This window comes from Tinamus guttatus, unplaced genomic scaffold, assembly GCF_059628265.1.
Source record: "Tinamus guttatus ecotype Peru unplaced genomic scaffold, ASM5962826v1 Tinamus_guttatus_pri_ptg000004l, whole genome shotgun sequence".
In the NCBI taxonomy this organism is placed as follows: Eukaryota; Metazoa; Chordata; class Aves; order Tinamiformes; family Tinamidae; genus Tinamus; species Tinamus guttatus.
In genome coordinates, this window is record NW_028288538.1 from 8,879,042 (window position 1) to 9,000,937 (window position 121,896).

A 121,896-nucleotide genomic window follows, 5' to 3' on the forward strand; every position below is an offset into this window, starting at 1 on the left:
CTGCGGAGATGATCTCCCTGCGGGCCATGGCCACATCTTCCTTTCTCCCCGTCACAACAAAGAGCGGCTCCTCCCCGCGAACCGGGGTCTTGATGTAGGTGTTGGTCTTTGCCCGCAGAGCTTTGATTTTACAACCTGGGAAAGAGATGCAGGAGATGGAGGGCAGAGGAGAGGGGAAGCAGGGAAGAGAACCGGTTACAACCCATTATTTGGGTGCAGCTAGGGATGGGGGGGGGAGAAACACACCCACCCAAAACATGTTGCCCCCTACCCCAGGTGATCGCTAGCATCTGGTCCAGGAGCCCCAGTGTACAGTAATGTCAGCCCACAGCCCTGGCACACGCCCAAAGGCATCGCAAGTGGCCAGCGACACATCTGCGATGCAACTGACCCAAAACTACCAACGTGCAGCTCTGAGGAACGACAACAGAAAAAAAAAAAAAGGCATACTGTAAAACCGGACAACCAGAAAAATAAAATAAAATGCGGCAGCCCGTACAAAACAGCACACTCGCCAATCCACATTCCTGTTCAGAGCTTTCCTTTCGGAAAAATAAAATCAGTTCTTAAGAAGGTGAGAAACGGCGGCTGCACTCAATGAGCCACATTCCCCAGTGCGGATGCTTTATTCCAATCCCATTGTTCCACTTCCCCACTCCATTTCTCTTCCTTAAAAATCATCCTCGATTTCTAACTTTAAGGAGAAAAAAAAACACCGAAGCTCTCGTTTTTTTCCTCCAATTCCTCTTGCAAATCTAACTTATCGGCGGAGAAAAGCAGCGATTTTTTATTATTTCGCTCATCGCCTCCGCGGGAGCTGGAAGCGCATCCGAGCCTCACGCCCGCTGCGCTCTCTTTGTCTGGGCAGCCCGCGCTGGCGCGCGCGGCTGCGGCGCTCCGGGCCGGCCGGTGCCGCGGCGGAGCCGGGCGGCCGGCAGCGCGGCGCGGAGACGCGCACCCGCGCACACTCGCATGCAGCACCCACCTTGTCTCCCCACTATCTCCGCGACATGCTCCGAGCTTGGCACTGGCACGCATTCGGTCATGTTCACGCTCTTTTTCCGCGGCTCGCTGTCGTAAATGGAGCCCGTCTCGTCGTTGTCCAGCCCCAGCAGGGAGAGCTGATCCAGGGCGATCTGAAGGGCTCTTTGGTCATCCAGGGTCTCTCCCCCTCCACCACCACCACCGCCGCCGCCGCCGCCGCTCCCGTTCCTCTCCATGTCTGCAAAAAGCGAGCTGGGCATAGTCCCCGTGTGTGGTGCACCCTCCTCCTGCACTCGGCTCAGTAGTAAAGGCTCAGACACAAAGGAAAACGCGAGGCAGATGGCCAGCAGGAGAGAAGGAAAAGGGAGGGTGGGCGACTGCTGGAGACCGGGGATCTGTTGCCTTTTGCTTGTATATTTTGTATCTTTTTTTTTCTCCTCTCAGTGCAATCCGGTTTATAAGATGTTTGCAGGACCCCCCCACGGCTCCCCCCCCAAGGCTTTTTCTTTTTTTCTTTTTTTTTTTTTTTTGCTGGGGGTGGGGTGGGGGGGTGGGAAGAGCAGAGCGAGAGGAGCTCCGATGGCTTCCCCCCCTTGGGTTCCTCGCCGGCCACAATGCCAAGCGACGGCAGCGTTTCTTTAAGGAGCCCCTCCCAGGCTCCACTCCACTCACTCAGCGTTTTTTCCTCCTCTCCCCTCCTCTGTCTGAGGCACCGCTGCAGCCAGACGGCTCTGGAGAGGCGGGCGGGGAGGGAGGCAGGGAGGGAGGGGGCGCGCCGGGAGCCGCAGCGTAAGCGGCGGCCGCGCAAAGCGAGCGCTACCGCCGGGGCCGCGCGCGCCCATTGGCCGCGCCCCGCGCCGAGGGGCCGGCGCTGCCGGGCCGGGCTGGGCCGGGCCGCCCCGCGCGCCGCCCGCCCCGCGCCGCGCCGCGCCCCGCGCTTTGTTGTCCGGCGCCCAACAATGAAGAATCGAGACACTTGTTCGCGAGGCGGCGGCCGCGGCGCCGGGCCCCTCGGGGCCGCTGCGTGTGCTCGGGGCAGCGCCGGCGCCGCACGCGCCCGCGCGGAGCCCCGCGTGCTAGAGCCGCCGCCCGCTTCCCGGCGGCGCCGCGCTGCTCCTGTTGTTCACTGCCGGCGGAGGGGCGTGCCGCGGTGCTGCCGCCTTTGTGCGCCGTGGTCCGCCAGAGGAGCGAGGAGGCCGCGCAGGCGGCAGCAGGGCCACAGCCACGGCAGGCAGCGGCACCGCGCGGGGAGCCAGCGCCGCGGAGTGTGCGCGGAGCAGGGGCGAGGCGGGCGCGTCGACCCCGGGCCCCAGGGCCGCAGCTTCGCGTCGCCGCTCGGGGCTGGCGACACCGAGGCAGCCTGGCCCCTCCCCGGGCCGAGCAGCGGGGCCCGCCGCGACCCCGGCGCCCCGCCCCTCGGCGCGGCCATGCGCACTGCGCCCCGCGGCGGGCAGCGCGGAGCCGTGCCCGCCCCCGCGGGGTGTCTCGCGCCGTGCGCCGCGCCGGGCCCTGCGGCGGGACGGAGCCGCTGCCCCGCCGGGCCCCGTGCGCCAGCAGCCCCTGCAGGGCGGCCAGGCGGCGCCGGGGCCCTCCGCAGCGTTCCCACGCGCCGCGTGCAGCAGGCCGGAGGTCATGGGGATTGCCCAAGTGCTGCGGGGCTCAGGCTGCGCAGGGCCTCCAGCCAGGCCTTCCTCCCCGGCCAGCCTTCTGACGGCGGGGCGGGCTCCGGGATCAAACAAAAGTGGCACCTTTCCCTTACAGGCTGCAGCGCGACTGGCACACACTGCGCTCCGGAGCTTCCTGCGCAGCTCCAGCCGATCTGCTTCACACAAGGCAGAATAGGAAGAACACTCGGCAGACAACTAGTATATTTTTACCAACATCTTAACAGTCATTCGGCTCAGTCAAAATATCGCATGTGCTGGCTTTGGTAGTCTGCACAGCACCCCTTTCTCTGGCCCCAAAGTGCCTCTCAGCCAGTCATTTAAACTGCTTTTTCACCAAACACACTATGGCAAAAATCCTAACTTTCCCTTTAATGTCACAGAATCACAGAATGCTTATGGTTGGAAGGGACCTCTAGAGATCATCTAGCCCAACGCGCCCTGCTCCAGCAGGGACACCTAGAGCATGTGGCACAGAGTGGCTTCCAGGCAGGTTTTGAAGATCTCCAGAGAAGGAGACTACACAATGTCTCTGGCCAGCCTGTTCCAGGGTTGTCACCGTCACACTGTCCATTCACCAAAGTGTCCTTACCATTCATAAATAAATGCCATCACGACTGACTTAATTCTTCATCTTCTCTTCATATTTTTGTAAACACCCATATTTGTCTTGCCAGCTGTCATGTACAGAGCACTGACTTTTTCTTACTTCAGAGAAATCAACTACCAAGTTAATTGTTTCCCAGTATCAGGTGTGATGGAGACAGACATTTACAAGTGCATGCGGGTCTGTTCAGCCAGCTGCCTGTACAAACAAGTGTAACAAGTCACAGGTAATTGTTTACACAGAGTGTTTATTGCAAATTACTGTCACTTCCTCTGGATGTTAGCTTGTTCTGTAACAAAGCTCCAGTGGATTGTTTTCTATCTTACACTGATGATGCGCTTTGCTGTCCCATCAGCAGGTTCATTAAGGAAATTCTGCAGTTTCATACTTAAAGGATAACTTATTTTATAAGTCTACGCTTCCGTAGACAGAGGTGATGGTTTCCATAGAGGATAAACAGAGACTACTTAACAAGGACTCAAAGATCATTATGGCTCTTAAGCCATTTTAAGCATTGCACATCTTTTTTAAAACCGAAAAAAAAAACCCCACAGATGGACACAATCTTTGACAGCAACAAAAATAATGTTGTGTTCTTATTAAATAAAATAAAAGGAAAACAAACAAAAAAAATCTGCTTCTTTGCAGTCATCTTCACTCAAGGACTCCAAAATGGGGGAGTGGAAAATAACTGTACCCATTTCCTAGCTAGGGGCAGGGCAGGACAGAGCTGAAGGGGACTGTATGCATGAGGAAAAGATCACTCACTATTTCCACTGTTGGTGGAGAAGTTCAACAAGGCATGAACCTGGAATGCAAAAAGATAGGAGGACAATGGTTGGGATATGCTTGGATTTTACCAGTTCTTTGTTACCTTTTTTTTTTTTTTTCCTGTCCCTGTCTTATAGCATCACCTTCCTTCTCTCCCCCACCACTTACCTACACTCTGACTGCGTTTTGATCCAGGATGAGGAGATAAATGCCATACCACTGAACATCCATGTACTGGCTAATGAGGAAAAGGGAAACAAGTTATCTTCAGGCTCATGTTCCTCTACAGGGAAAATACCGCTCTCAAAGCGAGATTCTGTATGGATCTCATTTTTTTAATGTTAGCCTAGAAACTCTAATTAAAACTGTTAAAAATGCACTTCAGCCCTCTCTATAGAATCAGCTTGATGCTTCTTGGGGAGAGGGAGGGAGATGCATTTCTGGGAGACTACGGGTAGGCTGGTGCTTCCAGGCTCCCATGAATCCTGGGGAATGGTCCCGCATCTTGATGGCTATTGCTTTTTTTTACTATTCTAGAAAACATTTAAAAACAAACTACGGGGAATAATAATAACAATAAAAAGTTATACTGACGTATCTTAAAGCATGCATGCACTCAGAGCGCAGGGCTCCTGGGAACGCAGAGCCCATGCACAGCACGGTCATACAGCAAACAGCAACGCACGCACGGTTCTAGGAATCTACTTTCTCTGCAGAAACATTCCTTCAAAATAGCTTAATGAGATCTATAGTGTTTTCTATCTCTATAACTCCTTTCATCCCATAAAACCTTGAAACATATGCAGAATTACAGTAAACTGTCCCTCTCTGGGGAAAAGACCAACTATCTACCAATTTACAGCAACCTAACAAAAGCAGGAAGGGAGGATGTATTGCAGGCAAATACAGGGCTCACTGCAGAAGTGCAATTCTCAGTCCTTTTAGTTTCTCTCTGTTACCATTTCCCACTTGGGAAAGAGAGGTAATAAAACTTCCTTCCTTCAACCTTTATCTAACTGAAGTGTAGGCTCTTTGGGGCAGTGAGCTTATTCTGTGTATATATACAGTATCTAATGCAAAAAGGTCATAAATCAATCTGTGTCCCTTAAAAGTACTCTAAATACAAAGCATTATCAAAAAAAAAAAAAAAAGAATAGGATATAATTTTCATTTGGAATAGATGGGATCTCTGCTTTCAAAGTATTACCACAAATTAAATGCATCTCGGAGAACAGCTAAATTAAGGATCAAAGACCAAGGTTTCATACTTACAAGACCCCTATATACTGTTGCATACTGTTATTGCATTTACTGTAAAATCCTTATTACTTGCCACTATCTTACAAAATATTGTCCCGAGTCCCACAGGCCAGTTTACCAATCAGATTAGAAGCCTGGTTTGTTCTGAGTTAGTGTATGTGATTACTGTGATAACATATCCAAATAAACCTTTTGCATGTGCAATAAACTGCAATTAGCAATCTGCAGACAAATGGCAAGTTCCATCGTTTCTGTAATATGTAGCAATACACAAGCCAGATTTCCTATTGAATCCCATATTAACCTACATTCAGCGGCAGTGAAATCATGGAGCACTGTGTCAGAATTTATCATCTTTCAAAGATTTTAGCTCCACCTCTCGACAGTACTAGATGGGTTGTTTATAAACAACTCACCCAGAATCTGAACAACTACAGCTAAAAATGTTTAATATTTTTCAGCAGTCATTCCAACTTTTTTGGATACTTTACACCATGGGCTGGGCAGAGCTCAGAACTGTATGGTTGTATTAGTAAACTGCAAGAAATAGTATGGTGATGGAGTAGTTAGTAGCTTTGTGAAATCTCCCAGGGATGAAAGGAGCCAGATGCAGAAATGCCTCTTTCCCATGTGATGTTTCATGAAAAACAAAGGGAGGAGGGAAGAGGGAGAGGGGAGGAGAATTATGATATATTCTTCTACATTCATTTCAAACCTGTTAATTCCACACTTCTCCATATTATAGAATTAATTTACAATATATTTTTAAACAATATATTTTATTTTAAAAATAAAAATATATTTTTAAAACAAAAAATATCTAGGACAACTTGTGAAAAGCAGTCTGTTCCCAAAACAAAAAAATCCGTAGACCTTTAACAGTCACAGTCTCCACAAATATTGATATATATTAATGCAAATGATTCTACTTGCTAATGGCTCCACTAAGTTCCTTGGTTCCAATTTATTAAGATGGAAGGTTTTTGTAATAGTCATCACATATTGTACTTTCTTCACATGCATTTGCTATTAGTTTGGCATCAGTGATTAGTGTGTGCATGCATCCAGAGCATTAACTGCCTTATAAGAATGCAGTTTTGTTTAAAATGACTGATGGAAGGTAATTCAAAAAGCATAAAGATGCCTTTATAATAAATCAGAACTAACCAGCCAGATTACCTGCCCACTTTAAAACTCTCCATCTGGATTCTAAGTGGCCTCCTTTATTTATTGCCCCTTCTGGTTCTTGCTTAAGAACAAAGGTTATCACACAGTCTATCTGAATGAAGTGGTGTTTAATAATCACGTCAGCACCAGAGGTTAAAATCGAAAATCGGTTTCCTCTGCTTCCCCGTTGTGTGTTCGGAGCGTGGCCTTCCCCCCGCGTGCCGCTCCGCCGCGGCGCTCGTCCCGTCGTGCTGCGGCGCACGGTTCTCAAGACTCCAAAACACCTATCACCCTTGTGGGCATCATATGTTAAATAGGGACTAGATTTTTATTTTTTTAAAGATTTACATCTGCATGTTTAATCTAAGCTAGATAATTTACAGATCTGTGAGATAACTTGAAACTCTGAGCTTTTTTTCATTGATTTTAATCTCTGAAATAGCAAATTATAATTATGGTCACATCACTTGTACAACCTTTGCTTCCTCCTTCCTTCATCCCTTCCTTAAACTCCTAGTGCTATTGAAAGGAACAAAAGGAACTAATTGTCGTTCTAGTCTAGCTGTGTATTAACTCCTTTGTACAGAGACTGTATCTCTATACAATGTTTAGGCAAAATCTATACACCAATGCAATACACTTATCAGTTCATATTATATCCCTGACCATAATTCCAGTGTTCTCCAATAGAATATAATTCTTGCCACAGAAGTGCCTTGTAGGTTGAAGTTCAGCACATATATACATACAGGAGAATTAGATTTTAATTGGTATGCTTTAATCATCATTCATTTCTGTCTCTACAAGCACACTGTTAAAATATCTAGTTAATACACTGTATAATGGGTAACCTTGAGGCAGAAGCTCTTGCATGTGTCTGTCCAAGCCTCTGGTGCAGCAAGATACCCTGATGTTTCAGTGGAGTTCCTTCAGCTGCAAAACTGACTCACTCCAGTGAAATCCATCCTAACCCAGGTCTGGTTCTGAAACTAGAGATGGGCCCAGATGAAAAATCTTTATCTGTGCACACTTGTATTTAGGAATGTTTGAAATCTGGTCTAGGTCAGAATGCTGTGTTCATAGTGCATCGCAGTTCTAAACAAATGAATTTATGTACTACTCTCACTGCAACCACAAAGCATTAGCGCTCACAAGAGCATCATTGAAGATATTCTGGCTGCTCACTGAGAATGGTGCCATTAATGATTAATACTGTGGTAAGAGAAAATGTAGCAGTATTTCTTGGCAGCTGAAATGTGGCAGCCTGTCCTACATGGAAAAGGCTGCTAATACCTTTAGCTCTGCTTGCATCAGATGGTTCCTACTAACTTTGAAGGAAGAGGAAAAAAAACCATCACCAAAACAAGAGGAAACAGAGGGAGATTTTTCACATCTAAAACTGGACATATACAATACATCCCTTTCTGATTGACCAGCAGATGCAGAGTGCCTTTATGTATCACAGACATTACTGTCCCAGCAGATGCTGCAAAGTTGTCAATGACACAGACACTCACTGTCCCCACAGATCTGTATTTTGGGAGAGAATTTTCGTACCACAGTCACTACTGTCCCTACAGAACCACATCTGCTGGGAGTTATTGTTGCACACACTCTGCAGCCTCCAGCAGATGTGGGAGACTGCCAGGGCGACAGGCATTTCTGTCACAGCAAATCTCCATCTGCAGGGAGTTAAACTGCAGCTCACCCCACTGTTCTTCCAGAGCCCTTAGTATGGACAGACTGACAGGGAGGAAACAAACCAGGGAAAATGTAGTGCTAGACACCTAGAACATCATTATTAACTCTGTCTGAATGCAGCGCTCAGCAGTGCTGGGGTTGGAGATGTTTCAGGAGGACAAAAGGAATGACTTCCTCTCTGCTACGCCCCTTAACAAATATTATAATCAAGAAATATGGAGAAGAACAAATGTCTGAAGCCCTTTTTATATCACAGTTACAACATGCGCAAGTCATTCACAACAACTAAGTGGACAAATTTAACTCTGTGCTGCAGGAACCAAGTCTGTGTGTGCTAGTTCATTTTCAGCTTTCATTTGAACAGATGCAGACAGTTTTGCGGGAGATAGTTCATATGAAAAATGCTGGCGTTTCCAAATTATTAGCATCAGGTTTCATCCCCAGTTCTAGAGGCCCAAGAGAGCAGAAATAGAGAGGAGTTACTTTTGTTGTTTTTGTTGTTTGTTTTGTTTTGTTTTATATTGGGCCTTAATCTCTTGAGGCTCTGTAACATCTCTCTGATTTGGGGTTCCACAAGGGCAGCTGTGGGCATGGGAGGCTTGGTCTGGGAAGCCTCTGTCAAGGAACTCGAGAGAAGCACAGCTCTGGTATGGAGGTCAAAGGGGCTGCTGTCTGCTCAGCTTCAGCAGATCTCCTCAGAACCGCTCTTATCTCTACGGAATGAAGAGACTGTTCACGCTTGTCAAATCCCATGACCCACACGCCACACGCTGGTGCATGGCCTGACTGGGTTCAAATCACTTGCGCTCTGCTGAGAAAAAGGTGAGATTGCAAAAGCTGCTCCTCGTTGTAGCGCACTTCGCCAGGCCTCACCTTCCCAAACATGAAGAAGAAAAGCTTGGGCTTGTGCTAAAACATGACTACAGTTAGACTTCCCCTCTGAAGAAAACTCAGCCTAAGGCCCATACCAGAGCATGTACTTACATACAAATAATATGTATGGTATGTGAGCCTGGGCTTGAGAGCAGTCCTGGACCTTTGTTTGTCCAGCTCAGTAGATGTACCCTTTATGACTTGCCACGGGAGAGAGAAAACCTCCCCTGGTAATTCTGCAATAATGTAAACTCTACTTGAAGAAACACCATCAAACTTTGGAATTTCCCTTTGGGGAATCTGGGCATTTATCTAAAGCATCAAGAGCTATCCATTGGCAAAAGCAGGACACACAAATCCCCAGAGTAACAATCTGATACAGCACAGCAAAACCTATATCCTTTGGAGCAGATTGTGGGAAAGCAGCAAGACTTTGGTTATTCTGCCAAAGCAAACAAGATGTCTCAAGCCCCATCATCTGCTCTCCAGTTCGCACCCTTCCTGTGCTATCTTTTTCAGATGCCATGCCACACTGGTTAGTGGCAATGATGTTGTCATGTGTGATTCATTCTATTTTACTGGAAATTAGAAAACCACATGCTGCACTGAAGAAGTGCTTATTTATGGAGTCATATCATCCCAGAGAGCACTCACCCTGACATTATTTGTACACAGATTCTTTCATCTAGAATTTTGGAAATACTGCTCTGCAGCAGAGTTCATTCAGAGGACAGATTAATCAATAACACATTGCTCTTTCCAGTGCCCTGGAAAGGACTGAGCCCTCAATAGTTTCCACTGACACCCTGAAAAAGCAAATGGCATTTGAGAAGACCACTACAGGGTGTGTGGGATGCAAAATAGAACAGACAGCAGTGGAATTGGGGTGGTGTTAAGCAAAGCATCTGTCACACAGTTATTTGAGCTTTGGGCAGGTGAACTTCACCCACAGAGAAAAATGTAAGCTACTTTCGTCTGTTTTGTTTTTTTTCTGGAGAGCCTAGTCAAGTATTTCCTGAACAGATCATAAGGCTACATTTACCATCGTGATTAATATTCAGTACGAGTGAAGAACTGGCATATTCAGGACAACAAAGCAAATGCTGTTTTGGATGTCAGTATGTTTGCATGTCAACAGTGCATTTTTTCTGTGGATTAAGAACAGCTACATAAAAACATTAATAGTTTAAAATCATATTTTATGGTGACAAAAAATAAAGCTGACTAAGCTTTGCTTCTACCTCTGAAGCACAGGTTGGGAATCGTGCCTGCTTTAACGGACTTCCTTTTCTTGATCATGTGAGCTTTTCTAGCCTTTAAAAAAATAATGTTACTAAAGCAGTACACTAGGACCAAAGTATAGATTTGACTGTGTGTGGACAGGCAAAATATGACCTGTACAAATTCCTATGCATTACCCTCTACAGATAGTTAAACCCAGTCTTATCTTTAGATGAAGAAAGTATTAGGAAGGTTTGGACACTGCACACCAACAAAAGACAACAGGAATGTGAATTCTTCTTAAAAGGTTAGCACAATTTAAGCTTAATTCTTGAAAATACTTACTGCTGTACTAGAGCTACTGAAATATGGCATTCCAGGATTCAGTCTTTTATATTCTCAGCAATCTTGTTGAGTTCAGATGGTTCACCTGGCTGCCATGGAAAGGAAAACTTGGACAGCAAGAAAAGAAAGAGACACAAAGCAGTTTAGGACCATTTGGAAAAACTGAGGGATTTGTTTTCAGTGGTACTGACTATCCCTCAAGACCCAGCTTAGAGATGTTATATTTTAAAGCCCTGCTTCAGAGCTTGCTGGAAGTGTCAGACAGTATGAATAGATATCCATTTTAATTTCCAACCTAGCAATATGGAACAGCTGCCATAACTTTGTGCAACGTAGCAAATTCAACCTCCTCATTCCTCAGATGGCAATCACTGAGTTGAGCCTCTGAAAAAAGGCATAATATGCTTCTATTTTTACTGCCTTTTAGTAACTCCTCAACCTAGCTGTCCTTCAGATAAGTGTGAAGATCCCAAACCCTTAATCGTACTTTACAGCTTAAACTGCCTGTATCAGGAAGAGAAACTGTTCAATCAAAGGTCCTTCTACTTATTAGAATTATCTGTTCTATTTACTACCACCCAGTGACCTGAAGGTGTTTACATGTTTTCTGGCTTCTGCAGCACTATCAATGCTAACGGCTCGCAGCCAGAGCTGAGATCAGACACACTGGTAAAAGGGAATGGAAGAGCCCCCAGCTCAGCCCCACCAAATCAGCCTGTTAAAGATTCCCGGGTTCTGCAGTCCTGTCAGCACAAGGGACAGTATGGACCGAAGTGGGTCACCCTTGGACCTTTTCTGCTTCATACTGTAAAACCTGCTAAATTTGTAGGCAGGTAACCTGGTGTTAATAAAGGAAAACCAGCACTTCAGAAAAACTTACTGAGAGACCAAAAGTACAAAGGTCTTTCTCCCACAGATTAGCACAGAGAATGTGCTTTTAACATTAGACAGAAAGAAAACGTTGAAAGGAGGATGGAAAGAATAGTTATGATGTTCTTCATTTTTGTATTTCAGACCATTTTAGTTTAAAAGGAAAACTGATCACAGAGGAAAAGCACTTAGGGCTCAGATAAAAAAACGCTAGTATGGTGCCTCTGTTCTGGACTGTTCTAGACAAGGATAAAGGCAGCAGCCATATTCAAAGGAATTTGTAAGGAACAGGTAAGTGTATATGAGATGGGGGAACATTTCTATAGAACCCCATTTTACACCTAGTTCCACAAGGAATATACTTTTAGAAGTGCTGTAATGCTGATGAGTAGGTTCTGTTACAGCAATAATGTCCTAACTGGCTCATATTTTACATTCATTCACAGATTATATACAGTGTGTATTGGTAAAACCACCTCCCACTCCTCTCCTTAATTCCGAATAGAGAACTGAATAGAAGTGTAGAGTCCTGTCACCACACAGCACAGAGTCACCATGCACTGAATGAGAAGAACAAACAGAAACATCCAGCAGAGGTACTGTTGCTCCAGGATGGACCATTTATTTCTATACAGATAATGCACAATTAAAAAGCCTCAGGCCTTAGTACCTTCAATTGCTTAATTAACACCTCTGTTCTTATTTTATTGTAATGCATCTCTACTACTGAGTTCAGGGCTTCTTTCCTTCCACATGACACAACTAGCAGTCAACACCCCAAGACCCTCCCTTCACTATTCTACATTTCTCATGAAAGTCAACCTCCTGGCATGAAACCTGCTCTCACTAATCTGTTTTCTGTTATTGTTATAGTAATGGCTACATTCATATAGTGGGAGGAACACACCAGGGTAACATAGATGTTTCTCACTTGAATTTACCTCTAAGTTACTACTTCAGACAAAGAAAGTAGAACAGAAATCTTACAGTGGGTGTTTTCCAAATGGACTCCAAATTTGGATGTCTAATTTGATACATTTTCAGTGAGCAATAATTATTTCTTAGCAAAATCCAATTCCTTCCCGCTTTCTAGCGCATAGTCAATTTGCATCCCAAGGGGCCTGGCTGAAAACAATGCGGAACACAGGAAGGCAAGCAGGGAACATCAACTCCAGCTGACCTCTGCTCCAGCGCCGCGGGACCCGGGACTGGAAGCAGGCTGCAAGCTGACGTGCTCACCTCCAACACCTATTTATATCACATTGCACTTTATTTCATTAATGGAGGGCATAAGTATCACTCTGAGACAAAAAATGTTATGCAAAGATGCAAATATCAATTAAACTGCCATGAAGAGCAGCCAGGACTCACCACTGAAGATGGAAGATGGCAGCCGCCTGTTTTGGTAACAGCCTCGCCGGTATGGCCAAGCCCTCCACACGCGGCAGGACCACGCAGCTCCCGGGAACCTGCTCAGCCCGAAGCAGCCGCTCATCTCCCCTGCACAGCCCGTCCGGCTCCGCTGGGAAAGCTCCTCACTCCTCCCGGCCTTCCTCTCACTGCACCTCTTGCCATGGCGGCTTGTGGCCACTGGCACAAATACAGCCGCTTCACCTGGCACCGAGTGCTTTTCCCTCAGCCTGACCGTGTGCCAAGAAGGGCCTAATCTGCCTGAGAAATTAGAGTGGTGCAGCTCTTTGCCCTGAAACCCCTGCAGAACCCCCTCCCCCGCTTCCTTCTCCGCCTGCTCACTTGAACATCGGCAGGCACAAGTGAAAGGAAAAACAATGAGAAAGGAAACTGGGGAGGGACAGATCGGAAGCAGAAGGAAAAAGCAAAAGGTCTGACTCTGCAGACCACGCTCACCATGAAAAGCATTTGCACAAATAACCCGACTGCGTTCAGCGGGGCTGCCAGGCTGCTCACAAACGTGAGCAACAATTGCAGATGCAGGAAACAAAGTAGGAAAAGAAAGAAAACGGAAGCCCCACGCGACAGACACCTGCACGAGGGGAGCAGTCTCCCACAGCCCAAGAAAACAGATCAACTAAAACACTAACTGCATTTGCGTTATTGCAGCAGTATTTAGAGAGCCTTTCCCAACCTCTGCCTCGCTTCCTGGCAGTCACCGCCACAGCAAGAATCGTTACCACTGGCATCCCCGGCTCCCGCCGCACAGGAACGGGCGCCCTTCCAGGGGCGCAGCAGCGGCGCCGAGACACCGGCCGGGCCCGGGAAGGCACCAGGCTCGCGGGCCTGCTCACGGGAAGAGCGCGCGGCCCTTCCTGCGGCGTGAGCAGGGAAACGGCGTTAACTCCATGCAGGCTGCTGCCATAGGGGCCAACGAAGCGACCGCTGCCACCAGGAGCCCTTGTCTTCTCCAGGCGCTCACTTCCCTCGCTCTGCAAGGAGCGCTGAGGTGCACAACGGTCCAATGACTGTGTTGCTCCTTCTCCCAAGAACTCTTCCAGGAATTCTCAAAACAGCTTCTGTGACAGCGTGAGTCTAAGTTTATAAATCAGTAAAGTAATGCATTTATTTATCAAAAGCTCAACTCCTGCAAAGAAACACTAGAGAGCATCCAATCAGTCTAATGAATATATGCATTGCAATTCTCAGGACTCATGCAAATTGGCACTGATCAAAATGGTTCCAGTTAGGTTTGTCCATGAGCTTGAAAAGGAGAATCAAACACACCTCGCAGTGATGGGCTGATGTTTGTGAAACAGAACCATTAACTCAGTGAGCTCAAGAACTGAATTCAAAGCCACGATGTTTTGAGATCATACACTAAAGATGACAGGATCTTTCTAATTCACCTCAAACATTAAACATTTACCATACTAAGTTACAAACTTCTCTGAAAACACACACACTACCACCTACTGGCAATTATTCATATATGTTATTTACATACTGGTAGACGTCAACAATATGTGCACATTTGATGTGTGTGATGTGTGGTAGGGCAGAGATCAGGTTTCAGTTTTACAATAATTAGACTTGTATTTGAAGAAAAAAATGTATTCCCATGCACACAGTTCCACAGTGTAATCATTTTATTTTCTTCTTTTCAGTAAGAACCGAAGGAATTATAATTGTTCATTTAAATATTCCTCACTTAAGATTATTGCTGTTGTTAGTGAACCCCTTTACAGAAGAGTTAAATGTGAGATTAATTTTGCTGTTCAGCAGGAGAAGGCTGGTAGCAGGATATCACCAGACCTTGTCATTTTATACCTACTGTTTGGAAAACCAGGCATAAATTATGACGGTGTGTAGGGCTGGGGAGGAGAAAGTGACCTTTCTTCTGCAAGCGGCACACAGAAGCATCCGAAATACAGGCCATGGCTGGAGAGAGGAGATAGCACCAGGGATTAATCACACCCAGACATCTCCTCAGATGTTTCACCTAGGCCTTGCTTTTTGCCGCAGCTCTCACCTCCTTGCCCTAAGGGCCACAACGATGCCATAGAAATAACTTGAAGGTAAAAGGTTTGTGCTGTGTGTGCAGAGTGATTCAAAGGGCCACACGCGAATATCCCAGACCGTCTTTGCTGCACTGGGGTGACATTTTTCAGTCTATGCACTGCACCTCTGGAGACCTTTGCCAGCTGGCCCAAGGAGCTGCTCTAGTGATTAAATGAAGATGTGGATGATGGTGTTGAACTACACAGGACTTACCAACAGTCAAAATACAGGCTCGATGCTAGGGCTATGCCAACATGACTTGCGGCCTGTCTGAGTCCTCCCCTGCAAAAGGAAATGTGGCAGGAGAGCTGAGGCTGATAGCACCGAATTGCTGTGAGGCCTACAACTCAGGGAGATCTGCCCACACGCGAGGGGAGTCTCACAGCCACGTTAAAGGTTAAACCTAAGAGAAAAAAAAATTAAACGCATTGTTTTCTGCTGGCAAGTACTAGACCAGCTTGGGACAGGCCTTTAGATGTGCTGTGCTAATGGCTGACACTTCAGGAACAGACACTTTGCGCTCTCTTCGATACGTGCATCACAAGTAATATTTTAATTAGGTTCCCAATTCAGAAGGCTGGATTGAGGCTTGTGAGTCATTTTACAAGTTGACTCATGCTGCAAAACTGAAGAATTAGGCAGGAAAATACAAGGTGGATTTGTGCACAATAGCATCCCTGGGAAAAGAGGGGGGATTTGTCCCTGGTGCCCAGCTATGGTAGCAGAGTAGGTTCAGTCAGGGTTTTATTTAGGCAAGGCTGTTTTTATCTGTAACCATTAGAAGAAAGGAAATCCTTGGAAGGTTGTGGTTTCGGGAGAGGTAGATTATATAGAACACCTGAATTTTGAGCTTCTTTTCCTTTCTGAAATGAGACCAAATCTAGCATCAGAAGATGCCACGTTTCAGTACATTTCAGTGATTGCATTTCACAACCAGTTAACACACCAAAAACAGGAAGAGGTATCTCCTCCCTCTTAGGTGCCAACCCTGTAGACTGAAGCTCAAACTAGAGACTGAGAGTCAGATTAAGCTCCCTTTCCGTGAACATCACCACTGAGGAAATGCCTGACAGCTCCTGGGAAACCCTGTCGTGTCTCTATTGCACTTCTGCATTGTTTGTGTAACCTCCGAGCTTCAGACCCCTTGCAGGGGTGCAAGAAATGGGAACTTAGTCAGAACAGAACAAGTGGAATCAAATCTATCTTTTTGTGATGTCAGTGTCAAACGTAAAAATCGCATTTGCTTATCAAAGCAAGTAAGTGTGAACTGCAATACGCAGGAAGAGCAGGTACACTGTGTAAAGAGCTTCTGTGCACTATCCTTTTTTCCTGGTGTAACTGTATTTTAACATTTCCTGTCTGTATCCTTAGAGGAATCCATACAATATACAAATGAAAGGCAGATTCAGTGAAGGCAGAAAACGCCAGGGTGTTTTTCATTGTCCCGAGGACAAATGCCAGAGCCCTTCTGGGACATTCAGAACATCTAGTCACTGTATCTTATTCAAGGGAAAAAGCCATCTGTCAACAAACTAATCACTGGACAGATTCAGAGACAACTGAAAATAAAAAGCCAATAGAAACGTGCAGATGAGGTTGCAGTCAGCAGCTAGCCATTGAAAACAAACAAATCAAATCCACAGAGCATGGCCTTTGGGACTAGCTTTTCTCACTGCAGTCAAAGGCAGAGGACCGATAACGCAAAGTGATCTTCAGACTTGAACCTTCCCATTAATCAATACAACTATGGGAAGACGGGCACGAACTAGACCTGGATCCAGACCACATCTACATAGGCGAGCAGCAGAGCAGAACTAAGAATGAACAACACAACTGAGCCACACATTACTAGTGGCACTAAAAACCTTACTTCTTTTTATTTAAGCATTGAATATTACAGGACAAATTGATGCTCAGCCCATGGCTGAAAGTGGCCTTAATTTTTGATTAGAAACGCGCTACGCCAAGGGAAATACTCCAAGTGACTAATGTTGGTAGTGGCCAGGATTCTATCACCAATGAAAAGTGAAGCATCTGCCCCGCGTGCGGGCCCAACTCTCATATTTTTTCATGAGTAACTTGCACGACGAAGCCTTCGATTTCTGGACTGAGAGACCTTTTCCAATCCTTCTCTTGAAAAAAGAAAGCCCTCTCCTGGGTCACCACAAGTGCACCTTCCTCAGGCACAAAGCCACAAGGGAGAACACGCTGCAAACGAGTTCCTAAACAAAGAGGCTCTGCAGCTGCTTCATTTTCTAACCCTCACTTTTGCATGTGCCTGCAAATGCAAAGGGACTTCAATCATTTTGATTCTGCATCAAATGTACTTTCCTACTGGTGAAAAAAAATTGAATGACACAGAGGAAAATCAGGGTATTTCAGAACATTGAAGTGTGCTATGTTAAATACACAATAGTGTCTCTTTCAGCAGCATGGAATACAGAAATTGTTCAGTTTAGTACTAATTGAAATCAACCCGAAGGAGTCAGAACTTCTGAGAACGAAAATCATAATTGCTTCCTTAAAGGCATCACTTGTATAAAATTAAATGCATTTCTCCAAAAGCTTCACTAACATAGCAACTGATTGGCCCTGGAGGATTCCTATAGATACTTGTCATTCAGCATGAAATCAGGTCAGCAGCTAAAATTAAACACCCACCTCTCCCCTGCACCACATGTGGAGTCATGGCTTTTAGTATTGCTCAGCCTCTGCCTCCCAAAACGAGTTCATTCTTACCATAAGCTTAAAGGCTGCCTTATCAAGGAGCACTGATGGATACAGTCATTCCTGTCTGAGATGAAACTGTTGGGAATCAGACTCGCAGTCCGTTTGACTCCATCTGCATTGATTAGTCCCTGGGCAGCCTGCCAAGCTGTGCTGCCTCTTACCCCAGCCACTGTTAATCTGCCTAAGCGAGGCCTGCAAGCCCTACATAAACTGCAATTTCTCTTCATTAGTGTGATTCTGCCTGCATGAATCTGATAACATATGGGATATTATCGCGGAACAGCCTATTTCACCAATTCATTTGCTCCTTTATGAAGATTATGAATGTACTGCAAGTGCATTGGGCAGAATAAAACAGAAGATTCTACTGTACAGTTTATCTTTGATTTCATTTCTAAATAGCCTTCCTTTCAAGTTCATATTTTCTCAATAATCCCGTGCTAAGATATTATAAAAACTGCTGACTCTCTCTGCCCTTGATTTCCTTTAGTTGATTATGGGTCTGCTCCATAATACAAGTCACTTGCTTAGATTGAGACTTGAACGATGAGCAGAGCTAGCAGATGCTTCAAAAATGGAATGGAAAAGCAATGGAAAAAAAAATGAGAGGTACAGTAACTGTTTAGTCAACCCTAATCATTGCCACAGTCTGACTAAGCATGAACATGAAATATGATCGCACTTGGACTACAGATTATGTAATTCCAAACATGTGCTTTATGCCCCCTCACTTCCTGCCTGTTTTAGATAATTCGAGGCTGTTGGCAGCGGCAGCTTCTGCAGTTGAATGAGCACTTTGTCTGGGAGCCCTGCAGATGCAGGTAGACTCTTACCTACGCCTGAGGTTTATTAATTAGCACATTTAATGAAGTCTGCATGCCCTCTGCTGGTCCACGCACGCATTTCCAGGAACAGCAGCACTCCTGCACAGAGCAGCTGCAGGCTCCTAGGACAAATGTATCCTCATCCTCGCAGTCTTTCCACTGCAGTATAAAAAAAACTTACTTTAAGAGTCTGCTCATTCTAAACTTCAGAGCTGTTTTGCCTTTATATATTGTTAGGTTGCTTTCATGTGTCTTAGGTCATGGTTCTGAGGGTATTTCCTGTTAAAAGGTATGTTACAACTGTCCACTGCCTGTCCCTTTCAGAGGAAATTTTTTAATGCAGGTAAAAGGAAGTTGCGGATGACACAGACATACAAGCCTGCAGTAACCACTGACTCTTTGTCTGACCTAATCCCAAATCTGTGTTCAGCTGCAGCAATATTTCGGGGAAAAACAAACAAACAAACAATGTTTAGCATTCCAGGATTCTAGGATTAATCTATCATCAAGGGCTTCACTAACTCGAAGCTAATCTGTATCAATTACTGATTGCAGACACACGCAGTAGAGGTCATTTTAATACACACCTTACTCCTTAAGTTTCTTCCGCTGCCAGATCAAGTCAGGATGGCCAGGGATCGCAACCAAGGGATCCTTGGCTTTACCTGTGTGACAGCCTTTGTGCATACTCCTCCAACTATTCACTCTGTCAAACAGCAATAGCAAAACTAGATGAGGAAAAGCAAAACATAGCCCAAATCACAGGGTAGGCAGGGCAAAAGGGGCATCAAATTAAGATAAATGTGCCTATAGTCTAGCAGCTGCTGCCACTGGCCAGAAAGAGCAGCTAACGGTTCCCTGCAGGTAGATGGTTCCCAGTAGGAAGGGGAAATGCCCAAGTGCTAGTGATATGTTGTAGCATATTTCAGGAGAAACATTTTGTCCCTTAGACTGTGATAAATCTCATCAAAACCTGTTAGAAAGAGAATACCATCAAGCCTTGCTAATAACATTTTAAACACCAGCAACAGAAAGGCTCAGCTGAGAGCGTGGGGCTGACTCCCCGCTTTGGGCAGCGAGTTGGCAGAGCTGATCGACTCCTGGCAAATTTCAAATAGTTTTTCAGAAACCAAAATAAGAGTTATATTCCATCCTGCCTGGATGAAAGTTTAAGAAAAATGACCTATAGTGCCATCTTCTCTATGATTCTACTTCATTATTAAATTTAATGTAGTCCTGTCCAGCTTAGAAGAGGTTCTATCCAAACACATTAGCAAATGAAGTGTTAAACACAGCATTATGCCCAGCTATTTCAACTCTGATCCCCCTCGGGGAAGGAAGGGGAGTCCAAACAGGTGAAGACAGATATGTTTTCCAGAAATGCTAAAAAGCAGGAGTTTTAAAGCAAAGCCCGGCTGGAAAGGGGCTTCACTAACCAACACTTAACTGACGCATTGAGAACATAGCCCATGTTACAGAAGTAACATGTCTGCACCGTGTTTCTAATGGTGCCTGTGGTAGCTCTAAGAGGCACTGCACACTGCTGTTCCAGGAACTAGAAACTGTACACCCCGGTGAGCGTGCAAGCAGCACAGACACAGTCTCTTGCAATATATACGCAAATATGTTTGGCACACACACACACACCCCTTTATTTTTTCAGTTCCAGCTACAAGCTTATTCATTTTTACTTCAGAAATGCACACACTGGACTGGAGATACATTCACAGTAACAAGTTCCTATCTTACTCTTTCTGGCTGGTGATGCATTCCCGTTAAGGGATGTAACAGCCAGTGCCAGTGGTTCCCCCAACCAGTCCACGTTAATTCCCAACCTGCAACAACCCAAGTGGATTCTTGTTAAATTGTCTATGTCCAAAAGTTTTCATTCTGGTTGGACTTCCTCTTAGTTTTACAAGTATTTGTGAAGAGACTGGCTGCATAGTGGGATCATTTAGACCTCTGCTCAGAAGGAGGCTGCAAGAGCAGAGTAAATTTTTGGTGTTGACGTGGCTCAGGAATGCTAGCAGAGGAGAATCTGCCCACACTTGCTTTATTGGTACATATGCTTTTAAACTATGGGTCTTTATCCTGGCTGGACTAGGCTGCCCTTTGGGCTGCCGGGGCAGGAGGGATGAGGGAGTCTCCTCGAGCCTGGGTTCTCGCAGCCAACGGTGCCTTGCCCGCCGGGTGGTAGCCCTGCAGCTGCCACACCAGGTTTCTGAACCAACCATGGGAACTTCCGGCGTCAGATATGAATTTTCTCATCTGTTCAGGATTAGCAAGGTGAATTTCCTGATTTCCTCCTAGCATCCTAGATGCTGAGTGTAAAACAGGAAAAAAAAAAAAAAGAGGAAGGAAAAGAAATAGCAGCTTTAGAAATATGAGGGTTAGGTAATAAATATCAGAAATATTGTTACAAACTCTAGCTGTTAAATACCTTAATGAAAGTCTTCAAGGAATACGATTCTGAGGTGCAGAAAAGGGAAGTCCAATGCACCTCGGTGGTTTGTGGGTCATGTCAGCTTCTCCTTAGCAATTCTCCATCCTGCTTTGGATGGGTGAGTAGTAAGAATATGGATAATGGAATCAACAGCGGTTCAGTTTTAAGAAAGGAATATTTATCACTTTCTTGGATCCAGTTAATGTCTGGATATTTGGCTCTTAAAATTAATGTCTACAAGGTTGTCTGCCAGGTCTGTCTTCGCTTCTCCTGAATATCCTGATCAAGCAACATAGAATTATATAAGATTGTATTTTATTCTTCTAGTCAAAACAAGCATAGAAAAGATCATTTCCTGTAAGCAGATCTGACTCACTTCAGATCTTCTCAAGCTTTAATCCTAAACTTACTGTGAACTTAATGCTTAGCATTTACTATTGCATGTACCTTCTCCACTAACAACCAGCAGCAACGGCAACATTCCCTGCAGAATCAAAGCAAGTCAAACTTTTCTCTCATCAACATTTTGAAGATCTAAGCAGTCCATTTCAAGATTTTAAGAGCAATTCCTGTACTCAGAAAGATCATACAGCTTAAGTGAACTGAGAGTACCATTAACAGTGACCCATTGATAAACCTAGAGAATGAAGTCCTGTTTCTATCAGATAGCCTGAGCAGTACAAGTTCGCCCATTTTCACCTCAATCTCGTTCTGACGCAATGTCTAGCAATGAGAAAGTTGCTTAGTCTCCATGTCCATTCAATCATACTATTCTTAGAATTAGACTTGTGCCTTCAGGCCTCAACCAATTCAAGACTCAGTTGTATGAAGCATTCATAACACTAGACAGTCCCTGCCCCAAAGAGCTTGCCATATAAATAGCACTTTCTAAAAGCAAAGATTACACAGCCAGGCTTTGCATTTCTGCATCAGACCAACCATAAGGATGTTAATTATTGCTGGGATAACTACAGTTTTATGATATGAAAATCTTGTCTATTGGGAATCAAATCTCATATCCAGCAAAGCAGCCATCAGATGATGGTAACTATTTTTAGGCTACTTCTGACCCTTTAGAGAGTAAGGACTGTTCAAAGGATGATTAAAATACTAAGTAAATTATGCAGAGAGATGAATAGTCTGAAGAAAATGTAACTTCATTTAGTCTTGCATAATGTCTTTGGTAATACGGTTAGATTCTTTTGGCCCACAATAGTCAAATTTTCCACTGTAGTATTAGGATGTAAGTTGGAAGGGTGATTGAGTAATAGAAAGGGCTTTCTTGTTTGTGCAAACTTCTTAACCTTCAAAAGAACAAAGATTAATCAACAACATTGAAGAGGCTGTTGTCATGAGATCCAGTCATAAGATTTGTAGGGACTCCTCAGGGGTTGCAATCCTTAAAATTGGTCTGGAATAAAATCTGAGAAATGGGAGCAAACAGAGAAAATATTTTTAAAATAAAATCCAACACAGTTATTAATACTGGGATAAAGGAAGTTCTACCACTGCAGTAAAGAAACTCAGAGAACAAAGGCCAGTTCCAGGGCCTGAGCTAGACATGGTGAAAGAGGAAAGATACTAGAAGAGTACAGGAAGAGGAAGGAATATTAGAAGAGTACAGACAAGGCTACCTGGTGAAGAATTTGGTATTTAGAGCACCCAACTGGTTTCAAGACCAAAGCTCCTCATTTTGAAAATCATCACTTCACACTTTGAAAATCATTACACTCACTTCTGAAATCATTTACAGCATAGCTTTAAACTATGGAAGTGATACAGCGAGAAGGCTCTACGACTTAAAGTGATGTACGCAGTGGCAGAGCACAAACACACATCTACACGTAGCTGCGCAGCCCGTGTGCTTCCAGGAAACCGGGGAGTGTTTCAGATTGCTGATCTCACCCTGCTCAACAGCAGAATTCCCACAGATCTAGGCAGATGCTGAGGAAGGTCACAAAAATGTCCTCATCAGAAACATGGTAATATTTGAAAAGGGTTGGGTGGCTACATGTTGTCCCTACCTTCAGCCCTACTGATGTGCTTGTGACAGTTGCACTAAACAATGAATAAGTGCCAACACACCAGCATTACAGATGGACCAGTGACCTAGTTAAGTTTTTTAACTGGGAATGAAGCCTCCTCTCCAGGCTTGTCACAAAAGGCAGCCCATGACAGATGGGCCCAGTTTGTCACCTCACCTTTCTCTGAGCTGCTAAGTGTCTTGCATTGTGGTTTAAAAGCAAGTGTCTAGTGCCACCTGGGAGCTGCTACACCGCTCACCAAGTTGAGGAGCAGAAGTGCAAAGCCATGACTGTTGTCTCCTTAACTCTTTCAAATTCTCTACTTACCTACTCAGCAAATAAAAATCTGGGTATAAAAACAAGAGAGGCTGTGCCCTCATATTTCTGAAAAGAGGGGAGGAAAGGAGCAAGTAGCTAGCAGGGAACTCAGCCAACCCTCAAAGACGAAGGATCTCAGTTTAGAGAGAGGAATTAGCTGTCTGCAGAACTTTGGGGAGAAAAAGAATTAGGAAAAGCTGGAAGCAGTTGGCTTGCCCAGCTGACTGGAAGTCTGGAGCTTGATAGAAAAAAGTGGAAATAGTCAGAAGGCTAAAGGGCTGGGCTGCACCCACAACAGTCTGTGTTCCAGCTGATTCTTCTGTGATAAGAGCAGGTGGGCCCAAATCTACATGTTATGTCTGAAAGTACCAGAGGCAGACAAGCCCTAAAGGCCCTGTTTTCTCAGCTGCTCCATGTAAAACTGAGTGTGGCACAGGCAAGGATGCCCAAGGCAAGCAGGCGCTCCGCACGGGATGTTTTGCCGAGTTTTCCATGGGCTGTCAGCAGCTCCTTAAACACTTCAGGGCAGCCAGAGGGAAGGGGAAAAAAAACAAAAGCAAAAACCCAAAGGCCAAACTGAAGGCAAAGCAGCAAGGGCTGAGCACGACGGCCTGCAAAGGGTGCCCGTGAGCAGCCGCAAGCGGCGCAGCCGGGTGTCTGAGGAACCAGGACTCACCCGTGCAGGACGCAGGGCCACCAAGGCGCCGCGCCGGGAGGAAACTGCAGAGCTCTGACAAGCACGGGCATCAGGAGAGGGGCGGAGGGACCAGGCCGATAAAACAACCGGCCCCAAACTCCCTTTGCAAAACCTTGATTAGCTTTGTGTTTTTAAAATATCCAGTGCTCTCTCCTCCTACCACTTCCTATAGATTTTTTTTTTTCCAAAAAGCTTCCTCATTTTGGCTGGAAAAGGCATAGAAAGTGCCAGAATATTGCTAAGAAATCTGTTCTCACAGTATCTCTGGCCCAATCAGGAGTAGGAGAGAGTTGGACTCTCCAGAGAGAATCTGTTTCCATTTAATTTCCAGGCCAGTTTTGCAGACTTGCAAGGTCAGGGTAAGGTGCCAGACTTCTGGGTGCTGCTGGAAAAATAAAGTAAAATAAAGTAAAATAAAATAAAGTAAAATAAAATAAAGTAAAATAAAATAAAGTAAAATAAAATAAAGTAAAATGCCACTGGAAGCTTGTTCCTTCTCAACAGTCAGGAGAAACAGCGTAATACAAAAGGAAGAGACCATAGCATCTTTGGAGGCTACTGACATGCCACTAGGAAATGGGGAGGGTTAGAGCTCTCCAAGCCACCTTCCTTTACAAATCCCTTTTCCTTCTTCCCAAGACCAGGTCTCCAATTCGTAACAGAGCCCTAAGTTTATCTCTAGTATTAAATCAGGGACAGCCCCTGGCCAAGTTGGATGATACCGACCAAGCACTAAATATGATTTTTTTTTTTTCTCCCCTCTTACAGCTTAAAAAATACCGGGACAACACTTGTCCTTGCAAGTTGGGTGATGCAGGCAATGTCTGGTTAAAATGCAGGAAGACCCTGGAGGGTTTGCTAAGCGAGGGGCCCTTGCAGCTTACGTGCTCGTTGCCAAAATTCCTCGGTGTAGATGAGGGAGGACAGAGGCTGTGGACTGCTCAGGGCTGGTTATTGAAAAGCTGGGAGATCCTCAATGAGAGCAAGCAGAAGGAAAAGCAGAGCCTCGTGGGCAGTGCCAGCTTGGGCACAACACGCTGGGGGCTTAGGTTTGCTCTACAGATACCTTCTGACTTAAAGCTCCTGTCATGGCACTACTGTGTTTGCCTGTCTCATTTCCACAGACCAGTCCTGACAAGATCTTAAAGAACTTTGTTATGACTCTAAGTATCATTAAAGTAAATGGGGAAGCTGTGCTGAAGCTGTCACTCAAAAGCTTTATGGAATCTGTTCAAGTATTTATCTAGCTCTTCTTTAGCACTTCCCTAGGGTTAATGCTCAGCCCTTTCAAATATATTCATTTTCTTTCCACATACCAAAGAAACCAGCCATTTAAAAGTATTTGCTTTTAAAAACTCAACTCATCCATAATCAGAGATAAATCATATTTTCTGGAATTCAGGGGAGGGAAGAAGCCGCAATCCAAAGCTCAGATTCTGGAAGAAGCAGTTGCCTTACTTTGCAGTGTGATTCAGGCCTCCACTATTTTCAGACTTTTATCCTCTACTGGAAGCAAGTCACTTCAGCCCAACTCTCTCCACGCTGCCAGCACAACTTTCAGAGCCCAAAGGAAGCAACACCTATCCCAGCTCTGTTTATACAACTGCATGTCCAAAGCACCCTGGCTCTGGAAGCAGCCCTGTACCAGGCACATAGCTAGCAAGAGACAGAGAAATAGGATACAAAAGCAGCTGCTTGACTAAGGTAAGTGACGACAACATATGACACACAACAAATGAATGTTAGTAACTTCAAGTTACTTCTGAATAGAAGTAAATCCACAATGAGGATGTATTAATAGGAGCTCACATGGAGCTCACCAAAAGATACTTGATAGGAATAGTATCTTTCCCAATTGACAATTTATTTGTGAATCTACCTGCACATTTCAGAGACCTTCCAAGATTTGAGAAGTCTGCGTAAACTTCTCTATAAACTTCTCTATAGTGTGATTATGCCTAACTGAAGCTCACATTTATACTCACTTTCTCCCCCCATATGCACCATTTCTGTTTAGTGTTTCTTTTTTAAGTGAAATCCTTGAGGGATAAGTACGATTGATGTGTAAGAAGATCTTCTGTAGTTAACAGATCTTAGAAGGCCTCTCTAGAGAAATCTCCCTTTCTGAAAAATTTTGGCAGGTGTGCGACCACAAGGAGCTGTCTGGACACAGAACCAGGGAGAAATGACGACATTTTATCCACAGTGAACGTTTTTCAGCCTCCTGTCCTCTGGTGATTTGCCTCAGCACAATCCTGTGCTCATTTCCCCTGGTTTGCCTGCCCTAATAAGCAGCGATGTCGTCCCTTTTCCTGTCTACAGTTGCATCACACAGATGAACCCTGAGATCAACTTTGCAACAACTCCTCTTCCCATAGAAGAGTCAAAAAAGAATCTCCATTTAGACTCGGCAACTGAAGCAAACATGGCTGGAGTTTTGCCAGCCAAGACATTTAGAGGTATCTCAAGGGAAACTGCTGGGAAACAAACTTTGAAAAGTCAGTGACAAAAAGGCTACTTGGAATACTGACCTTCAGTTCCTTGACCAAGTTTTGACTTGGGTTCCTAGACTATGTATCATATTTAAAGCCTTTTTGAAGAAGCTGGGAAAGATATTAGAATCACTGTGCGATACTAGCTGCAATCTTAACTGTGAGACATCTACAGGACTGTCAGTTGCCAGCTATGCCAGAGGATCTCTCCAAAAATGTTTTAAAGGGCACAAAGGAAAACTATAGGTTCTATGATAAAGTAGCAAGCATTGTACGTTATCTGCTTTACCTGTAAAATGTTTAGAGCCAGAAACAAAGGAAGAGGGAAAGTTAAGCATTCCTAGGTGTTACAAGTAAAGGAAAACTGGGCTATTAGTTTTCAGGTCTGCACAGATGGTAAGAGACAGGGGCAAAAATGGATATTAAAAAAAAAAATCAAAAAAAAAATTGCAAGACATTGGATTTTCTAACTCCAAGCCTAATGAACATGTGGAATTACATTCCAGGCATGTTAGTTAAGATAGTCATGATATGCATGAATACTAAAGGAGGCCAAAGACTAGGAGAGAAACTGAGGATAAACGATCTGAAAGTGTTCATTGTATTAGGTATTATACACCAAGTCAGAAGAAACTATTAAAAAAAATCTGAAGATACAGAGCATTTTCTAATACTAAGCAGTGTTCGCAACTTAATGTTCTGAATGCAATTTGGTCACTCTAAAATTCTTTAGGAGTGCAGGAGAGCAACAGCTTTTGCAATACACTGAGCCTCTAGTGATCCTTCATGAGTGGGGTTTGCATTTGTAGACACTGAACTTGATGTCTTCGAATGAAACCCATAAGGCAAATATATAATGCATCAAACAATTCACTGGTGAACAGGATAAAACCAGTAATACTTTGGCCAGCCATGTAGCTTTAGACTTCAGAAGATGTGAGAAAATTCCCTAATTATTAAACCACAGCTCTCCCTGGTAACTTTAAATCAGACTGAACAAACATTTTGGCTAGTTCAATAACAACTTATACCAGTCTAGGAGAGGAAGAGTTAATGGCCCCAGCAGATGATTGGATTTCACCAACCTTCCTGGACTACCGCGGCTGGTTGGCCTTCCCCAGCAGCAGCTGCAGGCTCGCGCCCAGCCTGCTCCCAGCTCAGCTGTCACTTCACATCCTGGGAGACGAGGAAACTCTCTTGGCCCAGCAGCTGCCTTCCTTCGTGGATTGCCCAGTTCACTGCTTCCAGACAGCATCAATTTCTCCCTGCTCAAATCTTCTTTGCACACTTCAGTGTGGTTTCTAGTTCAAACCTGCCCTGGGGATACAAAAATGGTCAAATTCCAGACTACCTTTGCACAGGCGAGAAAAATGACGCTTTTTTTTTCCCTGGCATTCAGATTGGAAACCAGATAATCCTATAAGTGAGCTGAACTGGTCACGGTTTGAGGCTTTCAGAGAAAGCAGATGAAATTCCAAAACAGACTTCAAAATAAAAATAGTAAATGTGCCTAAGTCAACTGCGACTAAGGGAAAGGATACTACAGATAGCAATCTTCTTAAGCATATTTTTGCTTCCTTTAGTGGAACCAAAGTGCTATGGATGAGTGCTCAGACATGTCTCTACGTGAACTACTATTCAAGAGTGAGGCTCTTATCTTTGTAATCTTCTTGCTGTGATAGGAGTGGGGTAGGCAAAGCCAAGGTTAGATACTGTTCTGGCTAACAATAGACCCATGTGGTGCCTTTCAGAGCATGAATGCCAGCTTTTTTACTGCAGATGCTCTTGTGGTGTGGCCACAAGAGGAAAGCAATAACTGACATCCTTTTCTATTGAATTTACAGTCAAAAGAGTTTGTAATTTAGTAGTTGACTAGCTGAAGCTTGGCCCATATGGGCTGTTGTTTGGCAAAGGAAAAAAAGTAAAGTACTTAATCCAGACAGAGCAGGCAGTCTGTGCATCACGATGGTCTAAGCTTCAAGGGAGTTCTGGCCCCCTTTCATTCATATTTAAATGTAGGTGTTCACACCGGGGATGGGGACACTATGCCGCATTTCCTAGTATTGCAAAATATTGCTTTCCTTTAGCTCTTGTGTGTTATATGAAGAAGAAAAGTGAATGCAGATTTGCATCAGTACTCCATGAGGAATGGTAAAGGTTTAAAGCAAATCCAGCTGAAAAACGCAAAGAGCTGAACACAAGCTACACTTCGGTTCTTTTTCCAAAATATTTATCTCCTATTTGCTTGGGAGCTCTAAAAAGCTCGCAAGTCACTGCCCACATCACTTAATTCTGCACATAAATAAAACAAACTGCACAGATCACTTAAACATATCTCTGGGGAAAATTTAATTCTAAATGGAAATGTCTGCACTTATGAGAAAAATCTCATTGGTTTTTTTCTTTACCATCTTTTAAGGAAAAGATGGGCTATCATAGGCATCTCTTCTAAAGCATTAAAAAGGCAATTAAAATGGCAAATACCTCCCATGGACTGTTTTAAGTAGAAAACTTCAAACAAGTATTGAAAACAATGACACTAGAATGAAAAGGGTAGAAGAATGACTTCAGGTTTGGTTTTAGCTTGTGGGGAGCGCTGCAAAATAAACCAATATATATTGATCAATACAGTACATGCTGGCTGGTTGCAAAGAACATGCAATTTTGCTACTCTGACTTATGCTCTACATTTGGAGATTCCCTAGAAAATAAAGGAATAAAGGAAAACTGGCAAAGAGAAAAAGACAAGCTCAAAATGAGGAATACAGGAAGGCAAAAAGCTGATCTATTTATAGTTGGATTTCACTGCTGTCTACTCCACAAACAGCAAGTTAAGCTTTTTAAAAGACATTTATGGAATCACTGAACCTGGACCTGATATGTGACTTGAAAGGAACTTGAAATAGTTATTTCAATTGTAATTAACTCTGGACATAAATGCAGGGCTTCCGAAATAACGTTTTTCCTGGGCTAGCAGTGCAAACTGCTTCCAGAGACAAGAGCTACAGAGAAATTGTATTTGCCCATCACTGTACACATGGACAGCTCTTGCAAAGCAACTTCCATTTTGTCCACTTCCCCTTTAGTTCAGGGCAGGGTGCAGATTGTCTTAATAAGCCAAAAATGACACAGGCCAGCCTGAAAGGAAGTTCATCAAAAAAGGTCGAAATTAATTTCTATGGTCTTCCACCTGCCCTCAAGTTGCTCCACATGGGTACCTCACAATCTTATCTTTTTAGGAAAAGTTTCTCTCCTGTTGCCTGTGCAACAGTGGCATGCTTGGTTGGCTTAAATGTGATTAGATGAAGAGCTAGTTAGGCACTAACTGCTGGTTCTGAAGTTCAGAACCGCTAACATAAAAGAAGAATATAGCCAAAAAGGCAAAAATTTAATAAAGACTAATAAATGAAAAGGTCAACAAAGAAAAAAAAGGCTTTCTTGTTTCAAAACACTAATATTCTGTGGCAAGAAAATTCTTTTTTTTCTGCAAATCTTATTTAGCTCCTTATCACTTGAAGTTATCCAGATGGCAACATGAAGATATGTCTCTAAATTAATAGATGAGGAGTATTTTGAAACAACTATTTTCAAGAAGTTCCACTAAAAACATGTTGTGTTAAATGGGGAAATTATGTTTGTTAGTTCATGCAAAATTCTACCTTTATATAAATGAAAATTTTGCCATTTGCTCTAAGTGGGCTTACACATTTTGATTCCTTGCTATGTTTCCTGAACTTACAAGTTAGTCATTGTGGAGAAGAGTTGCTCTCTGCTTTTGTGTTTCAGATTCATTAGAAAGCCTTCTAGATCACAGAAATAAAAGAAAACGCCTAAGTTACACCTCAGCTAGTTGTGCATATCATATGGGTGAGTATACGATGAACATGTTAGGAGTATGAAATGAGGCTATGGGCACCCCGCTTACTATTTTAAAAAAAAATAGCCAACATCATTGTCTTCAGTAGCTAAGAATAAGTTGCACCTCTACCAATATTAACATAAGCATGTTGTATTACCTACTATATCCCTGCAGGTTTTGTTAGCAAGGCCAGGAGTCAACATTAGTGATTAACAGTCTGTAAAAAGATGATGTCATTGAAATGCGAAGAAGGTCAGAATCCCCAAAGACAAATTACCTTCACAATGGAATGAGCTCATTCCATCTACTTGTCTGCTCCAAGGGGCAATAATTGAGCAGACCTACATGTAAAGACTGTGCTGAGCATTAGATAAAAGCTACAAAGGCAGCACTTATTTCTAACGTAATACAGTAGAGTGCTGTAGATTTTGTTCTGAGCTGCCCTCATGGAAAAGCTAACTCTGCAGGGGCCCCAATGCATTTATTATTTTTGCTAAAAACTTTTTTTTATGAAGAGAACGTTATAAACATATGTAAGCCTGAATAGGAGATCTTGTTTCATTTCAAATAGAAGCACTGATACTTTACTTGGAACGATATAACGGGGCTCAGTGGAAAAGGAGAGCTTGCCTTTGAACCTTCCTATAGGATTTAATACAAATCTTTTTCCTGCAATAAAATTCTACAGGCTGGTTAAGATCCAAAACTGTGTAAAGAATAAAACCCTCTATTGATTTTCGTAGTCCTCAGCCAGTATGAATCAGTTTAGGTTCATTTATTTAAAGGAGTTCCAACATTAGTTAACTAACATTAGCTACCAGGACTTCAAAAGAATTACTTAAGTTTACAGTAGCTGAAGAAAGACCCATGTTTGCTCTTACTGCTTGAGTAATTTCTACAGAATTGTTTGCTGTAGCTCCATTCCCTCCTGCAACATTCTCCTACGGCTATGGGTCGACATTGCTGGTATTATGATAAAAAGGAAAACTCTCCGTACAGAACAAGGAGTAATGCCAATCACCTGCAAAAGGAAAGAGTAACTACTCACACTATTAACGCATCAACAATTAAGACAACGCTTAAAAATGAGTTAAATTGTAACACAAGGTCTCTCCTGTTTAGAAATGGAGAATCTTGAATTATTACCTCACCTCTTTCATTTTGGACAAACATGAATTGCTGAAGTTCAGGTGCTTCTGAAGTGAAAGGTAATTGCTACATAGTTTGTTTAATAATTGCAATTGTGCCCCTGCTTGAGCGAAAATAGCTTCCTGGATGTGGGTGTTTCATTACAACTTTTAAGAGGACATCAACACACATTCATATGAATATAGATCATTGCTTCCGCTGGGGGATTTCAATGCATCTTACAGCTGTGGGGAAGGATTTTCTCACTTTTCAAAATACCCTTCTTTAGAAAAGTAATTATTGACTTATTGCTCTCTATATGCACAACAGTAAAGCTAAGCTCATTTCTGAGCTGCCATCTTCTCTTAGCAGCAGCCCTTATCCTCCTTCCATTTGCTCTGTACCCAAAATTCTAGCAGTTTTGGCTAAGTGACAAACATTTTGTGGTACATCCCGACTTGACAGTGAATGCTTCTCCAGGTGGTAGGAGTCTTCACAGCTATTCCCACCTGATGCCATCATAATACCTATGTCTACAGAAATTCCCAAATCAGATCTTTTCATTACTAAGTAAAACCTCTTGCTAGAGACCAACTATCATGAGGAAAAACTTCTCTATGAAATAAGTTGTCTCTGCGAATTCCTTGCAGAAGGCCAAGAGAGTCTTTTAAACAAACAAAAAATGATTCCTTTAGCAGAAGTGCTGGGAGTGGAAACTCAGTTTTGGACTTGTCTCACAAGACAGTGAAGTGTTTGCTCACCTTGCAGACCGCCTGTGTGGGTGAAGGTGAATGAGGCAGCCCTATCAGCCAATCTTGGAAACGCAGCCCATGGAGGAACCATCCTGCCCTGAGGGACACAACAGGATCTATGTATGGAAGGCTGTATGAGTTAATGCTGCATAAACTGGTAATGACTTCTGATTAGACATTATAATACATCCCTGAGCAATCAGCACAGGAAAAACACCTCAGATTTTGCCATCACTTGCCTCCTCTGCTGCATAAATCCACAATCATTCATTTCCTACAAGTGTGCCCTTAGCTTTTTAAAAACATTATACAGCAAATTACACAGTGTTCAGAAAGACATTTGTCAGGGATAAAGGAAAGGGGAAAGCATATTTTTTTGATAACCAGATGAGTTCCTGGGATGTTCTCCTGTTTTTATATCTCAAAGGCAAGGCAGCATAGTCTTTGGGAGTATCACTGTAAGCAAGTGGTAAATACCATTGCTGAGAGGTTTAATTTAGAAGCATAGGAAGAGGAAATTCAGCATAACAGGGGTAGTCCCAAGTTTTGGCATGAAACACTGAAAAGACATCTGTGATTCGAAATATATATATTTTTTTAATTTCCAGAAGAAGAGGGACAGAAAACAATCCCCTTACTTTGCTCTAATCCTAAAAAAAAGTCTTCTAGAGGATAATAATACAAAACCAACGTAAATCAAGTCATAGTCAGGTTATCATTTGGACATTTGAAAGAGTTCCAATATTGCAATGTCTAAGTAACAAAAAATCATTATTTCCACACACCTCCCCTAAACAACTCCATCAACCTTTCCAAAATAATATTTGCTGTAGTGAAAAAGCCTTTGAATCTACCAAATTCGTATTTTCTCTTCTGTGCAATCTTATGACTTACGTTGTTACTTTTGGTTGCACAACTTTCTAAACTAAAGTTTCCCTGCTTATCCAGTAACGATCTCTTTCTTCTGGTCCTGACTAACGCTGCATTCACAACGGCATTTTTCGCCAAGAAAAGCACAGTGAAAAGCACACAGAGATTTTTTCGCCCTTTTCTTATTATTGAGGGTGATTAAAACTCATCTGAAATATTTGCTTTCAAATTGATTTTTACATCTAAAATATCAAACATGCCAATTTGTCACTTCTGTCCCTTTTTGTTGAAATGCTGGATAATGATGTTGTGCAAGAATGAAGCATTAAGTGTCTCTACCCACTGAGCAAAGAAGAAAGGCTGATTCATAAGAACCAACAAAAGAAGGAAAGCTCTAGTTCAGTTTGCAGTCTCATTTTATATCACTTGCCCAGTCTCCCAAAGATTTAGCCTAAGCACTCCCACTGACAGAAGTGAAGGCTGGAGACTTCTCTAAGAAATAACACAGACTTACCTGTTTGCTCTACAGCAAGCTGGCACAGGAGGGCTGTATTCTGAGAAAGTCTTTATGAAATAAAATGCAAGAATTTTATTTATAAATGGTATAGTTATATAAATATATAAAGCACATACACACATATATATGCTTATTTCTTAAATTACTCTATGATCGTTTACTCTGATACAAAGCAGGAATAACTCCAGCATACATCCAGCAGGAGGGAAGAATCACAACTAATATTTCTCCCACAGGAGCTCAATGTTGTAGCAGATTTACTGCCAGCCTCCAGCCCTTCTGCTTTGCATCATCCAGACTCAGATCAAGAATTATATCTAGAGAAAAAGGCATCTGTTCAGGGACTATTAGCAGCTCTTTGTTTTATAAAGTGACCAATGTTTCCAAAGGATTCAGCATCATTTCTTTTTAAATAAGAATTTTGCAAGAAGCTTATCTGCACTGGAAATAAATGGGGAGACTTTAAAAGTATTACAAAAGTCATTCTTACAGTTACAGTAAAAGACCACAACACAGACATTAAGAGTCTGTCCTTCAAAACCACAGGCTTTTCATTTGGTGGTTTGGGATTTTTTGTTTGTTGCTTTTAAAGCAAAACACTATATTTTAGGGTTCTTGTATGCATTTGTTTTTTTCTACCTTTTTCTATTTGTTTTTCATGTTTTTCCTCTAATTTGATGCCAATGTCAAGCTGGAAGCTTTTTATTATGATTTTATAATGAAAACAGAGATTCTGATGAAATACAAGACCTTTTTTTGGGGAAAACAAAATATCACAAGATTTGTCATAAAAATATGGAACTGGCAACAGTGACAGTCTCCTTTTGCACAGTAGCTTGCTATTTATAGGATTGCTCACAAGCATGCAGATATATTTCTACTCTCCAGTAACCTACCCGTGAAGAAAAAAGGCTCAGCTAGCATTATTCCCAGGTACCTGTCACTCTGTAAGCTGAGAACAAAACGAAAATGGCATAAAAAGCAGATTCTCTTGACAGAAATCAAACAGGACTCAAGTGAAATCACAAAAACCACAGTAATTTACCCGAACTGAGCGTCTCTGCCTAAACATCAATCCATGTGTACTAAAACCGTACAGTTAGTCTGTATATATACCACACTTGCACATAATCAGCTGCAATAGGAGTGTGTAATTCCTCCAAAGTCACACCAGTCACGTGGCTCCATTGGACAGTGCCTGACAACTTGCTGACTTCATTATCAGGGAGAAGGACGCTTTTCTTCACTGAACTATTATTTTGCTTTCTTTCTACACCAGGTTAAATCTAATATACAACTTCCACTGAATTCCAACTTTTTGGGCCCATTTTAACTTTGGCTGCCTGCCCACAGGAAATGCCCTTTCTGGGATAACATGGCAGAGTTAGTGGGTAACTTCCCTCGTTGGACTGGCTGTGAATCACACATCACATGACAGTGACATTGCTCAAGTCCTAACTGCTAAATCTGTTTACACAAAGAAAACAAGGGAAGCTAACAGCAGAGAGCCTGGGCAAGGTTAGCGGGAGCTGCTCTCTACACAGGCAGCACACGGGTATTCGGGAACGGCTGCTGGCAACACACACACTTCTCCCCTCTGCCACGCTCCCAAAACAAGGAGCCTCCAGAGGCCGAGGGGCTACAGGAAACCCCCAGGGGAGCAGGGAGGCAGGGGCAGCCGCCTGCTGCCCTGTGCAGATCAGGGTGATGCTGAAGGCACCGCTCCGCGCGGTAACGACATTCTGCCTGGCGAGGCAGGGCCTCCCCCACGCAGCACCCCAGCGCCCCATCTATTATTGAGCACTTCTGGGCAAACAAGGCAATCCCATTATGCAATTAGCACAGTTGCTGCAAAGGCACCCCTACAACTGTGCTGTTATTTTTTTCCACAGTGTTTTCACATTTCTGCTCTGGCCTTTTCCTTTCACACCAGCTGCAGTTTTATTACTCACAGGCCTTGATGCTTACAGTGTTGGATGTGATAGGAACAGACTAGACATTGTTTTAATATGCAAAGGTTAATTTAAAATAACCTTCCCTAAGCTGTTCATATTGCATGACGGCAACATTACAAGAAGACTTGGGTTCATAAATAGGATCAGCTTTCAATCCCCAGACCAGCGATAGCAGCACTTGTCATGAACACACTGTGCCTGGTCTCCAGGGGAAGTGCAGCTTCAGCTGCCACTTACACAGCTCCTTCTGTCAGTCACTCTAAGCAGCAATGCCAGGTTTCTTTCTTCTAAGGAGCCATTCTCTTGACCTACTGAAGGTAACTGCTACCATGACAAGAGATGAAAGACAGAAACAATTAGCTGCAAATGTGCCCAATAGCCCAGCACCTGTTACTGCAGTACAGCACTAGCTGGCTCTGGTTGTATGTGCATCACTGAGCAAAACAAATCAGCCCTTGGAATTACATGGGCGGTTATAAACTCATCATTTAAAGGAGCAGTAAAAGAATTAAAATAGGTACTTACGGTCAAACACATACATCAGAGAAGACCAGAAACCACTGCTTAATGGTATTATCACTCATGAGAATCTGGGGAGTTTGTCATCTCTGCCTCTGCTCTTACATGATTGACCTTGTTGCTGAACACACTCCTGCTCTCCTTCCGCCCTGAACAAGGTAGGAGTAAAATCTCAGAGCACTGAGGCAGTGAGTGTGGCCAAGGAACCACAACTGCCTTCACCACTGGCAAAGGAGCAGAAGCTTCTGAAGCTGCCGTGGATCTTGCCTAGCCCTCCCTAAGCATGATCAGGTCTCACTTCAGCACAGCTCTTGTCAGCACTGTGTCCAGGATGACATTGCACAGCGGCCATTCCAAAGCATTTTCTTGAACCCTACAATTACAAGACAGATGGACATCCCCTTCTTCTGGTGCTATGAAATAACGATTGGAGCAAAATGTTGTTTTCGTAGCACATACATAGTTATAAAGCCAAGCACATAGTTATAAAGCCAAGGATAATTTTGTACAAACCCTTTCTCAAATGTTTTTTTTATTTCAGAGCCATCTTTTCTTTGCATTATCTAAGTTGGTGTGCTTTTCTTTTTCCTGAGCAAATTATCATCCAGCATATATGCCTGCAGAATACGTCAGAGGAGACAGTGGTGCACAAGACGGTTATGTAGTCACCACTGAAGCTAAGGAGTCTCGTAAGAGCCGTACCTAAGCCTGAGGACTTTTGCTACAGCAAAACAAATGGCAGAATACACCAGAGTAGCAGTTGACACTAGCATAAATCACTTGGAAAGCAATGAAACAAGAGTGATTTATTCATTACCTGACTTAATTTATCACAGTGGGGGGGAAAAAAAAAAAAGGTATGAAAAATTCTGTTAGAGCTCTCCACAGATGAGAAAAAGGCAGCACTGAATTGGTGATGATGACCAATCTGCTTCCCATTTGTAATTCCACTTGAGATGATGCATATTTTATCTGTGCTTTGTGGCCACTTCACAAAAAAGTAGCATAACATTACTAAATTCCCTTTCTCTTGAGGACAGCAAACCTGTTCGTGAGCATGTAGGAAATGCCAGGTTTAAAAAGGCTATAGATTCTTTTGACAGAATCTATTTTTGCTGTCTGTGCAGATTATTATTTATTATTACTCTTTTACACCAGTAGCTTTTCTGGGGAAAAAAAATGCATCTAGGAAATGCACTGGAGAACAGTGAGACATGCTACTTTCATTAGGGTAAAGGACAAACCCTTCATATGGCTGTCAAAAATGCTAACATGAAAACACTGCTGAGTTTCGCCTTTTTTTTTTCTTCCTCAAATTCCAGAAGTCAGTGAATTTTTAAAAAATGAGTAGTTTCAATAATAATAATAATTAAAGAAGAATAAGTGGACAGTTAAGGACTTTGATCCCTGGTGAATTAGGGAATGATGTAGGAGGGATGAATAGAGGGGGAGGAAGGCTGAATTAAAAATAATTAATTAAATAAAGCTCCTGTAGGAAAACAGCGTCTGTTGAAAGAGAAAAGTCTCTGCCAAACAGTCAAACCACACCACTACATGGCATTTACTTTTTCCTCCTGTTAGTCATGATTTGCAATAATCATATAATCATGGAATGATACAGCTGTAGAAAAACAATGTCCCTCAGACCTCTTCAGTTTATTAACAGAGACTATGAAAATCAATATTCTTTATCTTATGTACTTTTCGGTAGATCCAAACCATCAGAAAACCATCTTTAACTTGCTTGTAAATTAACAGTCTAAGCACCACTAAAGTCAGTCTGGTTCAAGTTAAACACAGTATTTTCCTTCTCAGGTTACACTGATGAAGCAAATCATACATACTAGCAAATCTGAGGAGTGAAACTGCCAAGTGGTAAAGAATAACATAGGAAGAAATGCATGTTTTACCATTTTACAGGCATATCTATGCAGGGTTTAACATAACAGATTCTGTTTCACATTCTTCCTACCTTTCCTTAACTTGTTTGGCGCAAACTCTACGGAAAATTCACAAGAAGTCTGAATTATGGCTGTGGAAATGGCAACATCTTTTTCTTAAAAAAAAAAAGAAAAAAGAAAAGAAAAAAGAAAAAAAAAACCTTGGACCTGGTAATACTGTCAGCCTGGATGGTGTTTTGCACCCTTTGGGCACAGGTAAGTAATTCAAACCAAAGTACTTAATTATAAACACAACAGTTGAAACAATTAAAAAGCTGTTTCAAACAAAAATATGCATTTAACTTGATTTTCAAAATATTCTACTAAGATTCTTATCTGTTGATCTTTAAAAAGAGTATTTTAGAAAGAGTTTAATTCCCCTGGATTTTACATATAAGAAATGATGACAGCTGATTGAATTTCCTTGTAAGCAGCCTGCAAGCAGGGATCTAGCAGTATGCAGTAAAAAAAGATTAATATTTTGCAGGGCTACAAACACTCTCTGAGGAAAGATTTCAGAATACTTTATAAATTCTGAAGCATTGTGTGTCAACACCACAACAGGTACTTAAGAAAAATAAATAAATAATCTTATCACAGTTTTCTTTACTGTCTTTATCTCATGCATGAAGCAATGAACACTACTGTAATTCTTTGCCTTCAACTCTGAGTTTTCACAGGCAGCCTGGTATGAACAAAAACTGAAATGAATCACAAACTGTGCGATAATTCCAACCAAGCATTAATAACAAAAAAATAAAATAAAATAAAATAAGACTGGTGTTGACAAAATAAACCAGCTGATTCACATCAGCTCCTTCCTCCACATGCTCCTCTACTTTTATTTCTACTTCCAAGTAAAACTAGCAAGAAGTACAAAAAGGTCCACACAGCTTGTTGAACCAAACCAGATTTAGAAAGGAGAAGCCCTAATGGAAGAGTAAGACATTCAGGTAATCTACCTACCGATTTTAGGCTGATACAATCACAACCTGGAGAAAAGTCACTTGAATTCCCAGTTCCAGCTCTGCTGCCCATCACACTCTGTAAGGTTTTATGCAGATCTGCATCTTCTGTGTCTTAATCATCTCATCTGAAGTGACACTTGCCTGGCACTAGGTTTATAAATGCAATACATGTCAGAGAGACATATGTATTTGAGAGAAACCTCTCTCACAGAATCACAGAATGGTTGAGGTTGGAAGGGACCTCTAGAGATCATCTAGTCCAACCCCCCTGCTCCAGGAGGGACACCTAGAGCACGTGACACAGGGTGGCATCCAGGTGGGTTTTGAAGATCTCCTGAGAAGGAGACTCTACAACCTCTCTGGGCAGCCTGTTCCAGTGCTCTGTCACGCTCTCTGATCAAGAGTGCTGGTTTATTCACAGAATTGCCAAGTACAGCATAGCCACATCCCGCCTGAAGTGAGTGAAGGAAACTGGTGTCCAGCTCCTCATTTACACTGGAGACATGTGCTCCCCTCGCCCAGTCTGTGGAAACAAAGAACAGGCAGGCACCCCACAAAAGCTGATGCTCTGGCATGCTCATGGGTCTCAAGCAGTTGCACAAGTGTGACTCCTTGCTCCCACAAACACAGGCACGGCAACATGAGGGTTAGCTGTAGCAAATTCAGTAGTTTACAGATCCCTTTTAATCTGGTTAGATAAGAGATCCATCAAGCAGCATTGAAGAACTTTCCTGCTTTAAAATAAAAATAAAACATCTTAAGTGTTTATGAGAGGAATCATGTTGCTTAACTTAACCTATTGCAGCGACTTACTTCACCCACCTCTCTCCCCTTGTGCTAGTGGGGAGCTGCTTGGGAAGATCACAAGTTACTTACACTGTGGTGCTCATATCCTTCCTGTGGACTTATTATTGCAGCTTTCTCCACTAATTTATAATCCTATACTACGCAGAGGGAAAAGAAAAAAAAAAAGCACAGGGTTCTGTTATGCAGAGGGAGAAATGTAGAGCACAGAAAACTGACTGCTTGATCAACCCAAAATTGTAAAGAAACATTTCAGTCCAAAACAACAAGCACTTGGAGTCCATGCATTTTTGCAAGTGTCTCTCTGCTATTAGAATACATATTCAATTTAATAAAACATTCCAAATCATGCATAACCAAAGCTACTCTTCCTTGCCTAAATGGCTCTGTATCAAAAATACACTGCACAATCCAAATGTTGCATGCGTGTCTCCTTGTAAGCACAGCAGCTAACTTCACAAATGAGTGATACACATTATTTCTCAATGAGTAAGACGCCAAATATTAGTATCTCAACAAGAGCTAATTCCAAAGCATTCATAGAGAGTTGAAAGACTTTATTCAGATCTAAATCTGGAATGAAAAAAAATGATACAAGAATATTATGCTGCATTTGTGTCTCTACACTCAACAATCATAATAGCGAAAGTGCCGCTTAATTCAAAGAATAACATGGTAAGTAGGGTAGGAAAGAAAATGCACCATGACACTCCCCACATACAATTTGATTTCTCTTTTAGACTTCTCCATTAAGATGTAGGTGACGTTTGTTGAAAGAAGGAAAAGAATTACCATGAAAAAAGATGGTTCATCAGCTGAAGGAAAGGGTTTTAAAGATGTAAGATGACGAAGGGTAGCCACAGACTGGAAGGGCGTTGTTGGCCACTGCTTGGTCTTCGTTCTTCTCTGGGGAAATCTAGTTCCTCGTTTTTTGTTGTTGTTTTTTTTTTCGAAGCAGATGAATTGCTCAGTGAACAGGTATTATTCTGTAATAAAGATTACCACACAGAAGCACACCGTGTTTTCGTACATTGTCAAAGCTAACCTGCCCTGACTCCACTAAGATCAATAGAGTCAATTCACATCAGTCGAGTGCCCGGCTTTTAGAAAGTCAAAATGCACTGAAAATGTACACAGATAAGGTCTTTATTTTAAAAGCTGTGTGCAGTCATTTTAATCATGTATTATATTTAGCAATAAAGCTGGCAATGGAAGATGAAATGATATAATGGCCAGCTCTCAATTAAATCTTTGCATGGCTTGCTCCATCAGCAAGTTATTCATCATGATTTGCAGATATTTTCCATAATTATGTCATATTGTTATGCATGTGTAACGAAGCTAGGAGAAAAGCAGCGACATCAAGTTACTTTCTGAATAAATCAGAGAAACATGGTTAGAGATTCATGGCACGTTAGCAATTAGAATCTCTTCCCACTGGTAGCTGTTACTAGAGAAAGCAGATCTCAAACACTGCTGCAAGCACTTCTTCCAGGTTGATTTTCTTCTGCTAGTTAGAGAAGGTTTCGCTCTTTACAAATGATCCTCAACATCCTGACTTAGCATCTAATGTCATCTATATTTGAAAATATTCTGTAACAGGGTATTAAAGCTATTGCTAAATATTTTCAAATTTATATTAATGCTTCTTCTACATACTCACAGAAGATTACAGCTAATAGTTAATAACAATGATCATCCCCATCATCATGACATCCCTAATTTTATCTTTGATTCTGCTAGAAAGGGAGTTACTTACAAATGTTTGTTTATGTCTTGAGTGGGTTCTGCAGGCTGCAGTGAGTTACCATGCTTTCCACAGCTATATAGAGCTGCAGGTGACCAAGCTACATCGGTTTGCTTGCACAAGCTCTAACAGACCCTTGCAAAACAATAGCAATTTATGGAATAATCTTCTAAGCAAAGCAATGTTTCACTTGCTTGAATTCATAAATAATCTTAAAAGGAAACATTTCCATCATGAAAGCAGACAAATGGGAAGCAAGCTATTTAAAATAAGAGTTAAGTATTCAAAATCATTCTGCTTGTGAAACAAGTCAAAATTTCCTTTCTGAGGAGGGGCAAAAATAAATTCTGTCTGCTGCTCACTAACACACACACAAAAGTATTTGGAAAAAAAACAAATAGCTGCTAGTGGACAGTAAAAGGCAATCAAAAATTGAAGAAGTAGTTATATGCTTGGAAAAAAAATATCTGAAACGGAACTCTCCCAAAAGCAAAGAGAAAAAGTAACAGAAAGTCAGTTGGCACAAGATTCAATAACTTATTTCCCGTTAATTTAACTAAATATCAGAAACCCTTCAAGGACACGTAGCCTTTTAGTCAGATTAACCTTCTTGAATGTCCAATTCAAATCCTTCCCTTTTATTATTCTAAGCACTCAACAGCCAAATGCACAGACAGTTTATACATCACGTTTCTCCTTGCCCGTTCAAAGTTTCCATTATGCTCATCTGTAACATAACACGCTCTGAAGATATTTTCCTGTTAGTCTCAGTTTTGGAGCCTGTTGCATCCCAGACTCCTGCCAACAGCAAAATATTTCATATATTTTTGAAAATGTTCACCTTCATTGGATTCAAGCCAACAGGCTGAATTGGCAGAAATTTCTTTTTCTGAAAGAGTCTTGGTAAACACTCAAGCAAATGGGAGCGGCAGGGGTAGTTATGTGCCCACTTCAAAAACATCAGGTTCTAGCTTATGATAATCATATGACTTATTTTTAATTTTTTTTTTCCTCTACGATGCATTCTAAAGACAGGAAAGAAAAACAAACCTTGCCCGCTTCTCAGCACATCTTCCACGTGTGCTATGTATTTGTTTTCTGATTAAAAAAAAAAGACAACCTGGGAGCAGAAAAAGTACCACGTGATTTAGATGACTGTTTATATAAGGAATATAATGAAAGAAACAGTTTACAAACTTCTCATAGCCTTATGACTACTTACATATAAATAGCAATGAAAAAGACTTGAGCAACAAATACGTTATAAAAAGCTAAATCGATTTAAAGGAGAATCAAAAACACTAGGCAGCTAAATTCATTGCATAGTTTATTTGCAACAGACTAGCTAACAAGTTCTAATCGATTTCATCTGATAAATCAGAAAGAAAAGTTAGGATTTCCTCACCTGTGACAAAAATATGGCAGAAAATGTAAAAGACCAATTCCAAAGAATCTCTTCCTATCTTTTACTTAATAAATAAACTGTTTCTCTGTAGAAAAGTTGGAAAGGCTTAGGTTTATTAAAACATAAGCCACAGACTTTACAGTGTTTAAGAAAACTGGTGTGAAAGAACAATCCAGAAGAAATTTTGAAACTACTGCATAGAAAATAATCCACCCGCACTTAGCTGAGTCAGGAGAGAACCGAAAGCAGACGCAGCTACTTATTTCTACTGAGAGTTCTTTGCTTCTCAGCATGCTCCACAATTTTTTCTTCTACATAAAGTCCCTTTCGCTTTCTTACTGCATTCATGTACTTGCGGGCCTGGTTCTCGGAATCTGCCTTTTCTCCAAAGTGCAAATACTCTTCCTCAGTGGTTGGTACCCAGAATGGGTCACTTGAAATGATCTACAAAAAGAAAAAAAAAAAAGTATTATAAAGATTTATTGGAACATTTCAGGTATTCTTACTTTCTGAAGTGCCTAATATGAAAGTCAAGCAGGCAGAGCTTCCCAGAAAGCCTGCAAATAGCTTTTTATGCAGAAAACAAAAGCTAGGTATAGTATGCATTTGTCATAAGAAGTACACAACAGCTTTGAAGTTCTGCTACATTTATCTGCATATGGATTTTTTAAAGCAAATATTTAATACAATTGCAAGTCAGCAAGCAGAGACAAATAATCTTTAGAAAATTCACTGTTCTCAAGAAGTAATTCCTTATGTAGAAATTATCTCACTATGATTATATCAGAACTTTGTACAATTGAAGGTTTCTGCTCACTTTTATACCTTATTTTTTCTAATCTCTATGAAAAACACAAACAAGATGAAATCTCATTGCTGGTGTTACTCCTCAGTAAAGCTGATCTCATCCCTACTCTTCAGTAGAGCTGCTCTTGCAGTTTAAATTCTGCAAATTTTCTAGGTCCTCCACCAGAGCAGATGTCAGATACAACATGATCAGGAAATAACTGGATAAATCTCTACTTCACTTCATCCTACACATTGAGCACTTTTTGAGACAATTAGAGGATGCCAAAGATGTACCGTTATCTCTCACATTTTCTAAAAGCTTCCCTCATGTCATCCTGCACAGCAAACCTGTATTTTTATTCACCCCAAAAGGTTTAAAGAAATATCTGAGTCTCTTCTATTATTTAACGCAGTATTTACAAAAATTAGAGGCTTAATGCTTCTTTACTTAGCCAAAGACAACCTGTAAAGTTTAAATTTATATAGATTTTATACATTTCTGATTAGCTTTCACATTGTACCTATGTCCTTACACAAGAAAAAGCTATATAAAGTCTCTCTATATAAACAAATATTAGTTCCTATTGAGTTTCACAGGAAAAACTTCTGGCAAACTAGTACTGTTGAGTAAAACAGCTATAAATTTTAGTTAAATGCTTTTCCACAGATGAAGTATATAAGATGAATGGAGGACTGCAGAAAGTTCAGCTTTGCCAGTGAGTAGAAGTCCTCTTCACATCCTTGCTGGTAACAAGGAGGATGAAGAAGATAATCTAGTAATAGGCAGCAAAACACTCAATGGTGAGAAAAAGTAACATTATTTATGGTGATTGTGTATTTAAAAAGAATAAGGAGTATTTACAGCATTTTAGAAGTTAGATCAGGTCATTATAGCATCGTAAGGGATGATAATATTTATTATTCAAATCTGAAGGGACAATGACAGCTTTAACTGCAAGCAGCCCAGAATGAAGATGTGATTACTCCTCCAAACAGCACACGACAAAGCAGCAAGACTCCTGACACTTACTAGTTAATACAACTGAGTATTTCTACACTACATCCACAAGGAACTTCTGAAAACAATGAGTATTTAAAAGTGAACTACAGATCAAGATTTGTACACTGGATCATAAGACTAGCATGTTCTTTGTTAGAAACCAAGCATTTTCTCTAATGGCAGTACATAAAACAGAATACATTAAAATGAACTAGTGCACAGTGGCTGCACTTTTTCAATCTGTTGTCACAAATGCAATTTTTAAGTGATAGAAGTGTTTTAATTAATTCTGCTAACTTCACTGATCTGCTCTACAAAAGTCTTAGATAATACAATTTTTTAAAAGTATAACTATAAGCAAATTACTAGAATTCCACCACACACATGAAATATATACTGAAGAATATGCACCACAGCTCATTGCAGAAATATAAGCCAATTGGAGATTAAAAAATTGTTAAAAAATTAATATTCATAATGAAGTGGGATTATGCATTTTAAAGGGAGTGAACAGATGACTTATTCCAAAATAAGTTGTTTCATTAAGCATCACAACTATTCCAACTAACACACCCAGACAATGAACTTGGACTTGTTTACTAACAGCATGCAGAATAATATAGGGAAAATAGCCTTCATTTTCTTCTAGAATAACATGTTAATTATTCAAACAACAAATGCCTGGATCAGAGACAATCTTACTACCTGAAATAATCAAACCACAAAAAATAAAATTCTGTAAGTACTATTTTAATGGTGAAAGACAACTAAATGTGCACAAGATTCTGCAATTGAGTAAGTTAATCAAAATTTTCAGTAAGATCCGAGTTAGAATAGGTTAATCCCAATTCAAGAGGACTTGGAAATTTAAGCCTTAACTTGAAGATGATTTATTATCTGCATTTCAGTGGCACCCAGATGGCTCCAACGGTGCTTGGGGTCCTATTGTCTAGTACATTTCCCAAAATGATTCTATGAAACAGTCTCTGCCTAAGGCAGCTTCATTATGCAGAACAAAGTTGACAGAGAGAGCTCAAAAGCAAACAGAAGGCATCTGCCTAGTTCATCCAAAAGGTCAGGCAGACCTGGGAATCGCACCATGTCTACCAGTATTTCCCCTGCTGGCCCATACTGCCTGATAGTAACAGAAAACAGGGATTTCTTTTGAACCAAGTATCATCGATATGGAAAATGCTCCAGTTGGATGAAGTGGATGAAGAGGAAGAGCAGCCCTATCCTGTCCTGTGGAGATTAGATTAGCGAGGAACCTCATGGCTGGTCTGAACTCCTTCATAACGAAGGCCAGAGCTCAGGCATTGCCACAGGCAGCTCTTGCATGCCAGCAGAACAGCTTTGTAGGCAGCTACTTGTCTAAAAAAGTTTCGGAACAACTACTGTGCGCAATTTCTAAGAGGATATGGACTGCAGTACAGCAGAATCCTTCCCACCTGAGTGAAAATGTTACTATAAAGACAATTTAAGACTTAAAAAAATCTTTTGCAGTTCAAGTGGTTTTGACGTCTTCATTAGGCAGAACTTAACTCTGCCTTTCAGGGAAAATAACACAAGTTGACAGATTTTTACGTGACCTTGAAGAACTGCTGTCTCCCAACTAGGGTGTTCCTGCTCTGCGCAGGACCCAAGTAACGAATCCTCTTTGTGGGGCTGGTGTGAGGGCACAGTGTGTCCGGGGGCTACGAGCGCAGCCGCTGCCCGGGCCTGCGGGCAGCCCCTGAACAGAGCCGGGGGTAGGAGCTTTGGGGAGCCGGCACAGGGGGAGATGCCAGTCTCAGAAGTTGGTGGAGGATGATTTTTTTGGCCATACTCCTCCGATGATGTTGGATCCAGACTTACTACCTCAGCAAGCAAAGATGTCCCCAAGTGCCTCACACAGTGTGACCTGGGCTGGTTAACTCCTGTTGTAGCTGGAAATTGCTTCAAAATATGATGCAATATTTTGCCTTTTTGACTCCATATTGTAAAAGTAAACTTGAATATGACTTTTTTAAACATGACTTTTCTTCCTCTTAGTCTTATCATATAAATTCTGGTTTCTTAGTGAACTTAAATACTAAACTGCAAATTGGACCCAAATGCAGCCATTACCAGTCACCTCACCGTGGAAAAGATGCCATCATCCTAAACACATTAGAACTAAAATGGTTTTATTTTAGATTTACATGAATCAAGCCCTGGCTTTTCATTTTTCCTCTTTGCCTTTTTTTTTTTTTAAAAAAAAAAAGAAAAATAACGACAAAATGACACCAGCTCTTCAACTGAAAGAACACTTGAAAGTCTCTTCCCTCCCCACTAAATTCCAAGCAAACAAAAGCAACAAACAACTATAATGTAGCCTCACTGTAAAGTCAAACTAAGATTTTAACACCAACCATTAATGCATATATGGACAAATATCCCACTCAGACCATATTAGGAAAGTATTCCTTCTCCAAAGAGGAGAAGTATTCCTTCTCTGAAAAACAGAACACCTTTCTAAAAATAAGCACATGAAATTTGAAAGGGTTTTGTTTAACAGTTTTGGAGACCATGTGTATGTATGCCTTTGAATGGATGAGTGTGTCTGGACAGAAGAGGAAAACTCACTTAACATACAATACAAAAAGTAGCTAAAACTTGGAGTACACATTTACAAATTTTTACCTTTACATAATTATGGCAAATAATGTGAAACAGGATAAAAACAATCAAAGGAAAAAAAGGGAAGAAACAAAATATATACATATATATATTTAGTTCTGAAAACTAAATATAAAGACACTGATGAGAAAAAAACAGGTGGGTTCATTTCTGTGATGATCCATAAAACCAGTTTATACAATCAGAAGGGATGTGTAGATAGCCCAAGCAGTCACTGATCTTAGCAAAATGGCAAGTTTCGGTTCTTAACATAAGCATACAATACACGTTACAATACAATATACATCTTAACATAAGCATACAATGAGGTTAAAAAAAAATCACTGATCTGAGACTTACATTAGGAAGTTTTCTATATATATGTTTTTTTTAATAGACTAATACTGAGCTTTCCTTAAAGGGCTGTATTTCTTCTGAAGATAGGTTCAAGCTTTCCTGTATGTTGAAAGGAATCCTAATATTTCCTCGCATATGAAACAGAACAAACTAGCCAATGTACTGCAGCACATTTGAGTAAGTGCAGACTTAAACTGAAGAAATATTCTGAAGTCAAAATGATGTCCAATTATTTTAAATGAATAATGATTTGTAACACCAGAACTCTTCCTCATAGATCAGGGTCCTTACAGAATTTAACAGCACAATCAGGGTTTTAGAACATTCTGTTTAACCATGATGTAAATTTGTAGGAACATCAAGTATTATTGCTTAGCCAAGTGGTGAGAAGTTTCATCCCTACACTCCCAAGGCCAGCTATCTGGTCTCCTTAACTCCTTTCTATTCCATAGTAAACCTTGCTGTAACTGAGGTCTGTTCACTGGTGACATAGTAAGGACTCCAACACACTAACCAGGGTCAAGCATGTGGGTATTTGTCTATATAGTGTGCGCATATGTATATGTATGCATGTGCGTCCATATACAGTCATTAACACACACACAGGGGTGTATCTGTGTGCACGTGTGTTTTACAATCAGAGCAGTATAGTTGTACAACTGGAGCAACTGATCTTCCAATTCAACAGGAGTCTTCAGACACAAGATAAATCAGAAGTGTTTGCTACATTGCAGAAAGCACTGTATTGCCACGGAGAAAATGCCCTATAGACTCAAAGAATTCTCCAAAGCAGGAAACCCAAGAGCAGGATTTTCTTTTGTTTTAAAAGGGCATAAGTGCTGTCTCTTCAATATTTTTGATACTTTTCTCTGGCACACAAGTGCTGTCTCTCCAATTGACATGGAAGAGGAGACAGATGGTCATCATTAGCTGAGAAATAAGTTCTAAGACAACAGCAAGAAAGGGAACAATAAGAAAAATCATACAAGAAAGAAATCCCCTTAATGTCCAGCTGATGTAAACTGAATAGCTGCGAATAAAGGAACTAACAGGAATAGGAACAGCGCTATGCAGAAAGACCAACTCTGATTGTTGGAAATGTCTGAGGATCTTGCAGTAGAAGCACAGATGCTAGAAGAAAAATTTCATTTCCTAACAAGAATCTTTCCACTAACAGCTGAATCTGGAGCAACATAAAGCCAGTGGCAGAGGTACATATTTCATGTCTACAGCCATCTTGCAAAAGCCTCAAAATACAAAAAATATGAGACACAACATTGAATTTTTGTTTCAGACACAGCAGGTTGAAAGGGGATAAAGGATAATTCTGATTGTCCAAGTTTTGACGATTAACTTGACGATTAACTTGCAGAATTGCATTGGGGTGCAGATTCCCTAGAAAATAAAGTGAGCCTTCAAAAGCAATTCAGAAGCATTCAGAGATTCTATTCGCTACATATGAAGGGTCTTAAAATGCACCAAGTCAGACATATCTCCTCTTCTAACAAATAACATAATAATGAAAATTTCCATAGTAACTTTCCCAGTTCTAGGTGTTAAGAAGAAATTACATTTTGGCTCAAAAGCATCATCCTTGTTTGTGTCTCAGTCTCTGACAGATCAGCTTAGCTCTGTCTTCAGTCAGTAGCTACAAACAGGGATTAGGGAATTACAAAGGAAAAAAAAGGCCTGTGGCTTTACGATTACATTTTTCCCTCATTATTTAAGAAACATGTATTGAGAGGGAAAACTAAAGCCATATCACTGTCAGTTTTATTTGCTCCTTTAATTAGCTCCGTATGTTCTGGCTAATATAAAGAGCCTTTCATAGTTGAAAGGATGCAGGTTGCTCTTAGATTTCATTTACATGCCAAAACTGTCACTGGCACAATGATGTATGCAAAGTTAGAGATCAAGCTAGTGCAGATGCACAGAATCTCAGAGACTTCATTACCTTTCCCTGCTTCCTGTTTAATGGAGGCCTAAATCTCATCCAGCAAGTTCTACGCTCAGCCTTCAACTTCTATTTGAATGTAACAGGGCTTAGACTCAGGAGTGAATTGTTAAATAAATATATGTCTGTGTGTATATTTATATATACAGACCTATTCATACATATACATATATGTGTGTGTATATATGTATATATGTGTGTATATATGTGTTATATATATATAAAAAACTTCCAGTGATTCAAAACACAGCATAGTCTTACAGTAAATTCCAGAGACTATTCTAAATACTCAAAAAGAAATCAAATAAAGATATGTGTTTATAGTGCCTCCCCCCATCCTCCCCCTCCAAAGAATTAAACTGTCTAACAGGCAATCACAACCCAATTTAAAAGATGTGCACTAAAAAGAAAACAATAAATTTTACAATTTTTAACGAGCAGACATCTTTGATAATTTCTACAGTTGCTGAGAATTCACTCAGTATCTGAACAGAGCAATGCGCATTACTTTTACTATAATACAGATCTCCCAAATGGGATTAGAGTTCCATTATTCTAAGTATTGTGCAATCACAAATATCTTCTTGCTCAAAGGAGCTTATGATTAAGATAAAATAGCATGATCGAGTGCAACAAATAATTACAAAGAATCAGGATAGGACAAAGGAAATCAGATCAGGCAAAACTAAAGGAATATACATTAATTTAAGGATTAAAAAAAGAAAAAAGGAGGTCATAATTGCCCCAAAGTTATGTATTTTAAATGTATTCAAAAAAAATTTAGACTGAAACCTAAGAAAGTATGGCCAAGCAAACCAAGTACACTTATCATTTGCTTAGGGATATCATAAGGAAAAATAATTTGTATAATTTGTCTTAATCTGAAACCAAACTGAAAGATGCTGTTGGTGTCACCTACTACGGGCAGGAATAAATTGTTCAAGCATGAATTGTTTACATATAAAGAAATGACAGGAAAACAATAAATAAAAAAAGCAGTAACTGACAGGACAAATCTCAACACATGTATTATTACCCCATCCTCTAGGACTTGAGTGATCTAAACTATACAAAATACATCCATTAACTGGATAAGAAAAATGGTGTTTAATTTCCTCCGAGACCAAAATGGCTCAATTTAAAGGGAGTCTCTGTCACTAACCTTCCTGTATGCCTTGTCTATAAATCATATTAATTAAATACAAGAATGAAAAACTGATTTAATTCCAAGCTAATGCCTTTGAATATACCTTAGTCATGCAAATTCAATGAAATTTAACTAATTGAAAAGAAATTAAATTCAAAAAATGACTCTTGCCATCTGTTAAATGAGGATAAGAACAAGTTATAAGAAATCTACATAAAAACATGCATGTCCTGAGTACCAGGTAATCAGCTAAGCACACAGAGAAAAGACCACAAGCACACACTTAATTAAGAATTTCACAAAAGGGCTTGGATAGTATGTAGTTAATAGGCCGTATCCTAACACGTGAAATGCAAAAGAAAGCTAAGCAGCTACCGCATTCCCTTTCAATTCTTAGCAGTAAGGAAAAATAGTTTAATATCACCCCAAGTTCACCTTATATTATGTTACATAATGACACATTAAATAATTGGAATTCATATAAATGCTGGTGTTTATCATGTAGATACCAAGCATCAAGATAATTCATCAGTAATATAATATTGCTAGGGCTAATAAAACTTGATGAAATCTAGTAATTTTGCTTAAAGCAGAAGGGAAACACAGAGCAAGAAAGAACAAGAAAGAGAAAAGCTCTACAAATTTCTCATGTGATCTGAGTCACAAACAGTTATTTTTCTGGCTGCTCTGTCACACCACCAGGAGAGATTCTGAAAATGGTACTTATTTAGCAATTCTGCTGATGATGTGAGAGTAAAACGCACTCCCTCTGCCATTGTTGCACTGAGCCAACATTGCTAGCAGCTTAGTAAAAGGCCTTTTTTTGTCAGAAAAATACGTGAACATGACTTTCAATGTGACAAAAAAAAAATCCTTCCTGCTGACTGATTTGACAGGTGAAAAGGTGACTGGTTTTCACAACTGCTTTTCCTACTACAGCCACTATAGCCCTACTATAATTAAAATCTCTAATGAGTGTCAATTTTAGAAAAAGTTGCCAGTGGTCCAAATTGCTCTCTGTGGTGCTCTAATACAGTTCATGCTGACTTTTCCTATTACTCATCAAAGGATTCTGATTCTGGATTTGAGAACAGCTTTGAAAACATTAACGTTCCAGGGAGAAGTTCTATACAAATCACTTTTTCCATATTCTCATGGACAATCTTAAGTCTGATTCTGGACTTGATTTTCCCTCCTAAATGAGTTGAAGATGCTCAGTTCTGGCCTTTTTAAAAAGTATTGTCATATTTCTTCTGCCATCAATCAAGTTCAGAAAAAGTGTACAAAAAGGGGTAAGTATCATCTCATTTGATAATAAACAATGCTTGCCCAAAGAAGCCACTTACACTTGAACCTAGGCTAGTGAGCTGAAATTAGTAGGTAATCACAGAATACAGGTAACTACAGAAACCACGGCTCAGGTTAGCAGAACTACACGTATCAGAGATTACACGCAAACATTTTTTCCGTGTGAAAGTGATAAAAGTGACATAGGGACCACATACGCCCCAGTCTGGTCACTGAGGCAGTGGGTTTATGTTTCTGTTCGGTGTTGGAGCACAGTAGTTGCAAAGCCTAAGGAAGCTGGCAGAGAACAACAGTTAGCTGGAATTAACGTCTCTCTGACTGGTATTTCTTTAGGGCACTATTAGCAGAGACAGTACAGACAAAAGGCCAGTTAAGCCACCAAAGCTCCCCAGCTGCACTTCAGATGAGTGTATCCAATATAGAAAAAAATACTTTATGTAATATTGCCAACACTCTGCTTTGAGGTTCCTCAGATGTTACTGACTTACACCTTAATCCCCATACATTTTTGTTTTCTTTTCTTTCTCCCCATCATGCATAGACTCTCTTTGGGTTTGCTGGCGTTTTATTTTCTTTTCCATTCAATGCATTTTTTCTACTTCACTTTTTTTTTTTTTTTTTTTTTTTATTCTGCATCATTTTCCCGTTTCTCTGGGCAGTCAAGACTTACCAATCTTTTTATACCTTGACTGTCTCCACAATTCACGGCATGACCCAACTTCACGTGCCATGAGAGGATGGCACAAGTCAGTATTAATATTCAGGGAGGAGGACTAATTCCCCAGTCCACTGCACTTTTTAAAACCAATAAGATTACCATCATCAAAGATGACAAAATATACTTTTCTAATTGTACTATTTCAGGGATTCCCAACTCTTTTGATAGCACATGACTCAAAAGTGGTTCGCTGTGATCCTCCTCCTTTTCCACTGGTATTCCCATAAAATTCCTGAGGCAGTTACAGTAATAACTAGCCCTAAAATACTGCTGCGGAAGTATTTAACAAGTATTACCTATTATTAGGGCAAATTAACTACAGGAAATGAGGTAGAATCCACACCACGTGAAAAAAAAAACAGCACATACTTCAGAGAAAAATAGTGGTAAACAGACATAGCTAGCAATCACAGATGATTTTAGTAGAATGAAAAAACTGTATTATCTGTACTCAGAGACTTGACATTTGAGACAACAAAATAAATCGGAAGATGAAACAAGACCTTCTCATCCATTTACTAAAGTTTATACAGTCCTAACATCAAATTAAAAAAATTTAGACCTCAACTATTTTTAAGAAAAAGCTTATACTCACTCTTACCCTTGAGCCCATTTTAAGCTCCTCTGATGGAGCCTTCTGAGGAGTCCCACAGTGCAGGACTTACTTCTCTTGAACAAGAAACAGTGAATTAAAGCTTTTCCTCTTCTGGCTTCAAAATCTACTATCCACAAGTAGAGGAACCAAACAGCATGCAGCTCTCATCGTATGACTTTTCTTATCAGTCCCCACTTGCACATCCTTTACATCTCCACTTTCACATCTCATTTCTTTCAGTGGTAAAGATACCCAAAAGGAACAATTCTGAAAACACTTCTGCTTGTTATCACCAGACCTAGCTTTGAAAGATTAAAATCAACTCCCTTTTTTTTTTTATGGAAATCTACGCTGTCTTGGACTATGTAAGTACAAAACAATACCTACCTTGAGGGCTTCTAATCACTGAAAGGTTATCCTCCATATACAGAGAAATTTGCTGTTAGGTTTTTCTGTTAATTTTTCCCCCCTGCCCTTCCATCCCACAACAAGTTTACCAGCAAACCTATTTAAAATGTCATATTTTTTGAAGAATCAGTTTAATTCCTGGAGCACTTGCTTTAGATCTGGGGAAAAAAACATAACAAGAAAAAAAAAAAAAGGGGGCATCCAAACAAAACATATTTTTTTTTCTGAACTACACATGCGTAAAATCAGAAAATAAACAAAAAAGGGCAAAAAAGACCAATATAAAATTATCTATTTCTCTTCATTGTAAAAAGGAATTATCAAATGTCTTGACCAATACTTAACCTCTTCCCCTTATTATTCCAGTCTGCCACATCTACAGGAAATAGATCCCCAAAACAGATGGAGTGAATAGATATTTTTACCTCCCAGTGGCTGAACACCAGCTGCGGACTGGCCAGGCCACTAGTTCTCTTCCTGATTTCATCAGCAAAACCAAAGCTTTCTGCTACTGGCAGGACTGCCTTAATAATAAACACATCCGTCCCCTCTTTCATCTCCTCTTGTAGCACTCTGCCTTCTCTTTTGGACAAGACAGCATACACCCGACCTGCAAAGACACAGTTCTAATTAGCCTTCCAATATATTCTACTTCCCTAAAAGAAACATGTTAAATATTTATTTAGAATGCTTCAGAATTAAGTAAAATATAGTTACATTGGCTTGAATCCTTCCCTGAAAAAGCTTAAGTGGATTAATTCGTCATACAAGCAATATAATATGCCAGTAAAATGTGCAGAACCATGGCACTAACAAATAAGTGATTACTTTTGTGTGAATTTAGGTAATGTTTACACTACGTTTATTTTACATTATCATAGCACTATTTTTAAAGGCACTTCTCCAGATTATATGTCTAAATTGCTTTACTTCATGAAACTAGGTATTTAAGAAATACAGACAGTTAAGAACATCTGAAGTATCATTAAAATTTTATATGGATGTAAATTTCTCTATATGGTAGTTGTGTTCCAAACACTGCAGCACTATTCTAATCACAGAAAGTTTCTTTATCTGAAATACACCATATACATTAATGTGTTTGATTAGTCTTTTAATTCGATTAGGCTTATGTTTTCAGCAGAGCAGAGCATTTCCTTTCCAAAATAAATACATACAATCCACTGAAGTATATCATGGGTGTTATGAGAGCACCTATGCAAAAGTGCCTATGGACATCTTGACAGTAGGCCTTATAATAAATTGAATTCAAAGTATTTTTGCATGTTGTGATAATATGTGATAATGAAATATTCTATAATCAAAGCCTAACAAATACATTTATATCAATTAAGCTGATAGAAACACAAGAAAAATTTTAGAAATGTCTTCATTTTTAAAGATGTGAAGAATGAGCAAGATTAGATGTACAATTTAATTTTAAAGGTACCTTATGGTAAAAAAAACAAGTTTATAACAGTATCTAGGAGACGACAATATTTTAAATTAAATCGGAAAAAAATGGTTGTACAATGCTAGCTAATGCTGACATGGTTGTACAACGCTAGTTTATACAAAACCAGGCAAAATTGATGCTCACTGGAAATAATTAGAGATACACCACTATTTCATAATACTTGTCACTAATTCTGTCTTGACAAGAAGATATTCACTAACTACTGTAGCCACACACACTGATTTTCATTTATTCATTGCAGACCTTTGCGGGAATACCAGAAGTGCTGGAATGGGTTTATTTTACAGAGAGAAATAGGACTTTTGGTCAGGAAGGCAGCATGAGAACAGCTGCCTGTCAGGTAACGACGACCCAGTTCAGTCCCCATCTTCTCACAGTTCATGGCCTGGAAGGTTCGTTCCACCCTCCCTTATAATTTTATTCGCTCAAGCCATTACTGGGAGCTCCTCATAAGCTTTGCTAGCATAAACCAAACAATTTCAGGCCCAAAGAGACTTCAGCGGGTTCAGGCAATTCTCATCTCCAAGAGAGTCGTATCTCTGGGGGGCTCACAACTACTGCATTATTATTCATGCATTTACTGCTTTAAAATGCAAGCTTAAGCATACACACTGCACAAGGGCATCGCATCAAGGTCACTGTACTTATTAATAGTGCCATACAGTATATATTAAAGCTATTTGTTAAACAAAGTCCAAAGCACTTTATAGATTATTAACATTATAATTCAAAGTATTTACTAATTGAGTTAAGTAGGACTCAGGAAACTTCGCACACGCATAAGTGAGACACTAGCAGCAATGTTGATCACAGAGCATCTGAGATAGACATATTTGCTGTCTATAATTCATGGAGGACAGTTCTTCCAAAGCATAAAAGTCAGAAAGCAATTTATTCAGCTTCCTAAATGGTTTCTGTTTCATCCAAGCAGTCTGGAGCACTGGCTCAGCTACTGCTATCACTGAAAGATTATACAGAGTCTTGAGTTTGCACCGCAGGGCAGGCTGCAGCACACTGAAGAAATTCCCCTTCCAGCAGTGCACTAATATTGCAAGGCCTCCCCATTCAAAAAATATTTTAACAAAGTATTTTGAAACAATCATAAGACTTAAAAATAGCTTGGTGGTGTTACAGCATACAGATATGCTCATTTTCAAGATAAATATTTTAAGCAGCTGAAATTAATGCAAGCCCTGTTTACCATGTTACTGTACTGCAATGTTCTTCAAAATGGGTAGTTCAAGTGCAAACACTACCCAACTTCTCTATTCCCTGCACACTGCAAAGGTCCAGCTTCACACTGCAGGAGAATATTGTGAAAGGGCAACGGCAGCAGTGCTCACAAGAGCTTAAAATCAATATAACAGCATTAGCCATAACATTAAGAAACAGGGAAGGAAGAATGTGCTCTTTCAGAAGAAGCATACTTTTACTGAGCTGGAATTCTAAACAAATATTTTTATACACTTATATATGTGTGTTTTTATATATGTACGTGTGTGTATATATATATATATACACACACACACGTGTATTTATGTGTGTATATATATACCCACATACATACACACATACACACACACACAAACACACATGTTAGCAATTATTGTTAGTAATGCCTACTTAGATTCTCACATATTCAGAGATTCTTTGTTGTGCTAACGTGCTAGCACCGTCAAGTGTAACACTACAGATCTTTATTTTGATGACCATTCTTACAGATTCAACAATTAATTCTTAAAAAAATGCAGATGTACTCCATAATAAGTTGCAACTTGAGGTAACATATGCCAAGAGATTTGCTGCAGGCCTCCTTAACAGGCCTGCTAAGGAGAACAGAACAGGGTCATGCATCTGTACAAAGCAATTGCTAAATCTAAAGCATTTTCTTTGTTCATGCTTTAACACCTGAATTTTGCTCTTCCAGCCATCTCGCCCCACCTATAACTGTTATCAGGGCACTTGTGTTCATGAGAGGAACACAAGTTAGGTTTTAACAAAAATAACGAAATCTTTCATTATTGCCTGAGGGATATGCTATAATTTCTGTTGTAAGTAGTGCTGTCAAAGTAAATTTGGTGATGGCTTAAACACAACGGAATGTTAGTTTTAAATAAAAACTCAGCTTATTGGCCCAGATTCATGGAAAACTCCGAGAACAAATGTTACGGTGGGTTAAATGGTGTTTTAAGTAGGTCATAAAAACAAGTTTAAGTAGGTGTAAGTGGTAAGGTAATATTAGCGACAAATTTGGTATGCACTAGATTTGCAAAGTGAGCAACTTGCATACCAGAACACCACAGAGACTAGCATAAAACCTAACAACTGGGCAGTAATAACAACACTCTTTTTTTGTCTTAATTTTTTATAAACAAAATTTATCATCAGCCAAGAGTCTACTGCAAAAAAAAAACCATGCAAATCTTCCCAAAATGCTTTCATCATTATTTTTTCTTCAAATTATTTAAATTATGAAGCACAAAGTTGTTATTTATCTACTTTTATATTCTATATTATAGGGTTTTATATTCTTACTTACACTTGTGTTTCAGAAAAGAAGAATGTTAAATTTGCATTTTGAATAACATACATACTACAGCCTGGTACAAACCTATTGGAGAACGATAAAATATTTCTGAAAATTTTAATAAAATTATACTTTTTGATCCAGTCTAATTTATAAAATCTCATGTTTTAACTTGGAAAGCAAGTTCTTGACACAAGCTTATTTTGTCCATCTTACCTAAAACTTCTGCGGTAGCCATAATTTCACACGTGTACATTGCTGCCATAAGCCTCTGTGGCTTTGCCTGCAAAGCGTAGCGACAAGCTTCTTTCATGGTGGCAATCAGTTGCCCAGAAAACGGGCCATAACAATCTGCAAGTAAAGCTTCTGCCTTGGGTTTATTAGTTTTCTCAGGTGATCTTGCAACACTTGGATTGCTGCCTTGGTGTTTATCTTCTCCACAAGCTTCAGCCACATGACTATCTTCAGTATCTTTATTTTGTTCATGTTCTAGGGCATCACATTCCCCTGAATCTTGCCTACTCACTGACAGTACCTCTCCAACTTTACTCATTTCCCATTTTTCCACTATAAAACAAACACCCATGAGAGGTTCTTCACACATGGGACCAGAAAGCGTGGCCAGCTGAAATCCACTTACTATGCTGTTGTCAAAATCTCTGTATTTACTTGTTTCTTTCACAGTATTCTCAAGACACTGCCACACAGACTTTTTATAACCTTCAAATTTGTATAATAAAATATTAGGTCCACACTTCCGTGGACCAAATGACCATATCTGATCAACAGCATTTCTCCACCTTCTTCCCTGCAGACTTTGCTCTAGCTTTTGTTTAAATTCCTTGATCCTATCAATAGTCTTCTGATTTATCTCCTGAGTTTTTTTATCTTCATTCAGAGATGTATTGAGTTGCTCCATAGTTCGAATTAAGTCACTGTTTTCTTCAAGAAGTCGAGTTACCTCCTCAGGAAGCGGCATTGCTCTTACACTGAGAGTAGCATGTTTATTTGGAGTAGATATTGTAACGAGCCCATCTGAGTCAACCTCAACTCCTTCAGGGATTTTACTTTGGTCCTCTTTTGTTTGGTGAATCACTGCAACTTTCTGCTGTTTTCCTATTTCTTCATTCACCATATCCACTTTCGGAGGTCTTGTTATTGTCTCTCGGAAAGGAATAATAGGTTCCGATACACTAATCTCTATCTTTGCAAACCTAAAAAATAGAGATTTAGAATTAGTTTAAAATTAAATAATTAGTTTAAAACTCACAAGCTCTTAAAAAGGTAATGTAATTCAACAAAGGGATTCTTATGTCTTCAGAAAGATTTGGAAAGGAACAGAAGGTGGGAGGGGAGAGGAAGAAACATCATTATACCACTGTATAAACCAGTGGTTTGCCCATATCTTGAATATTATATGCTGTTCTTGTTCTCTCAAAAGGATATAATAGAATTCAAAACATCAAGAATAAGGATGATGAAAGATACGACAGTACAAGAAGTCTTCAGATGCTCAAGGATGTGACAGAACTCAACAAAATGATGAGTGGCATAGGAAAAGTTGATAGCAATTAACTGATAAGCAAACCACAACAGGTTTCAAAAATTCCCTGGACTGAACACGATCAAGGCCTGGCAAAGCAGTAGCAGAGGTTTTGCATATGCTTACGTTGTTTGCACTCTTCTCCTGACAGCTGCTTTAGGCCACACTGATGGAGACAAGATAGTGACCTAGATCTGAACTAGCTGATCTGAACCAGGAGAGGTTTTGTTACAGTGAGATGCTCTGAAAACATGAAGCATGGGGTAAGCCAAAGAGATTTCTGCAAATAAGCATGGAGCCATGGTTTTAAAACATTTGGTGCTCAGATAATTACTCTCTACAGTTATTTCAGAAAGTTGACACATCCCTTTTTCCTCCATACTTCTGGCACATCAGATTCAAATCAGGCCACTGAACAGGCACAATATTGTGCTGCCTGTGTACATGAAACCAGTACAGCAGCATGCGAGCAGAAGGACTAATGAAAGTCAATGTCTTTGGTGGATTTATATTGTGATTAGCCAGTGGAAGCCTTAGTCACTGTGGCCTTACAAACCTAAAGTATCAGTCACAACTGTGATCTGTTAAAAATGTAAATATACGACACATTATTCTGAAGTGAGAAGTCAACAACTATCTACGTTTAAAAAGCTGGATTGGGGAAGAGAATGACTTTTAAGTGTAATAGCTATTCCTAAGTATTACCACATACACATTCTTCAAAGATTTATGTCAGATTAACAGAACTGTCCACACATGCATCACACACAAGCAGTTAAAAATCAAATAAATAGGCCTTCTTGACTAGTTTCACGCACAGACATGTCATTAGTAGCATTTTTTCCTCTGCTTTAAGACAAAATACTCCCCCTAGTATACCTCAAGTAGCTTTGAATTGTACAGTAGCTGTAATGTTTTATTTTTAATTGCTTGGGTAAGTACAACTTCACATAAGACTAAAACATAAACACAAGAAATTATGGGAGAAATGGAAGCAAATGCAGCATTAACTACAGGAAAAAAATCAATTCTATATGAAAAAGCTACTATTTAGGATCACTAAGAATTTTTTTAAAAAATTTGTTAGAATAATTTAGATAACCAGATACCAAAAGATAATAACATTGCATAATGGGGGAAAAAAAAAAAAAAAAAAAAAACCACACACACACACCAGATAGTCCAAAAAAAAGATTCAGGTTTAAGAAAGAAAAGGTAATTTCAGTCTTTGCCTTTGAAGAGTCTCTGAAAGTACTTTGAAAGTACAAAGCAAGACATATTATGAAATAGTGGGTTAAGATTCTGGTCTGTCCTTGATACATAAGAACTAGTGAAATTACTGATTGACTTCTTCCACACCATTTATATCCTGATTTAGCAAGAGTACCAGCAACTTTAAGCTCTTAGGTTGCAATACAAAAGGCCTTTGCTTTCACCCTTTACACTGAATTGATGTGAATTACTTTATACAATGATGAAGAACTGCCTTAAAAGTAAAAATGTGTAGAACAAAGTACACACATATAGAACAAAGGCCACAATAAGAACAGGTAGAATTACAGAAGTTTCAACAATGTCATAGCATCTCTGCAAGACATTCACAATAGCAATAAAATGTGATTATTAGGTAGCTGATAAGATTTTCACAGCAATGCTATTAAACAATTTTTTTAGATTGCATTTTCATTCATTAATTTTCTTGATATTAGCACTCTGCAGGAAAACTTTCTCTACACATTAAAGGATATTTTATAAGAAAAAAAAATACTAGTCATTAAAATGCTGCAAGAGTAAAAGCTTCTCCTCTGTAAGCATCAATATGTTTTTTAACTGGCCAGCCAAAATATTCCAGATTTACAAGCTGCTTAGAGTCTTTAAAAAAAAGACTCAATTCATAAAAGACCACCTGCTTTAAGTAATGTATTTTAGTTATTTAGTATAATCACAAAAGCTCAAAAATGCCAATGGCATGATGGCAACCCTCCTGTTGAAATGGATGTTTATTAAGCACATGATCAGCTCCACGTTCATATACATACAGGACCTAACTCACTTAAAGACAGAGGAACAATGAAAGCCTTCTGCCAGATCAGCAAAAATAGCGTTTTTTTACCTCATCTGTAAGGGAAAAATTAGAGTCTCATAGCAAAATCTCCTTGGAAACACCTTGGTTGGAAAGAAAATGTTCACACCACTGGTAAAATGGTAATCCTGTGTTTTCAGAAATGTATAACAACTTTTTCTAGCTATATAATATAAAGTCCTACTGATTATCATCCATCTCACTGCTAAAATTACAACCCGTGGTACAATAAGCTATACAGAAAACAATCAGCACCAGACCAATGGGGAATGGTTGTTGGCATATTATGATACGAAAGTATAAAAATAATGTTTGACATTGAGTAGAGCTTAGCAGGCAATATTTTATTTACCTTTATATTTACCTTTATTTGTACAATATTTTTGACACCACATGTTTATGCAGAACTATTATACAAATAGAAATTTAATTTTTGTGTAAGGATATATAACTGATACCTGCAAAGGAGAAGCACTAAGAGCTTCATCTTAAAAGAATGTCTGCATAGTTTATATTCAAAGCCAAGTTAATGAAGTCATGTTAGATCACCTAAAACTTGCAGAAGAATTATTTACACGACTTGCAAGGACCTTTGTGAAGCTAGTAGCACTCTTGTATTTCAGCTCTACCTCATTCCCAAAATAAAACACTTACCTGTAATCAGTTTTGGAATAACTACCAGTCTGTAGCCAGTCCCTAGAATCAGTTCCAGTCAGCAGTGCCTACAGCTGAACCCTAGTAACTGATTATCTGCCTGCACAAAACAACCACAGCTGGTGCCACCTGAAATCACAGCTGTTGTCATCCAAGAAAACAGAGCTCCAAGTAAATGATCAGTTTTGATCCAAATCAAAGCCTTGAGAAACAACCAACTGCACTGTTTTTTGTAGAGTCAACTGTATAGACTTAGAAGACCTAGAGCAACTTACTCCAAGTATTTCATAAGCTGGAGTGATGTACACTTAATATTATCTCTGCCTATTTATGATTTGTAATGTTGGTATCTATAAAGTCTTATTATTAAACTTTGCACTAAGCCTTCACATGAGGAACAATTCACTGAAAATTGCTCTGAAATAGGTATTTAAAAAGCTATTAGTCTACATTCCAAGAAAAGTGAAAGAAAGACAAGACAAAACAACAAATCAGGATTGTGTTTCTTGCTTCTGAAAAAGAAAAAAAAAAACTGCCAGAAGGGTTATTATAGAGAAAATGGTAGCGAAGTACTGCTTGATTCTGGCACCCAGCATTAAATTAACAGAAATGATTTTACACTTTATCTTGAGAACCACTATTATAGCTGCTTTAAAACAGAAAGTGATGCCTCCCTTATATAGATATTTTAATGTTTTGGATGGAGAATTCTAGAGAATTTCTGCTGTAAGACCAAGAGAATAAAATATTGAAACATTGCATCACACTGCATCTTCCCAATGGTCTAATTTATTATTCTATTCTGCAAGAGTTAATTATGAAGAAAAAAAATCAAAACATATCCAAGGAAATTAAGCAGAAGCAGCAATATTTGTTTAAATAGAAATGGGTGAGTTTTTAAGATTCTGATCTTTTTTATCTATAACTTTTCTGCATCTTTGACAGTCAGTACTACGTTAACATAATTCTCTAAATACACATTTGAAAAGCTAAGATAAAATCAGCACTTAAGATTCAACTTAAAATGTGATAAGTCTTCAGATAGGGCCAGGAGGAGCATGAGCTCCCTACTCCTCCTGGGGCTCATGCATCAATGACCCATCCAGCAGCTTCAAGGGGGTCGAAGGTGGGAGTCCTGCTTTTCTGTACTCCCAGGCACTTCTTTCTACTTGCTCTACTAACTACCAGCACAGAATATCTATGTGCTCTGGTATTTTAGAACACTGCCAACATTTCCTTGAGATATATAAGTTAGGGTACAAAAGTGAAGCATTCTAACTCACCTGAGAGTTGTTTTTGATATCAACTGGGATGGATATGGGCATAATACGGACCTACAAGTATTCCTCACCAGGTCTGGGTTTTGCTTTAGAGAAAGTTGAGCAAAAGTGTGTGGGCAGAAGTATTACAGAAACTTCTAAGCAAACAGAACACATACCAGAAGTTATAGGAAAGGATGTAACGAGAAGAAGGAATAAAGTGTGCAAAAACAATGCTGGTCTTGTTGATTTCTAACTTTAGCGGGTTAAGTTGTCAGACTGGTTTCCCCTTGCAATTTCTGTTTGTACAAAGTAAGTTACATTAAGTAAAATCTGGAATCTACTACAGTTTGATTTCCATACAGATAATTGGCCCAGAACAGATACAAGCTGGAAATGGGAAGCTTGTGGCTTCTGCCATCTGCAAGTAATTTTTTAACTAAAAAATATATATTTATGATCCAAGGCAAAAAGCACTGGTGGACAAGTCTTCTACTTTACCAGAAGAAAAATCATAGATGTACATTCACCTGACCAATAGAAAAAACAACAACAAAAAAAAACAGAAAGCTACTGATTTAGAAGTATTTCTTCCTCCTCGCCCGTCTAACCTTTCTTTCAGGTCATCCAAGCAACGCTGAAGATGAACTTCTCCTGCTGTTACTAGCACATGCTCTCCTGTCTCCTGGATTAAAACTTGAACACATGGATCAGCTTGGTTTAAAAGCTTCATTCCTCTGACCAGCTGAGGCATATCACCTGGTAAAATAAGGTATTATTAACAAATTAATACTGAAGGACGAATATTTAGGATGAATATGAAGGATGAACTAAGATATACTTATGTAAAGTCTGAAACAGTAACACTCATTTTTATGGCAGCTTAAACACAACTATGTATTTTAGGTATACTCAAAAATTTTCCACTGAATTCTGAGGTCCTTCTCTGGGAATATTTCTACATATGACTCACTGTGGAGGGGTATTGTTTGAGACAGAAGCTAGTCGTAATTTGTAATAAAGAATTTATGTAGTGATGATAAAATTCACATTATAAAATCACGTGAATTGTTTAGTAGACAAAGGATTGCATGTTTTTATTGTATACAATTTTACAATAGGTTTAGTGTGGCAAGCAAGCTATTATACTGTTACTTCGTTTTCTTTATGCAATTAACTGCAGATATAGTTTGTATTTGAGTCTGAAATTTGAAGCAATTCCCGACCAGTGAAAGAACTGAATACTGTCAATACAAACCAAGCAAAAATTTCAGAAGGACATTTCTTATTTTCACTAATTATCAAGAAAAATCATTCTTAATACACTCTGACTGAGAAAGCATTTAAGGATTGTTTTCCTTATTTTCACTAATTATCCAGAAGTATCATTATTCTTTGTTACAAATATTTGAAGTTATCTTTAATTTATTCTGTTTATTTTCAGTCTTTCATGGATAAAATTCATGAATAAATTGTTTAAAATGCCCCAGTGTTAAATTTACCAATTCAAAAGCAGGAATGATTCCATACAGACTACTTAGAAGGCGTAAGACCAATGCACAACGAAGCAGCTCTAAAACTGTCACAACCTGAAAAGGTGAAAAATCTGAAATGCGTGAGCTTTTCAGTGAAATAAACACAGCTGTCCCTAAGATGAAGATGTCTTAAAGTTAGTGGAGAATGAACAACCATTCTCCAGCATAATTAAATATATGACAAAGTTACACTAAAGCTATGCAAGAAAAAAAAAAGTCAGCAGCCTTTAATCAGTAATGAAATTTTTAAAAATAAATATTTTCCCCTTTTTCTTCCTTCATATATGAGGTAAAGACTACCCATGAGCTTTCTAAGAAGAGATTTCCATATTCAGAAGGATGAGTGTTGTTCAACTTACAATTTCTTGTAATAGTCTCTAAATGAATGACATTGTATATTTAATGCTAAACTTGTAAGAGTATAATAGAAAAATAACCTAGAAAATCAACCATGAAAACAAAGTGAAAACAACGCAGTTTCAATTCAAATGGTGAGCCATTGCATTTTGGAATAGAGACTTTCAAACTTGTCTACAGTTAAGTCCTAAGAAAAAACAAACTATTCCTTTCTTTGAGGGGGTTTTGACCTGAAGATTTTGACATTAATTTGAAGATACACAGTTACATTGAAAAAAAAATATTTTGAGATATTTTTTCCAAATATTACAATGTAATTTTGAAGTACACATGGTGCAGAAGCTACACAAGCTAGTGTGCTAGGGCCATCCCAGAAGTACACACAGCTAACTGGCCAACTGATTGCTTTCAAGATACACCTTCAAGATATACCTACAACAACCCAGTTCTCCTTGTCTTCCCCTTACTGCAAACAGCTACTGAATTTCAGGAAACTTTTGCAAATGTAGTTACATTTGAAGCTTTTGTCCTCCTATGAAAATCGGTGAAAACCACAGAGATTACCGGGGAGGAGAACTGAAACCCTGATATAAGAATAACGTTGAAACACACAGAAACCACATCACTCAATAGTTTTAGAATTACCTTCCTTCAACATTTTCAACAAATGACTACATTCAGCATAACCAGAAACATCCAATACTTTTCAAATTGCTTTCACAAATGCAGAATGCATACTATATGGGTACTGGGTACTCAAGAGTCTAGGACACACACAGTTACTAAGACATCTTATCACTTTCTAAAATACATGTCATTTTAGTGTTATGAGTCATTCATATTTGAAGAGAAAGACAGTTATTTTCATTCTACTAAGACTGTGACAAAAAACCAGAAATCGGACAGAAATTCAAATGTAGTCAGAGAAATACTATCCAGTTAAAAAAAAAAAAAAAAAAGTAGAAAAATTCTACCCAGAGCTTGGTGATACAACATAAAAGAATGTCAGCAGAAATGAAAAATCCTAAAAACATAAATATGTTGAAAAAGGTGTTTCATGATAAAGGAATATCAAACCATGTGCTAGGTCTGACCATAAAGGTCACAAGCTGTTCTGTAACTCCCCAGTAACCAAAACAAAACCTAACTAGTCAGAAGAATCTCAGAAACAACAAGATACAGTCATCCAAGTATCACACCTATACAGTTTATTCCAGGCCAATCTCTAACTCAATGGATAGATCACGAATTACTGTAACCAGTGAAATCACTGGGAGCAAGAAGCTGGTTGCTATCAGTGTTGCTTCCTTACCACCCCCATCTACCTTTAAACTTACTTGGATGTTTTGGTTCAACAGCTACCCGCACAATTGGTGTCGCTTCAAAGTTGAGAGGTGTAAATGGTGGGCAAGCTGGAGACGTTGACAACGTTGCAGACTTCAGCACAAAATCCTGCAAGCCTCCTATTCCTAACAGGAATTGGACAGAAAGAAAAAAGAAACAGTCATATTAAATCATGTTAAACACATGATCATACAGCTCTAAAAGAGTCAGAATTACTCTAATTATTTGAGGTATTTGTTAAAATGTTTGTGCACAAACTGGGTACTTGGCTGCCTGGTGCGAGATTGGATGATTCACCTCGGTCCTCATTGCTTTCTCTTTTTATCTTACAAAGTCGCACTTCAAACTTTAAAGAGCAGAAAGGAGAGAGGACTTTTTCCCCGCCTTTACTAATGCTTAGTCCCTTTTACGGATATTTTTGGTGGTTTAGATTTAGAAAATTTAAAATTTGCAGTAACCTCTAAAAGTCAAAAGCCCAAAGCAGGACTAACTTCAAAGATAAATCCAGTTGCTCAGGCCCTTGTTCAGTCCAGGTTTAAAGATCTCCAAGGATGGAGACTCCACACACTCTCTGGCCAACCCGTTCCAATGCTTAAATACCATTGTTGTCAAGAAGTTTAGTTTTTTCTTAGGCCCACCTGGAAATCCCATTTTCTGCAACTCAATTCTTGTAAGAGTTAGAGTAACTCCTAGTAAATTACTAATTCTAATACATTTTATTATGTTGGCAGGTTGGAGAAAAATAAGTCTAAATCATAAGAAAAAAATATATAGAAAAAGATATTAGCTATAAATCTACAAAACAGCTGCTGTAAGTACATATTTAGTCTTGGCTGGCTGGTTTTCACACTTACACTCAAGACAATTCAAAGTTATTGCCCTCAAATTCCTAACCAATAAGACATCATTCATAATTCAGAGCTACAAACACAATACAGCAAGTGGGTGAGTAATAAAACCAACAAATAAAGTTGATATTTGATATATACAGTCACTTCTGATTTTCCCTCAATGATAAACAACCAGCCTTTCAATACAACTGCAACAGCATAAATTAAAAACCAATGCAACTTATTACAATTCTACTGAAATCTTTAGTTCATAATCTACACCTGCTTAAAAATAAATGTGTGTTTTTAGATTGCAGTTTATTTGTGTTCCCATCTCCTTATTCTCTCAAGGATGCCAGAGCAGGTGCAAGCAAGGAAGTTCTTCATCCCTGTCCTCTAGCATCAACCTAACACACTTCCAGGTTCATTTTTGGCTTGGTCTTGCGCATTTGAGGCCAGAAACAAAGAGGGTCAGTTCCACCCTATAAGATAACGAGGGAGTTTAAATTCTGAAAAGCTAGTCTGCTGCAGAATCATCATCTGCAGGATCAGGCTGTTTAAGGCTGAATGTTTGAGCAGCAGAATGTGCCAAAACTTGAAATGTCACTGCTTAAGAAAACCTTTCTGAAAATAGCTGGAAGAACAACAACATTTAACAGCTTTAAGTACAGAACAGCAGATGCTACAAAGAAAATAAATCTGTATAAACTCAGGGTTGCACCTGACCTATGACCAGCATGTATTTCCTCTTTTTTGCTTATTCAACACGTGGCTTGAATGAAAAACATATGCTGGATCATCATCACCAGAGACTGAGGAGAGAGGATGGTACATTTTATTCTGATCTCCTCCAGCTGGTAAAAAGAAAATGATTTAGAGTGGGAGATAAATGGCTTCTTTTCACAGAATAATGTGAACAAGAGAAATCAAGTTACCAGATCTATTGCTTTGGATCAGCTTACTCTTTTGTTGACACAAGTTATAGAACTGTTATTACCATAAAGAAAATTTAGAGCTCTCTGCTTATTTGTATCCTATTTGAAGGTACGTGTATTATACAGGTTTCTGACAACCGCAATATGCTACAATCAAAGAAACCTGTCAATTTCTATGAAATTGGTATGCTTACAACCTCAGCATTTTAATTGCTTCACGGTGTGCTTAAGCATACAGACATAGCCAGCCCTGATGAATCTATTTATTTATTTAACCTTTTTTTAACTGGATGTTGTCAAGAAGTCACAAAGATTAAAGATTTCTTAACATTTTTCTGCATAATAAATTATGAAAAAGCAACAGCTAATGCCTTTTCTGAATGATATTAGACTATGATGTCACATAACTAATTCACAAAAGTACCACAAAAATGTCAATAAGAGAATTCTACTGATTTGAGATTAATGAGAATTATGCTGATATATCCATCTCCAACTTACTGTTTATCCCTCTGAAATATAATGTACTGCTTGAGACCACAGATATTCTAAACATATAATATTTACATGCTAATCAGTTGAACAGAGTTAGAAAAGCCACTTCAAAGATAAGCTTATGTATTTGCCTCCCATTTTAAGACTGCTTTTGTCACATTCAGTCATGAAATATCTAACCTATCGTAGACATATTCTCCTTCTCATTTCTTCTACAGTACAACAATTTCCCAAAAGATTGTTCCAAAAGGAATCAGAAAGAAGAAAAAAATGCTTAAGCAAGAAAAGTTAGAAAGGCTATATTACTTAGGACTTTTACTTTATGTTTTAAGAAATTAAAGAATGAAATATTAAAAAGCATTATAAGCACTTCTGAATATTCAAGGTATATAATTTGCCACTCACTGAACTAAATATGCTTTTAGGCAGTTTGTTGTACATTGCTTCTTCCTCCCCTCTTTTCTTTTTCTCTCTCTTTCAAAACAGAAGCTCTAGAAAAGCTTTAGTTAAAAACTCTATAGGAATTTTTATATGGGAGAATAAGACCAGGAATCTGCTGTCATTTATTAACTCTGACTGGGGTAGTCATCTAAATTCCCAATTTTATACAAAAGAAAATGGTGAATTCTGTTCTGAGGATCACGTATACTTGGGGGTGGGAGGGCAGTTTCTAGTGAACCTCTTATTTTGCAATATACTGTGTAACAGGACTCTTTCTAGCACAATACATATACACAATACAGTCTGTTCTTCCCAGTAAGCAGCCAAAGAACCTTTACACATTTTATCTTTATTCTTCTTTACTGAAAGCCAGTTCATAAAGCAAAGTCCAGTATCTACTAAATAGCTACTACGGTAAATATCTGTTTTCTTGTGCATAGCCCTGCTGAGATTATGGGGTTTACAATGTAGAGAGCTAGAAAGCAAGCTACATAGGCTAAGGTCAGATCTATCTAATGATATCATATGAGATGTGATACTATGCAAGAGACCAGATCACTTTTCTTAAATTCTATATCTAAATGCTTTCCTCCTACTGGAGGATAATATATTTTGTTTTTAAAAAAGCATTCCCACATACTACTAGTCCCCAAAGAAAGAATCACAGTGCCTGGACTCAAATAGACTTGAATAATCAGAGATGCTGACAAAAATACCATTGTGCAGGGCCCAGTCCATGTGCCAAAAGACTTCCTTGAAAGAAAGGTAATGTTACAAAGCTCAGTGCTAAAATGGAAACTCTCAGATAAAGCAACACTAGTTCTGCAAACCTGATACCATCTCTGAGGAAAACAGGCAAGCTTCCAGATATCATGTGGAGGTTCCATTTCCAATATTTTTTAATTGCATCTCTTGTCCTAATGAAGCCAATCCTACACAGAATTGGCCAGCCAACTGACTTTCCGTGGCATATATGAAGAGTATTTGTCCACAAAGAAATGTAACCAGACACCTGCTTTTTACAGACACCCTATTCAGATTACTCTGACAAATGGTTCACATTGACCAGAAATAAACATATTTTTAAGTGTTAGTTTAAACAGTAGCTCTCAATCTGTGGGTTGAAAATAAATACTGAATTCAGACATCACCTTAATAGACAAGGAAGTCATTACAAGCCTATGAAATAACGTTAAAGGCAATCTTCTGAGTTCCATTAACATTTAAAAGTAGAGTGAATTATGGTGTACAATATTCCTACACAGATGCAGAAATGCTAGATTTATTAACATCCTCCTTTTGTTCAGTGCTTTATAACTATTAATTGTCCTAGAAGATAAGAATACTAAATTAAGGATATACTTACTTATAATCACTGGTGTTTTTACTAAAGGATAGAAAGCACATGGTAAAAATAGATCAAAACATCATGATTGAAATTTTCAAAGCAGTAGGAAATTTAAGAGAAGTCTACATTTACTTTCTGCCTTTGTGTCTTGCTGGTAACCACCACACCTCAGACACTTAGTTTGCTGCCTTTAAAGTACACGTTTCCAGCTAAATTCAGCTATCAAGATCTAAACACATAATAGATCAATTTCAAGATAGACATAATTAGATTCTTTTGATGTAGAAAGATTTAGTATTTAATATTCTTTCAAGATAAAAAAAACACAGCAGACGCTACCACCATGCAAAACTGCTTCAATCAGATAAGGAAATAATTCAGTTTGCAGTGTGAAAATCAAACAAAGAAAAATAAGAGCTGCTTAAATTTTAACTTCTGCCACATTGTTACGAGCCTCAGCACATCAGTTCAGAGGATCTTTATCTTCTCTCGCTGATGATATCACCACTTAAACATCCCTGGCTGCTGTGGAATGGAGACATGTCAAACTATGGACTAACACCATAAGGAACTAAGTAAAGCAAAGAGCTAATGTTAATCTACCCAGTAAGGCTGTGTCTCCACTGAAATATATCATTTCTTATCAGCACTGTTTGTTTAGAAAGATTAAGATTTTACAACATGCAAAGCCTCCTGGCTTAAATACTCCAGGCAACAGTACTGTGGATCAGTGAAGGAAGATTATGCGAGTTCATTCTAAATTCATGTAAGAGGAGGTGTGATGCAAACTCCGTAAATGTACACAATCTAAAATCTCAAGACTAGCACCTGCCCTTTGTTTCAAAGAGTTTACAGACTAGAACCTTTATGATTTTATTTGGACAGTAATAAGTATCAAACACTTGAATCTTTTGTCTTTCCCCCTAGGAAAAAAAAGATATATTTTTAGAAGGTGCTATTAGAAACAGATACAAGGAAGTAAATTCATCAATCCACCTTAAGAACATAATTAACTCTCACATGTTTCAAATTTCTCCAGAAAATAAATAAGCTAAACGCCAATTAAAATAGAGAAGGGCAAAGTACATTCATCAAGTAATTCTAAAATCAAGAAGTTAATGAAAACAGCCCCAATCAATTATCATTCCCCTTCTGATCTATTCACAGAATTGTCCTTGCCCAACACCTAGCACAAACCTGGAAAAGGTTATACCATTAGCACACTGGTACCTATTAGGATGACTAATAACAGTTCAGTGTTTCCTCATACCCTTTATGAAACAACCCTCATCTCTCCATTACTATCTGTAATTAAAAAGAAAGGGCTTCTGCAAGTGGAAATAGGCCTCCTGTAGAAATAAACTGGGTTATAATAATGTCTTTCATATTCAAGGTATCTTAAAATGTTTTACAAATTATTGAGGTTAAATGCTGGAAACTGCAGGGACTTTGGACAAGCAGGCTGCTATCATGGCTTAAGAATACCTTGCATTATACTTTCAGCTCCTCACATTTTAAGCATGTTTCTCTTGAGTCTCACCGGCACTGCATCGAGACATCTGAGGGCAGAACTCGACCTTTCTATATTAGAAACTGTTTCTGAAAGGGATGGGAATGTAAATCAAGACAGACCACATTCTAGCTGAGATTTCATCAACTTTTTCCATAATGCAGACCACATGTTAGCACAGCTTGCTGGTGAGCCTCCTCATCTCTAATTGTGTACTTCCCCCCCCTCAATCTTCTTACCTGCTTCTGTGGCAAGTCGGATTTTTTGTATGGAAAATAAAATATTAACAAGTAGGTACATGATTTTAGCTATCTTCACAGCTTTCCAATGATTTTGGAAGAAAAGTTTATTAAACATTTTCTGTTTCAGTTCCTCTTTCCCAAGGTGTTTCCCTTCAGCTGAGACAGTACCACTCATGCAGCTAAATCTCTAAAGATCACCAATATCCCTCAGGCTTTAGAAGTCTCATCTCCAGTTTTGTCATGAGTTTCAAAGAAACAAGTTAAACCTAAACATGTGCTAGAAACATGTGCTAGGCAGCAGAAACTTCAAGCATTTGCTCAGTACATGGGAGTTATAACGTTATGCTTTTACTGCAGCACTTCACTTCTGGTTCCCAGCAGGAAGCGGGCAAAACTTTCTGGCCAGATGACAGTAAACTCTCAGCTACCTTATTATTAAAGTTACAACAAAGTTTGCTCCTCCAAAGGGCACGATCAGGTGAGAGGACATTAAATGCAGGAAGTGGCTGCTGGCACAAGCAGCACCTCAGTACTTTACTACTGAATCACTGAGCGTAAGGACCCATGGAGCACGACGGCAGCTCACTGGGTTCCTGCAGGAAAAAGGCTAGCGGTTCAAAAAAGTGAACTGCTTTGAAAAGCTGCTTTGAAAAGAACTTTAAGATATCTTTAAAGCAAGAATTTTAAAGATGTAATGTCAAACACAGAAATCATGTGGTTTAACAGAGTGTTTGCCTAAAATTTCCTGTTCCAACATTACATTTTCAAAAGAGGGCTGCAAACTTATGTAATGCGCAAATAAACATCATTACTATGGTGCAGAGACTCTTTGGAAAAAATACTGCACATGCAATTAAATACTTAGGGTACATAACACACATCTCCTAATTGTTGACTGAGTGGTTATTGTAATTATGATCTTTTGCATACTCTCCTAGGGCTAAAAAAAAAAAGAGAGTTTCAAGAAAATTATAAGAGAAAATCTTTGCATTAAATTGTAAATGGTGGTCAAGTGAGTGGATAGGAGAACCATCTACACACAGTATTGGTAAAAAGGCACCAAAACAGATTAGTGTAAAGAAGCTATTTGGTAAAACACTAATTTACCTTTAAGTAAACAAAATAAACCTAAAATCAGTTGACACTCCAAATACGATTTCTGGGTTTACATGTAAGTGCAGCCAGAATGAGATACTGATTTCTAATTTGCTGAGTAAATCAAATAAATAGAAAAGATGGAAGTATTTCAGACAACGACGTTTTCTTGCACTACAAGATTCGTCATGCTCAGCTACTTAAAAATATATTCTAAATACCCAAAGGTAATCTAACTTTTCCCATAAGACAACAAAACACCAATTCCAGTTAACAGAAGAGTAATACAAAATAATTTATTTTTAAATCAAGCTAGGAATAGCATAGTCTAACCAACAGGCCTTTAAATAAAAATGTAATTTCACTTTTTACTCAGTTTTATTACTATTCCCTGAAAATGGGCAGACTTCATTTATATACTGGTTTCTTAAATTGGAGATCATAAGAAATCAGTAACACCTGCTACTTCCCAGAATCATTTGCAAAGGGTGTTAAAATTAATGAGGCCTTCAGGCATTGATCTTGCAAGGAATTCATTTTAACCTGTAGAAGACTTAGAGGTTTTGTCACATTGTGCCTAGAAAAGGCTACATGAACATAGTGCTGCAAGTTCTGCGTTGGATAACCAAGGGATATGGCGAATTTAAAACTACTACCAGAAGTACCAGTGAAAACAACTCACTTTTTTCTTGAGCTACACTTTAAAATTTGTCTCTTTGGGGAACCTAGATATATGCAATTTACTTTTCATTTGTTAAAATAGAATAGGAGACCTTTATTACTCAACACATCAGGTTGAAGTAAGGTAAGACCTGATGTGTTGGACAGACTCATCAGTTACTAGCATACCTTAAAGATCACAAGTGGAAGGAACACACCAGTGAGCAAATGCATTTACTATCCTGTGGGAAATGCCCTACTGAGTCAGTGACGATTTTTCCTGCTAACCTGTAAGATATGCAAGTAACTCATCCAAATTTCCAAGACTTGAGCACATTACTATTCCCAATGCCTAATTCTTTGCTTCTAGGGCAGTGTTTCCCATCACACTGCAATTGCTTATAAAAGATTTCTGCTTATGTATTTGGTGAACATAGCTTGGTCTTCAAAGTATCACGTAAAATGGATAATTTCAGTTTACATTATACGAATGTTGACACCTGTTTAATTAAAATCTTTTTCATTAATGGTAAAGAATAAAATACAATTTGACCTGAAGCTGCAAAAACAAATAAACAAAAAACCCCAACTTTAAATACTTCATTTGTAGTTACAAGCAATGTAGTTACAAGCAATAATATGTGGGGGGAAAAATAATTAGAAGAAAGATTCTAACAAGGGAAACCACTTTGATAATGCCTTTAATTATGAGTACTTGACATAATGAGTGTAAAAACAGATGGCATTACAGGGAACAATGTCTTAAGTACACTTGTATCACCAGCCTAATAAATCTCTAATAATGAATTATTTGATCATGCTTTACAGCTTAGCAGCAAAATAATTTGAAGAAATAAAGATTAAAAATACAGTTAAAAGAGACAAAACCAATAAACTATTTATTGCCACCCAATAACCTACTACAACCGGGCCATAAGTGCTGTTCTCGGAGTGCAACGCGATGTGCTCTAAATATCACCGATATAATGAAGGGGAACAGGGACAAGACTTTGGTGAAAAGTGCAGATGGAATCCCAAGACAGGCAATTACAAAACGCAGACATTAATTCTTTAAAAAAAAGTACCTGGGAAACACCAAATAGCAAAACTCTGCAAAAAACAGTCTTGCTAGCTCTCCGTTATTCTTCTTAATAAGGATTTTTGACACAGTGATACAAAAAATATTATTCAGGAGACACCAGGAAAGGAGCCTAGGGCATTAAGATCTCTACACCAGGTAATTCCTTAATGCTTAATTTTCTTTCCCCCTGGACATAACACCAGACACAGAGTCCTTCACTTGTATTGAAGGGTAGAAGGGGAAGAGATCCAACTCCAAACAGCGGAGTCCAAGAACGCCATCCCGAGGAGAACGCAAATGATCTAGCAACTCTAGAAAGGGCATTTCTGTTCGTGAGATCCTACACCTTCCTGGCACCGGCACCAGCTTGGTTGGAGTCGGAGTGAGCTGACTCCTGGGGCCAAATCAGAAGAAAACGAGCCAACCAAAAAGGCATTTTCCACCTCCCCAGGGTTTCACTCCCCCAACTACCAGAACAGGAGACTTGTAAAACACACTTGCTTCTAATACACCGCTCAAGAAAAAACACATTGAAACATTAACCAAACGCCTATGGTGCGATGAAGCCAAAGGTAGCAGGAGCAACATGCACGTAACAGTCAGGTAAGAGCCCTTTTCCTCTCCCATGCACGTGGGAGAGGAAGGTGACGACTCACAGCCCTGAGGCGGCTGTGGCCCCTCGGCCCGGGAGGGCTCTGGCCGCTGCGGGGCTGACTCAGCGGAGCGGAGCCCCGCGCCGGATCATGGATCATGTATCACCCACCAGCGGCGACAGCGGCTGCTGCTCCGAGACAAAGTACAATCTCAAAAAGCAGGACGTCAGCTGCTTTTCCAAACAAAAGAAATGTGACCATTTGCCACGGCTAGGTATCAGTTTTAAAAGCTCCAGAGGGGTCCTACGCATCTGCTTCTCATTTCTACTAAAAATGGTTTACGATATACTTGATTACTTAAATAACTTTTTTTTTTTGGGTCGAGGAGCAATGCTTCTTACACATTATGTCATACTTCCTGATGGGATTATTTATATGAAAGAATGCTTTAAAAACGGAGTATGTTTTTAGTCTCATTTCCAAAGTAAAAGCTGCTTGTGTAATCACATGTTCTACCCTCAACCACTTTTAAATACATTGGTCAGGTTCCCCTGAGCTTAGCCGGGCCAGCACGAGAACCCTCTGTTCACAACAAATTCCCTTTCCACAAGTTATGTAAAATTAATGGCTAGGAACAGAGAAGAGACCAAAATTGGTGAGCTCACATTAAGGAAAAAAAAAAAAAAAGGGCAGGCAAAACATGCTGGTTATATATTCTGCTGGGAAGCAGCTGTCTGGAGACCAGCAGGCACATGCTGGCCAGCCAAGAGGACACACACAATTGCAGGAGAGGCGTAGCTCGGGACAAGCGGAGGATTTTAAGGACACCAGTCCACAGGAATCTCGGCTTTGTTATACCACTGCTTTTTGAACATGTCACAAAACAATTGGACTTTTGTGGGAAAGATCTGAAAATTTTAACCACCAAGATCCCATACGTTTCGGCTGTCGTTTTGAAGGCTTCTTGCAATGCAACTCTTTACATCCCTAAATCATGTAGGTTGTCATTCGGAATTCCTCAAATGTGCTTTCAAGTTCCTTGCCCTCGACAGCACCAGCAGACTAAATGGAAAAACAGTTTGCAAAATCTCATTGTTGATATTTAAATACAATAACTGATGTAACAGGACTTGCCAGCAGGTTCAGGCCTTCCTTTTGATTAATGGATTCACACTCATGCAGCTGACAATGGTTGACCCAACACTTCAATGTTGCATAATACATGATTTATACAAAGCTTAACATGTGACACTTGGAAAACACCAAGTATTTAAATGAATATTTGTTGCTCAACAACATATTTCAAAAGTCCAATTAGTAACTGAGACAGATTTCTATCAAAGTTGGCAGCAACAGTACTTCACCCTCCGAAGCATAAATCAAACAGCAAATAAACTTACCAACTGCATAATTTATACATTCAGAGCTTTTTTCCCCCTTTTTTTTTTTTCTCCTCTTCAGAAGTATGCTGTGCTGATCAAGGTCTGCTTACCAAGTCAACAATAGTGGGTTTAAACCAAGTACCTTGGAAAAAACGTGTCCACTTCAAATGCACTAGGATCACAGAAATCTCTCCACTCCGAAACGCTTTCGCTCAAGTTTCAGATGGGGTCTGTACAGTCATTACATTTTTTCTAATGGGGTCTCACTGCCTTCCTCACTACAAATAGGCTCAGAAACAAATATGGTGATTAAAGTAAATAAATAATCACCATCAAAATTAGGTGAACCATCTACCAAAACATGTATACACAAAGGATACTCACAAAGCAAAAACAGCTAGAGTCCATGACTTCCATGACTGAAGAGTAGCCTTGGAAAACGCAGCCTCTCGTTTTTGAAAAATAGTGACCAAGGTTTGCCCAACTCCACAGCAGACCTCACTGAGGAGAATTTGATAGTAAGCAAAGAGCTGTATTTATTTTTGTCTTTATTTTATATATATATGTGTGTGTGTGTGTGTGTGTGTATATATATATATATATGTATATATATGTATAAAATCTGGTTCTAGGTGTCAATGGCAAAATTCGAAAATACAGTCAACAACTGCTCTTCATCTTAAGCCAGAAATGCAGTTGTAATAGTCCCTCAAACATTATCTTTATCTCTTCATAATCTGAACTAAACAAGTCTTTAAAATTAATAGAGGTTTTACAATCTAAAGTTCTAATAGCGTAAGGAGAAACTGTAAGTTTTACCTGTGCTTGCTCTCTTCTGTGGTATCTGTTATTTTCAATTCATATAGTTTTGACAATGGAATTAGACTGTCTATTAATGGATAAGTGTAAATGAAACTTGCACTGCTTGGCTTGCAATCCCTAAAGAATCATATTTTTAGTAAATATTAGCTTTTCTAGTGATTCACTGAACAATAAACAGCTATACAGTCTCTAACCGTTCGGCCTAACCATCCAATACTGCCCCTTTAACGCTGTTGTTTAGCAGGGCTGAGGAGTTTGACTCAGTTGATGCTCCTAAATATAGCTCTGCCTTAATTCCCCCCCACAGCTTCCAAGCCAGACAAAGCCAACCTTATGACTCACCACCTTCTACAGGCCAAGCAGCCCTCACAACTCTTCTGCAGTTTCATGGGAAGCGTGAACCAAGAGCAAAATCCCAGAAAAATATTTGGAGACTAACTGAACATAGCTTTTATTAAGAATCTCTTGACCTGTAACTCTTCCACAAAATAAATACATTTCAGATTTCAAGTCTCTACAACTGTTCAAGCACAGCGGGCTTGGGTGCAAAATTTGAAACTGGTCCTTCTCACCAGCACTCCAATGCCTTCGCTAAACCAATCCTCTGCCCCTTCTTCTGAACTCCTGGAAGAGATCGTGGTAGCAGCAGCAGATGGAAGCAAGAGAGAAATGCACAAAGTAATAAAAGGCTTTTGTGGCTAGCTGTAATGTAGATGTAGAGGCATTACACAACCACACGTAGCACTTACTGCAAGAGGGCTAAGCAAGCTGTATGCTGTGAGCACTACATCTATTACTCAGTAAGATAAACACATCTTCACGTGCGGTCTGAGCGCGGTATACGGCTTCTCTCTCCATGACAGAGACAGCCTGGCTAGGATTAGGAAGTGTCCTAGTAGGAATTTAAAATACATTCAAATAAACTGTCTTCATGAATTAGTGGTTTATATGGCATAAACTATGCCAGCTAGCAGAGTTGTTGAAATTGCCTAGGTTGCGATTTCTCTAAAATATTCTCTACATGCTCTATTTTTTTTTATTTTAAATTAACATTGGATATCCAAGGTAATCCAAAAGAAAAGCTCAAGTTGAAAGAGTAACAGAAAGAAAAGGCAGAGAGAAGAGGGAAATTTTCAGGAAAAACCTGAAGCTGGGGAGAAATGGAATATTTCACACTCATGTTAACTCTCCAGAGGCAGGCTGACAGAGCTTAGGACAAATTTCCACAGTCTGGTTATTAATTTGGGAAGCAAATAGTGTAGACATATGAAAGTTAAAAGAAATATCCAGAAATTTTTTCTTCTCCCTCTGAAATAAAAGAGTAGTTTTTCCTCAGCAAAAGGGAAGTATCAAATAAAAAAGTGTTAAACACTATCTTTTACCAACCATGGCTTTAGCTTTTGGCTTTCAGAGTGCTCAGATTTGAGTTAAAATATCAGAAGATTTTATGCATGAAGAAATGTGCATCAAAACAATAATTCAAAGTTTTGAATATATTAAATAGATGTTTAAATATATCATCGTATTTAGTGTGACAAGAGCTGAGAAGACACTAGATAAACTAGTCAGAAGGCTGAGTAAAAACAGTTACAAATTAGATTTAACCAACAAAACCAATGCTGCCTATAGCAAAACTATTTTTCTCCACCACTCATTCACTGCCTCCTTCAGGGCACAGAGATGTTGAGATGATTACATTGTAGTTTCTAGATCTAGCTTCCTACTCCCCCAAAGAATTGCATGCGGTTAATTTAAATGCAAACAAACATCAGCATTTAAAGTGAAAACATATGCCTTTGATATGATTCTCCAGGCAGGTGACCTATGTTATTAAAAAGATGTGTTGTAAGAGCACCTTGTCCTGCTCAAAAGGGACACAGCAAAAGCAGCAGCAGTGTGAATGAAACACAGCGAGAGAAAACCTATCATAGAAATTGAGATGCATACACATCTAAAATATAGAAATTAGCTGAACTGATAGTTTAAAGTAAAAAGCAAAAAAAAACCCAAAAAGGAAAAAAAAAAAAATCTCCTTCACATCTTCATTGGTTCATATCTTACTAGAAGTCTAGGTTAAAGATCCTTCAAAACAACATGACAATTACACGTTTGTTTAGTACTGCCAGGAGGGATAATTTCCTCAAAAGCATAATATTGCTTAATACTCTGACAAGATTTTATATTTTTAACTACCTTTTTGTACATCAATTGACCACCTTTGCTAGGAAACTGAAAAGCTTAATTCATTTCATAGAAAGTAGCCGGTTTCTAACCAGAACAGATAAACAGTAGCCAGCTGATTAAAACCACTGACTTCTTTTCAAACATGCCATTATCTGAAGAAAGAGCATCATCAGTACCATGACAAATGTATTTTCCATACATAATATTAGAGAAATTAAATCCAGTCATGATTAAAATTTCATTTATGCTTTGGTAATTGCACATATTCATAAAAAAAGATTTCAATTATGGTGTCTTTTTGTTTCTGAAATGCTGTACATGCAACATATTCAAACATATTTGTGTAGCTCTGATGCCAGTGCCAGTACCTCACTCCAACACCATCGTATGGAAGCTCCACGCTGGGAAAAAGCACTTTTTAAAGACAATGACTAGCACTGAACAACAACAAATCAAACTGAACTGACAGAACTAGCTGAAAGAAATTTATTCTGATCAGAAATATTTCAGAATTGTAAGGTTTTTTTTGAGTAGTAAATGGACAGATAGACCAATATAATCATTTAATATTGATTTTGGCTTCCTCCGCTGCCCTGGGCTGTTCAGTAATCTGACCCTCCTGAGACGCCAGCATGTGTTTGCTACACACTTTCACTAAAATTATTTTCCTGTGTACTAGTGCTCTGTGCAAGGTTGTAGTCAGAAATATCTACAGAGACCATAGTTAACCAACATTAACCGAACAAAGTTTTATATGTGCATATGCAAATAGTAAACTGGAAACCTGAATGTATCCATACACTTGGGCAACACAAATGTTAATTCTTGGGAAGTCTAAAACATAGAGAACAGCCCGAGTTTCAAATATAAGATTACTAACACTACTCACAAATTATCTCAAACCAATAAATACTCATGGAAAATTAGCATATACAGTCCCTAATTTGGGTACATTATCTCCCACTTAAACCCTGTGCTTGGAGTAGTTATTTTGTACGTATTTCTGAAATGACACTGCAGGCTCATGGCTCCAATCTTAGAAAACTCATGGCTCCATGAAACAGGAGAAAGGAAATTCTATTAGAATAGCTCTCAAGTTTTAAAAAGATGTATAGTAACTAGTTCTGCAAAGGGAATTCTCCAGTTATTCAATTCAGAAGTAGGAAAACAATCCTAATATCGCTGTGTACAGAGAGATAAAAGATTCAGTTATATAGCCTAGACACAAATCCCTGTTAAATCAGGCAATTTACACCTCTGCTGAGAGCTGAACCTTAGAAACAAATTCCTCAAACTATAAACACTTGCTGGCTCACTCAGTCATTTACTCTGGCGCCCTGGTGTCCAAATTCATCACTGAACAGAGGCTTCCCAATTCATCATACAGTACTCCAGAGCTGCACAAACAGGCAGGAAATTCCTACATATGAAATTCTGACAACTTGGAGCACAAAGCCAAAATAACTCTGGTTCATCTATCACAAATCCTCATTTATAAGTAGATATAAGCAGATACAAAAACCTCTTGAGATTTTCAATTAATCAAGGCAATTGGATGAAATTCATGGCAAGCACAGGATATGCCATAAAGCTATGCCATGATGGGTCACTTACTAAATAAAACCGACATGCTACATCACAACAGGGTACTATTGGATAAAAAAAAAAAAATATATGGATATGCAGAGTTATCCAGTTCTTTGAAAACTGTTGCTTAAGGCTTCCATTGCTACTATTTTACATTGGTGAAATAAGTAACTTTTAACACTCTCATGATCCTAATCTACAGGAAATTTCTTAAGAGTACTGGTCAGGTAATAGATACAGTTATTTCTACAGACAACTGCTCTCTCTCTATTTAAACATGGGTGTACTCAATCTCATGGAGGAAAAGAGGGTAAGATCCTCTCCTAAAAAGACTTTAAAAAAATAAAGTCAAACCCAACTGCACACTCACAAAGGAGATTTGGAGATTTGTGAGATAAGGCAGCTATTATCAGGGACCCAAACCCACAAGCACTTTGATTTTCAAAGGCTGCCCAGGGGCAATGACTATTCTCCAGTCTCAGACTGTTAAACCAGGAAAGGGAATGGGGCTGCTCTGGCTCTCTGGATTCTGATCCCGGATATGTCTTTAGTAAGACACTTGTGGATAATAATTAGCAGCTAATAAATTTGAAGTCCCAAGTGCAAGCGTCACCTCTTTGCGGGACGGAGCGAGGATGTTCCACAGAGAGGGCTGCCTGCACCTCAAACTTCTCCCCGGGCTCTTTCCAGCTCTTTTCCATCACGCAGCCTCAGAGCAGGTGGGTGCTGCTGGGCTTGGAGCTTCTACAGGCAGCACGGGTATGAAATAGTCCCCATTCCCCTTACCCTCCTTGCCCACGGCAGGGTTCAATAGCAGCAACATGCACGGACAAGTCTGGACAGTTCTCACTCCGGAGCTATTTGGGAAAACTCAGGCACCAGCAGTCACTGAAGCTGCCTACACGCGGACCCTGAAGAATCTGCACCACTTGTTTCCTCTCTGGGAGACTCTCTAGAAATTCTATTTTCATTTTCATGAATGCTCAGATTTTACTGATGTTAAATTATTACTATTTCCTTCAAAACAGATACAGAATATTTTATTATTCCCTTTTTTCAAAAAGTTAAATATTTCAATTTTTCAACATTGCAATCTAACAGTGATCAAAAGCAAATTTCAAGGCACTTCAGCCAGAACAAACAAGTTTTTATTTTAAATCATCTCATACTACTCTGTTTTAGAATACCATAAAAGCTTATCTTCTACTAGTGAACTAAATACATTATCTAAGATCACAATAAACACCTGAAGCTAGTCAGGTTAAAAGAGTCTATCCTCAGAACCACAGAAAAAAAAATAAAGCTCTTCAAAAGGCAATTTAAAAAAGTAAAATTAGAGAGAAAACTAGAAAACTTTCATAAGGAAGCTATAAGTCATTCAAAGAATTCTACCCCCAAAACTATAGCTGTGGCAATGTCACGTTACCATATAAAGTCACACATCCCAGTATGTTACATCTCTGACCTAAGACATGCCATATTTTTTCTCTCCAGTGTTTTATGCTCTAATATGTTGTTACTGATTCATAACCAATGTGATGAATCACTACTTCTGCAATCAACTTTGCCATTCCAAATCCCCATAAATTTAATCACAAATATAACATTTAATAAAATTATAAGGCAAATCTGAAATTGTTTTTTTAGCTGTGCACCATGTTATATTGCCCAGTAAGCATCACAGATGATTCAGCATGGCTGTTGGAACCACACACAGCAAAGAGCAGCAATGGCAAGGGACTAAAAACACTGCAGCAAAAATACAGTTAAGAAAATGTTTTCAGTATCCAGCACTAAAAAAAAATGCCTGCCTGGCTCAAACAATATATTGACGATTACTCCTTTAATTCAAAGAAATGACTTGAACATATTCAGATTTTCAGCAATTTAACTTTTCATAAAACACTGATTGGGTAGGAGGCTAATATAGACATGGCAATTTCAGGTAACCACAACAGGTTAAAGATAAATGCTATATGCTAACAAAATGTAAGCAATTATATACACACCTTTTCCTGAATAATTCTAGATTACTAAACACCAGCTAAAATGCAAGGTATTTTTTTTTTACTGAGTGATAACACAGCAGTTAGCAAGCTGAAGACAAAGGTTTCAGTTTTCTTTGTTTCATTCACTGTTTTCCCCCAACTCCAGCAACAACCTGGAGGAAGGCTGCCCTCCTGCGTCCACCGCGGTGCCGAGCGGGGAGAGCCCATGCAGCTGGAAGCACTTCAAGCCGGCTACTTTCTACAATCGTATTACTGATTCAGAGAGTGAAATTAGCCCACCAAATGTTTGCACAAAAATAAAAGGCTGGTGCAACAGCAGGGCTGTTCCTAGGGCTTTCACAGAAGGTGGTAATGCCTGCTGGTTGGCATCGGTCCTAGAAAGCCATTCTGGGCCTTTAAAACGGCATCGCTGTTTGCAGCTGCTCTTTACTCTTAACAGAGGCTGCTTATTAAAAGCTCCTAAATTGTTCGATGAAGTCCTAAAGGAATAAAATGCAAATGCTTGTTAGACACCTTGTAATGAGGTTAGCTATAGTGATTTTATACCAGAGCTTTACGCTAACTGCAAGTGCACCTATCCTTAGAAAGATGTAAAGTAATCCAGAAGGACAAAACTAAAATTACCTACAGCTTCCAATATCATGTTATTTACATTTCAAGAATCCTTTAAGTGATTCAAAAATAATTGAAATTTGACAGAAAACTGTATGGGAAAAGAAGCATTATGGAAATAGAAAAGTTAAAGCACACAGAGGTCAGTTATAGAGGAAGTCAGTCCACAGTGAGCTGACAAGAGGAATTACTTCCAGATTTCTCCTCTATTAACATCATTTAATAAATTAAATAAATAAATTATCTCAGTTTGATAGAGCAGTTGATATTCACATTGCTAACTGCATATGAAAATAATCAGACAATCACCTAGGCTCCTAAGAGCATTAAACTGATGGTCTATAAATGTAACGATATGCAAAAAACTTTTATTCAACTTTTATTCAAGATACAAGAAGCACTTCAGTGATCATACAGGCAGTTCTAAGAAAAAGCCAATTTGTGAATGTTGAACATCAGCCATTGCTGTGATCCTCTTGGATAAAAACGAGCAAAATCCTCAAGTTCATGGTTCATGTCATTTTGAACCTGTGTGCATGTTCACATGGGCAACATGCATTTATTAAGATCATTTTATTCTACTGAACAAAAAGTATCACTTTATGATCCTCAATGACTTATTCCAGAACAATCTCCATCAACAACAACAAAAACATTCATTTATGTAGAAACTTAGCAGTCAATGGACATACTTTTAAGTACTGCCAACGTTGTTTTCAATTGCATGTTGTTCACTTGTTTTTCTATCAGTCTTTGATTTTAGTTACTTAAAAATAAGAATTGAGAATGTCAACACTGGAATCCTAGACCTTTCATCTGCACCTAATATGATCCCTGAAAACACTACTACATTCTACCTGTTTAAAATAATTTTTGCATCATCTCCAACAACTGTTTCTGTTACTAAACCATCTTTTTTTTACTTTTGGATAAAAGTACCAAAAAAAAAAAAAAAACCCTTCAATTAAACAGCAGCAGCAAGAAAAATAAATTTCAGGCCAAACATTTTTAACAAAAGTAGGAAAAACAGGAAGCTACCATGAGCATCTGGAGGGCATGTGCTTGCTCAATCTCAACTTGTGAGCCCCATTTATTTTCTCCTCATATATCACCTTCAAATTTTTCCTTTGTCACTTTGAGGATCACCCACTAAGTTTTTTATGCTCCTCCAACACAAAAAAAATCAAAACAAGTGTTACAAAATGATGCTTTTCTGTACTTGTACTTTTCCCTTGCTGTTTTTTAAAAGAAAAATATAGCTCTATAATTTTACACAGGAACAAGCAAATAAGCCTTCCCCACTTCCTCCAGCTTTTGCCAGGAGAGACTCATTAATGCTGCAAAATACTTATTTGTGTGATAGAGGCAGTCTTAACTTAGATAAAACATTCTTAACAAAGGAATATAAGTGAAAACATTTACAAATTGTCTATAATAATTTCCTTTGTGGAACTTCATTGCTTTTTTTTTTTTTTTTTTTTTTTTTTTTTTACTTTTAGCATTGTTTTTCCTACTGGCACAGGAGCAGTGTTTTTTTCCATTCATGAAAGCATGTAGCAAATACTACTTCTAAATATCTTCATACAAAAAAAAAATAGAAAGAAAAAAGTGTTACTGCTAATTTTGTTATTTGTGTACTTGCATTATTAGTCTTTGATAGTTTGCTAAACAATATCCAAAATGACTTGGCAGAAAGCCGAGCTCACATGGAATGCACACGAGATCTGAATTAAATCAGTTAAGCTTTCACAATTGACATTTATAGTTTTCTTTTTGGGGGACTCTAAGCTCTAATAAGAGACATTGAAATCATTAAACTAGAGGTCAGTGAATCCACACCAGTGGTTCACTTCTCAAAAACACTACATCCTGGGAAGATCCTTGCATGGGAGCAAGAAGCTGCAGTACCACAGAGTGTAGCCCAGCAGGATGGGAGTGCCCAGGCAAGAACCAAATTTCTCCAACACCCCAACCAGATGGGGCAGGCAGAGTCCAGGCTATGTCAAGCTCCCCTCTCTGTTACATTTTTGTGTAGCCAAGCAGGACACTCAAATCTTTCAGAATTGGCGCAGAGTAGCTTGCTTTTTGCTAAGATGCTAAACTTGCAGGCCAGTTTCAATCACAGTATCATCAAAAAACATGGAAGAGTCAGAAAGTCTTTGTGTTTAAATGCTTAAGGACCATTTCTCCTCTTCAAGACAAAAACCAAGGACAATACTTTCAAAATAATGCATAGATTCATGTGAATCTCTAGGTCCACGAGACAATACTTCCTTACCAGTTGTATATTTTCACAGTTTCAGAAGGTGAGCACCAAACAGTATCATTACTAATTTTGAGATGAAGATTAGGTGAGCATACAGAATTGTCACATTTGGCATTAAGAGTACACAGAATATTTCTATACCTGGAATTTAAGCATTATTTCTCTACACCTCGGTGGAATTTACAAATATGGTAACACTGCTTCCAACAGGACAATACGACGTCAGCACAAGCGAAGACTGGCAAAGCCGGTACAAGAGTCCATATGGCCCCCAGTCAGAGCAGAAGGATGCACAGGACGCGAGCTCTGCTACCAGGATGAGTAGGTGGACACTTTGCAAGACAAGACACTTGGTCCCAGGACTCCCAGAGCTGAAGACCACACAGAGGTTCCAACTCAGCCCTTCTGCCTGGTACACAGCTGCTCTGAGCACACTGCAGAGAAATGAGCCATCTCCTGCATCTGCCTACGACCTGCTGTAGGCAGGGGGAAAGTGCCAGTCCTCTTCTAGAGAGGGCCTGATCACGACTGTGTGGTGGCAGATTTCATCATCATCTTTCCCAGTAAGCAGCAACTTGGCAGAGGAACCTGAAGTGTTTACAAGTGGGATTTGAAGCAAACTCATTTGAACTTCTGGAACCAAAAGCACAGCAAAACATTCCAACTCCTACAAGTATATTGCATCAGTCAAACTTTTTTTGTTTTATGGATTTTTTTTTTTTTAAACAATTTGTCATGCAACTGAATCATCTCAAATACCTGCATAACCTGTATTTCAGATAAGGCTAGTGATGTATTTTTTGAAGCAACTTCCTCAACACTAAAAACAGATGTTTTGATACAACCAGGCTGGGCTGGGCTTGGAGGAAAACACTGCCATATATTAACCCAAGGATTCAATTTAACTGCTAGTTTATGTCTACATCCACAATATCAGTGTTTTTGGAAAACAGCTAGCCCATTCTGTTTACTACATGCTCCAATTATGAACTTATTCTCAAAGACTCAAAGTCTCAAAGACTTTCCATTGCACTGTACTGTATTCTGCTTGTTTCCAGCAGAAAAATTGCTGCTTCATGTTCGGAATGAACTTTATGATACCATATGAACCTGGTTCCACAAGGAATCTATCAGTCTGATTCTTAGACTAGAGACTTTAGCTCTGCAGTAAACCCAGTAATTTCACTCTTTTATCTGAAATTCTTAAAATGCAGGAATAATGGCTAGATATTGAATTGAAATACGATTAACCATCTACACATTCTTAAAAACAATGCTTACTACAGGCATATGGAAACACCATATCAAGCAAAAATTGTTACCTGGAAGACCATATCGATCCAGTGTTAAAGCTTCACAAAGTTTATTAGCTAATTACATTTTTTCTATAAAAATTATTTGCATATGGTTTGAATTGGAAATAATTTAATATATCCCATACATTTGCCTCAAGCAAAGATTTTTTGTGTCATTATGGTCTAAAATTTCAGTTTGTGTGGTTATTAAATACCTTACATATGCTAGTCAGTTCCAATTCTAACGTTCATTTTAAAGGTCTTTGTTTTCCAGTATTTACGTTAGCAAAGTCATTGTAAAAAATATGAAGCTTCACAAAATTTTGGAATATAATTTTTATCAATGTTTAACTGTACTCATACAATTGATAGAGTCCACTGAAAAGTGTGCAGCTATTTTCCACTTGACTTCATGCTTAAAACAAAAGTGTTTTCAGTTGAACAGCCGTGGTGATGGAATTAAGTGGCTGAAACACTGCAGCTTTGGTCATTTTATGGAAATTCCACAAGACATTTCCTTTGCTAAACCTCCTCCACAGAAATCAGATAGATGATACTGATAGCTCTACTTTCATCAGCCTGCTGAGTTCTCTAAAAGAATCTCAGGGAAGAAAATCTCTAACACCTATAAAAGGAGAAAAATCCTGAAGCAATCTTAGGGAAATGCAAACACAAGAATGCAACAGAGCAAGTCTGTTCTAAGAATATTTTATAAATTAAGATATCTTGACCTTTCCTACCATCTGTGTGAGAGAACTATTATTCATTTTCATTTTTAGGGAAGAAGGTAACTGAAGGGGAAAAAAAAAAAAAAAGAAAGAAAAGAAAAACCATACCTAGCAAATCACTTAGGGAGATCTAGACCTGTTTTTTGACTAAATCCTGTGAAACACTAACCCTCTGAACGGAACCCAACACTGAGTTTAACTATCAAACAGCTCATTTTCAACAAATTAACCTATTCACCCCATTTAGGTGATACCCTACACATTCCAAGTCCTGGAATTTAATGAACAGACTAGAACAGACTGTTCTTATGTCTGCCTTTCAGTGAACAAAATAGTAACTTGAGAGCACTTTTCGTTCATGAGCTACGGAACAGTTATAATAACTGAAAGGATAGAATCAAAGGACTTGCCAATAAACATCCATACCTTCTGTAACCCAAAAGATTACTTAATCATCACAAGAACATTCAAGAGTGATTTGTTAACAGAAAAAGTGTGTACATTAACCTTCATTCAGAAAAAGAAAAACTTCTTATACATTCTTATGGCGATTTGAAGCAAATTTCTTCGATACAGACCTTATTTCTTCTGGAAAACATTTTATATCTGCAGTTGATATTGTTTCACTGTCAAAATTACAAGTAAAATGGCATATAAATACATCATTACCATTGATAAAATCAGTCATAGCTGTAGTTGATTGTCAAATCTATTGTTAAATCACAATAGATTTATCTTTGAAGATATGAACTTCCAGTGAAGATGTCTGTTTGCTTCCCTTAGTCTTCAAAATTTAACCAAATTTTAAAGTAATTTTGTATATTTGCTGGATTCAGTTTACTATATCACGGTGGTAAAACATTAGCTTGCTGCAAGTATTTTTTCTCAATCAAATTATTTCTGTAATTCCTTCACATCATCTCTAATTCAAGAAAGAAGCTGTGACTTTGAGGGTGGAGTTGTTTGTTTTTTATTATCTAGAATGACCATGTTGTAACATAAAAGTCAGATTACCACGGAACAATAAGAAAAGATTATTAAACTTCAGTTAAAAAACAATAAAACCAAGGAAAAGAAAACCCTGCCTGAAGTGACTAGACAGGTTAGGGCATTTAAATAAACAAGGATGAGATCAAAGAAAAATCCCTTTCTTTCCTCCAGCAAATATACTCAATTAGTCCTTTAGCGGAAGTCAAATTAATCTGTAAAATGTACAAAGTGTCTAATTCCAATGCCTTCGCAATTTTCAAACTTTTATCCTGTATTCTTTACTTAAAAGCAAAAAGCAAGTGCCACCAAACACCCACAAAACTGAATTATTGAAAACAAGCAGCTATGGCCTATTCTGATCCTCTGTCTGTAAAGGTACTAACAAACTCCCCATTACTTATGTAAACTCAGAGAGGAAAAAGGGAACTTGCCCATCAGGAATTGTCACTGCTTGGTCTTTTCCTATTCCACAGGAGAGGAGGTAACTAGTCCTTCTCCTGGACAGCAAATATCTATCCATCACAGCCAAGTACCAGCTTCCTGACACAATTTCCACTGCTCCTAGAGAGCAAGGTACTTCAGAAAGGGAGGAGGGCTCCAGGCCAAGAGAAGTAACTTTGACCTGGCATTGCTGATGGATCTCCCATCTTTCTCTGCTTTCTTACACCACCATTTAGAGCTTAATAAAGACTGAGAAAGGGTATCAAAAGGAGTGTATTGAAGACAGACAGTCATAATGCTTTGCCTGCAGTGTGTTCAAGAAAATGAACTAGCCAAAGTGATGTCTGCAGAAGATAAGACAACAACCTCACAGATTTGCAATGAGCCCGACCCTAACGCTCCCATGAATCATCTAACCTGTTTAGGGCAGCACTAAGCTAGTCCTCTACCCCTTCACTAGCAAGGGGTAGAGAACTAGCCCTTATAACAGATCTCTGAAAATACCTGAGACACCAAAAGCTTCTGAGGATGCTTTCTGCAGAGGAACATTCAGAAAGTTATTCCTTAACAAAGCAGGAGGCAGTCCAAAAAGATGTTTGATGCTGATGTAGAAATGATGCTACATGAACAAAAGAAAGGAGAAGAAACTACCCAAATTAGCACAAAACTACTCTGCCCTTAAAAGACTAGAAAAGATTTTTTTTGTAAAGAAAAATAATAACCCAAAGGCAATACAGAATTTTAAAAACAGCTAAACAGCTCATAAAACTTTCCTTAGAAATCTACACTACCCACAGTCAGTGGCAGCCCTTCACTTTGCTTCTAACTCCTAAAGCAGTACATTAAAACACATGATTTATTTTCGTAGCTGCACTTAACATTTTTCCTAATTAATCTTCGAGATATTTTTCATAGCCAATTTCCAGCATGTTTTTCAGTCAGCAGTTTCAACAAAATATATGTATTGTTTGAAACCAAAGGGCACATAGCTAGTTTATTACAGCCTTATCTGCTGCTCCATTACCTAGATTCTTCTCCCCCAAGGCGCCTGTTCATTCAGAGCAGAACTCTGTAGTACCAGTTACCAAGAGTACTTCTGTCTGCTGGCACAGGGCCTCTAACAGAAGGGAAGCAAAGACAGTCAGAAATGAAAGACAGTGCTCACATTGCTTGGAAGGCACTTGGTTTGCCCCCTTCATTGCTCCCAGGGCGGACAAATCAATAGTGCTTGTAAATAAATTCTATAAATCGGATTCTTTTTTTCAATGAAGGGAATCTTACTTTTCTCTTAGACTAGTCTGACAAATAAGTTTTAAAGATTTATTATGAAGACATTATTATCTTTGATCCCTAAGCATGTTTCCACTTATTTTAAATTTAAGTCATATCTCACCTCCTACTCAAGGTCTGTAAGAAAATCTATAGCAGCCACATAGTTTGCAAAGAAGTAAAACTGTAAATTATACACAGCTACACTGAGGAAGGCAGGATTTTGGTTTTGCCATATTAACAGAACTGGACATCCTGCTCAAGAGCTTTTTGACAAATAGTTTCGACAAAATATTTTGGCTGCAAGCTTGCAATACAAATCAAGAAAAAGTAAAGTGGCGTCTCACTCAGCTTGCAGGAACTTGGAATAATACCGGGAAATAACTTGCTAAAACTTCTTAAAATAGCTATGCACATTAGGCAGGGATGTAGTAGTACTTTTCAGCTGCGATTACTCTTGTGCTCTCTGTGATGGCTTTGCAGCTCAAAGATTGTTTCATTGCCTTTCCTCTTACAATACTACAAGTTTCTCAGATTGTTTAACAACGAGATTAGTTTTTTAAGGAGAGAGTAATGGAATGCAAGGACCAAGGGATGAACTCTTGTTATCTTCACTAATACAGCTTAGATATTGTTATCTTCACCACTAATGCAACCTAGATATCGAGTTGTTTCTTTAATTGTTCCCCTTTAGAATAAACCAGAATTAACAGCATAAAAGCTTTTCATTAAGGCCAAGGATTCTGCCTGTAAGAAACAGTCTATAAATAATAGGGAAAAAAAATGAAAAAAATTACCATGAGTTTTAAAACTGGAAACAAGCAGTCATGACTAATTGTGTATTCCATCTGGAAATAATTTAATTACACGGAGTAAAACTACTACGCTCTCAGAAAAGCTTACTTAATTTACTAGATAATCTACAATAACTTCCTTATATGGCTGGAGAGCAATCACTGCTGTATGCTTTGAAGCGCGAAGATAAATGGCCATGGAAACACAAGTCACTGCTAGTAACTGCAGTAATAAAAGCCGTGCTCCATCCGTTACTACAGAATGCTTTATATGAAAGTATTGCCTTTTCTCCTGGATGTGGTTTATCAAGCCAAAAACACCGGAAAAGGTCTTCCTTGAATCTCTGTGGCTGCACGTTACAAAGCACATTATGGGGAGATGGCAAAAACAAAAAGCTTTTAGTCCTGAAAATGATGCCAGATTAAATTAAAATAAAAGGGGGGGGGGGAGGGAGGGGATGGGACACAGGGAAACCAACTGGGGCGTGTGAGCCTCGGGTGACAAACAAAAACATGTCTGTCAACATATCTTCATATGTTTATGGAGACACCAGGGAATGGCGTACTAAAAAGGCGAAATACCACAGAGTTCGGCTAAAAGCTCTGCATGCCAAATCTAAGCTTGAAATTTTAATGACTTCCTTTAAATATGACCAATGTCACTATTCAGAACTACTATTTTTTTTTTTTTAATAACTCAATGAATACACTTTCTAGGCTCTACTATGCAGTGAACAACACTCACAACTTTTCGGTAGGCTAACTGTCTCCAAAGCACTTCTGGAAGCTCAGTTCCACACAGAATTGATTTAAAAATTCTAGACTAATACCTGAACTAGAACCTCTAAATGCCCAATCTCAGCTTTCCTTTGCAAAATATGTGAAATGCATCAGTCATTCTGGATCTACCATTGCTACTCTTCTTAAATCTTGACAGTTTACAAAAATATCAGGAATCCAATTACCATTAGAAAAAACAAAAACCCACAATGACATACTTGCTATCAGCAGTCATTGAATTTAGTGGAAAATTTCAAAACAAACTAGTCCTTTTGGCTCAAATTGCCCTAGTGTAAACCTTACAGTTACATTAGTCCCAATTCTAAAACTAAATGTAACCAAGATTAGGAACAGATTATCTGCAGAACATAGCAAGAAGTGTCTCCAAAGAAACATTCCATTTGAGCCAAAATTGCAGGTCATTCTGTGGTTTTTTGTTTGCTTGCCCCAAATGGTAAGTTTTTTTCAGAAGATGTTTAAATGTTTCTTCAACACTTTAGAAAATATTGACCAAGACATACAATGACTATTTTACATTTCCACGAAATGTCTCAACTTTCAGAGGATTAATTGAATTTCCCAAAATTTACAAGGAAAAAACAAAAAATGACTTCTAGAGATGTTTATGTACAAAGAAACACAAAATCAGGTTTTTTTTATTATTTAGTTATTTACTTTTAATGAAAACGTTGTATCTTGTATTTACAGATGCCATTCCTAAAGAATCATTTTACCTAGCAATCAAATAGACATTTTTCTCAAGTTTCTTTCAAGTTTCTATTATAACACTGCAGTCTCCATGAAGTTGCTTAGCCTGGGACTATGAAATTGCTTTTACTGCCTAGAACAATTGCCACATATAAATAATAGAAATCTACATATAAGCTTTTTTAATTTTAAAAAAAAAAAAACTTCAGTGAAACATGTACTTAAAATTCATGCAAATGATATTCCAAGTTTCTTTTAAACCATAGATAGATATCAAGGAAACACATTTATTCAGCTTTCTAGGAACCGTAACATAGTTATGAAACAATCTTAGCTTTTGTTGTAGTTCAAACATTTTTAGCCATAAAATGAAGACTAACAAAAAGAACCAAGAACTTCTTAAGTTTACACTTCCTAAATGACTAATAGTGCTTTTGATGCTAAAGAAAATAAACAAAAAGAAAAAACAAAAAAAGGAAAAAAAGCCATTAACTCTATTGCTATTAGAGCAAAACAAGCCCGAGTGGCACAAAGGGTATAACTCAATGGTTAGGATGACTTCATCATTCAGGAGCATGCAGAAAAGGTCATTTTGCCACAGACATAAGAAAAATAACTTTTACCACCAGAATTCAGGCAGACTCATTAATAAATCTACAGTTATCTACATGACTAGAAAAGTAAGACTACAGAGATTCCACTGTTGGGAACATATTATTTTTAATCCTAGCAATTTATGAAATTTTAGACCTTACTGGTGCCTTTGTCAATTCCTGCTGGTGATGCTTACCTGGAAATACTCCAAATGAAAGTTAACAGTAAAGAAAGATAAGAGTAAATGAGACATTAATCCTTAGTTTTCTCCTACTCATTAGTTCTTCACCCTTCACAATCCAAAGGTCACAATTTAAATAGCTGGGTGTTTTTTTTCTTTCTTTGCACATGCAGCATACCTTAAAATATTCAGAGATTTAAGCTATATTTTCTTATCATTAATCCTATCAAAACAACTCTGTTATATTCTGGATGATGGAGGATTTCAAGAAAATTAAATATTAGTTAAATCTCACCTAGAACATTTCCTGCAGGTACTTCTTCAAGGTCTTCAAGTTCTCTTCCCATGAGCAAATAGAGATTCTCCAATGTACAGCAAGTCATATGAGGTACTACTGGCAGATCATCTGTAGCAGAACAGTCGGGTGACAGCTATACAGAGTAAAACAACGAGTGTTGGACATTTATCACTTAGTATTGATCAAAACCTCTTCCTAAAAAATTCCTTGCATTCCTAAATTAAAGAAATACATCCGGAAGCATTTTCATTTGTACTGAAATGCACACGTGCTGGATTTATTGGTAAATATTTTGGCAGTTTTAAGCTTTGTAATTAATATCAGCTGAATCTTCAAAAGCAGAGTATAATCTCTGCAGCAACTAACTTCAGCCTTACTTCCAAACAAGATACAAGAAATTTACTTTTTAGCAGGCAGGGTTCAGAGATAAAAAGGAGGGTGTAACTGGACATAAAATCTTGAAGAAACTTAATAACATGCTTAAAAGTAAGTGAGAGAAGGCTAAGTATTCACCTCGAATCTGAAGAATACACTGATCTAGGATGTATTTCAGGACTGCCTCTCTCTTACTCCAGTAGGTGCTTTGTATGAACCCCCTATTTTTCCAGAAAAGGATAAACTAATAGACTTTTATGCAGAACTTTTCTATGAGAACAACTTACGCAAAAGAGCTTCTCTATGTAAAAAGTTTAAGGTCAGACTTTCCTAACACAAATGAAACTACTTATGGTTTCCGTGATTTTACCTAGAACCAAACAAAACAGCAATAGTAACAACTGCTGGAAAAATAAGAAACTGAATTTTTGTTCAATATAAAACAATCTGGACACATCTTACCTATGTGTTTAGCTAAAAAAATAACTTATCAAAAAGAAATAAATATCCAGAAGAACTAGTAGGCTTTTCTCTCAGTACATCAGAAACTTCTTACACAGTGTTCAGGGAACATATGCCTGGAGACAGTCAATGCTAATAAACAACGAAACAGGGCATAGTTTCCACTGAGAGATGACATTCAACTGGCAGTGTGGAAGTGCAGCAAAACAGCTTTGCCTCTAAACAAAGGCCACATACCAGACACTTGCAATTCTTGAGACTCATCATTTCAGCTGCTGCTTTTGGGAGTTCCAAGCTCAGATGGAATAAAGATGCTGAGAGTTTTAAGAGGTGGCTGTGTGAACTAAGTTGTTAATGAGCTGTTCATCTTCACAGAAGTTAAAATAAGTGCTTTCAAAAGCATACTAAGCATGAGATGTGCAAATGGGTTTGGGGCACAGTTTTCACATTTTGTGACAAAGGTAAAATCATGTAGGCACATGCAGAATTTTTGTGAGCACGCCGAACCATCTTCAGTAATTACACTAGGTTTCTGCCCCGTCAGTAATTTAGCATAACAGATTTCAGAAAATCCACTGCAGTACACTTCAAAATACCTAATAAGAATTGTAGAGCTGCCAAACTTGAAACTTCTTGCCATGCAGCATACATAAAACCCACCAAACTTCCTTGACAGATGGTGACCACATCAGAATAGATGTTTATTCATCCTGTATTGATATTTAGCCATAGCACAACCCTAGTGCCCCTTTCGCTCTGCCATCATGAATTAATTATTTTCATTGCAAATTACTGGGTTCTGCAAATAGTTGAAAGCCATAATCTAAATTTGAAGCATGTCATGTGTGCTTACATACACTTAGGCACTTTAGGTCTGTCTTTTGATAAAAATCTACACAAGGTTTTAAACCTTATCTATTTTTAATCTGAGAGAAAATTAGTTGAAACGTCTGCATTTAACTAACATATTTCACAGAACAGGAGAAAATAGAATATTCATTGCCAAACTTGATATTCTATTAAGAAGTCTTTTCCTATTAATAGGAAATATCTGCAAAAGCTTGAGATCTTCAGACAGGAAAAAGCCATAAACAAGGTCTGTTCCTTCTTTAAAATAACTTTATTTTTAAAATAAACAAAAAGCCTTTTAAAAATTCATATCCTAAATGCCTTTGATGGTTTAGGAATTTTTAATTGAACTTCTTTATGAATGAATAGCATGTAAAAAAAATAAGTCATCAAGGTTTCAAAAGAATATCAAGTTATCCAAACATTTCACTGTCACCTCTTACCTTATGCAAAGCCTCAGCAGGATCATATTTTGGTCCTAAAACAAAGATCTTTTGCCCTCTTCGCACCACACCACTGAACACTCTAGCAAAAGCAATGAAAGACTCCTTGTTGTCTGCTTCCTGTTTCACAGCCTTTGAGGTCACAGTCTCTGTTTGACTGTTGAGCTGTTGCTCTTCACCTAGTCAAAGTTAGAAAAATATATGAAGTATGAAAACAGTCTCTTTGGCATCATCTAAAAAAAATTAAACACATCGTAGCCTATCGTGACTGATGATGCATTAAAAGACAGCAAGAAACCTCCACTATAACTTAATAACCACCTCTTTATCTTATATAGCCTTTCTGTACCCATTATTTAGATAGTTTCCTTTATATATACATATAATATATATATTTAACAAAACAGGTATTCTGATAAAAGTTTAGAGGAATTAGCTAAACTGGCACACCCTGCAGTATGCTAGACACAGGGTCAGAAGTGTCCAACAGGAAACTAAACAAACCTGAATTTTTCTACATAGCCCATGAGAAAAATACAGTAGTTCTGTATTCCTAGATAGAATAAAAATCAAAATTCTCAGGAAAGTATCTCTTCCAGGTATTATCTCACTTAAGTAGCTCAAGGAACTGAGGAGCACTCTCAGGCCATGTAAGAAAGCTGTCTTTGCATTACTATAGTATTTATAAACTATCAGCATTTTCATAAAACCCTACCGACTGTTTGCTCAATCTCCTTTATTTTCTGTACCAACTTTTGGGGGATGGAGCATGGATGATTCTTGGTAAGGTATACAGCTTGGAAATCAGTACCTATCCCGATGACATTTAGCTAAGGAGAAAAATAGACAGCCAAGTATTATACAGACCTTTTGTCTCACCACTGTTCACTTCAGATGGGTTTTCACTTGGGGACTTTTCTGACAGCTCTTTCCCTTGATTTGCTGCCAATTTTTCTGCATGCCTTTGTCTTGCAAGTTCACGCCGCTGAGCTATTTCTTCTTGAGTCAAAGGTCTAAATTATATTTTAAAATGTTAATATTGGGAAATGCCATCTTAAAAATAAAATCACAATAATTACATTATATCTTGCATAAGTAAAAGTTTATTACATAGCTTATTTTAGCTGACAAGATAAATACAAATTTGCTCCTCTGCCACATTTAGAAATAGTCTACTGTCTATTCCTATTCCTTTATTTTGTTGAAATAAATCAATGGTTTCTGCCACTGATATTCACTTTTTCATTAAAGATCCAACCCAGTTTTAAAAAATCACTTCATTGTCATGTCCAGAATCATAGTCTGAGCACTAGAACCACAGCTAAGACTAAATGTAATAAAATAACTTCTTGGATATCAAACTAGTTATAAAAGATTACCTGAGACTCTCCAACTCCCTCAAATTCACACAAACTAAATATTCTCGTTTTGAATTACTTGGCCTATTTTTCTATTCTAATGTCATTTTTAAGACAAGCATTCAAATGCAGGGAAAAGACTTTGCTTGCTATAGTAGCCTTCCCATAAAATGAATAATCTCATAGAAAAATCAAGATAATAAAAAAACAAAAGACAGGAAAATAAAAAGAGAATTTCAATATTCTGATGTAATTTCTATGTCACCACTGGTGAGGCCTATCTTAAAAAAATCTATTAAACCAAAAAAAGTGGCTCAACATAAGATTTAAAGTAAAACTAGAAGAAACATTTTATAGAATGGCATGTAATCATTCTTCCAAAAGACAATATATACAAATTGCTTCTACTTGCAACTCCTCTCAGGCATTTTAAACTGTGAGGTGAGTTAAACATACATAACATACAAGCTGTGAACATGAGAATGTACTTTAAAAAGTCTTCTTGTGTGTGTGTTTTTTTTTTTTTTTTGAATTATAAAAGCAGAAAAGTTAGAATAACAGGTAAGGGAGAATTAAAGCAATTTGCAGCTTACACCTCACTGGATCTTAGCCTTTGCATTCTCCCAGAAACAGAAGTCCAACTTTGACTACAGAAATTATCATGAATGCTAATGTTTGTCGCTCACACTGTCATATCAAGCCTATCTTTCCTAAGAAAATTACCCCAACCACAGCAGGAGTAAAGCAAAGAAAAAAAATCAATTCACCAATCCATAAGCATCACCTGTCAAACATTTTTGGATACCTTGGAATCTGCTAAGTCAGGCTTCAAGCCAAGATAAGCAAGACAGAGTGTTTATACAGAGGGATTCCCACACAGACAGGGCACATTTCCTAAATGAAGCCTCTCTTTTGTTTAGCAAAAGAGATAAAAGTGTAAAAGTTCAAAGGAAAAGAATTTAAGTGAACAATTTCAGGTCAGCAAAAAGAAGAGTTACATCTCAACATGAGAATGACAAATACAATACCTACTTTTTACTCTTCCTATTTAAGATATAAATGGCAAAATAAAACAAAGTGCAAAGGCAAAGTAAAAGGGCATTTTTGTGCTAATTATGCTCTGCCATTACCACAAGAGGTATATATTGTGAGCAAAAGATATACATATTGCTTTAGAGCACTGATAAATAATTTCAGGAACACAAATATGATATCTACTTAGAAGTTAGGATGATTCACAGCCCCACATCAACCATTTCGCATTCCCTAATCAGGAGGTAACATATCATTTACAGGTCAAAGTTTTTGTGTGTGGACAGTGAAGACTCAGAGCTGACTTTAATAAGAATATGGAATAGTTAGAGGCAGAAATCCATGCACAGATCATGCGTCTGAGACAAACTCACTGCCAATAAAATTTCTATATCATAATATCAATGCATTTTGCATATAAAATATTCAGCAAGAGATAATTTAGAAATGCTTAACAAAATCCTTCATTTTACTGAAATCGTTTTCAGAACTTGAGGTAACAACTCTTAATAAGCTGCCTTGCTAACCTTGAATTCAACTGAGAAAAGCAAAAAACCCTGTAGATAAATCAACAACCATCTCTACCACCTGTAAGAAACTGCCAGGGTAAAATGTCCAAGTTTTCAAGTATAGTTTCAGGACTTGAAACTAGAACATATTATATGCCAGAAGGCAAAACAAACACATACACCAAAAAAAAAAAAAAAAAAAAAAAAAAAAACCAGACAATTGTGGCCACTATTTAGAAACTTTTTCTCCTCCCTGTCCCCATCTCTTAAATAGTCACTGGGTCAGAATTAAGAATCTGTCTCTTGAAACTTGGGGCAATGAGGATTTTTTGTTTGTTTGTTTTTTATTTTATTGCAGAAGAGAGTGAGGTTTAACAATACAAAATGCAAAGCAGATGGTAGAGAAGAAAACATTTCTATGATGAGTTTTTTCTTCCTGAAGGCAGTTGTTCAAAGCTATTTAAGGGTTTGTAATGTCTGAATAATTCCCGCGGGAGACATTAATAGGGAAAGTACAGATGAGACAGGCGGGGTGTGATAAACGCAGTCTACATGCGATGGCACAGCATACACAAAAGGACATGTGGATGCATCTCAACACATTTCACTGCCCAAAAATACTTCTGATTTATGTAATGAATCACATGTAAAGATTAGAAGAAAAATAAGGGTTGTTTGCTTTTTCCTCCCTCACGTACAGATTTAAAAGATTTTAATGTATTTTGGTGTCAGATAGTTCTAATCTCATATCTTCAAAGGACTTCAAAATTCTGAATGCACAGGCATAAATTACAATACATTTAAGCAGAGTAAGCTATATTCTCCGTTTGCTAAGAAACAGATCACATTTGTGTGGGTTTTTAGCTAGCAGGCACAAGCTGGACTTCCATCCTGGTTTCTGTCAACATCGATTCCTGTAAAATTAGCCACTCCCAGTAGCTTCCTTAAGATATCACATAAAAGAGATAGTATCACCAAATAAATCCTTATATAGAATTATAACACACTGAAGCAGAACACAGTACTAGATTAACACACATAAGGTGTTAATCTGCAACAAAACCCTTTGATTATATCCCAATTTATTCAATTTCTCTAGCTGGCAAAACCAGTGAGAAGTAAAATCAATCCTGAGCAAATGCAAACGGACCCAGAAGAAAACCCAAAGCTTCCTTTTCTTTCTCCTTTTCACTTTCCTCACCCTATTTTTTTCCCTCAATTCTTTTCCATCCATAAGAAAGAATCAACAGCCTCATGATACTGGCTGCAGAGAGGGACCATACAGTTGCACTCGATCACAGAGTCGACTCATTTCCAAAAGCCTGGAACTACCTTCAGCAAGTGCCTGTGAAGCATCTCCCATGCTGCCAAGGACATTTTGCAAGTGCCCAGGAAGAACTTGCATCCACACTGTTTTCACCAGTTTAACTCCCATGAGGTCACAGACACATGCTTGATTTTGAAGGGGAAGCTAAGGAGGTATTTTTGTTAGCATTCGTAAAGTCAAGTTTCCAGAAGAATTTCTGGATTAATCCTCATGACTGTGCGTCAGGATTAAGCTCTGGTTAAGTCACTGCCTGCTGTTCTGCTCAGCATCCAGCACAAAAAAAGACTTCTGACAAGAGCATCCCTAAGGACAGCACTCTCAAGTGTAGCTTGTTTGCTTTCTCACCACAGAACATGGCCAGTGGTCTTCCTTCTGAAGCTCATGAATTTTTAGACTAGAATTAAACTGCTCAATATCTTCGCATTGCAAAACTGCTAAAAAACTACTAAAAATTAACAGTCTCAAGTTTTAAACAGCAACATCCTTTAAAGATCAACCTTTAAGAACTACTTCCATTCATAAGCTAATGTGCAGCAAGTACAATTATTTCATATCTTTTTTAATGCAACCACAAGCACTGGGGAATTCATAGCAGAAATAAATGTGTACACACAAAACGAGCAGCTGAAAACTATCCAAATCAGTATTTACAGAAGTTTCACAGTGACTGCACAGGGCTGCTGCAAAGGGATATACTGTATAACTTTTTCACATTGCATTATACAGTAGAGGTCATTCATTTTGCAGCATACATAATGAAATCAAGAGATCAATATCAAGCTGTCACACATGATCTAGAAAAACACCCAGACCTAACCCTTGACTGATAAACTGACTTTTGATTTATCTTGAATCATAAATATGCAATAAAGAACACTTGAAGCAAAATACATCCAGAACATTATAAACTCCTCTTGCAGAAACTCAGAATTACACAAGCTAACCATAGCAAGAGATTCAGATTTCATTCATTAATAAAGACTATTTTCTCAGATAAGTTACACAGGTTTCAATTGGATTCAAATGTAAACAGTTACAACTCATTTCATAATAACGATACTAACAGGGTTTTTCTTTTCTCAAAGAGCACATATTGCTCCGTTAATTATGTAACTAGATGCCACCCTCAGAAGTTAACCTGCAAACCTGACAGGCTGTGCAGATGACTAGTGACATACTCGTGTCTTAAGCGCTAACTATAGTCTAACACAAACTATTAGTGTAAGAAGATGATGGCCTTAGATCAGAATGAAGCCACTGAAAGTCACATGGCCTTTAAACATATAGATTAATTTACATACAAGAAGATAATAATTTGTTATAGACGTTGGAGTTTTAGAAATGTTTTCTTTTGACAAAAACAAAGGTTTTTTTTTTTAAGCTAAAAGGTAGATAATATTATAGGATTTATGTTTTCTGTTTTTTTTTCTTCCCATATAAGCTTTAGGAAACATCAGAAGGGAACAGATTAAGTACACCACAATCTCCTGGTTTCAGACAAGCAAACAAGCTGTACTGCAAAATCAAGTACCAACTACCCTAAGGACTCCATCCAGAACTGTGTGGGAAAGTGCTAATTTCATGGTGGCACCTAAAGAAAAAAAAATACTGATTTGAGTTGACTGAGGAAAGAGAAATACTTTTCAGATTATCTTGAAGAAAATTGTGAAAATATCAAAGGATTTATATCCCTTAAAGCAGTCATGGCATATAATTTTAGTAGTCAGGTTACTGGGTCAGTAGGTTCTTTATAACCACTTAAGAGTAACTAGAAGTAGTAATGGATTTTATTACACACATTTGATACAAATACAAACATTTGATACCCAATTCATGTTTTTCTGTATTTTATGTTAAATAAAGAATATTGAAAATTACTTGAAAGGGATCACAATTAGGTCTAATAAATATTCCTCTTTTCTACTGGATTAGGTAAGAAAAGGAATTCTGAAGCTCATGAAAAACACTTATACTCTGTACGCAAGTGTGCCAAATTCAGTTTTTATTTATATATCTACACATGACATTTTAGAGAGCAATCTAATGAAAAACACTAATAAAAAGGGGTTAAGAAACAGCGTACGCTATGTAAACACCCAACTCTGCACACAGCAGTACTTAAGAAAAAACAACCCTATCATACAAACCAAGCAGCTCCAAAAGAAGCTGATCAGGCCATATTTGCTATTGTTTTTCTTTTTTAATATATGATTATCTAATAAAACACAGGAGCTCATACTACAGTGGGACTAAGGGACTATTGGGACTAAGGGCCCCAATCTGCTTGTCTACTCCGCCCAACCACCCGCTTTCATGAAAGCCTATGGACTTGATATCTCTTAAAACTGTACATCTGTCAAACTTGGCTAGAATTAGTAAACAATTTCAACGATTCAGATAGAAGAAACTAGAAGACAGCAAATACATTCACTCGGTTCTTGTTTCTTTGAGAAAATCTGGCAAAAGCAGAGGGACATGACCAGGTAAAAGTCAAATTTCAGATTTTCCCAATGTAAGATTAAGCTGACAACTACTTGTAACCTGAGAACAATTAACTTGTCATTATTCTCATGTTTTAATAGATGACAATTTTGTTATTTAAACAAAAGGAAAATGAAGTGATTCTATACCAAAAGTGCCAAAGTTGTAAATACAGTCACCTTCTAAGCAGGCAGTTGTTGCCAACCAAAGTCTCTAAGGAGTCTGCCTTAATTAAAAATCCATCCTTCTTTATCATATACTGTACACACTGGACTTTGAAGAGCCTTTCGCTTTTACCAAGCTGTGCTTAAACCAACATGACAAGCAGATGGCAGAAATGCAGCAACTATAAAAGATGCAAAGTCAGTTTGCATTTCTAAAGATATTACAAAAGGCACCATGCCCCAATACTACCTTGGAACAGGAAACTGCAGAATACACCAAAAATTATGGCCCTTCCAAAATTAGCATTCAATTCTGAGACATAAAATATTTATTAGTGCTCTTAAATTATTAACTATAAAACCACCCTTCTAAAATACTATTATTCCACACAGTGTAGGTATTCTTTATTCTTCTCTGGGTTCAGGCATAAGAATGTGTCCTTGTGAATTGCATAGTTTAAATATTGGATCTCACATATTTAATACAGCCTCAGCTCAATTCTAATTAAGAACAAGCTTCTGTGTTTAACTGGAAATAGCACATAGTAGCCAGTATAATTCAAAACAAACATTCAAGAATTACATCTAAGCAAACACATGCATGTTTTGTTTCACTGATACATCTTTCCTTCCTCTTTATAATAAATTCCTTTCCCGAGTTCTTCAAGAATTGCTCACCTACAGATTCTTACAATTAAAACAGTAATAAAGCTAAATGTATATTTCTTAATACTTTTCAAAAATGGAATTTAACTGTCATTTCTCAAGTAAATTACTGACACTAGCTCATCAGCAAAATTACATGGTGCTCATAGTAACTGGTTATCTCAGGGAAAGTTGTGTGATTTTGTTTTAAAATTGTCTGATTAGCAACCAACTGAATAACTTTAATATTAAAGACAAAAGAAACACCTTTCATATAAACCAGGAAATGAGACACTAACTTGCAATTCACTGAATGAATGGGGAGAAAGGCAAGATTTGAAGAAGGGCTGGCAGGGGTGAGGTATGTCTCCCTTAATATAGTCCACGTCAAAGACGGCAGACAAAGCAGGACCACCAGGGCTATCCTACAGGGACACTGAGCAGGAATTCCTGCCCTAGATACATGAATAGACACAACTCAAAGTAAACAGCACCATCTAGTGCCTGGACAAGCCATAAATGCAATGCATTTTTTCCCAGAAGAAAAAATGCTCTTATTGAAAGAATTATTCAGGGTATTAAAAATATAAATAAGCTATACAATTATGATTATTAAATAATTACTATTTGCTTGATTCAATACTAATATAGATAAAATTCAAGGTGCTTAATACAAAAAAAGAGAACTCATTTAGAGAAGTTCTATTTCCTGAAAAGGCTTTACAATATCTCTAACATTGGGGTACTATTTCCTCAGAACTAAAACAATTTACTTAAGCAAGCAGAATCATTGTTTCTTGAAGGTACACAATATAGATCAGACGAGTATTACATTTTCTTACCTTGGTTTATTCTGTGGCAATGTCTTCGCATCAACAGGAAACATTTTGGAAACAAAGACAATAACTGGGGCTGTTACTTCACTGCTGCACTTCAGAAAAGCTGAAAAAAATGGAAGTTAGTTAATTCATCAAGAATCTAACAATTGCAAACTATTTCACACTCTAAACAATCTTGCTATTGTAAACTATTTAGGGAAAGTGCAAGTCCACCACTGTGTACCATGACATGCACTAAATTCAGGCACACTATTTTCATAACTAAGAGCAGGTCCCAGCATAGAGGCAGGTGTCTTCTAGTTAGCTTATACTGATGATGTTTAATGTTGTTTGCAGAATACAATGTTTGCCTTCAGTAGAGGATTAAAATATACGTTTCCTTACTCTCAGGAAGCCATTTTTATTGAACTACCTCTTGAAATATCACGCGATATTAGATACCTTACAATAAAACAGCAGCCTAGTTATAAAGCCAAAAACCCAAGTCATATGCAAGGCCTATTTTTTCTCCACGTATCCATTTAAACAGGTCTTTATAAGGCCACCCCCATCGTGGGAGCATTACATTAACATCAATTGAAATTTGGATTTCCAATTCTACTAAATATGTACCAGTTCTCAGTTTTCTTTCAGCTTTTCCTTAAAGAAACTCACCAGACTCACTAGAAAGTGACCCTTTAAAGACATCATCATCTTTCTGACATTACATACATTAACACATGCAGAGCTTATATTTATAAATAATTTAAAGTTATAAAAAGAGAATATGAGCATATGATGAGTGTTCCTGCATTTAGTACAGTGTGAAATTCTGTTGTTAGAACTAAGTACAAATATTAATCACTAACCCTTCCTAAATGCCCAAACAGGTTCAGTCTCAGACTTAAAAACAGCTGCAGCTTGAGCTCCCTAAAAGCTATAGGGGATAAAAGAAAACATAAGGCTATTAAAAAAAAAAAAGACATATAATAAAAGACATTATACCATGGCATGTCACTGGTAAACATCAATCAAGCTACAAGTAAATTAATTCTAAATCTAAGTAGGGGTCACAATGCATCTTATGATTCAAACACAAAAGACAACCAAAAGAGAAAGATCTTTGTAGCTATCATGTTAATTGGAGAATAGCTACTCACCACTTTTCAGTTCCTGGGTTTCTGGTGGTAAAGAATCAAATGTTCTAGCTCCAACACACATCAGCTTTTCCACTCTCTCAGCAGTGATGTCAAGGGGACTGGGAAGTTTATTACACACCATGGCTAAAACATATTGCTAAGGATATATATTTGCTTACTGATAAAAGGTAAGAAAAATGCTTTAGATGTTTGTTTCTTTAAGTAAACAATATTGTGCACTGTCAGCATTAACAGATAACTAAAATCCAGTTCTGTCTCTTATGGTGCATACAGTTCCCTCTCAAGCTCCCTTCCTGGCATCTGCCCAAAGGCAGAACACAGATTTAAGAAGGGGTGGCCCACCCTTCATATGTATGTATAGTTACTATGCATATATATGAATACACGTGCATACACACAGACATAAAACTTATGGAAGGCATAAAAAATAAAATAAAGTCACACAAAGTTTTAATGTCTAAATTTTGCTAAAATTTAATCAGTTCTTCCCTCTCAGTTCTAACCATGCAGCTCTCTCCTTAATCTTGCAGTGAGGTATTTGCTCCTCACTTAAATTTATGCAGATGTCTCCCTAGCTTCACTCACAGCACTGATTCATCAACATCTTTAGTTATTATGAGAAAACACAAGAAAAACAAACTACCCTCTTTACTGTCTTTTACACATTATTACTCCAGCGATTACGTTTTTCTCCAAATGAAACTCTCACTAATTTGGATCTTAACAAAAAGTGAGCTTTCATGTAAGTCCAACACTACCATCACCCTAAGATATAACACGAAAATATTCAGAAAGAATATCAAATCAGAAACTAAAGTAGGAATCAAATTTAAAATACAGTCATTCCTAAACACTTTCTCAAAGGGAGGCTACAGTCACTGCAGCATCCACAACAAAGCATACCACCAGAGAATAAAATCACTTTCAGGCAAAAGCCATTCTTCAGTATATCTGTGCGAAAAAAAAATGCTGAATAATTACATGTTCATTATATGTTATATATTAGGAACAATTTGATATGTGTACATATATTTTTTAATAGAGAATGCAAAGACAGACAACAAACAGTAAAGGCTGATCTTGTATTGCAAATGGCTGTGTTTAAAATTTATTAAAAATCATGGAAAAAATAGAACTATAAACAGGAGATTAGCTTATCCTTCAGGAACAATACTAAAATTTAGATATAAACTATGTAACAAAAAATATTTCCTTACATTATAAGTTATTTTCCAATGAAAACATGGCTGTAGAACATGAACCTAGTAAAAATAACTGTAGATATGTAAATACGCGGATAGACGTATTAACTGAGAAAATAGGTCAAATTATGATAGGCATGAAAAAGAAAACAAATTATACCAAGTCACATACTGAAACACATCAGCAAGCTCTGAAATCTAAAAACTGCCAATAGAATAAGTTTGTCTTTAAGGATACAGAGGACTGCCTCGGATATTGGTAGCCACTGGCTACAAATGGCATTAAGATGGACTTTAGGGTCTGCATGCCGTGACTCCCGTGGACCGATTTTCAATCCCAATGAGGTGACTATCTTCTCAATTTTTTCTTTATCTCTATAGGGAGGGGAAAAAAAGACAAAATAAGACTACCAGTAATTTTTAACACATCTACAACCTTTTGTGTTTTGAAGTGATCTGAATATTTTAAAAATCATTATACCAATTAGTAAGTGATTCCATGAAAACATCAAAGTTCTCACCTTTTCATAACAGATTCATACAGACTCCATATGTTGTCCAGCACCAACTGCACAAACAAGGGTTTCTTCCCTTTTGACTGGTAAAACATAAAATAAGCATTATACAGCTAACTACTAGCCATGCCTCAGTTTTACCAAAAGCTGTTAGGCTAGACTTTAAACTAAATATTCTTCCGAGGAACTGGTAAAGCCTTTATGCGGAAACAAACTAGTCAGAAAAAGATAACTACACAAGATTTCTAATTCATACTCTATTAAGAAACTTTGTTTGAATATGTGATTTGAATATGTGAATATGTATAGCATGTTAGATGAGATCTGACTTAAAGAATTTTTGAATGATCTTGTCTCTAAGGGCTGATGCAAGGGTATCCTAGTGGGTTAATAACTCTGATTGAAAAACATACAGAGTCCAATTTTCAAACTACACAACAAAGAAAAGTACAGAAGGTCATCAACGACCTTCCCAAGAAATTACCTGATCACCTTTCATTATCTTCTTTGCTTTTGTGTTTAAATAATAATCTCCCCATAAAGTCTTCAGAAGTACTGCAGGCTTGATTCCCATCTTTTGGCTATACAGTTTGGCAAAATGCTCAATCCTGAAAGAGAGGAGAGAAAAAAAAAAAGGCCTCGTGATTAAACTGTAATGCTGTTTCTGTTTGGATGTGTTTATCAGACCAAACAAGCAATAGCTTATAAAATAATCATATACAAACCACAAATCCATATTTTATTCCTATTTTCCCTTACTGCCTTCACCTGAGCTTACGCTATTTTACACCTTAAAAAAAAAATCAGTATTAAGAGCTCAAAAACATCAGCAGTATTTGTTTTTATTTTTGTTTCAAGACAGCTTAAAAACTGAACTTATTTGTCTGAAATACTTTTATACTACCCCTGGAGTGAAAAATGAAAGTCATAAAATAAACCTTCTAAATACTAAGCCGTGACTTTCATGTTTGTTTTATGAAATGCACATTATGCATTTAACTATGATCTGTGATCAGAAGGGTAGAAGCTAAAATATCAAATCAAAATATCAAAATCCTTTGAAATATCAAATATCAAATACCCTTGGAACCACACTTGAGCTCAACCTGTCAAATGAAGGTAAATATTTTTAAATCAACTATTTAGGCCACTCCTTGTTTGAAGTATTGCTTAAATAATTAGCCAAGGAGAGAAAATGTAAAAACATAATGCCATAAGGAAAAGACAATTCTGTGGGTTGAGAGTTTTAGAAGTAGAACCTTAGAAGAACCTTAATAGAACCTTAGAAGGGGTTCTGATGCTTCTGTGGTTTCCTCGCCGAAAGTGTTCAATGAGTATTTGTAGAAGACTTTGTTTTCACATATTTTCTTCCCATACACACAGAAAAAGAGACATTCACAATCAGAACATAATTTAATAATCTGTCCTTCCAACTGCAAAATTCAGCAGTTTCTGCATATCTAAAGCACCTGTTCATGTCAGAAAGATATGTATGTCCTGAACTGAGCCCAAAGCAATTTTTTTTCCAGTAGTTCCCCAAAAGTTGAAAGATGAGAAAAACTCCATGATTCTTGTGTCAGCAGCTGCTGCATGTGTTTTGTGGCACTCTTTCAACATCTGAAGATTTTGAGAAAAGCACTTGTACTCATCTCAGCACGGCATCAGACTGGCACTGCCTAATGGCTTTACTTATTCTTCCACAACAAATCATAACATTCTTAAGAACAAAACCCCAAAACATCTACCAACAGTCAAGGCCTGCCATAATTAAGAAAATTTTCCACTGATCCATATTTCACCAGATGGTATTGCTGGCAGTCCAGACTTATCTCCCAAAATCAATTAAGAAAAAGGCTTTTTTTCTTCCATTACATGATTTCTCTGAACCAGGACCCACCAGCTCACCAGAAGCTGCCAAGTGGTATCAGCAACCAAGACAGGCTTTCACTAAGTTTCAAGAAATATGTTAATACATTCTGACAATGTCAGAGGAGAGAAAAAAATAGAGAATAAGAACAGATACGTCAGAAAATTACCAGATAGGACTCATGTCATATTGTCTAAGCTGTAGGAACATTGTGTGGGACAGAAAACAGTCTAATATAAATCAAACTATTATGTACTGGGTACCTGATTTACACGAAACAAGAAAAAAATACCAAATCATGTAGTCTCTGGCTGAGACACAGTCTAACACAGGGATAATTCAATTAAGACAATCTAAGAAATGTTTCAATATATACAACAGAAAAGAAATAACACTTGGAGAATCTTAACAAATACATTTTTTTATTCTCATATTCATGCCAAAAGAAAAAAAAAATGCAGTGCGTACCAAAGTTCTAACTGATCTGGAATACCAATACTGCCCCAGAGAAACAGATCTTAAAGAACAAGATGACAGTCAGAAGAACAAAATTAGAAAAATCCTACAGTATACATTCAGCTAAAATATACACAGGAATGCTTTGCTTTTCTTAACATTACTACATTTGACTCAGGTGTCATTCAGGCACTGCAAGTACTATCACTTCTGCAGCCAGTTATTCTCAAAACTATTTCCCCTGTACACAGAAAGACAAAAAACAGGACAGACAGACACACTGCATTAAGAGTGATTTACACTGCCCTTTCTTTAGGGATTTTTAATTGTGCAAAGTGGGATTCCAGTTCTCTCTCTTACATATGATTTATTTCATCTCGTATCTGAACTTAATCTCTTTAAATCATATGACAGTGAATTTAAAGAGGGAATTTAGGCAGAAGCACAAGCCTGACATCAGTAGTGAGTACAAAGATCAAAGTCCTACAGTGTAGTTTCCCATTAAAAAACAAAAACGTGGATGTAGGATAGATCTACCTGCAGGTACTGGAACCAGCTGGAACTTTAACGCACTCAGCCCACAGCCATGACATCCCCTCGCACTCCTCTAACTCAGCACTTGTTCTCTTGTTGCACCTTGGTCTCACAGAGCTGCCTCCCAACCTGGCCACGCATCATTCATACCGAGCTCCACGCCCTCACACGCTCTTTTCCTCACGGGTGCTCCCCTTCTCACACGCACATTCTAAATGCACGAGCCAGCGCATCGCACACTGCCATATGCCCAGCCTGTTTTCTCTCCAACAAAAGAGACCAGAGGGTGAGACTGAGCTCTTGAAATGAAAAAGGAGAAATGTTACGGAGCGCTGGATAACAGGGAAAGGCTACACTGCACAGTTAGGTGGGTGTGCAGGCAATTAGGTAAGGCATGGAGAATTTAGGTCGAGGCAGGTGGGGAGCAGCTCACAGAAGGGATGTTCAGCATCAGACCCGTCCTACACACGATTTAGGAGACAGTTCCGCCAAGTAGGACGGGAAGCTGGAGGAAATCCAACCAGCAAAGCGCTGGCTTTCTGTGCTGTGAGGTGGCAGAGACACCAAGCACTGAGTAGTACTGCAGAATTGCAATTGTGGGTACGCTGGGGGAGTTCAGACAACATCTGTGCTCATGTGTGGACCACAAAAGGTGCGAAGGCTAGATGAGGTTTTCTACATAAATGGAAAGGTCTTCCCTCACGCATCTGGTATGAAAGGACCTTAAATTCAAATGAAAGCTTGACCTTGACTTAAAAATGCTACAGTTCAATATTGCAAAACCATTAAAAAAATAAAGATGTGGACTAAATTATAGAGCACACTTCTCTAATTGTGTACTCAGGATAAAGACAAGGACTCCACCTTGCGGCAACTAATCAGTATGTGCAACCCTCGCAGCTGGCTGCTGCCCTCTGAACCTCATTACTAAGAGCAGGACTGAAAAACAGACCTGACAGCAAACTCAAATACAGCCAATTTTCTGAAAATGTTCTACCCTCAAATTCTCTGCAATGGTCTTCAATAACTGCTGAAACAGAAGTGCAAATGTTATGTGAAAAGAGATAAGAAATGCACCTGAAAGAAGAAAAATAACAGGAAAAAAAAAAAAAGCTAATTATGACAGGTAAGTATTAACACCTGAGAACACAGGCGTAATTTCAAGAAGAATCTGAACTCTAGTAGAGAAATAGCAGATCAAACAAATTCCATAACCCTGAATGCGCTCTGCTCTGGACAGAACTGGACAGCTGAAACTCATATCCTGTTGCCAGCTGTCCATCTTGTTACGCTTGTTATGAATGTCACTGTCCCTGGAGCTAGGAGGGACAATCTTCCTGTGAAACAGCTCTTGCACTCCCGCAGTTTTTAGCCTACTCCATTTAAATTGCACTAATCAATGGGACACTAAGTTCACCTTGATAGGCTAGGCCCTAAGTACAGTTGGCTTAGCAGCTGCAATATAAATTAGAAGTCCCTGCTCAGGAGCAGCCAATTCCATAGACAGGTGCCAAAGTCAGTATTATTTTCAGTTGTCCAGTGTTATGATATAGTAGAACAGACAGCTACACAGCAGCCCATCACACACACAAAAAAAACATTAAAAATATAATGCAACTGACAACATTTTAAGGTGTTACAGTAATAATATAATAGAAAGACGGTATCTAAATCTCAGACTTACCCAAAACCCCAGCCATCAATTGCACTGGCAAACACCACATTTCCATGGTCTGGTGAGAAATAAAGATGGGAATCATCAGTATCTTCTAAGCCAGCACTCCAGTCATAAATTTGATCTCCTGGTGCAGAATCCGAAGCAATTTCTGTTTCTTTCTCAGCTCTTTCTTCTAGTACTTTAGAGGTAAAGAGCGTTCCTGTGACTGCATTGACCTATGGGAGGGTACGTAAGAACATCCTAAGATTTACTCATTCCTTCGCAACAACTGCATCTAAAATGCAATTCAACACAAGTCTGCCAAGGGTAAAAAAAAAGCAGATTTTTTGTTTAATAAATTGAAAAGCCATGCTTAGGATTCATAACGCAATTTTAAACACAAGCTCTTCTGTATCTAATCCTGTTCATGTGAAAGTAGGGGTGTGATGAGGAATGATTCAGATATAGGTTATCACACATAATGTACTTTGTTTCTCCAAATAAAGAATGGTGACATAAAACCTCATTACATTCAACAAGTAAGCAAGAAACAAGGGCCAAGGGTAACCCACGCTGACAAGCGCTTACAGAAAACTCTGAAAATAAAGTTTAAAGGCAACTTAATTTACAGCTTTAAAGCTTTAAAGATGAATTAATTTCATTTCTGCATACACCCACCAATATTTTCCCAGAAAACATATTTCATATTCTTTCTACAGTACCATCTGAGGTGCAGAATGTGCATGATAGCACTTGGTCTCACAACGCAAGGAAAACTGCTTCTACTACACTATATTTATTCCAGGTATAAGCCATTGAAAACCCCAGTGTCACTCAATTGAGAGAAAAAGGGGAAGGAGACAAACAAAACAAAAGCTGCTGCATGAACATGGCAGTAGAGCGTGAATACCTGCTCCAAGATATTCTTCAGATGCATGTAGGCTTCCTGAGGGGTGAACTTGAGTTCCACAATCAAACGGTCAATCTTATTGATCACCAATACTGGACGGATATTTTCTAGCCATGCTTGCCGTAGAACTGCTTGAGTCTATTAAGAAGAAATAGGTTTTTTTGTTGTTGTTGTTGTTTTTAAATCCACCACAGAAAGCTCAATCCCACAAAAGAAGTGTAGGGTTAAAGAAAATGGCAACATAATTTTAAAATGTAAATAAATTTACAATAAGACTCTGGTTTGAAATGTCAACCAGAACCCTGACTCCGATCACATATAGTGTTAGTTTTTACAGAATTCCGAGGAGACTATTTTTATGGCAATAAAGCTGCTCCTAACACACAGTTTCTAAACCAAGTTTCAAAATTGAACCATGAAAAAGTAAACATAACCATCACAATGCTTTTTTGAATATTTTTTCACTTTCAATTCCCTAAACACACATAAAAACATTATTTGATTAATTTTCCCCTAAACATTTATTCTTCCCTATGCAAATACGCCATTATCAGAAAGATACACTCACTGCTTCAACACCCACTCACCAATAAACGTTACTCTTTCTTTTTTTCAGTGCAAGTGCGGAAAAAAAACCAAAACGCTGTCTTCTTTCATTCGCATGATATTTATGGAAAATTTCACAAAACTTCTTAAATCAGTTTACCTTTTATTTCTAACTATATACTTAAGACATATAAGCATTCTTTTGCTTACTCTCTCTTCTCTATACTCTTCATGTATTTAATATACTTTATTTCACCTGTGGACAGACTCCTTCAACAGCATCCACCACTATGATGCAACCATCACAGAGTCGGACAGCAGTAGATACTTCTGAAGAAAAATCCACATGCCCTGGGGAATCTATTAAGTTAATCAGATACTCCTCATCACCTGGGAGCAAACAATAAGGTAGCATTACAAAACAGTTCTCAAAAGTATTTATTTCAGTCACTTGGTTATACTGTTTAAGCTACTATTAGTTTCTAATACTAAGAACTGCAGTAGCAGTTATGTTTTCAAAACTTTCCACTAAGCTATTTACAGTGCTTTAAGCACAGAACCACATGATGAACCAGCAGTCACCAAAAAATACAGTATAGGATTAAAATTTTGAAATTCACGAAACTGTGAAAAGTAATAATCAAAGAATACTGCAGAGTACACATAAATACGCAGCAGGAAACTTCTGACTTGCTTATTTTAAATTTTTAATGTAACTTCTTTAACACTAAGATAGAACTTGACTCTCCTAATTGATTGTTAACTAAAAAGTCTAGGTGTCTGCAGCGTCACACCCTAACATGAAAAAAATTCTGAAAGCTACATATAAAAAGATCTCAACAAGAAAAAAAAAAAAAAAGAAAAAAGAAAGAGAACATGAGTAAAAATCTTGAAGTTTATACCTGCCAGCATCAATAACTTACCCTTTTCAAAGTGCAATGAAATGGCACTGGATTTCATCGTTATTCCTCGGATCTGTTCATCTTCTCGACTGTCTAAGTACCTCAGCTGAGTACAAAGCAGAAAAAGAGGTGACAAATCAGCAGACTTCTCTTCACAAATTACTTCTCAACTGTCAAAGAGTATTCCTGAGGGAAAATATGACCTAGCGAGACTTCAAGCTTCATTCCTTGATCCCCCGAGCTACAAACCAAGAGTACATACCCACCAGAATTTTGTTTAAGATTACGGCAACACTCTACCTTTCCCGCCAAGCGGCTGGAGATTATTCCATTGCTAGAAATCAGACAATCAGCTAAAGTAGTCTTGCCTGAAAAAAAAAAATAAACACTTTAAATAAGTATATACAACCAGAGAAGGATAAGACAACATTATGAACATGGACAACATCTAATGTTCTGAGATATAAAAAAATAAAGGCTTGAAAAAAGAAAGTACAAAGCAGTTAAAAAATGAAACAAACAAACAACTCAATTTCCCCTATATTATGTGCTTGTAATTTGCTTTTAGTAAACTGGACACCACCTTACTATGATCAGAAAAAGCAGTCAGAAGGCAAGCAGCACCTCAAAACCCTGATATATTCTGTAATTAGGTAAACTTAATTCCTTGACAAAAGCATTTACCACTTCCACCTGCATAACGAAGTTCTATCAACTCAACACGCAACTGTAACTCACCTTGCACAAACTTCTAACTCACATCAACATCAACCAAAATCAGTACTCCAGAAGGTGAAAATAACTCAAATGACCAAAATGTAAGGCTCTAAGAAATAATGAGGGATGGTTCATGTGGGACGAACGGAAGCAGCGGACATTTGGGAAAGTCACTTCTCCGCATCAGCTGCCCGAGGCGGGACTAAGGCGGCCCGGCCCGGCCCCGGCCCCGGCCCGCGCGCCCCGCTCACCGTGATCCACGTGCGCCAGGATGCAGATGTTCCTGATGCTCCCCGCCTTCCTCTGGAGGCCGCTCGTCCTCGCCGCGCCGCTCAGGACCATGGCGCTCCCGCTGCGGGCGGGGGGACGCGGCGCCGCGCTCAGCACCGGGGGCGGCGGGAGCGCGTTTGCGGCGCGGCCGCTTCGCCCCGCAACGCGCCGCCCCTCGCGGTGCCCCCGCCGCCCGCAGGGAAGTCCGCGAGCCCCGGGCCGCCCCGCAGGGCAGGACGGGGGCCCTCGGGGCCGCGGAGGGGCGCCAACCCCACGCGCACCCCACGCGTCCCCCGCCGCGCGTCCCCCGCCCCCTCCCGCCGCGGCCGCGCGCGGAGCGGAGCGGGGCGGGGGGGGGAGGGGGATGGGGGAAGGAGGTGTCCCCACCTGCGTCGCCGCGCGCCGCACGCACCCGGAAGCCGGCAGCCCGCCCCGGCCCCGCCCCCGCGCGTGACGTCGGGCGGAAGCGGCGGCCGTTGCTAGGCGACGGCGCCGCGGCGGGAGGATGCGGCGGCCGCGGTGCCTGTGCGAGCTCTGCACGTGCGGGTGAGTGCGCGGCCCGGCGCGGCGGAAGGGCCGGGATTCCCACCGAGGGGAAAAAGGTGTTTGAGGAAACGCCCGGGAATGGCCACGGGGGGCCTCGCGGGGGCTCTGGCGCCGCCGAGTGCTCCCCGACCGCGGGCGCGCAGCAAGGTCTGCGAGCGCGGAGGGGCCGCCGAGGGCTCGTACTCACAGCAGTGAAGTCAAAATTCCAGGTTGAAGGTTAAACTCAAGGTTAAAATCCCCAAAGTGGATATATTTCAGGACCAAGAAGCTAGAGGCACCTTCCCTAGGCACTCCTCTAGAGCCAGGCAAACTCCTTCCCCCCGCTTCCACACGGGACATGAGCCGCCCTTCTCATCCGCGGCCACAGATTATGGCTGTAGTTTGCCCCACAGCTTTACTTCAAAGGGCCTAGATGGATCAAGAGTGAGAACACCTTTTTTCATGATTAAATATCAGAGACAACTTAGGCTCAAGTACAGAGATGGTGAGATAGGACAGTCTGACAGCAGAAAGCTAACTCCAACCCAGCTCAATGCCAGCTTAAATACTGGGGTTTATAGTATTAATTATTGAATAAACCAGAAAGCACAGCTTAAAATAAGCATAGAGGGTTCTGCAGGAAACAAAATCTTAAGAAGTTATTTAAACAGCATATTGTGTTTGCTTTGGTGTAGCTATAGTGTTTCTGTGTTTAGAGGAATACTGGTTGCTTGGCAGTGTTACCTGGATATAACACATACGTGTTCTAGAAGAGATTTCAGAGTCAGCACTTCCTCACTTACTGCACTTCTGTTATTGCTTTCATAAAAAATCTAGATTCCTGAATTAATGAAAGCTAAAAGAAAGAGGAAGATTTATCTGAAATATAGGTTGTTTAAGTTTCCATACTGACCACACCAGAAAAATCATGCAAACCTGTATAAAATACTGTCTTCTATAAGCACAAGAGTGGATGTCAGAGAAGGAGTGAAGCAGGGTACTTATTCTTAGAAATAATAGAGTAATGATGTAATGAAAGATTTAAAAAAGAAAAAGGAAAGTGTATCTTGTTGGCAGCCTTGCTTAGAAGACTGAGATGAACTCTATCCATTCTGCGTATTCTGCACTAAGGTACAGTGATACTGAGTGCTGCTCTGTTAGGGTGCTGTGCTCTGGGACCCGTGACAGCACAGTATTTTGCATTTTCCTTTACCGCTCAGTAAAGATTTTAATCTCAGGCTACTCAATGTTTGCTCTTCCTCACTTGTTATTTGCTCCCAGATCGGACGTTTTCCTCTTTAAACTATTGAAAATAATCCCATCTGATGTGTTTTACCCAGGCGCCATCGCTGCCCTCATAAACCCACAAGGATTTACGATGCTGGACAGCAGCCGTACCTCACAACGGAGTATGTGGAAAAATATCCCAAGTACAGCAACATCTCTCCTCCCCAGAGCCTTAAGCCAAAGGAAGTGTATCAAGCACATCGTGGCAAAATGGAAGGAATCACTACATTTAAGTAAACATTTTTAGGCAATATGTTTTACAGCTACTTTGTATTTTAAAGTTTCTCATATTTTTGATTTAAGGGGAACTGGACATCCTATTGCATTCATTTTCAAAATGCAATCATGCTATCTTTTGCTCTCCTGAAGTATTTTAAAGTACTACTAATGAGTGTAAAAATAGTTACCTCAAAAATGTCATCAAAGGTAGTGAAGTAAACACACAAAAAATTGTTTTCCTTACAGCGTACTTTAATCTGCAAAGATATTTTTATTCTAAATATTCTAAATGATTAGGACTGTGAGAAAGCCCAATGCAAGTAGGTCTGGCCCTTCAGTTATCATGACATCTAATTGGCTTTTCAGCAGAAACGTTTTATTTTTTTTCTTTTTCATGTAATAGAAAAATTTAAAAAGTGATTCTATTGGAAAAAGAAGTTTTTAACCAGTGGTTGCCTTTCCACCCATTCAGATCTGATTATTTACCATATGATATTGTGAAGCGACCATTTCGGGTACCAGAACAATATAAACCACAGACCGGAGAGATACAACTGGGAACAACATATCAGAAAGATTATAATGCTCATAAAATACAACCAGCAACGTTGGTAAGACCATTAGAGAGGAAACACACTACAGGAGGAAAATTGGATACCATACCAACCTATCAAGGTAATAACATCTGCCTTCTTTAGAAGGACAAGGTCGTATCCTGAATCTCCTGCATTCAAGATACGAAACTGAATTTCTTACTTTGCACCAGAGAGATGAGTAGAGAGATGAGTAGAAAGCAGGTGAAAGCTTTTAGATGTTCAGCACTCCAGCAGTTTTAAAGTTGATATTTATACGTTTCTATAGGAGAAGCCTTCTCCAGGTTTCCTTGGCTAGAAGGAGAGAAACTCTAATGTACATTTATTAGGGTATCTCATACACAAATTGTGCCAGGTGAGGAGGAGTGAGGAAATCCTAGAGGTTGTAATTACACCTCCAAATATACTGCCCAGATAGCTTTAGAAAAAAATCAATTATGTAAGAAGTTGGAGTGATCAGTGTGAAAGTACCTCCTCTATTCTGTGGTCTGGGCAAACTTCACCTGCTACTGCAATTACCCATAGCGTAGGTCAAAAGCCTGTGCTGCGTAGCTTGTATATGCTCCCATTAATATTGTATTACAATATGTACAAAGGAACTACTTCTAAGTTCTTTTCACAAGTGACCATGGTATATATTTATACATGTATACAATTTTCTACAATTTTTAAACTGATTTTTTTACATATACCCCAACCTCCAGTTACAAGTATATAAATGTAGATCATTAGTAGGTAATATATATGATCTACATGTATGTATCTATATCTACATGTAGATGTATATTGATTTTTTTTTATCCTGGCATCTCCAGTAGGTAATATATGAGATGCCAGGATAAAAAAAAAATCAGTATACATCTGATTATGAGAACCAATGGTATTAAAAAAGATTATGGTGAGTTATCAAGAACCAGATATAGCTATTAAAACAGGAAATTAGACTCCTTATTGTGATGCAAGCAGAGGAGGGATTGCTGCAACAGAAACAGAAGGATAGAATTTGAGAAAAAAGGGATTTATAATTTACCAGCTTATATATGATTATGCCTATGTATATGCATTTAATAAATATTTTGTCTATTACTTCTAAAAGATATTTATAAAGATGGATAATCTATTTAGCCTACATACATTTAAGTACAAAGAAGTTATAAAATAATGTCTAATTTAGTCTATTCTCAGTATGAAATTAGTCATGAAACTGCTTTATTCAAGAGGTGCCTATCTGATCAAAAGGGAGTTAGTATCGAGTGAAAATCTGCTGAAACTAAACTACAGTGATTGCAAAAAAGCAAACTGGCATTAACTCCCTGTGAAGAATTTTAGGCTGGATACTGAAAGTTTCTAAAAGAACAGTCTCTTTAAAAAATAAAATCAAATAGGGGAAAAAAAAAAGAGGCAAAGCAAAAAAAAAAAAAATCCTAACTAGCTTTTGCACTGCTGATAAGAAGAAAATGAGAGGTAGTTGTCCCTCCCAGCAGTGAATATGGGCCAAGTTCCCTTGGGTCCTATATAACTGCCATATATTTCTAGGTAAAATATAAGGTATTCTATCTATACCTGTATGCAGTAATTTTGTGTATAAACACACATTTAATCTTGACATGAACATTTTTTTTTTCCTCAAAGAAACAGGCGTAGCTGGAAATTAAGTAGAATTTTCTGCCTGTTCTATTCCAGTAACAGCAGAAAGATATATTTGCCATGTTACAAACATGCAGATAACATTACCATTCTCATTTATATCCATTTTGTTTGGATTGGGAGAGTTAATAACAGAAAAAGGAGGACTTAATTTTAAAAGAACACTCAAGAGTTATAGAGCTTTATACTAAATATATATATATGTATTTATATATTTTTTGTCTTAAAGATGACTATAGGCTGTGGGGAGTTCAAAGAAGGGAACCTAATAAGGTGGACCACACATACCATCCACCTACAGAGAAGTTTGGAAATTCTACTACATTCCAGGATGACTTTGTTCCTAGGGAATTGAATCCTAGGAAAAGTTTTAAACCTCTTTGTGTGCCCAAGCTTTCTGATGTACCTTTTGATGGTACTACTAGCCATCGCACTTCTTATATTGCTCATCAATTGGAACCAAAATTCGTAAGATCAAAAGAAGAATACAGGCCAAGCAACAAACCCTTTGAAGACCTCACCACACACCGGAATGATTTTAAAGGGCTACCTGGGCAACTTGCAAAAAGCTGCAGGCCTGAAAACACTAAAGTTGAGTCAAATGCTCATTTTAATGGGCTCACTGAATTCCAGGATCGTTTTCAGCCATGGTCAGTCTCCTTGCCCGAGGTCCGCAAAACAAAAGAATACCTTCCACCCCCAGGTAACATGGATTTCCACTCCACAAGCCATCTTGATTATGTTAAACATGACATTTCCCCGGTTGTCCCCATAAGACCAGTTTCTAATGGAAGAAGAACCAATGCTCCTTTCCAAGGGAATACTACCACAAAAGACGACTTTCAAGCTTGGGACAGCTGTCGGCAAGAAATTATTAAAAAACATGAGGAAATTCCAAAACCCACAGGAAAATTCGATGATTTAACTACATTCAAATCTCATTACACACCACATCAGATAATTCCAGCTCAAAGTTTCAAGCCTTTACATGTTGTACTTCCTAATTCAGCTCCTTTTGAAGATGAAACTATGTACCGCACAGAATATACACTAAAGAAACAAGAGATGTGCCCAGCAAATTATCCATCTCCTCCAGGATACATCTATGTAAACACAGATTCTCATGGTCACAAATTCTTCCGCCAGCTTACTCCAGAAATTTCTAAATCAAGTGGTAATCATGTTCCAAAGGAAATAGCTGTTGTGTCATAATATTCAAAAGTTTTATTTCAAGCAGATTTTGCTACTAGTTCATTTTTTCCTTAGATAAAACTGTCAGCAAATCAAATAATGCTCATTTTGATTTAAAAAATATTAAAACTAATAGTTTAAAGAAAATCAAAACAATCAGTGAAGTTTATTACAAAACTAACAAAGATTAGCTAATTTTTGTAGGAATAAGAAGTCCTCTGGATTTCCTGGACTTCCCAGTTTTATTATGTTCCAGCTCAGATAGGTACATGGTTGTTTTTTCCCAAAATTTTTAGCAAATCAAATTATTTGTAGAATAGCAAAAATATAACTTAAATACATTTTGATCATAGCGCCTTTTTCATAGTAGAGCAAAAAACCATAACTAATTCACTCCTAGAACCTTCCATCTCAGCAATACTTTGAATGATCTGATTATTTTTTTTC

The 121,896-nt window shown here is 38.7% G+C and overlaps 3 protein-coding genes across 4 annotated transcripts in view; 1 reads left to right on the forward strand and 2 right to left on the reverse strand.

Moving 5' to 3' along the window:
• Positions 1–1,807, reverse strand: part of MEX3B (mex-3 RNA binding family member B) — a 3,113-nt gene extending 1,306 nt beyond the window's left edge. Inside the window, exons 1-2 of the mRNA XM_010213992.2 lie at positions 986–1,807; positions 1–135 (exon numbers count right to left, since the gene is read on the reverse strand). The exon at positions 1–135 is cut by the window's left edge and continues 1,306 nt beyond it. Of these exons, the coding sequence (XP_010212294.2) occupies positions 1–135; positions 986–1,244 (394 nt within the window). The 5' untranslated portion in view covers positions 1,245–1,807. The remainder of the gene's footprint in view (positions 136–985) is intronic.
• A 41,024-nt stretch (positions 1,808–42,831) lies between these two features.
• EFL1 (elongation factor like GTPase 1) lies at positions 42,832–116,069 on the reverse strand. Of its 2 annotated transcripts, none has more exons than XM_088540004.1 (19): positions 115,969–116,069; positions 115,301–115,368; positions 115,022–115,106; positions 114,355–114,488; positions 113,553–113,690; positions 112,670–112,878; positions 108,613–108,736; positions 108,135–108,211; positions 107,852–107,988; positions 106,412–106,534; positions 105,276–105,375; positions 97,797–97,930; positions 96,918–97,096; positions 94,786–94,921; positions 66,612–66,743; positions 63,994–64,141; positions 58,060–59,057; positions 54,265–54,449; positions 42,832–43,370 (listed from the first exon to the last, which is right to left on the reverse strand). In XM_088540004.1, exons 1-19 carry the CDS (start codon positions 116,057–116,059, stop codon positions 43,182–43,184), a joined length of 3,387 nt encoding a protein of 1,128 aa, XP_088396130.1. In that variant the 5' UTR covers positions 116,060–116,069; the 3' UTR covers positions 42,832–43,181. The 2 variants fall into 2 exon arrangements, with proteins under 2 accessions (XP_088396130.1, XP_088396124.1); XM_088539998.1 differs by having other exon boundaries at positions 97,785–97,930.
• A 419-nt stretch (positions 116,070–116,488) lies between these two features.
• On the forward strand, positions 116,489–121,511 carry SAXO2 (stabilizer of axonemal microtubules 2). Its single transcript, XM_010213972.2, has 4 exons — positions 116,489–116,533; positions 117,853–118,032; positions 118,491–118,693; positions 120,488–121,511. Exons 1-4 carry the CDS (start codon positions 116,493–116,495, stop codon positions 121,468–121,470), a joined length of 1,407 nt encoding a protein of 468 aa, XP_010212274.2. The 5' UTR covers positions 116,489–116,492; the 3' UTR covers positions 121,471–121,511.
• Positions 121,512–121,896: the final 385 nt, after the last annotated feature.

Bases quoted from the DNA above. Each gene is read 5' to 3' on its own strand.
- EFL1 (XM_088539998.1), bottom strand. From the start codon at position 116,059: ATGGTCCTGAGCGGCGCGGCGAGGACGAGCGGCCTCCAGAGGAAGGCG. The intron at 108,212-108,612 runs GTAATTTCTTGG...ATGTTTTACCAG, and splicing joins AGATAATGAAAGGTGATCAG to TCAAAAGGGAAGAAACCCTT. The intron at 59,058-63,993 runs GTTAGACGGGCG...TCTATTTTTTAG, and splicing joins TTGGATGACCTGAAAGAAAG to GTTTGCAAAGATAGAGATTA.
- SAXO2 (XM_010213972.2), top strand. From the start codon at position 116,493: ATGCGGCGGCCGCGGTGCCTGTGCGAGCTCTGCACGTGCGG. The intron at 116,534-117,852 runs GTGAGTGCGCGG...TGTTTTACCCAG, and splicing joins TGCGAGCTCTGCACGTGCGG to GCGCCATCGCTGCCCTCATA. The intron at 118,694-120,487 runs GTAATAACATCT...TTTGTCTTAAAG, and splicing joins TACCATACCAACCTATCAAG to ATGACTATAGGCTGTGGGGA.